Source organism: Chanodichthys erythropterus, chromosome 13 (genome assembly GCF_024489055.1).
Source record: "Chanodichthys erythropterus isolate Z2021 chromosome 13, ASM2448905v1, whole genome shotgun sequence".
In the NCBI taxonomy this organism is placed as follows: domain Eukaryota; kingdom Metazoa; phylum Chordata; class Actinopteri; order Cypriniformes; family Xenocyprididae; genus Chanodichthys; species Chanodichthys erythropterus.
The window spans coordinates 12,220,605-12,340,046 of NC_090233.1; the positions used below are offsets into that span (position 1 = coordinate 12,220,605).

The following is a 119,442-nucleotide window of genomic DNA, read 5'->3' on the forward strand; positions in this document are numbered from 1 at the left end:
TATCAATTCTGTGTCTATTCAATGATCAAATAAAGTTTTAAAAAACGTTTTAATATTAATCAGACCAATCCCCGCCTAGCGCAAAAATATCCTTGAAATACATGTATTGCTGTAGCACACTATGTGTAAATGTTTATCGTGACTGGCGCAGTCAAAATCCTTATATACACAAGCATCTTACTTGCTGAAAAAGTCCACGTGCACGACACTTTCGAGCTGACAGGGCGCGCGCGGAGGGCAAAGTTCACACGGAGGCAAGATGGCGGCTTACTGTGACAGGTATTGTATTGCTCAGGCTGAGTAATAGGATTATGTGTAAATAAAATCAAAGACGCTGCCATTTGAAATGCTCTTTCTACTTTTCGAACGATTTGAATACTTAAATCGTTTACAGTCTCTGTGAGTTATTCCTCACGATGTCAGAAATCTTGCCATGATTCCTTATTAAAGGCTAGTGTTGTGGTACCATGATCCAGTGATGAATTCATCGTTTTATTTACAGTAAAGTGTTTGTCTGATTTTGATATCATTTAAAAGCGCGAGTAACGGTGTCGGCACAGGTTACTGTGTTGTATCCAGTTTGTGACCTGATGGTATTGTGTTTCAGTTTGGTGCTGATTCTGCTGGTGTGTCTGAGCGCTCAGGCTGTGGACCGCAGCAACTTCAAAACATGCGACCAGAGCGCCTTCTGCAAGTGAGTACGACGAGTCCTCAAAATACACGCTGAATAAGGGCTGAATTAGCACAAAACAGAGGAAAACTGAAAACGCTTGTACGGTGTGCTCATGTGACACGTGTTACTTCATTCTGCGCCGCTCAGGATGGACCAATCACAGTGCTTTGTGATTATACGGGCTGTTAAAATAATCTAGGACCTTTTCATTACCATCGTATTTTTTGCCATTATTGAAATTGATATACATGGATAAGTACTTTGTGGTTTACACATCTCTCCAGTGTTTCGACTAAAACGGCATTACACAATAGAGGATTTAACTTATTGAGCCAGCATGCGCCCCCTGTAGGAAGACTGGTTAATTAAACTTGATAACATTGCTTTACATATCTAGTGTAGTCAATATCTAGTGTAAGCAAGCGTTCCCATTCATTAGGGTTCAAGCACATTGTTATTGTTAGGATTTTCAATGATCAGCATTCTGCCCTAAAAGTGATCGGGCTGACCAAGTTTTTGACTTTACCAAACCATAAAAATACTAGGGCACAATTTTCACGATTCAATTTGATTATGATTCGATATGTATTCAGACCTCCATTCTTGGCATGCTCGTGTTTTCTGTACTCTTGTGTGTATGTATGGAGGGATATCAGAGCCAGTGCAATGTCTTCGGTACCAGCATGTTCCCATCAGCTGGTTCTATCCTCAATCACTGGAACACTTTCTTTCTAACTCACATTAATACAGTAGTACTTAATTATAGATGTTAAACTTTAGTACATGCTTTGTCCTGTAACGTCTTATGGATGTAGTATTTCCGTTACAGTACATGGCAAATTTTCTAGAGGAAAAAAATCTCTCAACTAAAGCTGTAAACTACACATGAGAGTCAATTGGTACTACTATAATAATATTAAAGGTTAAATTAACTTATTTATATACAAACACTTAACTTACACTCAATTATGTTTTTATTGTAAATAAAGTTTAGAATTACATAATCATGTTTCTACTCCAATTCGTTTTTTTTTTAAACATAAACATATAAATCGCGGCTGTCATAACTGAGTTATTCAAACATGCATTAAATATTGAAGAACATTGAAAATTATAATGAAAATGTAATGGTGCATAGCTATATTTATCAGAATGTTGCTCTCTAGAGCACTTTTCTAACTGACTAATGAGTTTATGGTCACTGAATATGTTTTTCTGAGGTAAATGTGACGTTACGTGACTCAGAATCTGATTTTGCTGAGTTCAACTTGATCCTGGAACAACATTCAAATCAACCAATCAGATTTGAGGGACAAGTTTACAGATTATGTCAAGTTTAGGCTTAAAATCAGGAATTGGTGGTTCTACATCAGTGTTATTCATCTATCATTTCCCTCTGATTTTTGGGATAAATTATGGGTAGGGTTAGGTTTAGGGGTAGGAATAGGGTTAAGACTACATTTTCAGATTGGAATGTTGTTCCAGGATCAACAAAATATTTTGACCCAGGAACGCATCTAACTCGGCAATATCAGGACGTGCGTTACATGACATTGTTTACAAGCTGTTTTATTGACGTCTTTCCGAGGTTGAAACACAGATTGAGCGATTACACAAGACATGATACGGATTTCAGTAAGTTGTACTGTATATTTTAACATACCTTCAGATTGGTATTACAGCGGAGGAGAGGATGATCACATGCTTCTCTTTAACTGAGGTGCTAAAGCGATCTGTCACGCCACACTAAACAGTGTCAAAACGGTATTTATTTTTTGAATCTCATAATAAGATGGACGTCATTTGAAATCTGAGACATTGCTTGTTACAAAAGTAACAAAGCACAAAGATTATTGTGATTTATTGGATGGGAGGCGCTATATATTCTGCTCATTCATCAACTGAAAACAGACCAGACTAATCGATTATTGAGATTTAAGAATCGATATCGGTTCATAAAAATGAGAATTGATTAAAATTGAGAAATCAATATTTTTTTTACCCAGCCCTAAAAAATACCAAAATAAGTTTGCAGATATTTATTAAACATGCTGAGTGAGTTCACATACTTGTTTCTCTAAAAACCATTGCTACAGCCAGTTATTTTACTTTGGAATTTGCGTTCCGTGTCGGAATTTCTGTTTTTGTTTCAGTCTGTGCAAGACCGCATCTTGCCAATTTACCCAATAGTATTTCTCCACCCCGGGTTGCCAGTTGGTGGAAAACACATTGCAGCCATGGAAGCCAGTGAACAAACTGGGTCAGAGATTGCAGATTCTACCTGACCTAAAAAGCCTCAGCATCTATCTAAAGTCTCTATGAACGGGAGAATATTAAAACAATATATCAAATCATCATAAATCAATAAGTCAACTAATTATCTTACAGTGTGTAGGTCTCCTCGCCTTCCAATGTCAATTGAGCTTGCTCCTGTTGCATGTCCTCAAACTGGCAACCCGCAAGAGCGTCCAGTCTGAGGAGGAGGGAGCGGGAGGAACAGTATTTTGAATTTGGACTGCAGTACCCATATCAACCACTAGCTGTCATTCTAACATAGAGCACATTTAAAGGGTTAGTTCACCCAAAAATGAATAATATCATTAATTACTCCTCCTCATGCCGTTCTACACCCGTAAGACCTTCATTAATCTTCAGAACACAAATTAAGATAATTTAGTTGAAATCCGATGGCTCATAGCCAGCAATGACATTTCCTCTCTCAAGATCCATTAATGTACTAAAAACATATTTAAATCAGTTCATGTGAGTACAGTGGTTCAATATTAATATTATAAAGTGACAAGAACATTTTTGGTGTGGCAAAAAAACAAAATAACGACTTATTTAGTGATGGTTGATTTCAAAACACTGCTTCAGAAAGCTTTGGCGCAGTATGAATCAGTGTATCGAATCATGATTTGAAGCACCAAAGTCACGTGATTTCAGCAGTTTGGCGGTTTGACACCCGATCCGAATCATGATTCGACACAAAAGATTCATAACACTCCGAAGCTTCATGAAGGGACAGAAAGCTCTCAGATTTCATCAAAAAGATCTTAATTTGTGTTCTGAAGATGAATGAAAGGCTTACTGGAACAACATGAGGGCGAGTGAATGACAGAATTTTAATTTTGGGGTGAACTAACCCTTTAAAGTGCTTGAACTCAGTTAATTGCTGCTTGCATCTATGTTTTCTTCCGTTAAAGAACGCAGTATAAATTGGAAGCAGTTGGTGCTGAGTCAGTCCCCTGAGGCAAAAATGACATGTGACTAATGATTAGTCTTTTAAAATATTACTGCCAAAGCCTTTTCATCAAATGCAATGTTTAGCCAAATCCACATTGATTCAAAATGATGCACAAATGTCTGATGTGTTTTTAAATGTGTTCTGTGTGTGTTTTTGTTTGTAGGCGTCAGAGGGAGCTGAAGCCGGGTCAGTCTCCGTACAGAGCTCTGCTGGACACGCTGGAGCTGAGCGACTCCAGAATCACCCTGCAGCTCATCAATGACAACAACAAGGTCACAAAATAGACCAAAACAGAACTTTATTACAGTTGCTACAAAACAAATTGTGCTTTATCTCAAAGCTGGTTAAAGTCTCAATTGAACATTATTATTATTATTTTTGGATAAAATATTGCAGTGTGTTGTAAATTATTTATTCAAGCACATCATTATTTTTTTTAATGCATGTTCCCTCGTAATCTTTAATCAAAAACATTGAAGTCTCCTACCCCTTGCAATGACGTGAGGACAGGACAATAATCACTCCAACAACCAATAGCAAATGACTATGATCCAATAATGTTATGAAAGATCCTGCCCTACACATTTTTCCCGTTCCAGAAGCCGTTTCGCTCAGATATGTGTTACGATAAGGAAGAAAAGTTGAATGCAATATCAGTGTCATATCATTTGTAAGAGATTGAACTTATAGAATTTCAGGCACTTCGTGATCTGATTCTTCTATCATTTTTATTACATTTACTTATATCATTTAAGGAACTTTTTAAAATAATTACAAATGCTAATGAATAAATCAAAACAATAGTATGTTAAGAACCATTAACTAACTAAATATAGTTTCAAAAAAAGTACTAAAGTGTAACAAAGAAACATAAAATGCATTTCAGTATCTGAGAGTGCTTTAAAAATCCGTTCAGAAGTTTTGAAGAGCGAATCGCAACGCATCAAAGAATTTGTCAGAAATTAATTTAATGGGAACAATGTTTCCAGAGCCAAGGTTGCTGAAAAAGTGCGTGGTCAGTAGGACTGGGCGATAAACGATGTCATATTGAGATCGTGTTAATATGTAAGTTGATAATGATGATCTTTGGACGTTTTTACTCAATATGCATTAATCTAACAGCCTTTCACACAGCAGAAATAAACACGACAACAGCCAGTCAGTGTGTGTCGCTAATAAGTGATTTCTGTGTGACTCTTTGTGAATGAACGGCACAGTTTCATCTGATACATAAACTCACACACACGTGACGCTCAAGGCGTTTGTAGCGTCTGCTGTCTCAATATATGAGGACATGAATACATGAACACATGAACTACTTGTGAGAGTCACTTCACAAGCTTTTTACTGCTTAATTTGAGAAAAACTACCTTCAAAAACTCACTGAAACTAAGAAGTCAAAATAAAAGTTTGATTTAACCCATTTGTGCCCAAATTTTTCTGAATGGTTTCATGCATATAGTCCTGTTAATAGTGTCCTATGTGAACATGTTCTGCATTTATTTTTCCCAGGTTTTTGTTTTTTTTTCTTAAAAAACGTGTTTGAATGTGCGGCAACTATAGTTGCCGGTGGGCAAATATGTTGTATGCACCCCTCAATGTAAAATTTGAATAGGAGAACATTTATGCATCTAACTCAAAATAACTGCTTTCAACAGATCAACAGATCAGTCAATGTCAAAGAACATTCAATGTGAACTCAAAAAAGTTGCATCTAGCATATAATTTCTTGGATATGAAAACACAACAAACAACAAATCCATTAGTCTTAAAGTGGTGGAACATAGTGCCGAACAAAGTCCAGCCATTAAGTTGCTCTAACAGAGCATTGTGAATCAAAAAAGTTAAATTACATCATTCATTAGAAAAAAATTACTCCTATGTGACCCTGGACCACAAAGCCAGTCAGAAGTCGCACGGGTATATTGGTAGCTATAGCCAACAATACATTGTATGGGTCAAAATTATTGGGTTTTTTTTTTGTTTTTTGTTTTTATGGCAAAAATCATTAGGATATAAAGTAAAGATCATGTTCTGTGAAGATATTTTGTACATTTTTTATAAATAATTATTTTTGTGAGTGGATATACATCGCTAAGGACTTCGTTTTGGCAACTTTAAGGCAATTATCTCAATATTTAAATATTTTTGCACCTTCAGATTCCAGATTTTCAAATACTTGAGTCTCGGCCAAATGTCCTATCATAACAAACCATACATCAATGGAAAGCTTATATATATTCACCTTTCAGATGATGTATAAATCTTAATTTCAAAGAATTGACCAGTTTATGACTGGTTTTGTAGTCAAGGGTCACATATAACAAACAAACAAAAAATAAATTAATTAACAAATAACAATATATAATATATAACAATATAAAATATTATGAAAGCAAAAAGCACTAAACAAGACCAATAACCTTGATTTATTAACCCATTAAACACAGTATACCCCATTTCCCCATTATATATGTACTTACAAGACATTTGCCCACCGGCAACTATAGTTGTTGCTCGTATTTTTGACTAAGTATACAAAAAACTATAGATCTCTTGTAAGATTTGTTTTGTTTGGATGATTCTAGAGCCCCTCATGATTATGTAGATATATATGTCAACAAAAATGTTCTAATGTTAACATGAAAATTACTTTTCTTTGGGAGGGTTTGCCTTCACTATGCTTCCTGGAAGTAGGGGTAGGAAGTTGACCGCCTCATGTCACAGGAAGGAAGTGAATACCTTTTTTTTTTGTTCTTGAAATCCTTTATTTAGATGTTTTCTTGCATGTCATTGAGAAATAAAGCATGGAAAACATCTAGAAAAAAACGTACAAAAGGAAAATGACAACCATACACTGTGGCAACTATAGTTGCCGGTGGGCTAAAATGGGTTAACTTGAAGAAATAGTGACAGAAATAAATCACTTCTGAATACAAAAATGTACTTCTCAAAGTAATAATAATAATAATATTTCTAAGGAATATCATTCAAGCAAGTTTTTTTCATCCATGTTTTAAATTTATAGTTCTGTCGTGCAGCATCTTATTTGACAAAATAAAAATGCAATGTTGTGTTGTAAATTAATTGTTATATTTTCATTTGATTACATTTTGAAAGCTTGATTTAAATTGTTAAAGTTAATATAAATTTGAATGAAATCATAAAATACAGAATCCCAAAAGATATAATGAAAAAAAAGACTTTAGGGAAAAATAAAATGGATTTAATTTAAGGATTCCTCTAAATTAAAAGATAGCTACTCCGTGGAGTTTAATTGTGAAGAAACAAGTTTACATTCATTCTCAAGGTCTAACAAATATGTGTAAAGCATTTCCTTCCCCATTAATGGAAAATTAAAATCGTGATAAATATCGATATGTATGATATGGAAAATACGGAGCCCCACACATGACATAGAGGAAAAAAATAGTAGGCTAAATCGTGCGCACGCTTTACTAAGTGGTTCCCTCGATTTGCTAAATTGTGTGCATTATTTACTACTTTTTCCTGCCTGTCATGTGTGGGGCTCCATAGAAAAAAAATATTGTCATTTGGCCATATCGCGGCCAGTCCTAGTGGTACTAAGTGTGAGAGAATTGAGACTCTTGTGTTTGTTTGTAGGTTCGCTTGTTGCTTGAGCTGTACAGACTGCAGGGGAACATGACACGGGTGAAGATTAATGAGCTCAAACCAATTAAGCCTCGTTACGAGGTTCCAGATGTACTCATCTCTGATCCCCTTACTGAAGCGTAAGTCAAATCTACTCACTCCATCAGAACTGCTTTTACTGTATAGATTCGTGTTTCTCAATGGGGGCGTTCAGAGTTTTCAACTTCCAGTGGAAACAACATTCAGACATAATATAACACAATATGCTTGTTCTTGTTTATGTTGGAAAAATTAATATGAAAGCTTTTTGTTTGTTGATTGGCTGCAGTTTGTGATAATCTACGTAATTATAGTTTCAATGCAAAGCACATATTTAATATTACTAAATATAATTTCTATTCGCATGGCTTTTTTGCTTCTTGGGAAACTAATGATATTTCAACTGCCCTGTAAAATCAAATGTGTGGTGTTCAATTACATGATTTTTAAATTATATATAGGTGAATTATAGTAATAATAATAATAATAGGTTATACATTAAAATATATATTATAAGTAAAAATATATAATATATGCTACCATTCAAAAGTTTGGGGTTGGTAAGAATTATAAAAGTGTTTTTGAAAGAAGTCTCTTACACACACCAAGGTTGCATTTATTTGATAAATTAAATGATACAGTAAAACAGCAATATTGTGAAATATTATTACAATTTAAAATAACTGTTTGAATATATTTTAAAATGTAATTTATTCCTGTGATCAAAGCTTTATTTTCAGCATCATCACTCCAGTCTTCAGTGTCACATGATCCTTCAGAAATCATTCTAATATGATTTGCTGCTTAGTAAACATTTCTGATTATCATCAATGTTGAAAACTACGGAAGAGGATTAGGGCCAAGCAATAATAAAAAAATAAAACCATCTCGAGATTAAAGTTGTTAAATTTCGAGAAAAAAGTCGAGATAAAATGTTGAGAATAAACTCGTTAAATTTCGAGAAAAAAGTCGAGATAAACTGTTGAGAAATAACTTGTTAAATTACGAGAAAAAAACTCGTTAAATTTCGAGAATAAAGTTGGGATAAAATGTTGAGAAATGACTTGTTAAATTACGAGAATAAACTCGTTAAATTTCGAGAAAAAAGTCTAGATAAAATGTTGAGAATAAACTTAAATTACGAGACAAAAGTAGTTATTACGGGAACAAATTCGTTAAATTATGAGAAAAATGTTGTTTAAATTTCGAGAAGTCAAGATAAAATGTTGAAAATAAACTCATTAAATTATGAGAAAAAAGTAATTAAATTACGAGAACAAATTCGTTAAATTACGAGAAGACATTCCTTAAATTATGAGGAAAAATGACATTAAATTTTGAGAAAGTTGTTAAATTACGAGAACAAATTCGTTAAATTATGAGAAAAAAGTCGTGATAAAATGTTGAGAAAAAAGTCGTTAAATTACAAGAAAAAAGTCGTTAAATTACGAGAAAAAAGTCGTTAAATTACGAGAATTTTTTTCAGGATTATTTGATGAATAGAAACTTCAAAAGAACAGCATTTAAAATTGAAATCTTTCTGTCACTTGAATCAATTTAATGCATCCTTGTTGAATAAAAATATTAATAAAAAAAAGATCACTTACCCCAAACTTTGAAATTGTTTTGTATCACTGTTCCCACTAAAATATGAAGCAGCACAACTAAGCAGCAAATCAGCATATTAGAATGATTTCTTTCATGTTTTAGTCTATATTCAACCACTATAAGACCACCAGTGTGTAACACCAGTATTATCTGACTAGAGAAGGTTCCATTTTGCGTCTTATAATTTTGGTCAGTTTTCCACCTTGTCGCCATTATCATCATAACGCCATGTTGTTCTATTCTTGAATTAACAGCTGAATGTCTTGTGTCTGTCTTCAGGCTGTCAGTGGTGTCTCAGGATGAGAACAGTCTGGTGTTGTCTCTGGATGGAAAAGAGCAGCGGCTCATCGTAAGTGCTCAGCCGTTTCGGCTGGACATTGTTGAGGGTCCTCAAGTGCTCATGTCACTCAACTCCCGTGGCCTGCTGGCCTTCGAGCACCTCCGAGCACGCAAGGACACGTGAGTACAACAGCACATTGGTCAGAAAGGGCTTCTCATTCAGGAAGTTTAAAACAGATAATACTGAACTAATAATACTTCATACTAAAAATATTTTACACTGTTTCTTGGGCTGTATTTCTGATTAATTTTATAATTTTTCACTTCCTTTCCTCCCTTTGTATTGAGTAGGCCTTACTCTCATAGATGCACAGTCTTCATTTCAATGCCTGTTCACACCAAGAAAGAGAACTATCATGATAACTATATTAGCGTCCACACCAGTGCTGTTAATTATAAGCATGCACTGAAATATTGTCCAATGCCTCTTTGCTCTTTAAAGATTCTGATTGGCTGTCACTGATTTTATCGTTCATCAGATGGTGTGGACGATATTTTCAACCAGTGTTACAACACTAATATTTTAGATACCAGTGAACTTTCACAATTCTTGATTCCAATTTCGATACAACAGAAAAACTACTAGCCCGACTAATATAAAGTTCAAACATTATTAAAGGCAAGTGAACAGTCAGTAATAAAATACAGAATAAACGAAAACAAACAGATACAGATGTTTTTCTAACAGTAGTATTTATGTAAAAAGTACTACAGAAATTGAAGCAATCAAATTTAAAATAACACCATCTTCTCTGTATTAATGTATTATAGCTACAGAAGTTATTCAGCCAAGCGCAATAAGTGATTCTGTATTTTTCTTTTGCTGTTTAACATGGGCACAGACAGCAGCAGGTTTATTAGGCTGTTGTCACTTTAAGACAAAAGACACGGATCTAATAAACTGACATGCATCTGATTGTCTCCCAAATGTTTACATGAAAACTCACCAAGACAGTCCTTATTGTTGAGCCATGTTTATAGCTATAGTTTTCATCCTTGGTGTCAGCGGGCATGTAACCTTAACAGAACAATATGGCACAGCAGTAACACAGTTTTTACATTAATTAAATATAAATACAACAAATTAGTATAAGGGTAATCTTAGAAAAACTGTAAGTAAATGTATTGCTCATATTTCACCCTAAAATCAGGAAAAAACTAAAGATGTTATTTACACAAAGAAAATTAAGACTTTTTACATTGACATAATTTTCATGACAATTAAGATTTTTAAAACAAGCCATCTTGACAGACCGGTGTACAGTAATGGTGGTTTTTAATGAGAATATGGGGAGAATGAGCTTTATGTATCATCCATTAATACATATTGTAAAAAGCTGTGAAATTATAAATTTTTTTTCCTGAGGTGTATCAGGGCCTGGTTGCAACAATTTTCTTAATTACCACTTAAGGCTGGAATACAGATGGCAAGATTTTTGCCCCAATTTTCAGTCTGGACAAATCGACGCTCAATGCAAAAGGTCACAGCCAGTCTTCAGATTTTGGGCAGTTGGATTTCACAGAAAAAAGAAAATCACAGGGTATGATGGGCATGGAAGCTTTTTCATCCAGTCAGAAGATATTAAAGTGCCCCTATTATGCTTTTTCAGATATTACCTTTAATATAGTGTCTAATACAGCTGTTTGTGATTGTAAAAAGTCTGGAAAGTTTCAAAGGTCAAAGTGCAGATAAAATAAATTATCTCCTAAAAGAAAGAAGCGATTCTGAACTGCCTGAAACGAGTCATCAGTAATTCCAGTCTTTCTTCCTGCACGAACCTGCATAGGTTTGTAACACATTTGCGTAATGCCAGACTATGGTCTTCAGTGGCTGCGTTTTGGTCGATCATATCACAAGTAGATGAGGGAGACACATGATGGTGTTTTAATCTGTCTCTTTTGTCCACTTTCAACCACTTCTGTCCTGGTTTCTTCGAGGGGCAGGTAAATATATGGGCTTTTTCAGTTCTTTCGATCTAATAGACTGAATAAGCTCATGCAATTTACATATGGACGCACATGGAGATGACGGAAAAACACACGGAGAGCATCAGATTTAGTTTCTGCTCTGACAGCCACAAAACCACTGTAAATGCGGTGAATGTGTATTAGAAATCAGGAATGGTGAGAGAACATTGTGCTTGGTACATTTTTCATCTTCAAACCAAACTTTGGTCTTCATCCAACAAAGTTTAAATCCCATCTGGCTTGTGCATTTCCCATAATTATCCATTAGGTCAGGAGGAGGATAGTAGACAATTTTTTGTGGCTGATCGAACACATTCGACCACGTGAGTGTTTACACTGCGAAAGCAATCCATTCGAAGTGGCTGAAAGTGGATAAGATCGAAACGTTTTACACCCTGTTTACACTTGTATTTAGCGTCGTCCACTTGTGATCCAGTTGACCAAAACGCATCTTAATACCAGGTATAAACTGGGCCAAAGATGCTCTTTCAAAGGATGAGACTCGCAAAACCAACACCATCGTTACTGTTCACATCACTGTGTATAGAAGCGCTGCGGAAGAGCTGGAGCTGAAATTTAGATATGGTAATGGACGTTTGGTTTCCAACACGCGTTCCAAATCTGTTCATATTTTAAAAGTCATGTAGTGTTTTCCAGCCTTACTCACCCTCATATCCATCCATATCCATATGGCTTTCTTTCTTTCACAGAAGATTTTTTTGAAAAATATCTATCTTTTTGTTTTTAATCCATACAGTAAAAGTGTCTGACTTGCTTTGTAAGAAAAAAACCATAATTTGTGCTCTGAGGAAGGAAGAAAGCCATTTGGGTCTTGAACGACATGAGAGTGAGTAAATGATTTTTGGGTGAACTATCTCAGGGGTTTGCTGCTGCTGGCATACAATGAAAAAATATTTTTATAGCTTCTTCTGTGTTTGCTGTTTCACTGTTTTAAGATCTGAGGGTTAATATCTCACAACTTCTCCACACTCTACTTGGATTCTTGCTGTTGCTTTTCATTTCTGGCCTTCTCTCTCTGCACTAACTCTGTTAAAGCAGGACTGCTTTGATCTAAGTAGAGCACAACAGTGATCGTCCACTTTTTCACTGACCTTACTTCTGGATTTCCCATTTATTTTCATCATAGGAATTTGCAAAAAAACTTCAATAAGTATTGAGCCAAATCACGTTTTGTGATAAATCATGGAATTACAACTATTGATGTGAATTAAACAGCAATGACAATACAGTGTGAAATTGTTAAATAGAAGCCACCATTGATGAAGTATAATTATAAAAATACAGTGAACATTTTGAAATGGCTTTGATTTAATTGTGCTGCAGAAATATATAAGAACAACCTTGGATCCATGGTAGGTTTGTGTTAAAAGATTATTAACAAAAGTCATTATTTTGAATGGAATTTATTTAAATCCTACTGTTGCAGTCCGTATGGTCACAATGTACTGAGGTGTTTTATGATGGTGATCTTATTTTATTTTGGGAATATTTTCACAGCAAAGTTGACGTCAGGTTAAAATGACACATTGAAAATTGGGATCTGGGATTTGTATCGGATCATTTAAATGTGTCGGACATTTCATTTAGAAATACGTTTGTAAATGTTTTTACTGAAATTCTCATCACATTCTATTTTCCTTCCCCTCTTTTTCTCAACTTTCCTCTCTTCTGTCACGCTCAGCAGTATCTCTCATAAAATAAGTAGCACAGTTGGTAGCATGTGGGACTCGATCAAGAACATTTTCTCTAGGTAACATCCATTTGTCCAGTTCTTGACTGCAAAGAAATCTTAGATTTATAGATTCATAGTTTCTTTTACTTTAATGTTTAACACTAATCCATGTTTTTTATTTTTTTTTTTTTTTTTTTTTGTAATCAACAGTAGTGTAAATATCTGTAGTGCTCCAAATGATTCATGCTTGCACACTTTAATCTAATAGTACACTATTTGCTTTTGATTTGGTATTAATATAGATGTGTTCTAGATTGAAATAGTAATTGTGGTAACTAAAAAAGTATGTTATCTTTAGTGCAACAGTCATTTAGTGCACCATTGATTTTGGTATTATGGCCATTAGTTTTATAGATGTTTCATCTACATCATAAACCGCTGGGTTCAGAATGTACTTTTTGTCACACCTGTCAGTTGTTGGTGGATCATGAATGAAGATTTACCATAAACATTTACTGACCATGGAAATGTATTTGGTTAAACCAAAAACAAAAAAAGATTGTTTTAATAGATGAAAATAATGTTTTTTTTTTTTTTTTTTTGAAGAAATTAGTTACTAATTTTCTTTACTGAGATTAAAAGGTGCACTAAACTGTTTTTCACAGCCAAAATACACTGCCTGGCCAAAAAAAAACAAAACTATTGGATACACTGATTGGATCATTATTGCAGTGATTATGTTTCTAGCATGTTAAGGGTGTCCTAGAACCAGTTTTTACAAGATGTAATATAAGTCTTAGGTGTCCCCTGAATGTGTCTGTGAAGTTTCAGCTCAAAATACCCCATAGATTTTTTTTTTATTAATTTTTTTTAACTGCCTATTCTGGGGCATCATTAACTATGCACCGATTCAGGCTGTGGCCCCTTTAAATCGCCCGCTCCCTGTCCCCGAGCTCTCGACTATAATACATTTAGTGCATTTACAAAGTTCACACAGCTAATATAACCCTTAAATGGATCTTTACAAGATGTTCGTCATGCATGCTGCATGCATGCATCGGATCATGTGAGTATAGTATTTATTTGGATGTTTACATTTGATTCTGAATGAGTTTGATAGTGCTCCGTGGCTAACGGCTAATGCTACACTGTTGGAGAGATTTATAAAGAATGAAGTTGTGTTTGTGAATTATACAGACTGCAAGTGTTTAAAACTGAAAATAGCGACAGCTCTTGTCTCCGTGAATACAGTAAGAAACGATGGTAACTTTAACCACATTTAACAGTACATTAGCAACATGCTAACGAAACATTTAGAAAGACAATATACAAATATCACTAAAAATATCATGTAATCATGGATCATGTCAGTCATTATTGCTCCGTCTGCCATTTTTTCTATTGTTCTTGCTTGCTTACCTAGTCTGATGATTCAGCTGTGCACAGATCCAGACATTAATACTGGCTGCCCTTGTCTAATGTCTTGAACATGGGCTGGCATATGCAAATATTGGGGGCGTACATATTAATGATCCCGACTGTTACATAACTGTCGGTGTTATGTTGAGATTTGCCTGTTCTTCTGAGGTCTTTTAAACAAATGAGATTTATATAAGAAGGAGGAAGCAATGGAGTTTGAAACTCAGTTTATGTGTTTTCCATGTACTGAACTCTTGTTATTCAACTATGCCAAGGTAAATTTAATTTTTGATTCTAGGGCACCTTTAAATGTTTGAGAACAGTTCTTCTAACCCTAACTGATAGTTTGTAGCTTTTCATTTCTTAAACAACCATGTAGGACGACACATCATGGCTATATTCCAGAATGACAATGTCAAGATTCAAGGAGCATGAAGAATCATTTTCACACATGAATCAGCACCTCTGAGTCCGGACCTTAATTTCATTGAAAGTCTTTGGGATGTGCTGGATGAGACTTTACAGAGTGCTCTTGCATTGTCGATACAAGATCTTGACCAAAAAATTATGCACCCCTTGATGGAAATAACATCACAACATTTATTTCCATCAAGAAGTGCATCAATGTTTGGTCAAGCACTCTTTAAAGTCCTTCCTACATGGTTGCTTAAGAAATGAAAAGCTACACACTCCATCAATAAGGGTTTAAAGAACTGTTACCAAACATAAAACATGCTAGAAACATAATAATCATTGCATTAATGATCCAATCATAAACTCTTAAGCATTTGCGTGTTTAAATCCAAACAGTGACTTTATTTTGGCTGGGCAGTGTCTTTTTACACTGTGCAAATTAGCCAGCCCTAGCCCCTTTCACACAGTAATCCCAGTACATTGATGTAAAATTACCAGAATGACTACCGGTAAATGCACGGATAAGCTGTTATACAAAAAAAGCATTCTGTCTTTTTACAGATAAGAGCCCAGTCACACATCAGCACCAAAATACCGGGAAATTCTGTGATGTTAATCACAGCTGCTCCATTGTGTCTTCATTCGCTCACATAAGGAGAAACGCTTTAGTTTCACTATCTGTTTAATTTTACATCATCCTCTTACGTCTGTAAATTAGAAGTTAAAAAATGATCACAGAGAATACTTTTCCGAGACGTATGATAGTGCTGATGACTGAAAAAGGAGGCTGGGTTTGAGCGCGACATGCTGAAAAAGCTGTGAGACATGGTGCAACAGTCAAAGATGTTCATCTAGCACATATTTATGTAGAAAAACTATAAAAAGCAGCAGATCTTACTGTAAACAGTGCGGAGTAATTGGGCCAATCATGAAGTTCTTATGGAGATGACACAAAGCAGACTTCTTACGTTAGTGCGTTCTGACTTCATACGTGCTCATACTGGTAATCTTCATTCTTTGTTCACACACAGCATCATACCGGCAGTTCACTGGTAAAGTTACAACTTTTCATACTGGTAAATTGCTAGAACGGTTATTTTTGAAAAGGTCGTGTTCACATATGATCTCTTAACGGTAGGTATACCAGTAATTTACAGACTGAATGTGTGAAGGGGGCTACTAACTCTGCCCACCATTGCTCACATAGTTTATCACAACCATTGTTAAACTGTGTTGTTGTGTTATTTGAAGGGTCAGGTTGTACTTTTAAGCCGGATGACACATGCTCTGCTTAACACACATTTAATATCAATGGCCAGTCAAACAAAATTGTAAAACAAAAATCAACAAATGCTTGTTTTGTTATAGAATCACCATATACTTAAAGAAATTGAATTGCAAAGTGATATCAAGTACTGGTATTGATTATCAATGATCGTATTGATGCATCTCTTATTCAAGAACCTATTCAAGTTCACCCTCCTTTAAGATTTACGCTTGTTTAGTTGTACTAACAAGTATTTGTATTAAGAGAAACTGTTTACTTTTCAGTAAAAGTGAGTCGGAGGAAGTGACAGAACAGGAGAATGCGGAGAAGCAATCCGACGAGGTGTGTGTGTGTGTGTTTTCAATATCTGGACAGATTTATTAGACCTAGATGGTGATAATTTTTGAGCGTTGAGATCTTCATTAAGGAGACTCATTATATTATAATGTGTTTTAATTTACCTGTTGCCTTTTTTTCCCCTTTATTTATTTTATTAATTTAGGATGAACAGATCAAAGAAGAAGAGGATAAACCGGGCATGTGGGAGGAAACATTTAAATCTCATAGTGATTCAAAGCCCAATGGTACATTGAAATCTAGTTAAATCTTTCCCATTTTATTCTATAACATGATCTGTAGAATATTGTTTAGATAAACAGTCAAGTCAATCTTTTTAAATATCCATTTGATTTCAGGTCCATCATCTATTAGTTTAGATTTTTCTCTTCCTGGTGTGGAACACGTCTATGGGATTCCTGAACACGCAGACACGCTCAAACTCAAAAACACAGAGTGAGTACTTGTATGCAGGACACACATGCAGCAAAGGAGCACTTTTCATTTTGTCCATTTCAGTTTTGTTTCTTTGTTATAAGTGTGCCTTTGTTAATGGCAACTACATGAATTCATTTTTATTGGAATTTTAATATTTTACCCTCATTTCCTTCAAAAAATCAATTTTACGTTCCTTACAAAAAATACTCACACTCAGGACCTTAAGGACAAAAATGTCCACATTGAAACTGCAATTTTTTTTATCCCAGGGCCATTTGACTATAAAATGAGACAATATTTGCAAATGGGCATTCATTCTATCGTCAAGGCTTCAAATTTTACATTTTTAAAATTTTTTAATAGATTGTGCCATATTTTCAAATTTGGCATATAAAAGAAATACTCGCTTTATTTGTGTTTTCTGCTTATGCATATTAGAGTCAATTGGAAAAATAATGCAGCTATAATTGTGTGGGTATGTTGGTAAGGATGTCAGAGTGTAGTTTGCATGTGTTTACTGAAAATTTAATGTGTGTAATTAGTTTGAAAGAAATTTATATTGTACTGGCAATCAAAAATCCCACTCCATGTATGAGTCACACCCTTGGCAGGGTCATAGGGCCATGTGAAAACTTTGAAAAAGGTCAAAGAAGGTTAATGAGCTTTGAGGTTTTTCTTTTTCACCCAAACACGCATCTTAACCCTTGATTGCACTTTTTCCACTTGTTATTGTTTTTGTACAGAGATAAAAGGTACGCTTGAATTTGAAGTAGAAGTTCAGAAGCCCCTAAACACATTGTTTTAGTTTTCACCACAAGAAAATGCTGATTGTTTAGTCTGCTAGATTTTATACAAAGTTTGAGCCAAACCTATAAATATGTGGTGCTTGAGGGTTTGATCATTTCATTGTTTGCAAGATGAAGAGACGTTACTCAGCCGAGGAAGCTCTGAAGCTAGTGCTGCCCACTGACAGTGAGCACACAGGTGCATTAGCTGAGGATGTAAAGAAACTGATTTATAAAGCATTAAAATTCTGAAAATGAATGAATGTTTGGTAATTATGAATAGAACAGATGCTGATTTAAAAAAAAAAAGTCAGTGAAAGTGGAAAAAAATATTAATAATATTTCTATGACAGTTTTTGTCCCTTATGGACCTAAGTGTTAGATTTTTAAAAAATCTGACACTGCATAAAAATATAAATGCCTCAAAATTAATGTTGTTGTTCTTCATTGACACACCCAAGAATCTAATAAGCAAAGAAAAAGAAAAATTCTGCTTAGCATTTAGTTTATGAAAATAAACTACTATTTTTAATTTTTTCATTAAAAAAACACTTATGGCATTATGTAAGCAAACCAGCATTTAAAGGGTTACAGTTCTTAAAATGAATGAATGAATGTTTGGCATCTATGGATAGAACAGATGCTGGTTAAAAAATTGACATGAGTGAAAGTGGAAAAAAATATTAATCATATTTTTATGACAGTTTTTGGACATGGACATTTTTTTCCATTTTGCACCTGTGTGTAACTTTTTTTTTTTTTTTGAATGCACAAGGGTTAAGCTTGTAAAGAAACTGGATGTAGACACCACTAGGCTAGTTGAACAAACTTTTATTACCTGGTCAGCTTGATTTGCTTTCCATTAGAGAGTCTGTACAATTCACTGCTGAAAATAATAGGATTGTCGCTGATTACGAAATTGCGTACTGTCTTAGTAGGCAAGGCAATTTTATTTGTATAGCACATTTCATACACAATTGTAATTCAAAGTGTTTTACATGAAGAAGAACCAAATACATAATAGTAAAAATGGAATGCATAAGAAATAAAAATAACAGTAAAAACAGAGAATACCACTATCTGGATGGAAGAGTTATTGTTCCTCACGCGGAGGGATAACTGTAAAAATATTTGTCAGGTAGCTGTGTGTTTAAACAGTACCCTTACAGACAAATCTTCCTCGTCTAACTCTGTCAGAGCTCCATCCAGGGATAACAAATGCTTACTTCCTAATTCTCCCAGCTCTTTCAACCTGACAGCAAGGTTTAAAATGCATTAAAAGTCAGAAATAAAAAGATGATACATAAAAGATTGATATAAAATGCATTAAAAATGAAATAAAAACAAGAAAAAGAATTAAAAGAGTAAAAAAATACATATAAAATAAAGTGCAAGCAGTTCGGACATGGCACAGTGCATGATCAGTAAATGCAAGATATGTTTTGAGTCTGGATTTGAATGTGGCTACTGATCTCTCTTTATAAGGTACTACATTTGAATTTACTTCACGACTGATAAAGTATGCTTTATATAGTATAAATATGGGTAGTATGAATGAAACTTATTCACTACATACTACCTCCGTCATGTTGTTACTGTCACATGACCTACCAGTGTCATCTGCGTCGCTTCACTTCCATTTGTAAATCCCCTCCTGTGGCCTCGTTTCGATTACAGATGCAGCGCATGAATTTTAACTCATTTCCAGGGCAGAAAGAAACACTTCTGATGCCAAGACAGTTTGAGAAAGAAGCTGAAAGAAAATCTGACTGTATTATTAATGCAAGTGAATCAACTGAATTTATGAATGATTTATATAGATTCTCAAAGAGCTTAAAAGCAATTTTAAAAGATTTAAAGATTTATTAGTTCACTTCAGAATTATAATTTCTTGATAATTTACTCACCAAGTCATCCAAGATTTTCATGTCTTTCTTTTTTCTGTCGAAAAGTTTAAGATAGAGAAATGTAAGGTTTTTGAGAAAAATATTCCAGGATTTTTCTCCATATTGTGGACTTCAACAGAACCAAATCACAGTTTCAGTGCAGCTTCAAAGGTCTCCTCACAATCCCAGATGAGGAATTAAGGGTCTTGTTTATTTTGTTTTTTAGAAAATGGCCAATGGTTTCTCTAGATAAGACCCTTATTCCTCATCTGGGAGTCCTTTGAAGCTGCACTGAAACTGTAATTTTGACCTTCAATCCATTGGTAACTGGAGTCCACTATATGGAGAATAATCCTGGAATGTTTTCCTCAAAAACTTTAATTTCTCTTCGACTGAAGAAAGAAAGACATGAACATCTTGGATGACATGGGGGTGAGTAAAAACACAACATATTCTGACCGACCATAATAATACTTCAGTTAGGAACAAGATAAAAAAACTAGCCTGAATATTGAACATTGTTAAATTAAGAACCGTTTAAAATGTTATGTGACAGCTGCTTATCATTTATTTGTCTTTAGGACTAAACCAGTAACAATAGTGTTTCACTGACCCATTGTTGTGGTGTTTTTTTTTTTCTTAGTGGCTCAGACCCGTATCGGCTGTACAACCTGGATGTTTTTCAGTATGAGCTACACAACCCAATGGCCCTTTACGGGGCAGTTCCCGTCCTCATATCTCATAGTACTGACCGCACCATGGGCATCTTCTGGCTCAATGCAGCAGAGACATGGGTGGACATCAGCTCAAATACTGCGGGAAAGGTGAGCGTGAGAAAACTGCTAAGATGTCTGATGGTTTTGGTTCACCATGTTCAAATAAATAACCTGAATGTTCAAATGAGGGAAACACAATATATCGAAGAGCACTGCAGTATTGTCTGATGTTAACATTCGTTTGGTAGAGTTGATATTAAAAGCAGATTTTCTGTGTCAGTGCGTTTTGTAGTTCAAATGTTTTAGCACAGTTCCCACATATGTGTGTCCATATTTCAGACGATGTTTGGAAAAATGCTGGACTTCGTAAAAGTTTCTAGTGAAGCTCCTCAGACGGATGTACGCTGGATATCTGAGAGTGGTATTATTGATGTCTTTATCATGCTGGGACCAAAACCTATGGATGTCTTCACTCAGTACGCATCACTTACAGGTACTCAAAAGCACAGGAAAAGGAAGTAACACCACACATCACTGCATACAGATTCAGTGCCAAACTTGAAAATAATATTTCTTTAAGGTATATTTCATGCTATTTTCAACTTCACTTTGTCATTGTTTACTCACCTTAATATTTTTCAAAACTGTGTGACATTTTGAAGAAATTTCCGCATAATTTTGCCCACTGCCTTTAGCTCTCAAATATTGTTCATGCTTTTTCTTGTTCACTTAGGAGACTAAAAAATAAGGATGTGCCAATGTGAAAATTCAGGATGCACTTGGCCTAAAACTGAAACCAAAAATAAATAAATTAATTAACAATAAATTAATCAAACTTATTTAATAATTAGCACTCAAATAGGGTTGTACAAACATTTAAATTGCACATAAGGCAGTTTTTATATCAACTTTTTAATAACCGAATTGTTTCTACTCCAGTTTGTTGGGGAGATATAAACATTTAAATGACAATAAATTGTAATAACTGACAAATTTATCCAAAAATACATTAAATAATGAAGACATCACTAACAGGTTAAGTAAAAATATAATGAATATGTAATACAGTGCATATATTTGGCAAAATGCTGTTCTTTAGAGTCATTTTTTTTCTAGCTATCAGAGTTTATGAAAATTGAATGACTTTTTTTTTTAGGTAAATGAAACGTTAAGTGACATTGTATGGCCTACAAGCTGTTTTATTGACATCTGCAAAACATTTTGCCTCTTTCCCATATCTCACAAACGCATTTGAAACTGAATTACTTTGATTAACATGAATATGCCTGCCTATTGATGAATCTGCTTCTCATCTGAAAAGTGGAATGTTTCCAAACAAAATATATTCATAGTATTATTGATGATGTTTTGTTAAAAAATGAATATGTAGGTTTCATGAATCTGGACTGTTTTTTAACTTATTTACCATCCGTTTAAGTGAGAATCTGTAATTTTCAGATTATATATAATTACATATTTATTTTAACAAGATTTCTCATGATATATATGTATTTGTCTTGCATTGTGCTGTCGACATGTATAATTTAATTTAAAAAAAAATCTAGAAATTCTTTGAAAATTAACAAAAAAGGGGGGTAAATGTAGTAATAAAATTTACGTTTGCTCGTTCACTCATTAATGAGAAATTATTAATCAGAAACAATATGTTTTTAGTTGAAAAATATTTGAAACATTATTTGGATTTAAATTTCACAGGATTGCAAAAATTGCATGCATATTTTGAATGTGCATGTCCTTTATTCTTTGTTTTATAATGTATTTTGAAAGTGTTTCCTCCTCCTGAACGCAACATTCTCTTTTTTTAGGCACTCAGTCATTTCCTCCCCTCTCAGCGCTGGCATACCATCAGTGCCGCTGGAACTATAATGATCAGGAGGATGTAAAGGCTGTTGATCAGGGCTTTGATGAGCACGACATCCCATATGACTTCATTTGGCTGGACATTGAGCATGCAGATGGAAAGCGCTACTTCACTTGGGACCCCAGCAAGTTCCCCGAACCTAAAGACATGCTGCAGGGCTTGATGGACAAAAGACGCAAGGTGTGACATAAATCATGCCCTGTGTGATATACCTAAAAATAAAAGCACTATCACACGCGTAGAGCACAATAACCCGAATAACATGAGTGCAAATGTGATATTGGTTTTATACAGCAGTTCAATAAATAAAAAGTTGTATTATATTTTAGACACAATATTGTCTGTTTTTGCTCAATTTTGCCAACAAAAATATTACCTACAAAGCCAGAGCAACTGTTGTGCTTCTCCGCTTTGAACGAATCAATCAGGTGAACAATGAATCGGCTGTTTGAACAAATCGAATGAATAAATGACTCAATGACTTGCTCATTAAGACATTTACCGCCACCTACTGGCGGTCACATTTCAATTGTTGCCCTGTTGAATCATTTCAATTTACTGTTAAAGGCTTTGATTACAAAATCATGTGACATTTTGTCTCCTCAGCTGGTGGCCATCGTAGATCCTCACATTAGGGTGGACAGTGGTTACAGGATTCACAATGAGATTCGCTCGAAAAACTTTTATGTCAAGAACAAAGATGGAGGAGACTATGAAGGCTGGTGCTGGCCAGGTGTGTAGCCACTTATCTAGCTGTCTGTTAAAATCAATGTTGCATACTCTTCAGAGAGCTAAAACGTGCTGTTTTCTCTGCTGAAGGGAATTCTGGCTATCCTGACTTCACTAACCCTGAGATGAGAGCCTGGTGGGCCAGCATGTTCGCCTATGACCAGTATGAGGCAAGCGGTTTCTGAACAGCTGACACCCCTGACTGTTTATTAGATTCTCGCTTACAATTAAAATGTTAAGATTGATGTTATTATTTTAAAAAGGTCATTTTGCGATTTGTAAGTTTGTTAAATCCCCATTGCCTTTGTGCAGGGATCCATGGCGAATCAGTACATCTGGAATGACATGAACGAGCCGTCTGTGTTTAATGGGCCTGAGGTGACCATGCACAAAGATGCTCTACATGGTGTCTGGGAGCACAGAGAGGTTCACAACCTTTATGGCCTCTATGTGGTGAGAGACCAGTTTTTTTGGCAAAGTGTTTTTTCTTTACTTTTTCTACAGGCACATAAAGACTACAAAGTTTCCAGAAAGTTTGCTTTGGCAAGCTGTTTTGAATTCCTGAAATGAACGCCAAACAAACTTCATTTTGACCTGATTTAGTTTGAAATGATTTTGTTACTATCAGTGTAAGAGGTTGGTCTGACCTGATGTTTCTTGGAGAGAAGTCCCTCCATATAGTTTTCCACATTCAAAAAGCTTTCACTTAGAAATATGTTACAATACATGTCACAAGTCAGCCATACCTTCTGTCACATGGTGGTTTGCTCAGAAGGATACTATTAATAAAATATGAAATCAAAAAACAAGGTTAAAACCATAGACTGTATAAAACAATGTAGTGTCTGTGACGTCACATTTATGTTTCTGAAGAGCATTGTTGAAGGCCAAAGTGGGCGAAGCTGGCTGTCGCCATCTTGGCAGCGTGTCACTCCCGGATAACCGAAAATGGGCAAAGAGGCGGGAAGTGGGTGGGGCTAACAGACAGCAGACAAACTGCTGGTAGACAGCAGCAGAAATCTACCTGTCACTCAAGTGGCCACGCCCTTAATTATGCAGAACTTTAACTTTTTAACTTTTTTTTTTAACCCTTAAATGCATGACTGTTTCACCAATCATTCTTACATATTCGGGTCTTTATTGACCCGGATCTATATCTAACACGGAAGGATCTCTAACTGTCGTGATAATATAAAACTCCTCTGATATTAGAATAACAATTACAGAAGAATAAAATAAAGCATATTTTGTTACCTTTTGGAGCTTGAAAGGGCTCAATTTGAGCAGATGTTTTATGCCATCACCACTGTCCTCGTCAGAGCTCATTTGCCAGTAAATTCAGCAAATAATAGGCTAGTTTTATGTTTGAGGTCACGAATATGAGCCCATTCACGATCTCAAACTTATTCTCAAAACTATATAATTTTCAACATCTTCAAAATCAATATTTCGATCACTAACCGCTTCACCAGATCCATCCAGTGACAGTTACAGTCATATTTCATTGCGTTCAGTACATGTTCTGCAGTAAACTGCTGAGCCATTTCATGTTTTTCTTATTTTGTTTTCTGTCTAAATGAGTCATCACTTCAGCATTGTGTATCAGACATTGCCACCTTGTGGAATAAAGGTGAATTGCACTTATTCCATCATCTAAAATTCAATTATTGTTGTGCAGAAAAAATATATGTACACTCATACACACCTCGGGTCGTTTGTGACCCTATACAATTTTTACAAAAACTGAATACAAAATTAGGCATTCTTTTATAATTTTTTTTTTATTTTTTTTATTTTTTTTTAATATGTTCTTTATAATGAATTGATTGAGGATGTCTAACTTTAAAAAATGAACTAGGAGGAGGGTAGTGAATTACGTCCCTGGTCACTAAAGACCCGAGGTATGCATTTAAGGGTTAATATAATGTAAAATTTTTTTTCTGCAGTAAAGTTGGGCATTTTAACATGGGTGGTGGGATTTACTCCCATTTGGAGTCTGTCTCTAGTGGCCAGTCGATGAATTTCAGTTTAAGTCACTTCCGTGTTCGATTCAGGAGAGAGACTGCAAGGTTGCTGCTTGGTTAAAACAAGCTAAGATATTGACTTAATGTCATACAGTAATATTTACTTGGACTTGGACGCGACTCAGACTCTGCCCCTTTTGGACTCAGACTTTACTCAGACTTGACTAAGGTGGACTCGAACACTTATATAATAAGAAATATATATAAAAATAATTGGACTCCTACGGAATCATATGAACAAAGCATTGAAATGGAGGCATTCCCTGTATTAAACGAACATATAATACTGAAAAGCGTGTGTGATTAGAGTAAAAACAAAATGAAGAGCCAAAAAAGACAGAAGTGGTTGTTGAAAATTGTTTTTTTCTTTCTCTCTTTAACAATACATCTGCATTACCAGCAAAAGGCGACTGCAGAAGGTCTGATTCAGCGTTCAGGAGGAGTGGAGAGACCTTTCGTTCTGACCCGAGCATTTTTTGCAGGATCCCAGCGTTATGGTTAGAGACACCTTCACGACACAAGGCTTGCATGTTTGTAACTGAGCATTTGGTGATGACTTCCTCTGTCTGTGGGTCAGGTGCGGTGTGGACTGGAGATAATGCAGCTGAATGGGGTCATCTGAAGATGTCCATCCCCATGTGCTTGAGTCTGGGCTTAGTGGGCATCTCTTTCTGTGGAGGTGAGCAGTTTCTCTAGTGATGAGAGGTGCTGACCTGTTGAATACACATTGATGCAAATGAGAAGTGACGTACAGTTGGATAAACAAAAACTGCACACATATTTAGTTAACTGCTGCCAAAAGTTGTTAATATCTCTCGTTAATGAACTCTTTCCTCACCGTTGACGGAACTTTCCCTTATTTATGACAATGCTTATATGCCATTGACAGTTTTCTGGCAATCCATGTTTTCACTGTTATACACTAGGGGGCGCCAGTACTCATCTTCTGAAAGAGTATAGACTCTCTGGATCCAAAAACAAGCAAAGAAGAAGCAGAAACAAGCGATAGAAGCATTGCTTACGCACATTTAAGCTAATGCGATCATCAAACATTCAACTGCATATAAATCAAAATTGCCTAACGTTAGCGAGAGAAATGTGGAGGAAGGTTTGGTTTGCTTTTTCTATGAAACTTTACTCACATTCAAGTTTTGAAAAATAAAAATAATTCATTAAGCAACGCTGAATTTGCACAAAAGATGAACATGATGGCACATGCTAGTTGATGAGTTGAATCAACGCCACAGCAACTACTTAAATGTATCCACTATCCATTCAGAAACGTCCTAAAAGTTGTAACTTCTCTCCATCAGTGTCGACTCCGGTTTGAACAATGTAAGGCTGAACACCGTTACTGGCAATCCTCATTTTGGCTGCGTGAGATTCTCCAGCTTTGTTGTTGCTGAGCAACCGAAGCACAAGCTGTTAAAGCTCCGCCCTCTTCTGGAAAGGGGGCGGGAGCAGTGGCTCATTTGCATTTAAAGGGACACACACAAAAACAGCATGTTTTTGCTCACACCCAAATAGGGGCAAATTTGACAAGCTATAATGATCTGTGGGGTATTTTGAGCTGAAACTTCACAGACACATTCTGGGGACACCAGAGACTTATATTACATCTTGTGAAAGGGGCATTATAGGTCCCCTTCTTTCTTTTTGTCTCACATGCTGTACCTTTTGTCTTTCTCTTCCTCAGCCGATGTTGGCGGTTTCTTTAAACATCCCAGTGAGGAGCTTTTGGTGCGATGGTATCAGGCAGGAGCTTACCAGCCGTTTTTCCGTGCACATGCTCATATAGACACGCCCCGTAGGGAACCCTGGCTGTTTGGCCCAGAGAACACTGCCCTCATCCGGGAGGCAGTACGCCAGCGATATGCTCTCCTCCCATACTGGTACCAGCTTTTCTACAATGCACACCGCACCGGACAGCCTGTGATGAGGTGAGTCAGCCCAGTGACAATTGGCTTGGGGAAACAGTGCCCCCCCAAATTCAAGATAAGGTGGCAAAAAATGCCCCACATAATTAAACTAAACTGAATTGAAATCAGAAAATGAATGAAAAGTGTAGATTGCAGCATTACATTTAGATCTGCTCACATTGCATCAGATTTCTTTTGACGCATTTTTTGCAGCGTTGTGTATCATCACACACGTTTCTGTTGAGCTTTTGAATGCAATGGCCAATCAGATGCATTTAGATTAGTCACAGTTTTAATTAATTGATTCTCTCATTCTTTTCATAGACCTTTGTGGGTAGAGTATCCTGACAATGTCGCCACTTTCTCAATTGAGGATGAGTACTTGATTGGTGAGTTTTTAAACATGAATTATAATTATCCCAAATAAATGTGGAAGAGAAGGCTAACACGGGTTCATTTCTCTTCATAGGGAAGGATTTACTGGTTCACCCCGTTACAGATGAGGGCGCTAGTGGTGTTACTGCCTATCTGCCTGGGAAAGGCGAGGTAATGTATTTCTCAACACCAAATGGCACACCCTGAATGGATTTTTATTTCCTCCTAGTCTCTCTAAAGTCTCAAACACCACCTCTGGGTTGCTCTTGTAGGTCTGGTATGATGTTCACACTTTCCAGAAGCATGATGGGGATCAGAACCTCTACATTCCTGTCACTATGAGCTCAGTAAGCCCAGATGTTTTCAGTTATTGACTCTTTTTAATTTGTTTTTAATTAGGGGCCAAAACAAAGTGTTTTTGGGTCGTTTTTTAAATATTACTCAAATTTGGTTCAGATCATCACGGTTATCATAGTTAACTGAAACCATAAAAAAAACTTTGCTTTAAATAAAATTATTTCAGCTAGTAGCCAAGGCAATGTTTCTCATTTTCATTTAGTTCAATTTGATGTACTAAAATTAGAAAGTGGAAAATATAAAAATAAAACTAATTCAAAATATAGCTGCGAGCAGCAATTATCAGGCTGCAAGTGTTTTAAGGCCTTTAAACCAATGTGTAAAAAAGTATTATGTTTTATTTAGCAAACATGTAACCACTTAAATCATAGAAGGAAAAGACCTTTTACAGCCAATACAGGCAATTTACCATTGGACATATATGGGTTTTAAAGCTTTTTAACATTTATCGAGGTTGAGCCAAAAGCCTAGGTTGGTTTTTGAAATGATCTCCAATATTTCGGTGGACAGCGGCGGTCCTATAGGCAAAGTTGCTCAGAATGAGGAGTTCTACCATGTGCTACAAATGTTGTGAGCGTAAAATTGTGCAATACATGATCCTTTAGCACGTGAAAAACACGAAGATGCCCCCTGGTGGCTGATTTCTTTTGAATTTCTCACAGGCCTCTAAGGTTGTTACCCAAACTGGCCAAGCGAGTTTCGTTCCAATTGGCCTCTGTTAACCTCGTCTAATAGCTGCTCAAATTTCATTGGCCGATGGCGGCCATGTTTTTTAAGATGCGTCAATGTCCTCATAGACAATCATGGCACCTCGGACAAAGACACTGCATACCAATTTTCAAGTTGATCGGACTAATGCTGAAGTAGTCATAGACGTTTTCATGTTTTTTTTTTTTTTTATGTTATAGCGTCACCAAGTGGCCAGTCGCCGTATCCTTTTTCTCACTACCACATAATGAGCTCTTACAAAGGTGTGCTGAGTTTGGTGAAAATATCTCATTCTGTTCACGAGCTACAGCCATTTTAGTGAAAGTGGCTCCACCCACTTGGAACGTTTTGGCGGCCCTTAGAGACCGTGAATCCAAATTTCAACTTTTTTTGATATTTATTGACATTCAGACTCCCAAGAATCTCACTGCACTGGTTTGGTTCTGATGGGGTCAAAAACCTAGGACTAGTTCGCAAAAGTAGGTTTTTCAAAAAATCCAAAATACCCCAAAATTTTGCAAGAACAACAAATGATTGCATCACTTCGTACTTTTGACTGCTGTAGCGCCCCCGTCAGGCCGATCAGGGCAAACCTTGGTGACATTGTAGACGGTGTGAGTACTACCGGCCCTCAAATTTTCAAGTCCATTTATACTTTTAGGGAAGAATGCTGATCCTTGAACCCCTAAATATTAATAAAAACTAATAGTATCTGAATGATACGAAATACACACTGGTTCAAATGATTTTTAGATCTTTCCATGACAGGTCAAATTATATTCCAAACACTTATTTCAGTGGTAGTTTTCTATAATTAATTCCTGCAACTATACTTTGTGTTTTTAATCTTTATCAGACAACTAAATCTTTCTGTCTGTTGCTTCTGCACTTCCTCTGTCTCATGTTCCAGATCCCAGTTTTTCAGCGAGGAGGGTCCATAATCTGCAGAAAAGACCGTGTTAGGAGATCTTCCTCCTGTATGGAGAATGATCCATACAGTCTCTATGTTGCTCTCAGTTCTCAGGTAATTCATCGTATCCTGTATGTATGTGAAGAAGCAGTGAAATCCAAAGAGAATGTGACATCGTACATGGATGTTTTCATCTGTGTATAGTAAGCGCTCCATTCACTGCCGTCTTCTGCTTCAGGGCTCTGCTGAAGGAGAGCTGTACATCGATGACTTCCATACCTTCAATTTTGAAAAGTCAAAGCAGTATATCCACAGACAGCTGTCTTTCTCTGACAACATCTTGTCCTCCAGGTTGGTTTGCTGTCCTTTTTTTCTTTTTCTTTTTTGGCTGTGACTCCAAACTGACATCAAAGAACTAGCTGTGACTGTGTTGTTGGATGTGTTTTGTGCATCTGGCCCAAAAAGCTATAGCCAATTGCCAACTAGCACATATGTTTTGCATCTGTGTGAGAAGAATAACTGTCTACGTCAGCAGGTATCAATAGTCTGTATTTGTCATTCAAAATTGGAAACCGAAACTAGGACGGCAAATGAACAAACCGTAAAACAAAGCAGCACTTGCTTACCATTTTGAATTAGAGCTGGGTATTGACACATTTCACAATTAATTTTTAATTCAATTCGATTCAATATAGATTATTTAAGATATATATATCTCAATCTCAAATGCTGTAAACTATACATAGGAGTCAGTTGGTACTACATTACTGTAATATTGAAGGTTAAAATTAACTGATTTGTACTTGCATTACACTTAAGGAACGTTTTATAATGATAAAGTTATAATACTAACATTACAATCACAATTATATTTGTACTCCAATTCGTTTTGTGAAACATAAACATTTAAATGGTTTCTGTCATAACTTGACGGATTTATTCAAACATGCATTAAATATTGAAGATTAATAATTATATTGAATATGTAATATGGTGCATGTTTATTTTTCTAGCTGACTAACGCATTCATGGTCACTGAATATGGTTTTCCTGAGGTTTCCTCTAAATGTCATGTGATGTTACGTGACTGTTCAAAAGCAGTTTTATTGACATCTTTCAGCAGTTGAAACTGATTGATTGATTGAGCGATTACATGAGACGATAAGTTGTACTGTATCTTTTAGCGTACCTTCAGATGTTCATTCATGTTTATTTCACGCTGTAACTGGAAAGCGGAGGAGAGGATCAGTTCACATGGCTTCACGCTGCCGCTTCTTTTTAACTGAGGTGCTACAGCGGTCTGTCACGCCACATTAAAGAGCATTTAATTTTGGAATTCTTAATAAATTGGACAGAATTTTAATTCTGAGACTTTGTTTCATATAAAAATGAACAATTCACAAAGCTTATTGCGATTTATTGGATGCTCCGTTCATTCATCGACTGAAAGCAGGATAGACTAATCGATTCTTGGGACTTAAGAATTAATATTGGTTCGTAAAAATGAGAATCGATTAAAAACGAAAAATCTGTTTTGTTTTGTTTTTTTCCCAGCCCTATTTTGAATATTGATCACTGTCGGCTTGGTGTGTCACAGCCTTTGCAGCATTTTTGGTATTTTAAAAATTGTATAAATAGAAATAAAAGTTACATATCACAGAACAGTAAATGTATCCAGTGGTGTTCTAGTGTAATTTTTCATCTACAGGTTTCCATTGCATTTCCACAGCAAAGATTTATCTTATCTGTGGGCATTGCCATGCTGTTCCTCATCTCGCACTCATCTGTTGTCTTTTGCTTGTTTTGTCAGAAATCTGTCCCCTGAATCCCAGTTTTCCACTGGCTCCTGGATAGAAAAGATTGTGATCCTTGGAGGCAGTCAGCCATCCTCTGTTACTCTGAAAACTGAAGGTCAGTATCACTGTTTTACTGCTACTATTGTTGGTTTTCATATGATAAATTACTATTTTTTTTAAGGACATTTGTATATTTTTTTTTTTTTGCTGTTGTCTAAGTAAATTTGGGTCCTGAAGTAAGACCAGTTAAGATTCACTGATTTTGCATAACATAAGGAATTAATATTTGTGTCTTTTTTCAGATGGTACCGAGTCAACTTTAGAGTTTGAGTTTGACTCTACACGTGCGGTTTTGACTCTGCGTAAGCCAGCGGTCAACGCAGCGGCAGATTGGACTGTACTTTTGCGGTAACACAAGAATGACATGCAAACAACACAAGAAAAGGAAGGCACTTAATGTCACTTGATCAGACACAAGCGTTACAAAATAAGAGACCAAACAGAGGATGGGAACATGTAGAGGGAAATTTTGAGAAATCAAATGTTTTTAAGATGATATTTGTATGTGTTGAGATCAATATGAATGCAAAGAAATGTAGTTTGTTTGAATGTACAGGACCAGGACATTAAGAGAGGTGTTTGATGACACTCTCTTAAACTATTGTGTGATTTCAGGCTGAAATTTTTCATTTTTCATTTAGACACGTGGCATTTCAATTAGGAATGTAATAATTGGTTGAATGAATAATGTAGAAGAGGTCGATTATTGTTTGTACAAATTAGAATTTTTTTTTTCATCTCAGGGCATGAAGTATTTTGGCATCAAAAAAATAAATTTTAACATCCAGAAATGCAGTTTGCACTAAGATATTGTATTGTTTTCATTAAGTTTTCACTGGGCAAGTCAAATCGGTGCATTAGGAAAAATAATAGTGTAAACAAAATTATGAATGGTAAAAAAAAATCATATTTTTGAGATGCAAGAACAGCAATTTTTCAAGCCACAAGCCATCTCTACATAGATATTGTAGGACATTTTATTATGCTTTTCTGATAATCAAGGACAAAAAGTGTATCAGTTTGGGAGGTGATATCACCAGACCATGTGCTGATTGAGTGAATCTCATGAAACCTGTCCCGCTCATTTTTCACTCCCAAATCTAATGAAATAGGTCATGTTTTATTACATTTTAATAAATATACTTTAGGACCAGTATTTGAATGAAAGTTTAGCAAATTTAAAACCATGTGATGTTTTTTTGTGAAACCGTCCCTATTACTTGGAAGCTCTTAATAAATCATTTGCAAAAATTTAATGACCAATGAAAACTAATTACTAACTTTTTCAGTTGGTAATATTTCAAAATGTGTTAATAGATGTGTGTTATCATATATATTTTTTGTTTACTGTTTACTAGAACCATCAATTAAGTATTTTGTAGTGATTTTTTTGTTTTAAAAAATTGAATAATAGTCAAAGTTGGAAACAGGCCCCTGTAAGTGACTTTGATAATTGTTTGCTGATCTCTGAAATTGCCGGATTTTGTTGAACTTGGAGCAGGTTGATTTTGAAGGATTCAGACTGGTGTGAATAAATGAAAAACGGCTAAGAAAATGAAGGACACAGAAATAGGATTTGCAAGACAAAACGTGTAATAAACGTGTTGGAAGGAAATGAGGACCCCAATGAAATAAGCGTCATCTTTGTTGTTTGGAGTGTGGCTTATTTCAGTTTAAGAAAGTGTTCTTGTATGCACAAACAGGTCATGACTGTTCAACAACAGTGTTTTTTGTTTTAAATACAGATTTTAAACATTAACTACAGTCAATTGCTTTCCATTAAAATATGGTGTACACACACACACACACACACACACACACAAACACACACACAACAACAACAAAGACAAAAGACAACAGAACCCATTATAATCAGTGATGCTGTCTACACTGGATGTGGCGCGACGCCGGACAGTAAACTGATGACCCGTTCTATTTCTGATGTAATCCAAGCACTCGTGATATTTCTGGCACGAAAAACAAATAGTTTTGCAACATGTAGACTCTGTGAGACCTTAGACCACACAGCAAAATGTCTGATTTATACAGCAGTTTATGTAAAGCATGTAAAACATGGAATTTTATCAAATGGTACACTCAAACAGATCAATGATTTTATTACAGCCACAAGGTTTGTAAAAAATAATAATAATAATTTTTCACTCTGCATTTCATGCATAATATAATAAATATATAATAAAATACTAATAAAATAAAATGACATTGTTATTACTCATCTTGTAAAATTTGGAAATGTATTGATGAACCTGCGTAATGACTCAAGCTATCATTAATGGAATATGTAATTATGAGAATCTCTCCTAATGAGTATAAATGAGAGAGCATCTTATAATGATGATATATTTCCCCACTTGATAATCGCTTAATATCTCATTATGATCACTTGAAGAATCACATTTATCTTGCTGTGGTTGAAACCAGCTCCCGTAGTAACTTGGTAACAATAACCAGGCAGCTGCTTCATGAAATTTTTATTAAATTTTAAGAAATGTTCCAGTTTCTGCTTAAAATATTGTTAAATACTTTTCTTTGTAAAAAGACCGTCAAGTAAGAATACGCTTCACAATGCAAGTCTACAGGACACTGCATTTATTCCACATCTTTACACTGAGTTATATTTTTTTAATGGAGTTTTGTTCCTGAGATTTACTACAATGACAATACCAGGAGGATATACAACTCAGACAGCACTGCTTGGATATAACTAAAACTGCTGCTCTATTTTGAAAAATTATACTTTGGATACGTTCTCATTAGTTTGAGAGATATACATCTGGTATATATATATATATATATTTTACCCAAGTGCCACGGATTGGATTCATCTTGCGATCTCTATTTCATTGTAAAGGTATGAAATCCCATTTGATTTGTGTTATTTGCACACCCCACACAAATTAATTAGCCTATTGGTGTTGGAGCATCTATAACGTTATCGTAAAAAATCACCATAGATTGACAGTAATCCTTTAGTACTTTCTAATGATATTGTTCTCTTTATTAATATTTTAGATCGTATCTAAGATAGATAGCTAGGGCGGGCTTGGTTTCAGCAACAAGTCGCATGGGCTCCAACTTCGTCCCGCCTCTTTGCCCATATTCAGTTATCCGTGAGTGATGTGCGGTCACGTGCAACTAAGATGGCCGCGGCCTCATTTACGCGTCAAAACTGCTGTTCAGAACTCTATGGGTGTCGTCACGGACACTACATCCATATTTTTTTACAGTCTATGCCTGGAACGCATTACATCTTGTAAAAGGGGCATTATAGATCCCCTTTAAAAAAAAAAAAAATTGTTTATAATTTAGCAGTAAAGCTGTTTTAATCATCTTAGGACTATTGCTGTTCTGGATCAATAAACCTCTAGTTATGTTTTATCTAAATATTTCCCAGTGGTGACGTTTGGGTCCTTTGCAAATAGTTCTCTCACGACTCTTCCTGGTATACATGAATGTACAAAAGTTGCAGATTTTACCAGATTAACACATTCATGACAGGTTTAATAAGCAATTTTAGCACACTAGTTAATATTTACACAAAATATGCTAACCAGCACATAATACAAATACAAATTTGTGGTTTCAAAAATTAATTGGCCTCCTTATCCACTCATTGACTTTGAGCAAAAAAGGTTCATTGTCTATTGAAAATATAAGGTAGAGATGTACGAGCTCACACAGAAATCACTTTCAAACCAAGCGGCTTTCTGTTGGTTTCCCCTTCACACAGATTCCTATTGAAATTACTGGATTTTGCCAGTAAAATTTCACTGAGCAAAAAATTGCTAAATAAATGCTAAATTTATAATAATAAGACACTGACTGGTTGTTAGCTTCTAGTACAATGATGTAACCTTCAGAAACAGTCACTGAATGAATCGTGAACAGTATCAAAACATTCAAGTCACTGGGATAAATCAAAATCAGCACCGTTATGATGTCAGCTTATGTAAAGGCACTAATCGAGCGCTGCAGTGATGTATTTTTGTATCTGGTTCCCTCGACAAAAACCCAATAGGATTCTTCCCGTGGGTTTTGGATTATTGCAGAAAATAAACTCTGTGACTCTGTAAAAATGTTTATGATCCTTACATGCTTTGTTCATCATGATAATCTTCATAAATTTGTTCTGAAGCCTAATTACAATCGCCAGAAGTAAAAAGCTAAACGTAGGCTATAAATGAACTACACAGTCACATGACTTCAACATCACCACCGTTAAGCTTTTTCCCTGAAAGTTTGTGTTAGAATAGTTTGTAAGACAATTATTAAAGCATTGAGGCTGTAAAAGTGGTAAAACCCATCGACTTCAGGACGATGGAACCAGGAGTGCTAAAAAAGAAATGGCCTACAAAAACACATCATATCCCTGCAGCGCTCAGTCCTGGGAGGAGTCAGTCATGGCTCTCATTAGCATCTCAAAGCTGAGGAAGGTCACAGCGTTGACAGGAAACGCTCTCACGCTGTTCAGAAGGAGGCCTTTGAAGAACACTCTCACGCCCTCTTCACGCACACTCACAGTAATGCAGTGCAGCAGACCGCTGTACACTCGCCCGCCGCCTCCAGACATCTGCAGTCGAGCCTTGACCACGTCCATAGGTGTGGCGCAGGCCCATGTGACCACACCAGCAACACCACCGGCCACCAGCACAGCATTGTTACCTAAAGGGCACATGATAATATTATTACTCAATTTATCACTATGAAAACATTGGCAGTTTAATGACTTAGACAATTTGCCATTCCAACCAGTCATCACAAATCACAGAACAGAATAAACTTATAAAAATAATATACTATATTTATATCAATAATCCATGAATATAAATATGTATTTTTTGTAATATTGTAATATTTCTATTTTCTATTTCATATTTATTTTTTTACATATAAACGTACAAATATACTAACATAAATTTTAATATTACATTATTACATATATATTTTATGTATATTAATATAGCAGAAACAAATTAATATTTTATTTAATATAGTCAAATACAAACTTACGAATATACTAATACATAATATACATATACTATATAATATATTGATCATACAGCCATTAATATAAAAAATATGAAAATATTATACTGTATGTATATTAATATACCATAAATATTTTATACAATACTTCATAAATATACAAATGTAAACTTTTCATGAATTTATCATATACTTAATCTACAAATAAACTAACCAATTATATTACATACATTATATTATATGTATATTAATACCATAAACAAATTAATATTTAATGAAATGTATTAATATTTAATAAATGTATAATAATTTACCAAAAAGTAAAAAAAAAATCAACATTATATACATAAATACAAACTTACAAATATACTAATATAATATTCATATACTATGTAATATTTAGAACATACAGCCATTAATATAAATATGAATATAATATACTGTATGTATATTAATATACCATAAATGCAATAAATGTAAACTTACATTATTTTATACAATTTCATTGATATACCATATACTTAATCTTCGAAATATACTAACATTAATTATATTACATAAATTATGTTTATGAATATATCTAACATATTTTATTATATAAATATTTTATTAAACTTACTAAAAATTAAAAAAAAGGTTGTATATTTTATACATAATTATACATGTATATATTATATAACGCACTTATTTGTAACATAAAGCCATAAATACAAACTTACGAATATATTAATAATATACATACTATTAATATATAGCACGTAATATGTAGTAGCCATTACTATAAAAAAATTATAATATACTGTATGCATATAAACATACCATAACTATAAATATATATTTTTTACTATACTTTATATACCATAAATGTACACTTACAAATATAATAATGTATAATATACATATACTAAATAAAAATAAATGTAATACACAGCCATTAATATAAACATTAATGTATGAATATTTATTTCTTCATTCACCTGGTCGCTTCCCTTTCTCAGTCAGCATCCTGCAGGTGAACTCGTACGGCAGGAAGTAAAGTCCATAACACGGCACGTCTCGTAGGGCGAGAGCCCCCATTCCTCTGAACAGCCCTTTGACCCCGTCCTCTCTTAAGATCACAGCTACACAATGTGTGGGGCCTCTGTATTTATTCCCTGTCGTCTGGCTCTGCAGACGCACTTTGACCAGGTCTATCGGAGCTGTAACAAACAACTGTCAGAGAGGATCAAAACAGCACAAATTAGTGACATGAAAAGTGCTCTTTTGGAGTTTTGCTGGATTGATCCTCAGACGTGCCTGTGTTAGACCTGAGAAGCACCCGGCCGTGAAGACAGCTGTGAGTGGCGAGCGCTTGCTGTGGTCAGAGCTGCTGCGGTGAGACTGCTCAAGGTACTCGAGGGCATTACTGTAGGCACCAAAGACCACAGCGTTGATAAGGGCAACAGAGAGGACAGGAAATGACATGCCCTTAAAAAATCCATGGAACTGGTGAATAAAGCAAAAAGAAGATCTGTCATTAAAGTGATTAACTTTTTGTTATCCATACGCAACCATTACTATTTTTTAATATCTCTTATGCTCACCTAGGCTGCATTTATTCTATTTGAATGTATTTTCTACGGAAGAGGATTAGGGCCAAGCAATAATGAAAAAATAAAACCATCTTGAGATTAAAGTTGTTAAATTTCGAGAAAAAAGTCGAAATAAAATTGAGGATAAACTCGTTAAATTACGAGAAAAAAAAATTTAAATTACAAGAAAAAAGTCGTTAAATTACGAGAACAAATTTGTTAAATTATGAGAAAAATGTCATTCAATTTCGAGAAAAAAAGTCAAGATAAAATGTTAAGAATAAACTAATTAAATTATGAGAATAAAGTCATTAAATTATGAGAAAAAAAGTTTTTTTAGTAATTTAACGAATTTGTTCTCGTAATTTAACGACTTTTTTCTCATAATTTCATGACTTTATTCCCAACATTTTATCTCGACTTTTTTCTCGAAATTTAACAACTTTAATCTCGAGATGGTTTTATTTTTTTATTATTGCTTGGCCCTAATCCTCTTCCGTAATTTTCAAATGTCATTTTCAGCATCATCAGTTTTTGGTGTCACATCAACCTTCAGAAATCAGTAAAATATGCTGATTTGCTGCTCAATAAACATTTCTGATTATTATCAATGCTGAAAACAGTTTTTACTGACTAATATGTTCATGGAACTTGTGATACATTTTTTCCAAGATTATTTGATGAATATAAAGTTCATAAGAACAGCATTTATTTGAAATATAAATCTTTGTAACATTATAAATGCCTTTACTGTCACTTTTGATCAATTTAATGCATCCTTGCTGAATAAAAATATTCATTTCAACAACAAAAAATCTTACTAACCCCAAACTTTTGAGCGGTAGTGCATGCAGAATAAAGGACTAAAAGCTCTCAGATTTCATCAAAAAGATCTTCTTTTGTGTTCTGAAGCACGAGTGTGAATAATTAATAACAGAATTTTCATTTTTGGGTGAACTAACCCTTTAAGACTCAATGTCGGTTCTTCATAATGAAAATCGAGTTAAAGAGCATCAAAGATGTCTATTTACAACATGTTTTTGAAGCGTTGATCATTGTAGCCAATCACAGACATATCTGTTGAGCATGTGAACACAATGGCCAATAGACATTATATTTGAAACCAATCTTTTTGAATACAATGACTGGTGTAACTTATTTTGTCTTGCGGTAAATATAACATGATAAATTAACTGATAAGTTCTTGCCACAACATACACCGATCAGGCATAACATTATGAGCACTGACCGGTGAAGTGAATAACACTGATCATCTCTTCATCACGGCACCTGTTAGTGGGTGGATATATTATGCAGCAAGTGAACATTTTGTCCTCAAAGTTGATGTGTTAGAAGCAGGAAAAATGGGCAAGCGTAAGGATTTGAGCGAGTTTGACAAGGACCAAATTGTGATGCTAGACGACTGTATCAGAGCATCTCCAAAACTGCAGCTCTTGTGGGGTGTTCCCGGTCTGCAGTGGTCAGTATCTATCAAAAGTGCTCCAAGGAAGGAACAGTGGTGAACCGGCGACAGGGTCATGGGCGGCCGAGGATCATTGATGCATGTGTGGTCCGATCCAACAGACGAGATACTGTAGCTCAAATTGCTCAAGAAGTTAATGCTGGTTCTGATAGAAAGGTGTCAGAATACACAGAGCATCAGTTTGTTGCGTATGGAGCTGCATAGCTGCAGACCAATCAGGGTGCCCATGCTGACCCCTGTCCACCGCCGAAAGAGCCAACAGTGGACATGTGAGCATCAGAACTGGACCACGGAGCAATGGACGAAGGTGGCCTGGTCTGATGAACCACGTTTTCTTTTACATCACGTGGATGGCCGGGAGCGTGTGCGTCTCTTACCTGGGGAACACATGGCACCAGGATGCACTATGGGAAGAAGGCAAGCTGGCGGAGGCAGTGTGATGCTTTGGGAAATGTTGTGCTGGGAAACCTTGGGTCCTGCCATCCATGTGGATGTTACTTTGACACGTACCACCTACCTAAGCATTGTTGCAGACCATGTACAACCTTTCATGGAAACGGTATTCCCTGGTGGCTGTGGCCTCTTTCAGCAGGATAATGCTCCTGCCACAAAGCAAAAATGGTTCAGGAATGGTTTGAGGAGCACAACAATGAGTTTGAGGTGTTGACTTGGCCTCCAAATTCCCCAGATCTCAATCCAATCGAGCATCTATGGGATGTGCTGAACAAACAAGTCTGATCCACGGAGGCTCCACCTCACAACTTACAGGACTTAAAGGATCTGCTGCTAACATCTTGGTGTCAGATACCACAGCACACCTTCAGGGGTCTAGAGGAGTCCATGCCTCGACGGGTCAGGGCTGTTTTGGCAGAAAAAGTTGGACCAAAACAATATTAGGAAGGTGCTCATAATGTTATGCCTGATCGGTGTATCAGCCTAAGAGTTTATCCATATGTAGCCTAAAGAAGCATTTACATTTTTGTACAGAATTATTACAAATGCTGAGTAATAACAATGAACATTGTTGTGCCGAATTCTGTGACCCTAGTAGGTGCTGTATTGAGCTAATCCGACCTACTCCTAATCCCAATCCTAACCCTACCGTCACTACAGCGCCTACTAGGGTCACATAATTGGGCACTACAAACTTAATATTTTACTTACTTAATAAATATATATATATATATATATATATATATATATATATATATATATATATATATATATATATATATATATGTGTGTGTGTGTGTGTGTGTGTGTGTGTATGTATGAATTGATTTCCTTCTTATTGCACAATGTAGTGTTTGAAGACTTACTCCTTCATGTGTGTATGTTTTGACCACACAATCAAATATCCCTCTATACACAGACTGGGTCTGCAAGCGCACCTATGACCAAAACAAAGATGTTATCTACTAATCAGCTGTGTCAGTGATTGAAAAGCACAAAATCACACCTGCTGTCAAGGAAACTCACCTTTACTGTGTCCAAAGGGTGTCCAACAAATAAACCAACAGCACCTAACACCACATATGATTAACCCTTTGTGAATCATTTACCAGTTTGCAATCTGAAACTGTGAATCATTTAGAATAGAGTATCACAGTAAAGAGATGTATGGTATTTTGATATATAGGCTAGCATTTTAATTCAAGGTATAGAGTAAGAAACTATGTAAAGAATATCATATGATACTAACATGTTGTTTGAAACTTTTTAGTCAATCGTGCAGATTCAAAGTCAAAGCAAATGAAGACAAAGTTAAGAATTAGTTTACCTGAAATCCATCCCGCGATGAACTCCACAAACGGCATGGCACATTTACCTGTTAAAATATACTAACTAATAAATGCATAACACTTTTCCGATGTAAATGAATCCACGGTTCTATGCGTGTGAAAAGCTCGTGCAGTAAAGGAAACCAATGGACCCGAACCCCTGCCAAAGTTCAGCCCACGGGCTAATACATGATCCTCAGCCCAACAAACACACAGAAACATCTCTTCTGTAGAATAATGCTCGAGCACAAACACAGGTATCTCCAAGCTTGAGCCTAATTTCGCAACAAAACATTCTTGTGTCCATTTTATCCCACAGATCCAAGCGCTTTTGGCCAGAACTCTTCTTGCTTCAATAAGCTGTGCTTTAAGGAGCGACTGCAATGACTCTGGCCTTTCTTGAGCTCAACGAATCCGCATTATTTGAAGAAACTTACCTCATTGATGCTGCTAAAAATGTAAATAGAGAGAGTTTGTGTGGTTTTTAAGAGTCTGTACTGCCGTCTGGTGGTGATAATGTACCTTGACAGATGTTTATAATGCTAAACTCGACTATTATTCATGTCAACTACTCCCAAGTATGATATTCCCTTCAAAAAAATAAATAAAAGGCAATTGTAGTAAAGACAAAAAGATATTTAAATGCAGGAAAATATCGAGTCTGAATAAGTCAGGCCATTTTTCTTCCACCAGAATTAATGTTAGAAATGAAACGCTTGATCACAAATGCTTTTTTGTTCACATTTTAATATATGGGGAATAAACTGAATCTTACATCAATTGCTAAAATGTATATCATCATATTCACATTTGCATTGTAATTATCATTTTGCATTCCAAGCATTTTAAATAAATGATCACAGTATTGACATTAGTCCTTATACATTGTTGTTTAATACAGAAATGTACAAGCCATTTGCATCAAATCAATCAATGAACAGAATCAAATTTGCTCTAATGCATAGATATATTGTCAAATATAAACACTGCATGTTGACTGCATTTTACTGCATGAATTAGCATAAAATCAATCTATTAATAGAACTCAGTTAGTATAGGTCCGGCTGTGATTCCTATCAGCGTAACGACACACGGATCTGGAAGGGTTTAGGGCACGTCTTGCCCTTTTCCTGGGCCTCGAGGCAAGGTTCTAGTCCGTCAGGAGGTGAGAATGAGAACCTTTGGAGGAGGGACGTGAAGAACAGGAACAGCGTATTCCGTGCCAGCTGCTCTCCGAGACATGACCTTTTCCCTGGAGAAATTTAAAGGCAGGATACATGTATGCACACATCGTCTCACATTAGGGCATCATTTGTAAGTGTGAGTGAAATACAGCGAAAGACTACCTGCCGAAAATGGATAAAATGCTTCCCGTTTCCTGAAATTCCTTTGATCATCTAGGAAGTGCTCAGGATAGAATTCCTCTGGTTTTTCCCATTGTGATGAATCCTTCAGCACAGAGGAGAGATTACAGATGACCATTGTACCCTGGTGTGGAAGGAAACAGAGAAAAATAGTCATATAATTACATATAATAACAGCCAAACTTTCATATTTATAAATACAGTCCCATGTGAAAAAGTACACTTTGGCATGCTTTTAAAAAAGGTATTTATTATGAAAATAATATGCTTTAGAAGAATATACTAATAGTGCAAACTTAAAGTATTTTTGGACACTTTAATTGCATTGAAAATTAAAAGGTATTATAAGTTGAATTTATAATAAATGCAGTAAACTGAACTTTAGAGTGCTTTTTTGACCCACTTAAGTACATCTTTGTATGTAATTTCATAATTATTTCTAATGTATGTGAAATAGTTAAAGTGTGGTAAATTATGGTAAACTAAAATATACTTTAATGTCATTTCTATTGAAAATTCTATGCATTTCAAAAATCATTTGTAATTACACATTTGTAATGATGCTGTAATTTACTACATTTAAAATATGTTCACTTTAAATGTAAAGACTACAGTTAAAATTATAATAAAGTACTTTATATGTACTTTAATATTTTAGGCGTCACACAAGTGTACTTCTTTAAAATGTTACAAAAGATTACTAAAACATGATTTAAAATGTAAAACATTTAAAATTTTGAGCACACCTAGAGTTAGAATTTTTAAAAGTGTTTTAAGAAACATTAAAGTACATTTAAGTGGCCTTTTATTTCATTAATATACAGTTCTTTAAAAATGTACTTTTAGGATTTGAAATACACTACAAACATTCAATACAATTAAGCAAACTTCTTTTTCACAAGCAGCATTAACATATTGGGGATTTTCAAACTACAGATCACTTAATTTAATTTCATTTAATCAGGCTCATTAAGAACATCTGAACACTCTTCCGTACAAACCGTGTTCAAGGATGCAGTATGTTCCCAATGCAATTTACAAATTGCCCAAAGCAACGAATATAAGCAAAGGCAATTAATCCAAAGGACAAAACAATCCAAGTAGTGCAACCATACCAAATTTCATTATAACAACAGTAAAAGACTAGAGCAGAAGTACTTTAGGAATGAAGTATCCAGCCAGCACAGAGTCTCGACTTGTCAGACGGGGAGCAATCAGAGGTAAGATGTTGCTCACTCTCTGAGTTTCATGAATAACTGCGTCTGTGTAAGGCATAGTGGCTCGGTCTACCAAACATGGCTGCCGCGACTTCCCAATTACGCAGTCGATCTCATCTTGAACTTTCTCTATGAAGAATTACAACAATCATACAGCTGCATACACTGATTACTGTATGTTCACAACCACAGACAATATATTGTGATTACTTGAATTCACATCATCTATTAATATACATTTCTATGGTGATTTCACATAATAGAAAGGTTACACTTTATTCTAAGATGTGTCTGTGTTACAGTGTAATTATATATTTAAGTACTGAATAATAATAATTGACTACATGTACTTACTGTAGGGTTAGGTTTAGGATTAGGGTTTGGTTTAGGGTTAGTTGCATGCAATTATGCATAATTTATAGTTATTACTACAGTAAGTACATGTAACATCTGTAACACACTGTAAAATAAAGTGTTACCAATAGATGTTTTCAAGATCACTTACTTTGGACTTTGGGGTACTTGATCATTAGAAGTAAAGCCCATCGTAGGGTGTCAGTCATGGTCTGTGTCCCAGCCATAAACAGGTCCACAGTGATACAGGCAAGATTATCCACAGTGAAAGCAGCCTCTGTATCCTTCCTTCTCTAAAACAAAGCCATGATTCACACAACACTGGACCAGATTTAAAATTCAGTACCAAGAATTCTATCAAAGCATACAATAGTGGCCGAAAGTTATGTCCAGAGGGAATATTTGTTTTTAATGACCCTACAAGTTTGATTAAACCATCAAAATTTGAGGAAAATAATTTATATATTTTCTTTTAAATATTTTAAATATGAGGGAATGTGGGGGGAAACACAGTTTAGGCAGGTATTGGCAGGACTGGAGCAAACACAGTCCTGTTGGTATAGTCCACGGTGGTATAGAGGGAAAGGATGGCCCCCTTGGCTGTGACTGGGAGAGCAAGCCGCTCTGGTACAGCTTGATGAGCAGGGACTACTGGACTTGGGACCACTGAAGACGGGCCCTCCAAGTCCACTGGATTTGAGACCACCAGACTCAGGTCCTCCAGGACCACTGAACTTGAGACCACTGGAGACAGGTCCTCTGGGACAACCAGACTTAGGAGCTCTGGGACAACTGGAGTCAGGTCCTCTTGAACCAGTGGATTTGGGACCATGAGTCAGGTCCTCTAGGACCACTGGACTTAGGAGCTCTGGGACCACCGGAGTCGGTTCCTCTTGAACCAGTGGATTTGGGACCATGAGTCAGGTCCTCTCGGACCACTGGACTTGAGATCACTGGAGATGGGTAATCCGGGACCACTGGACTTAGGAGCTCTGGGACCACCGGAGTCGGTTCCTCTTGGACCAGTGGATTTGGGATCACCAGAGTCGGGTCTTCCAGGACCACCTGACTAGAGACCACTGTAGTCAGGTCCTCTGTGACTGCAAGACTTAGGAGCTCTGGGACCATTCGAGTCGAGTCCTCTTGGGCCAGTAGATTTGTGACCACCAGAGTCAGGTCCTCCAAGACCACCGGACTTGAGACCACCGGAATCGGGTCCTCCAAGACCACTGAACTTAAGGCCACTGGAGATGGGTAATCTGGGACCACCGGACTCAGGAGCTCTGGGACCACTGGAGTCGGGTCCTCTTGGACCAGTGGATTTGGGATCACCAGAGTTGGGGTCCTCCAGGACCATCGGACTTGAGAACACCAGTGTCAGTTCCTCCAGGACCACCGAACTTGAGACCACTGGAATTGGGTCTTCCGGGACCACTGGACATGAGATCACCAGATTCGGGTCTTCCAGGACAAAGAGACTTGACTTAGGAGCTCTGGGACCATCGGAGTCGGGTCCTCTTGGACCAGTGGATTTAGGACCACCAGAGTCGGGTCCTCCAGCACCACTGGACTTGAGACCACTGGAGACAGGTTCTCCAGGACCACTGAACTTGAGACCATCGGAGTCAGGTCCTCCGGGACCACGAGACATAGGAGCTCTGGGACCATCGGAGTCAGGTCCTCTTGGACTAGTGGATTTGGGACCAACGGACTTGAGACCACCGGAGTCTGGTCCTTCAGGAACCATGAGACTTAGGAGCTCTGGGACCACCAGATTCGGGTCGTCCAGGACCATGGGACTTGACTTAGGAGCTCTGGGACCATCGGAGTCGGGTCCTTAAAGACCAGTGGGTTTGGGGACCACCAGAGCCAGGTCCTCCAGGACCACCGAACTTGAGACCACCAGAGCCAGGTCCTCCAGGACCACCGAACTTGAGACCACCAGAGTCGGGTCCTCCAGGACCACTGGACTTTAGACCAACAGAGTCGGGACCTCTGAGACCACCAGACTTGAGAAGCATTTGGGATTTGGGAAGTGAGAGGAAACATCTTTTTCCTCTGCTTGCTGGATTGAGGCAGTGAATTGAGAACGACCGCAAAAATATAACCTATATAACTTTATTTTACTTTTACAGTGACTTTCCTTTCTCTAATTTTTCAGCCCCTAAAATGGGTTGTGAGCACCATTTAATGTTGACTTTAAGTGAAAAAAAAAAGAAATTATAATGCTTGCTAGTGAAAGTGAAAAGTCTTCATTATCTTACCTTATCAATCTCTTCAATGTAGGCATCTATGAAATCACGATGATCAAAAGGATCCCAATCCTTCTTATGTTTCTCAATTTGTTTCTTAATGAAAGCTGTTAGCTTTGTGTAGTTTGATTGAATAGTCTTATGTGATCCATAGAAACGTTCAGCAAGACCAGGAAATGCATTATAAAACTAAAAATATATTAAAACAGAAAATTAGCATTAACATCATCTTATTTCACATAATCTAATTCAAACTAAAAACTAGTAAGCATGTTTAATAATTTATGAATAGCTCGAATAAGTGTATTTGTTAAAACAAAACTATTTCACAGAAGGAACTGTGAAAAAGTACCTGGATTTGTGGAATATTTTCTATGAACATGGAGTCTGAATTTAGAAGTAGGTTCTGGAAGTCAGTGAAGTTGTAGTCAAAACATTTCCCAAATACAAAACATCCAAGTACATTAGCAGCAGCATTGTTCAGAGTGTCATGAGGATTGAAAGGGCATCCTGTCAAGTGATAATATTTTTGTATTATAAGCAAAGAATAGATAATGTCTCAAATCTCTCAAATCTTATTTGCATTCATCATTGACACAATTGAATATAATTTCATGCCAAAATTCCAAAATAATTATAAAACAGTATTAGAAACAGGGGTAAATATAGCACCACACCTTGTTCTTTCTCAAAGGTTTGACACAGAAAGACGCATTCTTGTTGAATGTGAAGGTCCAAAGCATTTTTGCCTTCAGCAAAGGCCTTTAGGTGAAAAGCAGTAAAATGCCGCTGCTTCCTCCACTTGTATCCACTGTTCAAAGAAATGCCTGAAAAATTCATAAAAAAAATGTATTCTAAACAATTTGCCAGCTAATTGACTTGTAGCCTCATAATTCACTGGATTTGAAGACCTTTGAATAACCTGAGAGTGGAGTGACTAGGTTTAGATGTTTAGATTCAGCTAAACTGGTTGTGCTTCTAATCTATAATTCTAACACAAGAAACACTCACCATTTCCTTGAAATACTTCTTTAAAAAGAGGAGACATGGCCCGGTCCAGAAAGTTGTCGCCTTGTGTCACCAAAACCTCCTTTACCCATTCATATCCAGATACCAGCACAATCTTGTCATAACCCACTCTGAGGCTGAAAATGTTGCCAAATTTTGCAGCCACCTGTATGATAAACAAATTTAATTAAAATATATAGTTTATTTTAAATATATAGAGTTTAATTTATTTAAATGCAATTAACTGAACTTTAGAGTGCATTTTTGGTAGAATCTTTTTTTGTTATTTTAATTTTCATGGACTCTTAATTTGACATTATTTTGTCCCGTACTGTCTCATTTCCTGTTGAATCATTTCCTGTTTTTCCATGTTTTTGATTTCCCTACACCTGTCTAGTTTAGTTATCATTATCCCTTTGCATAATGGTTAGTTGCAGTGAAATAAGCAGTGTTTTTGTAAAACACCACTTTTGAAGAAAAAATTTAAAAAATTTTGTTTGAGAAAATGTAAGGGGTCTTTTTAACTTTGTCAATTCTTTCAATGTTTTTTTACTGAAATGTGTCCTATGGTGTGACATAGCAATAATTAAGAATATAGGAGTGTCGCACCAAAGGACAACAAAACTTCCAAAAAATTAAATTTTTGAACAATTCTGAGGCAAAAAATCTACAAAAAGATTTTTGTAACTCACAGGGGGCTTCAGTAACATGATCTTGAATGGGGTCCTTCAACTCATTAAACTTGTCAGTGGAATTGCCCGATTTAAAATCAGGATATGGTGTCACACTGGAGGATGTGGTTTTCAGTGACAAAATGTATTAAGTTCCTCAGCTTTTAGAAATATATGGATGAAAAAAAAAGACTTTCATTCACTTAAATAGACACTTGTAAAATTATGCCTGAGGTATTTATCAACATTTGTATGCTTTTCTTTTTTCTTTTTTCTGTTTTTTTTTTTATTTATAAAAGTTGTAATTTATTGAACCATGCTTGAGACAGTCACACTATAGGACAATTTTGAGATTTGCTTCAAAAATGATTAGTTTTTATATCAACAGGTCCATGTTAGACAAAGAAATGTTTAACCATTGCATTTTAAATGATGACAATACTAATTATATTCATTTTTATCTTGTGTGACAGTGAAAATGCCATGTCACCTCACATCAACAACCCATATATAGAATCTGGTTTTAAGTGAACTTTTATGTTTTATGTTCTCGTGTTTTGATTTTGCTTATTTCTTCTAGTTTCAGTAAACTGCATGCAATGAGATCCACAATCAAATAATTGATTCCAACAAAACGTGTGTCATGAGTTTAAATACGTGTGTAATTACACATATGTATTGTAATTTAATACTGTACATATTAATGCATGAACTTTAAATGTAATATTGATTAACACACTACAGTTTAAAGATTAAGACATGATTTTAAATGTAAAATAAAACTTTTGATTGACGTTGATTACAAAGTGAAAGTTTAAGTGTTGAGAAACAGTCATGTTACTACTCTTTTAAGTTGCCTTTTATTTCATCTGCAAGTACAGTTTCTGATTTGATGTGAATCACGAGGGTCACTTTTATCAATTCCTTCAACTCTAAAATGAATTAATAGCAATAACGTCCAAAGTGTTACAGGTTCATTGCCAATTGGCTCTTTGTATGATATTTCAGAAATTCAGATGGTGAAATTGTCTAGGCCTATACTGTCAAGTGTCAAGTGAATCGTTTTGCTAATACTGCACAAAACAACGTGTGTAAAGCGCTTTATTAGTGGTTAGGCGAGTGTATGATGACTTTAGAAACACTTTCTTCACCCCATCAAACTAACTCGAAGAAACACCGTGTTTTCGCGCATTGTCACGGTTGTTTTCAGCGCAACTAGAACTGCGAGTGCTCTGAACGTGTCAAATAAACAGTGTCTGGCAAAAGCTTTATTGTCTCTGTTCCCACGGTTAGATTGCGCCAGTCCGTGCTTATATTGACATACATTACGAGTATAATATCAGCAAGTAAGGCTTCAGAAAGCGTCTTAATAAACTATTCTTTAACGTATGTGAAAGAAATAAGACTTAAACTGGCCTGATCCATCGCGCGACAGCCGAAATCCATGAAAACGTTGCCAAGAAACGGAAAACCCCATGGTCCTGGTGGAAAGTGTGGCGCATTCTTACTCTTCCAAAAATCAAAAATTAGCAACGATACGAGAAGAAGTCCCAAATAACTCTTGACATCCAAAGCATTCAGTAATGACAGCAAAAGCATGGTGGTGCTTTGGGCAGAGTTTGCTTCCAAAGTCCATTCAAGTTCTTACTGCTATCCCATCACTGCAAGGGAGAAAAGAAGCCTGTGAAGTCAAAACAAAAATGTAGACTTAGTAGCAGCAAAGCCAGGCAGTGACAATATTAAAAATCAAATAGCCTACCAAGTTAACAAAACAGTAAAATTTATATTTTATATAAATATAATATTATATAATAATTGTTAGGTGTACAATTTAGATATTGATATAGCCACAAGGGTGAGCAGTAAATTACACTAAATATTCAATTTTAGGTTAGACTTTCACCATTTGCATCACTTTCATAATCTTAAAGTGACAAATTGTTTTTTTTTTTAAAAAAAAAACACAAATATTCCATTTTGTGTCTCAGTTTATATGAGGTCACAAGAGCTTTGTGCATCATAATTATAAAAGAATGAGCAAACTGCTGTTTAAAGAGGACCTATAAAGCCCCTTTTCACAAGTCTCTGGTGTCCCCAGAATGTGTCTGTGAAGTTTCAGCTCAAAATCCCCCACAGATCATTTATTATAACTTGTCAAATTTGCCCCTATTTGGGTGTGAGCAAAAACACACCATTTTTGTGTGTGTCCCTTTAAATGCAAATGAGCTGCTGCTCCCGCCCCCTTTCCAGAAGAGGGCGGAGCTTTAACAGCTCAACAACAACAAAGCTGGAGAATCTCACGCAGCCAAAATGAGGATTGTCAGTGTTGGTGTTCAGCCTTACATTGTTCAAACCGGAGTCGACACTGATGGAGAGACTCAGGAAGAAGTTACAACTTTTAGAATGAAACTGGACGTTTCTGAATGGTTAGTGGATAAATTTATGTAGTTGCTGTGGAGTTGATTCAACTCATTGACTAGCATGTGTCGTCATGTTAATCTTTTGTCCAAATCCAGTGTTGAATTGATCCTCGTTTGTGAAGCAGTAAAATTACGGTATGTCAACAACACTCTACTACAACAACTCTTCCTCTTCTCTAAAGCAGCCCAACATGACCCCGCCCCCTTTGATGTGTGTTCTTGGGGGCGGGGTTTATGTACATTTTAGGGTTGGTGATGTCACTAACCCAGGAAGAAGTTTGTTGTAGTCCTTAAAAGTTGAATTCTTTAAAAGAAAATATCTCCCTTTGCATCTTCTAACTTTGCAGATGTTGTTTCTGCTCAAACAGCAACATTACACACTAACTGAAGTTAAAAAAATTAAATCATAATCAACCACCCCTTTTAAAATGGTTTTAGAAGATCAGCATGTCACTGTTTAGGTCATGCAAATATCAATTACCTGTATTTACAAAACTGTGCATGAGAAAAATACAAGAAGGAGTAGATAAGTAATTGTACGTCATTTGTATGTCTAATATGTCAGAAACGCAAAACGTTTCTTGTCTCATCACATTCTGTTATGAATTGCATTAATCATATCCTATTAATCAAATAATAGCATGTTTGCAATTCAAAATGTCAAAATTTCATAATAATGTTGAGTAGTCGTCAAATATTAAAGGAACACTCCACTTTTTTTGAAAATAGGCTCATTTTCCAACTCCCCTAGAGTTAAACAGTTGAGTTTTACCATTTTCGAATCCATTCAGCCGATCTCCGGTTCTGGCGGTACCACTTTTAGCATAGCTTAGCATAGTTCATGGAATCTGATTAGACCGTTAGCTTCGCGCTTAAAAATGACTCTCATTCCGGTGTAATAATCAAGGAACTTTGCTGCCGTATCATGGCTGCAGCAGGCGCAATGATATTACGTAGCGTCTCTCACAAACGTCTCCATGGTTGCAAGGCACGTTCCCTGTGCAAGCAGGGGCTCACAGGCGCTGCGTAATATCATTGCACTGCTGCAGCCATGGAACGGCAGCAAAGTTCCTTGATTATTACGCCTGAATGAGAGTATAGTTCCTAGCCATATCAGCCTAGAAAATCACAACTTTTTATTTTCCGTCGGTCTTAGTACACGATTTAACTACAGAAGAGTCAAGTTTTAAATAGGAAAAACATCAAAACTCTTTGGTCATTTTTAAGCGCGATGCTAACGGTCTAATCAGATTCAATGAACTATGCTAAGCTATGCTAAAAGTGGTACCGCCAGACCCGGCGATTGGCTGAATGGATTCGAAAACGGTAAAACTCAACTGTTTAGGGGAGTTGGAAAATGAGCCTATTTTCAAAAAAAGTGGAGTGTTCCTTTAAATGTTTAGCTCATTATTTGCCACATTCTCTTACACTGCTAAAATAAAATCGGCGCATTGGAATTCGCACTCATCTACTGTGAACAGTAAGCCCCGCCTTCTTTGATTTGATTGGCCAGCTCACTCATTCTGACAGTGATGAGCGCTGTTAGACCGCTGGGGCAACCAGCCTAAAAATTTAACTTTCAAAACTTTTTTTTGTCATCCTAACAGCAAACAGAGCTGTGCATAATGGAATATCAAAAATATCAAATATTGGGGGGACAATTTGGCCATTTCTAATTATTGGGGGGACTTGTCCCCCTCAGTGTCTATGCTGGTTATGGTCCTGCCCTAAACATAACTTATCCCTAAAATCAGACAGAAATAATAGATGAATAGCATTGGGAGAAGCACCTAACCCTGGCTGTAAACCTAAACTTGACATAAAACTGTAAACTTGTCCCTCAAATCTGATTGGTTGATTGTAATGTTGTTCCAGGATCAACAAAGATGTCGATCCAGGAACATGTTGTACTTGGTGAAATCATGTTCACCTCCTGAAATTTGGTTTTGCTTACATTCTTTTCAAATTCCTTCACATTTAAGAGCTTGGAACATTTGGAAGGGGGTGTGTGAGTCATTAAAGTCTGTTTTTGCTTGCATCAGCAATATTGCAGTAGGACTGGAGAGAGATGTAGAGCTATTTTATGGGAGAGAGAAAAGAAAGAACAGGTGCAGGCTTTCCAGGATACACACTGCAGATGCTGTCTGAAAGCGAAAAACAAAAGAAGCTCCCTCCCCCCGCACGACTATCCCAAAGGAAACCTTTCCACTGGCTTACAGCTCTGTGTCCCGGTCCTGCACGGTTTTGTTCCATTTCTGTACAAAATGTCCGTGTCTGCGCACACATACACAAATCCTGTATCCATGTCCACATGGTTTCTCCTCACTGCATTATTGGATAAAGGGAGGGGGGCTGAGGAATGAGGGAGCGATCTTTGATGAGCGTTTTAAACATGCTTTTATTTTAAGAGACTGTGGTGCACAGAGCATACGACGGCTTCAATGCCTACAATCATGTCAGGTCAGTTTTATTATTCACAATACTTCTAGTTTCTTTACACAAAATAGTGCCACTAAAAGAAACTGTGGAGACTGGCAAGAAAAGATATTTAAAGGGCACCTATTATGCAAAATCCTCTTTTACATGGTGTTTGGACATACATGTGTGTTGGCAGTGTGAACACAACCACCCTACAATGATAAAAATCTACCCACTCCTTTTTTTAAATTCTCATTAAACCAAAGCAGTCAAGTTAGACATGCCGTTTTGATTCTCTGGACAGTGTGATGTCACAGTGCTCAGGCCCCGCCCACAGCTGCTGAATGACAGTCCTGCATTACCATGTGGGGGGGTTAATGTAATGCACCCCAAAATCTACCTAAATTCGTTTATGTCTGCGCAAATCATTTCACTCCAGACTGCTTTGTGAACGAGGGGCAATATAAGGCAGGCTTTGCTAAAAAGTTGGTACTCAAGGATGGATCTGTACAAACTGTTCATGATCCTCCAGAAGTAGTAAGTGTCACACTGTTTATTTTTTATGATTTTTGAGCAAATTGCCATTTCAGTTGATGTGCCTGATAGCCGGTTCCACAACAAAAGCGGCTAAAGCTATTGTTGTCTTAGAGAACAGATGTCCGTCGTGTGTTTTAAACCTTATACTTTATAACGACACGTTTGTAAAGATCAGTGTAAAAGGTGATTTTCTTGAAAAACTGTAAAGACAAGTCATTAAAATGCTGTTTATTTGCAAAGGCCAGCACATTTATCCACTAACTGTTCAGAAACGTCCAGTTTCATTCTAAAAGTTGTAACTTCTTCCTGAGTCTCTCCATCAGTGTCGACTCCGGTTTGAACAATGTAAGGCTGAACACCGTTACTGACAATCCTCATTTTGGCTGCGTGAGATTCTCCAGCTTTGTTGTCGTTGAGCTGTTAAAGCTCCGCCCTCTTCTGGAAAGGGGGCGGGAGCAGAAGCTCATTTGCATTTAAAGGGACACACACAAAAATGGCGTGTTTTTGCTCACACCCAAATAGGGGCAAATTTGACAAGCTATAATAAATGATCTGTGGGGGATTTTGAGATTAAACTTCACACACACATTCTGAAGACACCAGAGACTTATATTACATCTTGTGAAAAGGGGCATTATAGGTGCCCTTTAAGTAGATGAAGAAGAAACCTTGGAAGGAACAAGAATCAGCTGGGGAAGCTCTGACCAGGCACATATCAAATTAATTGTCCATATGTCACAATTTTATTTACATAATATATTAAATTTATAGTTACATAATATAATGGTTCACTCTTAAAAACAAAGGTCCTTTATTAGCATTGATGGTTCCATGAATAAACATTAACATCCATAGAAACTTTCCATTGCACAAAAGGAAAAGCTCCTTTAGATGATTAAAATGATCTTCACATGATGAAAAAATGGTTCTCTGTTCACTGAAAGGTTCTTTGGGGAACCAAAAATGGTTCTTCTATCTATAGCATTGTTGCAACTCCCTACCTTTACTCTAGAGTGTATGAAATAAACTTGTAAATTATGTTAGATTGAAGTATTCAGTTCAGTTGTAAAAGTCCATTCCGAACCCACTGGTGTTCAGTGTCACTGGTAATGCCATATGGGTTTTCTGCTGTCAGAATTGATTTATGAAGGTCCCAGAGCCCACCAAAAGCTTCCATCTCTGTTTATCATAAGCAGACACCAAGCAGAAAGAAGGTGCATGTATGAGGGGAAAAATGTGCAGGATGAATTCCACAAGAGGAGTGGCGTGAGGAGAGTGAGAGATCGACGTAAAAAAGACACAAGAGTATACTGGCGAGAGAGAGAGAGAGAGAGAGAGAGAGAGAGAGAGAGGTGCGCAGTGCTGCAGCAGTATCCCTCTCAATGAAGCCCTCTCAGGTCTGTCTGCCTGACTAACTAGTGCTGCAGCGGAGGAGAGAGACAGAGAAGAGAGGGAGACGGGACACACACGCTCACTCCAGTGCTGCAGGACTGCATGAGAGGAACAGAGATCATATCCACACCAGCATCCATCACCGGAGCTACAGAGCCATCTCAGCCCGTCACGGCGCTCGCCCGCTGTTCACGGCACTATGGCACAAGCCGCCAAACATCTGCGCAAGAATAAGGATTTAGAGGCTCTCGCCGAACAAGAGAGGAAGGAGAAAGAGGAGGAGAAGGCGAAGAAAAGGAGCCGCTCGCGGGATAAAAAGCGCAAGGTAGGGAAGAGGGATAAGTTGACAGCGGAAGGAAGGGAGGGGGACAGCAGTACGGTATTAATGCTGGGATAGCAGCAGCAGAACACGCATCCGCTGCTGTTAACACGTGCATGCACAGGTGAGAAGTACGCCGTGATGACGGTCCACTGAACAAAACAGCTCAACACCAGAGTCTGGCATGATTAGCACATGGGTGCACAAATGAATGGCTATTATATTCATAGAAGACAAATATTTCAGTTAAATTACAATGCATTTATATTAAACAATTGCATTTATTCTATAGCCTACATACTGTTGGGCCTGAAAAACGAGAGAAGGTGTAGATATGTAAATCTTGCAAGTCTTGCAAGAGTTTGAATTTTAGTACATATATACAGTGTTAGGTGTAACTCATTACTAAGTAATTAATTGCTGTAGGCTAATTTAATTTCTTTTCCCTTGAAAAAGTAAAGTAAAAGATTTACAGTCATTTCTGATTGCAATAAGAACAATTCTACATAAAACAATATCAAAATTTAACATCTGATGTATGTTAACGTATACGATTTAATGTAAACTTCTCACTTTAAATACTTTGGCCAGTTTAAAAATAATTTATGCAATTTTTTATTATTTATTTGAAAGAATTAAAAGAACAGTTTCATCTTTATCCTTGTATTGTATACTTCTTAAAGAGAGTAATTGGTGTAAAAAAGAATTGTTGGTTTAACTTAAAAAAGTAAGTTACCTGATTGCCTTAAAAATTTGAGTTCATTGAAATAAAAAAATTGAGTTAATACAATGAAGGCAATTGGTTTAATCAACAGAAACTCAAAATATTATGTTTAACCACATTAATTATCTAAGTTAATTTGACAAAAGAAATAATGTTGTGGTAAAAAATCATGAAAATATATATTTTTTTTACAGTGTACAGTAATCTAACATCTAACACTGTTGAAGATGTAATTAGTAGCTAGTAATTATTTACTTTTTTGAGTAACTTAACCAACACTGCATATATATATATATATATATATATATATATATATATATATATATATATATGAAAAAGAGAAATAAAAACTCTAAAAGTCAGCAAAGTTATAATTTCATATGCAGATTTTTATTTTTAAAAGTATTATTTTGTGCATAGAAAATAGTATGAACACAAACATTTTATTTAAATTAATATAATTAATTTAAGTGCATGTAATTACATTTTATATTACAAATTATATTCAATCTATAACAGGCTGAAAAAAGCTAAAAAAGGTGCAATAATGTATCAGTTTTGTGCTTTAGTACCTACAAATATGTTTGTTTTACTCAAAACAAGTCTCCCGTAATATTAGCTCTTATTATTTTTTATTTAAAAAAAAGAAAAAAAAAAAAAAAAGAATTATTCAATAGAATGCTAACTGAAATATATTAAGATATGTATATCACTACTGTAAGTACACCAGAAAATGCAGAGGTGCCGATAAGATAAAGCTCAAAACTAGGAGACCTGCTGAGCTAAGCAGACTTGCAAAGTTTTAAGCTTTAGTATACATGCACATAGTCTTGTTCACTTAAAGAAGAACAAAACCAGTCTATTTTAACAATCACATGTGTATAGAAACAAAAGATAGTGCGTTTTCACTCTTAAAATCAAACAATGCTTTATTGAGATGCATTTTAGACTGGTGTGGTAACAAAAGACGTTGATGTCAGTAGGGTTTGTTGCACTTTCTTTCTGCTCGTCTGCATGGAGACGTGCTGCTGTTTAGCTCGAACACTTATAAACCATTTTCACTGCAGAGTTTCATATTACAGCACCTTGCTGAGAAGGGTGCTTATGATCTGCGGTGGGATCAAATCAGTAATCTCTCTTTCTCCCGTTTGTTTTCTCCATGTGTTCAATGTAGAAAGCACTTCTTTGGCTTTCATAATGAGGAGTATCTATAGGCCAAGTGATTTGTTCCTGATAAAAAAGTTACCTCCTCCTCTTTTAATACATCATCTCTTAATAACTGACTAACTGTATTTGTTTGTTATGAATTCCAGTCACATATAACCATGTAGCTATTCTTTTAGTGAGATAGAATGCAAAGTGTCGAGTGTTTGAACACTTGCAGTGAACTGTTTTGTTACACACACGCATTTCTTTTCTTTGCATCATTTTAATATTTATGGTTGCGTATCTCAGGTCTGAGCCATGTAAGATGCTTTAAAAGTCATTTAGAACAGCAGCAATCAAATGCAAGGGCTTCAAAAAGGGTCGTAACAGATACAGTGGGCAGCGCTTGAATGTACAGATTTTATCTTGTGTTACGTACATAACTTCTTCTTATATAAGGCTATTGAAATCCTCTGCGCTATTCTTTCTCACACTCCCTGGATTGTCTTTTTATACAGTCTCACACTTCCATTGTGGATAAAGTCACAATTCTTGCTTAAAGTTGTGATTGATTTGAGATGTATTTGTAGGCTTACACTGATGCAGCAACTACGACAACACTGACACTGAGAGAAACGGCTTTTTAATGTCAATTTTCACACTGTTTTCTCTGAATCTGAGCATAGTTAAGCCAAACCCCTCAGTTACAGGAGATACGAAATGTGATTTAAGTCAAAGCGTATACAGTTACTGCTTTTTACCTTTTCAAGACAGGTTTTGTGCAGTTTGCTATAATAATGTGCTTTGAAAACCTCGATGGAACACTCTCTCTTTCTCTTACACTATTATACATATATGCATTCAATTATGTTCTCAGCTTGTGCTGAGCCAGCTTTTCTTTTTCTTTTTTTTTTTCTTTTTGCATCTTTTTCTTTCCATGCTCCTTAAGAAGGATTTATATGCTATGTGATGGAGAATTATTGCTTTGTGCTTCCCTTGGGCAAGACATTTTCACCATCTATTTGTCTTGTCTATCACTGTATACACATTACCTCATTAATTCTTCCAGCAATGGTGCATACGACACACACAAAATTTTCTAACAGATTGTGATGTATTTTCACATCAAATGCAAACATGCATGTTTTTTTTTTTTTTTTTTTTTATAATTTTAACATGCTTATATTAATATTTTCCTTTGTGGTTTAGAGAGACAAAGGTGCAAGTGTTGCAAAATGCTGACAGTGTTATTTATTATTAATTTTTCGGATTGCATTTGTTGATGTAACTTCTTTATGAACTAGTGTGGTTGAGTCCAGCTAAGCCAACTGGCTTCTCAAAGTATTGTGGATCACATTTCATTTTTGACAGTTGCCAGCTAACAATTAACTTTATCGAACTTTAGGATTGTAAATGATGTATGAAGTTGGACATTGCAACTGGCTTTGCATTGGTGCACTTTACTATATATGCAATGTTCAGTGGGTTTTTGCAGGCTGCCATTTTCAGTTTTACAAATGATGTTTCACCAAACTCTTGTTGTTAACTTCTATGAACATCGGAGGACATTTTCCAGTAGAAACAAGCTTTTTCGTAAACTGTTTGCAGCAGAGTTGCCAAAAATTTAGCATATGTTTGCCATAAATAAAATGTTTTTGCAAGGGCAGCCCTTTAAAATTTAAAGCAATAGCTTTTGGAACAGATCCATCTTGAATAACTTGTTTAAAAAAACTGTTGTTTTCATTAACATTTGGCACACATGCATACAGTAGTTGATGCTTGCTGCACATGAAGTGCGTAATTTAGCCCATTTAAAGCATCAAGGTATTAAATATATAACAGTATTACTTTCTGCTTTGAAATTATGTGTATTATGAAATGCACTATATATATATAGAATTCAGAAACCCTTGTTATTAGCGACACCTGTGGCCGTTAAGTGAACTGCAGCCAGCAACTTACTGCTCGTGCGTGCACACGTAACGTACAACGAGATTCAGTCGACTGGCCTCAATATACTCACGGCGAAGTTCTGTTTTGTGCTTTAGAAGTAAAGTGAAGTTGGAAATACCTTTGCAGCGACATACTTTTAAAGAATAACCCGCCGCCATCAGAGATGGTGAGAGCGACGGTTAGATGAACATGTAAATATGTGCTGCGCGCGCTTTTCTCTCAGTACTAAGCACACAACAAAATGACAGCGGTGAGAAAACAGCAGTTAAAACCATCTGATCATAGAGATGTGGATATGTTTGCACCAGTTCTGCAATACACCGGCATCATGTCGACAGATGAGGTAATTAAATTACACTTTTGTTATAATTTGAGCGTAGGCTTTCATATACAGTGAAGAAGGGTTTCAAGCTGTTCACACACTGGTCATCAGCTCAAGTTTAAGTCAAATCCCTAGTGTTTTTTCTTATGTTTGCCAGGAAAGTTGCCTTTTACATGACATCTTAAAATATTTTTAACTTTTTGATTTACATTGCAGTTAGCCTCATCTCAGTCTTCTCAGTAAAATTTTTACATGTCTCTCAAATATATGTTTCATCAACATTTAATGAAACTTGACATTTACCACTTCATGTGTGTAGTGCTCTCATGTCACTGAAATAGTTAAACAGACAATCCAGGAGTCCTCAGTGCTGAGCTAAGCATCACGATCATCAATTCTCAAGCAGATAATGCTTACTGCAGCCGATGGACTTGTCAATAATAGGTAGCATAAATACTACAGCATGTGCTTATTATTATGGTATCTGGATGGATGGATGGACAGATAATAATGAATGAATTCACTCCACATCACATGTTTATTGGAACACATCACATACACAGTGATCTCAAAACATGTACTAGTTCGAAAACAAGCACTTCAGCAAAGTTTCTTCTATTTTCTGTTTATTTTGAAAAAGAATATAATTTTTATTCCATCAGTAATATACTGTCATGAAATGTTTATTTAAAAAAAAAAAAATTTAAAATGTAATGATTCTGAAAAAATTGAAGGATATCCCATAATAATTTAATATGACTTTAGTTGTAACAATAAATGTATTTTATTAAATGTCTAATATCATATTTTTAAATATGATGATTTCATTACAAATGTGATTATCTCAAAGTTGGACACCCAACTTAATAAATTATATTGATATCTGAATCTATCCATTTCATGTAAACAAATGGAAAATCAGCCAGCCATTTATTGAAATGTAAATTGTTGCCTTTTTACCTCAATTACTATACTTTCACATATCATTCAGTTATTGCAAAACTGTTTAATTACCTTGAACAAAATTGAAAATCATTTACAAGATCTTTGTCTCAAAATATATCCAGTAATTGAATCTAAATTTTTTTTTTTATATATATATTATGTCATTTGCTACATAAATCTATACAAATTTCCCCCCTATAATCTCTCTGTTATGAAAAGCTAAAGACTAAAAAAATTAAGCACAGAATCACCTTTGTGTTGCTGCCCACGAATGCATCAAGGATCTGCCAAATTTCCATGTGAAACACAGATGTTTATGAAAGTGCTGCGGTGAGTTTATTTTTTTGCCATCTGTTGGTTTAGAGGAGAATAAAATCAAATGCGCCTTTTACCCTGGTGCACCTTTAGCCCCATTATTTTACTACAAATTCGGGCATACTACTCATTTCATTATCATGTCGAAAGGCCCCCATGTCATCTAAGATGTTTATGTCTTTCTTTCTTCAGTTGAAAAGAAATTAAGGTTTTTGAGGAAAACATTCCAGGATTTTTCTATATATAGTGGACTTCAATAGTTACCAACAGTTTCAATGCAGCTTCAGATCTCAGACGAGGAATAAGGTCTTATCTAGCAAAACCATCAGTCATTTTCTAAAAAAATTAAAAAATGTAACCACAAATGCTCTGTGATGCACCACGCTTTATGTAATCACGTTGAAAAGGTAATGTGTGACGTAGGCGGAAGTACCGATCCAGTGTCTACAAAGCGAACGTGTAAAGACTAAAGGTCTTTGCACACTGAGTCCCAAAATTTGCATCCCAAAATTTTCGCACGTTAAAATATAAATACGACCTCATGTTGTTTTAATCAAGTTTACACTTCCTCTCGAAACCTTTGTCCGTCATAAAAAAAATCGGATCAGGTTCGATTTTCTGCATTTTTTGCATCTCTGGCACGCATTTTGAGAGACATTTTGACAATTCAGAGCCACCGTACGTGAACGCCAAAATCCAGAATGCCATCTGATCAGATTTTGCCAGTATGGCTAGCAAATCTGACAAGTTGATCCACGTTGTCTACAACACAAAGCTGAAGCACTGTATGACAAACAACGTGCGGAACACAAAGAGATAGAATATAAAGTCAGATTGTGCCAGTATCGCTAGCAAAGCATCAAACTGAGCCACTGACATCCTGAAGCTCGGGATAATCACGCAGCTCCTTGATGACTGTCATGATCCTGGCTTTTCCCTCTTTCTCTGTCTCCCTCTTGTGGTCACACACTCTCACGCACACACTTCCACTTCTCCGCTCATTATCTCTTTCAGCTGGTTCCCCTTTCATTCCCTTCTCCTCACCTGTCCCTGTTTCCCTCTTGATTTTCTCTGCTTCTTATTCCCTCTTCCTAGCCCTGTCCTGTTGTCGGATTATTCTATGACCTCTCAGTACCTGTTCTGCGTTCGCCCTTGGCTGTTCACCCTGGCTGCTGTCCTCATTGTTTTCGACCGGCTGTACGCATCTCGGGGTCCCTGCCTCTGTCCTCGGGGAGGTTAAGACAGATTTCCTGTTTTCCAGTCGTTCTGGCAGCTTTTGTTCTGGCTCTGTTTAATGCCAGTGTTTTGTGTTCTACCTGATAAACCTGTGAGGACTATTTACGTTCTTTATTAAAGACTGTTTATTTCATCCACCCCTGGTCTTCCATCATTTCCATCTAACAGAATAATCCGACCAAAGATGGACCAGGCGAGTGGTAACCCCCTTCACAGTGCGGTAGAGCTCCAGGGTGCTCTGCTGGGCGAACATGAGGAGGATTTATCCGCCGCGAGACACGCCGTTGATTCCCTGACGGCCCAGCTCTCGGATCTTACCCAGCAGTTCCATCACTACCGTCACGAGACCTCTGCTTCAGCTGGACAGCGCGACTCTTCGGAGCCACGTATAAACAACCCGCCGTGTTACTCTGGTGAGCCTCTGCAGTGCCGAGCCTTCCTCACCCAATGCGAGGTTGTTTTTTCCCTCCAGCCGCCCACCTATGCCAAGGACCGATCTAAGGTGGCTTATGTGATTTCTCTTCTCAATGGACGAGCTCGAGAGTGGGCGGCAGCGAACTGGGAGGCAGAGGTGGACTGCATTTTTAAGTTTTCTCTTTTAAGGAGGAGATGATCCGAGTCTTTGACCGGTCAGCACACGGTCACGAAGCGTCCCGCCTCCTATCCACCTTGCGCCAGGGAGAGAGGTCAGTCACTGATTTTTCTGTTGAATTCCGAACCCTGGCCACAACAAGTGGATGGAACGAGCCGGCACTCATCGCTCGTTTTCTCGAGGGCCTGAATTCTGAAATTAAAGATGAGGTCCTGGTTCGAGAGGTTCCTGACACTTTCGATTTCCTAGTCGAGTTGGCTCTCCGCATCGAGAGACGCTTTGAAATGCGACGAAGGGTTCGCAGAATGGAGGCTTCGCTACTTCCCGCCTCCTCGGCGACCCAGCCACCACTATCATCCGTTGCTGAGCCCGAGCCGATGCGGCTTGGAGGGCTTCGTATATCCACACAGGAACGCCAACGCAGGATTATAAATCGCCTTTGCATGTACTGTGCTGCCGCTGATCATTTTGTCTCTAGGTGCCCAGTAAAAGCCAGCGCTCGTCAGTAGGCGGAGGATTGCTGGCGAGCGCTACATCATGGGCCTCTCCGCCTAGGTCCAGTACCTCCCTTCCTGTACACCTCCGCTGGCCGGGATCGTCAGTCTCCTGTTCTGCCTTACTTGATTCGGGGGCGGAAGGGAACTTCATTGACGAGACTTGGGCTTTGGAACAAGGTATTCCTCTCTTAGATTTACAAGATTCCACCCCCCTATTCGCCCTAGATGGCAGTTCCCTTCCTAGGGTACAGAGAAGGACCTCTCCATTGACTCTTACAGTTTCAGGAAATCATAGAGAGACTATTTCTTTTTTTATTTTTCATTCCCCTTTTTCTCCAGTGGTTTTAGGCCATCCGTGGTTAGTTCTCCATAACCCCCAGATTAACTGGACGGAGGGCTCTGTTCTCTCTTGGAAAGTGTCTTGTCATGTTGATTGTCTGTCTTCTGCTGTGTCCCCTGTCTTGTCCGTAACTGTTTTTCAGGAAGAGCCGGGTGATTTGTCTGGGGTACCGGAGGAGTATCACGATTTGCGGGAGGTCTTCAGCCGTTCCCGGGCCACTTCTCTCCCCCCTCATCGCCCGTATGACTGCAGTATTGATCTTCTCCCAGGTACAACGCCCCCTCGGGGAAGACTATACTCGTTATCCGTTCCCGAACGGGAGGCGCTCGAGAGTTACCTTTCTGATTCGCTCAACGCCGGTACCATCGTTCCCTCCTCGTCTCCAGCGGGGGCCGGTTTTTTCTTTGTTAAAAAGAAAGACGGCTCCCTGCGTCCCTGCATTGATTATCGGGGTTTAAATGATATCACTGTCAAGAATCGTTATCCTTTGCCACTGATGTCATCTGCCTTCGAAGTCTTGCAGGGAGCTAAGATTTTCACAAAGCTCGATTTACGCAACGCCTATCACCTAGTACGTATAAAGGAGGGGGATGAATGGAAGACCGCGTTTAACACGCCCCTTGGGCACTTTGAATACCGGGTTCTTCCGTTCGGATTGGTCAACGCCCCCGCGGTCTTTCAGGCCTTAATCAATGACGTCTTACGGGACATGCTCAATGTCTTTGTGTTCGTCTACCTCGACGACATTTTGATCTTCTCACCATCACTCCAGGTGCACGTTCAACATGTTCGTCGTGTCCTCCAGCGTCTTCTGGAGAATCGACTTTATGTAAAGGCCGAGAAATGCTCTTTCCACGCCCCCTCAGTTACGTTTCTAGGATCAGTCATCTCGGCAGAGGGGATCGGTATGGACCCGGCTAAGGTCCAAGCGGTCACTGATTGGCCTGTGCCCGAATCTCGCCTCGCGCTTCAACGTTTTCTCGGGTTTGCAAATTTTTATCGTCGTTTTATACGAGGTTTTAGTCAAGTAGCCGCTCCCCTTACGGCCCTGACCTCAGTCAAGTCCCAGTTTAGGTGGTCTGAATCTGCGCAGACAGCGTTTGACGTTCTCAAGTCTCTTTTTACTACCGCGCCTATCCTTCTTACTCCTGACTTCACTAAACAGTTTATAGTCGAGGTCGATGCCTCTGAAGTGGGAGTCGGGGCTGTTCTTTCCCAGCGGTCCGCCGCTGACGGACAGATACACCCCTGCGCTTTTTTCTCTCACCGTCTTTCTCCTGCTGAACGCAATTACGACGTGGGCAACCGCGAACTGCTCGCCATCCGTCTAGCGTTAGGCGAGTGGCGACAGTGGCTTGAGGGAGCTCCCGTACCTTTTATTGTCTGGACTGATCATCGAAACCTAGAGTATATCCGCAAGGCCAAGAGACTAAACGCGCGTCAAGCCCGCTGGGCTCTATTTTTTACCCGTTTCGATTTTTCCATCTCGTATCGTCCGGGTACCAAGAATGTTAAGCCTGACGCGCTATCTCGTCTTTTTGACTCCTCTTCTTCTTCCGAGCCCGAGGAGATTATTCCCCCGAGTCATATTGTTGGCACGACCGTCTGGGGAATAGAGAGGCTGGTGAAGCGTTCTCTTTCTCGAGTCATAGTTCCGCGCAACTGTCCTAAGGGGCTTCTTTTTGTCCCTGTATCCGCGCGTCGCGCTGTCCTTCAATGGGGACACACCTCTAAATTGACTGCCCATCCCGGCGTCCGGGGCACCCTCGCTTTTATCCGTCAGCGCTTTTGGTGGTCGTCTTTAGAACGAGACGTGCGACGGTTTATTGCCTCCTGCGATTCGTGCGCGCGCAGACTAAGGCTGGCAATTCCCCTCCGGCCGGTCTACTTCGTCCGTTACCGGTTCCTACACGACCGTGGTCTCACCTAGCTCTCGACTTTATCACCGGACTTCCTCTCTCGGAGGGTAACACCGTTATTTTGACCGTGGTAGATCGGTTTTCTAAGTCGGCCCATTTTATTCCACTCGCTAAGCTCCCCTCTGCCAAGGAGACCGCCCAGATCATGGTCGATCATGTTTTTAAGCTACATGGTTTACCAACTGATATTGTGTCTGATAGAGGCCCTCAATTTTCCTCTCAATTCTGGAGGGAGTTTTGTCGCCTCATTGGGTCATCCGTTAGCCTTTCGTCCGGGTTTCATCCCCAAACCAACGGTCAAGCAGAACGGACTAATCAGATTGTCGCCCGTATGCTGCGCAGTCTCACTCATCAGAATCCCGCGTCCTGGTCACAGCAACTATCCTGGGCCGAATACGCCCCATAATTCGCTTCCTCCTCTGCTACCGGTCTTTCGCCCTTTCATTGCTGTCTCGGCTATCAACCTCCGTTATTTGAATCCCAAGACTCTGAATCTAATGTTCCGTCAGTGCAAGCTTTTATTAGCCGTTGCAAACGCACCTGGAGGAGAGTGCGATCTGCTCTCTGTCGAGCTAGAAGACGCATGACAGTTTCGGCTAATAGGCGCAGAATTAGAAGTCCTCGCTACGTTTGCGGCCAAAGAGTGTGGTTATCCACTTCAAATTTACCTCTCCAGTCTGAATCACGTAAATTGTCTCCCCGCTTTGTTGGACCATTCCGCATAGTAAAGGTCATAAATCCTGTCGCAGTAAAGCTCCTCCTTCCGCCTAATCTACGCCGGGTTCATCCCGTGTTTCATGTCTCTTGCATCAAACCAGTCATCCGTCCTCCTCCTCGCCCGGTCCGCGTCCCTAGTCTTGCCGATGATACCCCTATCTACAGGGTTCGCCGGATTCTTGACATGCGCCGTCGGGGACGCGGCTGTCAGTATCTTGTCGATTGGGAGGGGTATGGTCCAGAGGAGAGAAGCTGGGTTCCCTCCCGGGACGTCCTGGATCCTTCACTCATCGATGATTTCCTCCGGTCTCGCCAGTCGGCCTCAGGAGCGCCAGGAGGCGCTCGTTGAGTGAGGGGTACTGTCATGATCCTGGCTTTTCCCTCTTTCTCTGTCTCCCTCTTGTGGTCACACACTCTCACGCACACACTTCCACTTCTCCGCTCATTATCTCTTTCAGCTGGTTCCCCTTTCATTCCCTTCTCCTCACCTGTCCCTGTTTCCCTCTTGATTTTCTCTGCTTCTTATTCCCTCTTCCTAGCCCTGTCCTGTTGTCGGATTATTCTATGACCTCTCAGTACCTGTTCTGCGTTCGCCCTTGGCTGTTCACCCTGGCTGCTGTCCTCATTGTTTTCGACCGGCTGTACGCATCTCGGGGTCCCTGCCTCTGTCCTCGGGGAGGTTAAGACAGATTTCCTGTTTTCCAGTCGTTCTGGCAGCTTTTGTTCTGGCTCTGTTTAATGCCAGTGTTTTGTGTTCTACCTGATAAACCTGTGAGGACTATTTACGTTCTTTATTAAAGACTGTTTATTTCATCCACCCCTGGTCTTCCATCATTTCCATCTAACAATGACGTGAACTCTCCTTCCTCTCTATGCAATCTCGGGATTGGATGGACCCAATATTTCCTCATACTTTTTCTCTTTTTAAGAAGAGAGGACACCATCCGTTTTTTTCGCAATTAATTCATTAATACCCACGGACTCAAAATTTTTAGGATCACAAATACAAAAAAAAACGCATACGAAAATTTCGGACTCAGTGTGCAAAGGCCTTCAGTCAAACGGCTTTTACAAAAAAGGTAAAACAACGATATCGGATGATTTTGAAGTTGAAGGAGAAAATTAGATGGTGGTTTTTATCTCTACCACGGTAGTTGTGTGACCATTTCAACATGATTACGTAATGCGTGGCGCTTCACAGAGCAGTGCAAGATGAGCATTTGTGGTTAAAAAAGTATATAAATTAAATTTTTTTTAGAAAATGGCCAATCATTTAGACAGATAAGACCCTTATTCTTCGTCTGGGATCATGTAGAGCTCTTTGAAGCTGCACTGAAACTGACATTTGGACCTTCAACCCGTTGAACCCCAGTGAAGTCCACTATATGGAGAATAATCCTGGAATGTTTTCCTCAAAAACCTTCATTTCTTTTCGACTGAAGAAAGAAAGACATGAACATCTTGGATGACATGGGGATGAGTAAATTATCAGGAAATTTTAATTCTGAAGTGAACTAATCCTTTATCCCTTTCGGGCGAAGAACCATATTTGGTAATCGAACATTCACAATCGCGTTTACATGCATCACTCGTATAAGCAACTGGATATCTCTCAGCCAATCAGCGGATATCAGTCTATGTCACAGATAGTGACATCATTACATCTGATCAATCAAAAGTTGCCTGGGGCATTTCAAACTTCAGCGTCATTCCAGAATTTGTGAAGTACGGATCTACGCGCAGCCGTCTACCTACTCCCACAAATACTGAAATAGCATCGAAACGAACAATGGTAAGTTTATAAAACTCACACATTATATGGTTGAATAGTTGTGTTAAATGTTGAGATAGATGTTGTTTGCGTAGGATTTCTAGAAATTAGTGAACGTTGTGGCATGAAAAATGGCGTGATCATATTTGATATTAGGCTCTGTTCAGGTAAGACTAGCGCAAGTGACAGCATGTCTATTTTTAGACACCCGATGCATCTATTAAGCCAGTGGTTCCCAAACCTGTCCTGAAGGACCCCCAGCACTGCACATTTTGTATCTGGCACACCTACTTCAGGTCTTGCAGTTTTTCTACCAGCTGATGAGTTGAATCAGGTGTGTTAGATGAGAGAGACATCCTAAATGTGCAGTGCTGGGGATCCTCCAGGACAGGTTTGGGAACCACTGGATTATTTTTTACAAAGAATGCATTATAACATAGGACAATAGTATTTAATAGTGCATTGAATGTTGCCACAGGTTTATATAACATTATTCAGTGATCCAGTGGGAAACTTAAACCATTTATTGAAATGATCAAGCCATAAATAGTGAAATATGTATGTTTGATCAGTTTTATGACCTTTATAACAGTTTTTAATATACTTAAATAGCATATATTGGTGTTTATTTTTACTATGAGCCTCATTACTGCTAAAATAAGTGGTACCACCATACTTATAGTGCTATTTTTCACTTAATGCATCATAATGTATGACAATAGTACTCAATATTGCTTTGGATGTTGTTACAGGTTTGTTATTGTTATTAAAATTATCAATCCATAAATAGTGAAATATGTATAACTTATAACAGTTAATATTATTTTTATACTTATTACTACTAACCCAGTTTATATTATTATGGCACATATTTACTGTGGGCCATATTAGTGCTAAAATAAGTGGTACCACCAATACTTGGTGCTATTTTTCACTTCTTATTATATATTTACAATTTATATGTCAATATTCTTTGTTTTTAGTAGATCGACACATCATTGTAACTGTTCCTTCACAAATAACTCAAAGTGGGCTTGAAATTGACTCAAAAACTTGTTCACTTTACTTTTGCAGCTGTCTACTCGGCTCTTCTATGGAAAGAGGCTGATTGTTGTTGTGCCAGCCGACCCTGTCATGCCGATGAGGGCTCCGATGAGGAAGACGATGACATGGCAGACCCTGACTTCATCCCACCTGCCCACAATCTGGACACTCCATGCCCGAGTGACATTGGCCCTTATGCCAAGAGGAAGTGTGTGTGGCCTGCAGCTGAGGAGCTTGAGGACGAGGACGAGGACGACTACAACGACAACGATGACAACAACAATGTCGAGAACGAGGATGAAGACCAACCAGCACCACAAGTGGCTGGACTTGAATTGTGACACGTGGAAAAGAAAAAATGTTCCTAAATAAAAAAAGACATTTCTGAATAAATATTTGATTAAGTTTATGTTTTAATATATAATTTTTTTATGTCTTACATTTTGTATATATACACTTTTTGGAAAACAAATTACCCTAGTTTGCCGAAGAAGACTTTGACACATGAAAAAGAAGAAATGTTCATAAAAAAAAAATAAAAAATGTTGCAAAATAAATATTCTATGAAGTTTATGTATGTTTTCTGTATTTATTTATATTTTATATATGTGTCTTATTTTAAATACACTTGTTGGGGGAAAAGAAATGACCATAGACTGGTAAGGAACCATATATGGTAACTTCATTGACCTTGATTTACAATATAAAAATGTATTTTTTTGTTAAAGACACAAAAGTTCAAAAGTCTTTAAATAACCTCCAATAACACTCCATGGTTGAAATTTTGAATTTCCAAGTATTTCAATGAGTGCCCTATAAAGGGTTAAGGTTCAGTTTCAATGCTTTACAGATGATTTTCTCAACACTCTAACCGCCACAATTCATACATGCCCTTTGAAATTATGGCCAAGCAACTCAACTTTTGACTCATCTGTCCAGGGCACATTGTTCCAGAAGATCCTTTTCATCATGTAGGTGTTAGATGGCAAACACTTTTGAAAGCACAAGCATCTTCCTTGCTGCTGATGTCCCATATAGACCAGATCTGTGCAGTTTATTTCTAATGGAACTGCCTATGGATAGATAGATAGATAGATAGATAGATAGATAGATAGATAGATAGATAGATAGATAGATAGATAGATAGATAGATAGATAGATAGATAGATAGATAGATAGATAGATAGATAGATAGATAGATAGATAGATAGATAGATAGATAGATCATATTTTCGTAATGGTGCACAGCGTCTATATATCTGTGTGTGTTCCACTGCAGTTTTCTGTTAGTGGTCCTATGGGAGCTCAGCCTGCAGACACATGACTCAGCACATTGTGAGCATCACTCATTCATATTTATAGCGGAGTGTACGCCTCTTTCAAACTCCACCTTTATCACCCTTTTTAATCGAGTGAAGGGTGTGTGTGTGTGTGTAGGTTTGTGTAATTTGTAAATGAATAATTGCCGGATCCAAGACAACAGTTAAAAGGCGCTGTGACCGACACTGACTTCAGTTTTCCCTGAATATAAAATGACGTTGCTAAACAGTGGCGGCACAACTAAATAAGAGCATCATTCACAAGTTTCTGCATGGCCCTAACTCCCGCCTGGTTTATCATTCTGTCCTGTTGAGACCAAATATAATTCAGTTGATCAGTGATATTCTCTCTCACTGACGACATCATTGCCTCTTTATTACATCGACTTCTGATTCGGACTGATTTAACTCCCGTTGCTCGTGTCTCCCGCTATCCTGATTCATTTTAGCAGAATTGTCCAGGGGTGCAGTTCCATCTTCTCAGGATCTTTTTTGATCGGGAACACCACATTAGCTTAACTCACGGATATGAAAAATGAAAATATGCTTGACTGTCCTTTTCACATTTTGTAGATATAAACTTATTTTTAATAGAATAATTCATCAGGTATACCCCTTCGATTTCTGGTGACACCCCGTATGGTCTGGGTCAAATTGACCCCAATTGGATTCTATACAATTCCCCAAAAATCACACTATGAAAAAAAACACAATCATGTTTAAATAATTAACTTTTAATATCAATATTTTTCACACATTACAAAAAATAAATATCTGAATTTAAGATTAATAAAAATATTTTTAACCACTATTTTTAAGACGGCCCCTCCCCCGACCTGTGGGACATTTACCGTTTATACAACAATAATATCTTAGTCTAAACCTAAAGTAATCTTGACAAACTATATATCGTTTGAAAGCTTTCAGACTTACATTTGGTGACTGATTTTCAAAAGAAATGACAGAGCAATAGATTCTTCATTTGTGATGCGGTACCAAACTATAACATGCTCTGATTCTTTCCTTATGTTTTTTTATGTTTTTTAGGGATCGAATTCAAATCAAATATTAATATTACTGCCCAAACATCTAATGAATAGGATGTCTACTTCATAAATATTTTGAAAAGTATGGAAAATATGGTTCAGATCACTCAAACCATATATGGAAATCGAAGAGTCACCGGTGGAGTTTGGATGTCATCTAGTGAAAAAGTTTGGTACTGCGCACAAAAAGTCTTACTAAAACTTGTTTTTTTGAGATATCAACCTAAAATTTGACACAGAACTTGATATTTAACTTTGATTTTCTTGATGTTTTAGAGTTGAAAATGTTTTGTAAAATATATATTTTATATAAAATATATAAAAATATATATAACTTTTTTAAACTTTACTTTTACAACTTTTTTTTTTACTTCTACAATAATCTGTGAAGTTTTCTCTTTAAAAAGATACCAAACTTAAGTCTGTGTTCTGAAGTATTCAAAATTTTTAACTATATAAGTTAGAAAAGTCATTTTAATATCTATGCTCAAAAAGTGGGATAGATAATTAACAGGTAAAACAACTTTATATTTCCACAAACTTTGAAAATAAAAAGCAGTTAAACTCATTAAGACACTGACACATCAGTACTAGAGTTGAGGAGTTCTGACGTACAACACAGAAGTGTTTTGAATTTAGGGTCTGTAGTTGATTTTGAATGGTTGTCTATATGGGTCAAATTGACCCACGAACAGTACGAATGTATAAAATTTCTGTATGCACATTTCACATCAGTGTGTTGAAACTTTGCATGCATGTTCATGACCCTAAATGAGAAAAAGTCACAAAATTTCAAGAAAAAAAACAAAGGTTTAATATTATATCAGTTAGCTTGAAAAAATAAATGATAGGTAATTTTTACCATCTGTGGCTGACAAAATATTTTTCTGTATTGAAATAAGTGTGGAAAACATCCTTTTTTAGCTTCATAAGGTAGTAAAAAAACAAAATAGCAAAATATAACCAAGAAATGTTATTATTTTGGGTCAGTACAGTTGCCTTAGAGCGTTAAAATATGCAGGTCAATTGACCTGTGAACATTACGAACATAATAGTAATTTTGTTTGTATATGTCAAAAAACACCAGCATGTTGAAACTTTGCATGCATGTTCATGATGATAAATAAGAAAAAGTCATAAAATATCAAGAAAAAAAAAACATAGGTTAACCAGTATTTCCAACAACTAGAAAATCTAAATGGGTCAAATTGAACACAACACAACATAACACAAGGGATACTCTCTCCAAACTTGTTCCTATTATTAAATAAAATTAAATAACAATAAGTAATTTATTTGTAATAGTATTTATTTAATACTTGTTATCATTAGGCTACTTAATAAAAATACAACAGTTCATTGTTAGTTCATGTTAGCTCATGTCCATTAAATTATATTAACAGATACTATGTATTATTAAATGTTGAAATTAACATTAACTAAGATTAATAAAGGATTTAGAGTGATTTTTCATTAACTAATGTTGTTGTTAATGTTATTGTAAAGTGCTTTAAAAAAAACATGAACATAGCCATGTACGTTAGAGCCATGTAAAAACAAGTGTCATCCTCTACTCATCCTCAATATTACTCCTTAAACCAGGAGAGATATTGTACACAAAGTTCATTGATTCTTGCTGATCACAAAACTGCAATTTGTTAAAGTGTTAACAAGATTTGAATTGCAAATTTAAGGCAATATTGTCAGTGAAAACAACTTTGGTCTATTCCTCTTACAAAGCTATATTTATGAAATTAGTTTGTGACAGGTTTAAGTTTAATGTAAGTGAACTATACCTTTAAGAAAATCAGCTCCCTTGTTCAAAACTCACACCATCCTACTGAGTCAATTAAATATCAGAGAAATGTAATCAAAACTCAGTGTGACAGCTGTCAGGGGAAAAATGGTTTCTCTGATTACTTGGATCAGATCTTGGCGTCACATATGATTATTGGTTTTCTGATGCATACTTTCTCTGGAAGGTCTTAATGCACTTCAGAATTGATCTGGGAATATATGATTCAGCTTTAATGTTAATTCACAAATTATCAATATTATTACTGCACTATATTTCCCAGATGTTTGTTCCATCTCAATCTTTACATTACTAACCATATGAAATATATTGTGCCTTTATGTTACCAAATGGGGGAGAATCCTGTAAAACCAATCACCTTTAAATTCACGATTCACCTAAAAATGGAACTTTTGTCATCATTTAATCACCCTCATACCATTTCAAACCCATAAGTCTTTCTTCATATTTAAAACACAAATGAAAAGAGGCTATTTTTAATGAAACTTGCTTTTGAAGAGACACAATGACTTTATATGATGAACGGATTAAATTTAGACTTAATTCACATATAAATATTAATCAGCAGCACATACATAAAGCACATCAAATGTGGTAAATGGAAGCTCAACTGTATTTGAGCTTCATTCAGAAGATGGATTAAACCACTCAGATGGATTACTTTAACAATGTTTTCATTACTTTGAAAAGTTTTGACATGAAAAAACATGAACGTTTTTTTATTGTAACAAACTTTCAATTCTTTCAGGTTTCATTACAAATATCCTCATTTGTTTTGTTTTGTTTTTTCTCTGGTTTATTAACCGTATATAGCATACATTTATCTGTTCATGTTGATATCCAAGCCTCATTGACTTCCAAGCCTCATTAACTTTTTTTGCCAGAGAAATAATGATTTGATTTAAAGGGGACCTTTTATACCCTTTTTCACACAATGTAATATTAGTCTCTGGTGTCTCCAGAATGTGTCTGTGAAGTTTAATCTCAAAATCCCCCACAGATCATTTATTATAGCTTGACAAATTTGCCCCTATTTGGGTGTGAGCAAAAACACGCCGTTTTTGTGTGTGTCCCTTTAAATGCAAATGAGCTGCTGCTCCCGGCCCCCTTTCCAGAAGAGGGCGGAGCTTTAACAGCTCAACAACAACAAAACTGGAGAATCTCAAGCAGCCAAAATGAGGATTGTCAGTGTTGGTGTTCAGCCTTACATTGTACATTGTACACTGATGGAGAGACTCAGAAAGAACTTACAACTTTTAGAATGAAACTGAACGTTTCTGAATGGTTAGTAGATACATTTATGTAGTTGCTGTGGAGTTGATTCAACTCATCCACTAGCATGTGTCGTCATGTTCATCTTTTGTGCAAATCCAGCGTTGGATTGACCCTCGTTTTTGAAGCAGTCCGGCGTAAAATGACGGCATGACAACAACACTCTACTACAACAACTCTTCCTCTTCTCTAAAGCAGCCCAACATGGCCCCACCCCCTTTGTTGTGTGTTCCCGGGGGCGGGGTTTATGTAAATGTGAGGGTTTGTGATGTCACTAACCCTGGAAGAAGCTTGTTGTACCCTACCAGCCATTTGTTGTAATCCTTAAAAAGCGATTTCTGTAAAAGAAAATATTTCTCTTTGAATAAACGTTGAGCGTCGTAACTTTACAGATGTTGTTTATGCTCAAACAGCACCATTACACAATAACTAAACTAAAAAAAAAAATGAAATCATAATCAATGACCCCTTTAAATTATATAATACAATAGATTTAAGATAAGATAGTTTTAGTGTAGTGAGCTATTTTTAGCTTGTAGTATAAAACATACGTTTTTGGAAGAGTAGCTACTTGAAATTATGAGAAGCTTGGCAAGGCCCATTTTTAAAAAAGTTTCACCAACATTGTCTGGATCCACTTTTATATTGTACATCATGGCAATTTCACCCATGTCGTCTTGTATCTGTCTCCCCCTCAACCCCCTCTGACTCCATCTGCCAGGGAATCATAATCCCTCCTTAGAAAGTGTATTCTGATATGCCAGCCCTTTCATAAAGCTCTGCCATAAGAACACAGAGATTAGACTGACCAAAACAGATCGTCATGGATCTGACGCTAACGGGAGACAGGCGCGGTGGAGGAGGAGAGCCGAGAATAAAGCTACGACTGGTGTGAAGAATTCATCATTCAGTGCTTTTTCAGTGTTCTTTAGTCTGACCATGTTTGTTCAAGGTCACGATAGTTGTATTTAGAGACGTTTTTGTTAGGAAACGTTGGATCTGGTGGCTAAAAGAGTTGCTTTACTGTAAAGCCAAAATCAAAATCACTTTTCAGGAAAAAAAAATCTGCATTTTTGCTGGGGTTTCTCTGATCAAATTCACATTACAGGGGATAAATATCATGTTATTTGGGGGCGCTTGAACCCGCAGACATGGAAAACAACCCGTGGCAACAGTGGTTAAGTAGCCCAATTCCACAGGAAAACTGCGGACTTGGCAACACTGTTTGTTAGTCCACCTCATGTAGGTTTGGGCAATAGGCCTGGGCAGTGTCACCACCTTGTGGACAAAATAATTAGTGCAAAAGGTGCATATGCAAGCTGAGCGTACATTGTATGCACAGTAAAAACTGTCTTGATGATGAAATAAACTTCACGCAAACTTAAAGTCCCTTTAAGGGAAGTAATTTCACTTGGCGGCCATCTTTTAAATGAAGTTCCTAAACGTAATTTAGGGAGGAGCGAGCTTACCTCTCTTCAGCATTTTCAGCATCCCTCCACCTCCCCAAACTCCACCTTCATCTCAGGTACCTTGCCCTATGTAATCATATCCTATATTTATTCACCTCCTCATTGGACAGCAAGCCAAATTACCTAACCTAATACCCTAAAGATTATATGGGCAAACGAACTCGTTAAATGCCTCTCGGGTAGCTGTTTCTGCCATGCGAGTACAGCTGCTATCTCTTTGAATGGGGAAATTCTCCAATGCTGTTCACCAAACTTACCATTAAATTTCATATTTGAAATCACCAATGAAATCTGACAACAATTTGTCTCATAAATTGTCTCCAAACATGGTCCTGGAGGGCCACTGTCCAACTTGCCTCAACACACCTGCCTGAAAGTTTCTAATATGCCTTATTAGACCTTGATTAGCTGGTTAAGGTGTGTTTAATTGGGGTTGGAGCTAAACTCTGCAAGACAGTGGCCGAGCTTGGAGACCCCTGGCTTAGCCTAGATTATGACAAAAAAAAATTCAGGTTGGACCAGCCAATGCGCAGAACACTGATTGTTTGCATAGCAACCTGAGGAATGACATTACTAAGTGGCGATTGGCTCTTTTATTTAGAAGGCGGGACTTGTTCCACCATATTGTGTGTTGCATTTTCTCCCATTCATAATAATATGAGTGCACCGTCTTTGACTGTATGCATACCTTACCTATGCACAAAAACCAAAGTATACTTTGGCTGTTATTTATTGAGCACATCACTAGAGTGACTTCATGTGGGCTCTGATTTGACTTTTTTACTTTAGGATTGTAGGATTAATTAGCCATTAAGCAAAGTGTCACTTCAACCATGGCAAATAAATCTTCTGGTTTATGGCTTAATGGTGGCTGATTTGTTGCTAGTCTGTCAGCTTTAACTAGCTTGCTTGACCAGTATTGACCTTAGTTCTGCTGTCTTATAATGTATTGGAAACTGATTTTTTATTTATTTATTTTTTTCTTGTAGAGAATACATTTAATTTCTTGCTTGCAGATTCAACATGTCTCATTCTCTAATTGAGATTTTGAATGTATTTTTGTGTGTGTTGTGGTGAGAGGAGATGGAGAGGATTAATCTGACCAGTGTATGATCCTAACCTTCTTGCATTAACCACAGCGCTGACCTCACATGCAACTTAATCTGACCTCATCCTGAACACTGATAAAAAAAAATAAAGAGATTGTGCATTACCATCTGCCTATTTCCTATAAAGTAATAAAATCAAATGCCTAAACTTGTTTCACACCTGATTTTGTCTTTGGGGGGCAACTAAAATCTTCATCCCCAATCCAACTGACCTCTTAGAGCCATTTAATCTTTTCTAAAATAGAGAAACATTTTCTGATACAAGTTGCAACATTACTAAATCGTACAGAATTTTATTCAAATGTGATTAATGCTGTTAATTTTTACTTTTTAAATGCAGAATTTACCTTTTCATCTGGCGTTCATCTTTAGTGTCTTACCTGCAGTGTCCTAACTGTTAATAGTAGAGTAGAGTGTTTTTACTTAAGTTTTATTAACAGAAATGTGAGGAAACGTTTGAACTCTTTAACTCCCCGCCAGTGCTTTCTAAATAAGCTGCCAGCCAGCACCAGCATTTTCGACCATATTCACAAAACTTTCATGGCCCCCAGTTATTAGTTATTTTTCCATAACTAATTAATTAAATTAACACATTAAATCGACAGCCCTCAAACAAATATATATATGAAGCACCTGACATCGAATGGAATAGATCACGTCACAGAGAGGCTCACATACATTTTATTCACATTTTGTTGAAAAGTGGTAGTAGTGAAGCTCAGTCTATGATCTTGTCATCCCTGTCAAGAAGGCACTCAAGGTAGTATCTACCAAAAAAAATTTGAAAGAAAAATGTTTTGATTCATGCTATACTGCTTCAATTTCTCCACTCACACCCAGCCTGCCTTATTCTAACATGATGCAAGATAATGGATTCCCTCAAGGCAAACACAGTGCTTCCTCTACAGCTGCTGCGTCTGCAGTGAAATTGATCTGCTGCTTGTACACGAGGTTGACACTTAACAAATCTGCCTCCTGCTGCGTGTTAAAGTATGAGTTGAACTGGCCATGTATCTTCATATGATGATGTGCAGAAATAAATAAAAGGCATCAAATATCAGGTTATTTGCCCCTTAAAAATGTACAGATGCTCAAAATGATTTCAAGCTTAAGATGTAGTTAACGCTGAATACTCTTTTAATTAACATCAAAATACTCTGAACAGCAATATACATCTTCAAAATGCATTAGGTGGTTGAAAATACAAGAAAATATACAATAACTAGATTTATTCTGATGAAAATGTGTGCTTGCCTGTGCACAATGCTCGTGTTCTGGGCGGTTGCCAGGGCGTTGGACATTTTTTTCAGTATATTCTGTTTATTTCTCTTCATTATTTCCTATTTCAAACTAATCTGGTTTGTCTGATTTTCACCAAAATTGGCTTACATTGTCTTCAGACCATGATGGCAAAAATGTATTAAAATCTTTTTGATAAACCAAACTGTTCTCAATTAACGGCCAAACGAATTTGGTGAAGAGCACATCAAAATGGATATCGCCACAAAGCTTTAGCGTATTGAGACAAATTTTGGTAAGTCATTACAAACATGACTTGAGTTACTTGCAGGATATAGGTCAGGAGAATAAAAAAAGGCTATTTTTGCTTATAACTTCTGAACGGTTTGCCCAAAATAAAACTGGTCTCTTTTGATTGAGTGCAGCAAACAGAGTCGAATGATACCCAATTTTCCCATATCATATTTTGAATTTTGTTTTAAAATGTAATATTTTAAGAATGCATTAGCATATCATTATGAAACTTGGTACATGTCATCGGAACCATGCCCTAATGGTATGCAAAAAGTTTTGAAACAGTGCCAAATGGTCAACATTTATAATAACATTTCAAAAAATTGTAATAGAATTAGAATTCCTGTTCTGTTAGAATTCTTATGAAACTGGTCTTGATAGATACCTTGAGTCATACTGAGAACAGTGATACTATTTATGCCATATAAGGTCAAAATTGCTGTCCACCATTTTGTATTTTTGTGAAAACTTTTCGTGCTTGACGTTGGTCCAATTTTCACCAAAAATGGCTCAGATCATCTTCAGACTATGCCAGCAAAAAGTTATTAAAAGCTTTTTGATTGACTAAACCATTCTTAAATAACGCATCAACAAACTTGATGGCATGATGCCAAGCTGATTCTGAGGCTGTAACTCTGCAACGCTTTAGCCTATTGACCAAACTTGACCACACAACATCAAATTGCTAACAGCACCACCAATTGGTCAAAAATGACAAGCAATTAAATCATATTACTAGAGAGTGTATTTATGATTTCTCTAAAAATGTCTTAAATTACTCATTGTTGCAGTTGGTCTGATGCTCCCAGCCATGCTTGCAGAACTCATTATGCCTTTTTTGTGCTTGGCCCCTTAATTGCTGCTTGCAGCTATATTTTACATTGAATTGAATTTTCAGCATCATTACTCCAGTCTTCAGTGTCACATTTTCCTTCAGAAATCATTCGGATATGCATATATATTGCTGCTCAGGAAACATTTCAGATTATCAGTAATGAAAATCGTAATACATTTTTTTTTGAGGATTCTTTGAAAATTCAAAAGAACAGCATTTATTTGAAAAGGAAATATTTTGTAACATTAAAATGCCCTTACTGTAACTTTTGATCAGTTTGAATGAAAGTATTTCAATGACTATAACTGTATGAATGTGTATGTATCAAAAACCTTGAACTACTGAAGCACAAATGGTGTGAACTTAGTTACATCCCACAGTTTAATGATTTAAGTTAAGTTCAAATTGCAAACCCTAAGAATGAGCAGTAACAATAGTGATGGTTGCATTTGCAAACACCACTAATGAGCAACATTGTGTAACAAGAAGTTTACAATCAAAACTGTCAGTTTAATCCCTGTGACAATTCCATTTTTTTCTTATGTATCAGCTCTAGCCCCAGATACATTCCTCGATTTCCTGCCGCCTTGTTTCTGGACATCTTGCCTTGGTAAATGAACCAGCTTCATCCCTACAAATCTTCTGTGTCCATTTATAGGAGTAGTAGGTCTGTCTCCAGATGGTCCTGGTGATTTCTCTATGCCTCACACTGCTTTTGATCGGTGCAAGGCGCTCGCTTACGTCAGGCACGCTGCTGCCTCACAGGTGGATTCATGCAGGAGCTGGAGAGGCTATGCAACCCCATGTATCTGTTTCTGGTTGCATGCTTGTGCGTTTGTGTGTGTGTACCAACATTTATTCTATCAAAGATGTACTTGATATGCTTGACCTACACATGGCTCTTAAAGCCAGTATCTTTATGCATTTGGATCTGTACTGTATATGTCCTCCTGTGCCCTTGTACCATGACAAGTTGGCATGATGGTGTCAGTCACCCGCTTAGACTGAGCATCTGGCTCAGCAGGAACATTAACCTGCATGAAGGTTACAGTTTGAGTCTTTTTGTGATAGATATGTGTGTTGGTGCATATCATTTCATTTTTTTTGTCAAAGTTAGAAAGAAATAGGGGGACAAAATCATTGATTTTCACAACATTCTGATGTTGCGTGCAGAATATAAACAAGGCTTTTCTGTTGCCAGAATTAATTTGTTCTCTGCATACAAAATCACAGCCTTATGTGAAATATTGGGAAATACAAGGTTATGTACAGTATAGGTCAAGTACATTTAACTTAACAATTATTTAAAATATATAGCTGCTATTTGGTTGTGTAAACATGCTACTTGAGAATTCATCTTTCTTTTTAGTAGCAATTTAGTGGAGAACAAATGTACTAAATATTGTCCTATGCAAAATATTAGCTGTATTAGTTAAAGGAGATACGGCTAGGTTTAGCTATTAGTTTAGGCTATAGCTGCTAGGTTTTGTCTCTCAAAAAATTGATGTAAATAAAACAAAACAACAAAGATTTTTCATTGTAAATGAAACAAATATTACTTAGATTTTACAATGAAATTTGTGAGCGAAAATTGCAATTGACAAAATACTAGCAATTTGAGAGTGAATATTGTTTCTACACCAAACTTATTTCATTGTATTAAGCTGTTGTGATCCTTGTAAGCTATTGTGTCATTATGAACAAGCATATCTACAGATATTGAGCATTAAATTTGATTCTAACTACAATCTGAACATAGTGTCCATATTTGGCTCCCTTTTCTTCCTTCTCCTTCTCTCCCCCTCCTCCCCTCCTTACATCTTCATTTTTGCTGCCTCGATGTGATTTCATTTTCTGCTGAGTTGCTGAAATGTGAGCAAGTTTATCTCTGTCCTTTTCATTCTTTTTCTGCCCTCCTCTCTTAGTAACTTGTTCCTATTACAGTTTTAACTTCTCAGTGCAGAGCTGCTATTTCACTAGTGGAAAAGTATTGTATCATTCTTAAATCTTTAGTTAACATATCTAAACTGCAAGTGAGCAGCTCGAAGCAACAAAACTAAATCACTCTCATTAAGGGGAGATTTTTACCCAAAAATGAAAATTCTGTCATTATTACTCACCCTCATATGGTATTAAAATCATTATTTTTCTCAGAAAATATTCCCCTCTGCTGTAGTACATTCACTCCAACAGGGATTTGCAGAATGTAGGTAGAAGCACATTTTTCCCATGAGCCTGTGTTGAGATATACAGTGTTATTATTGAAGAAATGCGTCATCACAGTCAACCTGTGAACAGCGTCCATTAAAGCTATGGAAGTCCTGCCTTGCAGTAAAAAGAGACAGTCATCAATTGTTAAAATCTATGCTTTTCCTTTGTGACAATCTCTTGCCATGCATTGTGCGTGAGCAGAACAGTTTTTAGCTCAATTTGAGCTTAAGAAACAAAATGAATATGTCAGGTTTAATTGTTGTTTTACTGTGATCTTAGCAAGCGATTTTAGAGATAGCCTATCAGGCCCTGTTTCCACCTGGTATTAAGATGCGTGTTGGTCGGTTGTATCACAAGTGGACGAAGGAGACACATTCCCGTTTACACCTGGTGATCTCTATTGCCCACTTTCAACCACTTCTCTCCAGATTTCTTCAAGGGGAGGGTCTATGGACAGGTAAATGTATGGGCTTTTCAGATCTTTCGATCTAATGGATGAAATAAGCTTGCACAATTTACATATGAACGCACACGGAGATGACGGAAGAACTTGCGGAGAGCAGCAGCTTCAGCCACAAGACTGGGTGTCAGAAATCAGGAATGGTGAAAGAACATTGGTACGTTTTCCGCCTTCAAACCAAACTTGGGTTTTCAGCCAACAGAGTTTCAATCCCGTCTAGCTAATGCACTTCCCATAATGTTTACATATTAGGTCAGTAGGTGGAGAGTAGATGGTCTTTAGTGGCTGTTCAAAAGCATCTGACCACTATGAAAGCAATTTGGTCGAATGCGTTTTTGACGACCTCTAGAAGTGGTCGAAAGTGGACAAGCTCAAAACGTTTTAGACCCCACTTACACCTGTATTTAGTGTCGTCCGCTTGTGATCCGGTCAACAAGAATGCATCTAAATACCAGGTATAAACAGGGCCTCAGTCTTCTCCCAAGTTCTCAAGATGGTGTTGGTCTTGTACAGTATGACTGAAATAGCTGCATGGAGGCATTACCAATAGTGAAGTAACTTGTCATTTACCGATTATGATATTAGGAAGTCTGTTTGCTGAACGCCATGATTGACTGATTGGAATCAAGTATACCAGAAGCAAGTAACCTTGAAATCTTAAGAAGGGGAGAGCCAAGTCTGATTATTTTCCTAGACAGATTGATAATCTCCACCAAGAATCTGAAGAAGTTAATCTGGAATTGAGAATCCAGATGTTTTAAATTAGATTTATTTTATTATGCTTCTATTCTTTTTTTCTGTTTCCTTCATGAATTATGATAGTTCTGTACAATATGAGGATGCATTTATATATAATATATATAATAAATATAGAAAATGCTTCTAACAGTTAGTAGTATATATATATATATATATATATATATATATATATATATATATATATATATATATATATATAATTACTTCAACTACTAACTGTATAGAAGCATTTTCATTTGAGTAAACTATCTCTTTAAGCTTTTTACATCATTTGATATGAAAAAATGCTTGCGAGTGTTGGAATTATTTTGATTGTAGGCCCTAAACAATGAAATCATAAGCTTTAAAGTGGCTGTTAGGATCAGTGATGATGGATCATTTACTGTTATGCCAAATTCAATATAAGCCGATTTGCAAGTTAACGAGCTCGCCGTCAGGTCGGTCTGTGATCAGGGGCAAATCAGCGAGTGATCAGAGCTCGGCAATCTTTATGTGTGAACTACTCAACATTGCATCAAAGACGCTCGCTGACACCTCGCCGACACCAGACAAATATCTTGCATGGCAAATATTGACGAGCCTACAGCCAATAAAAGCATAGGCGCTGATCCCGAGCACGGAAATGGTCGAGCACCCACGGAAAAACACAAGATATTCTCCATTCATTTTAACCAATAATAAAGGTAAACAATTGCAGCTTTCAGATACAACTTTCTTTTCCTTTTTATAGTTCATTTGAGGCTGTTTCTATGGCGTTATTTTAATGACAATTGTCGAGAGCACATTACTGAAATGCGAGAACGCATCCATGTAACAAATCTCTCCGCTCGCAGGTAGATTGCTTTCACTTCAGCACAAAACTAGGCGCACACTCGCAAATATACAGTAGTCTCATGGATCTGCTCTCACTTAGATTTTACGTGTGGACGCTCACTAGAATTGAAAAAGCATTCAACCACCAGACTTTCACAATTGACTGATGAAATAACACAGTATAGCCTACAGTACCTTTAAATTCGCCTTTGTTTCATGAGATAGCATTTTCAAGCTGATTTTAATCATTCAGTTCTCTAGTTATTTTATTCATTAAATAGGTATTTAATTAATTAATTTATTTATTTAGTGAACCGCTACTGATCATCAGATATCAGCATGAGCACGTCTCCCTACAACACTCATGAATGGAATGTGTATAATATATCAGTTATAATTTGCTCATTGAAACTGAATAAAAATGTGGTTTGTAATGTATTTGCAAATGTGTTTCGGTGTGTGTGTGTGTGTGGTGGTGGTGGTGGGGGGGTATTGGTCCACTTCTCGTGTGTGTTTTCAAGACAAAATGTGGTTTGGGGACTGGATAGAGTTGTTGGCAGACAGAGTTGTTTGTAGTATGTAACCCCCTGTTGCTGATCATTTATGTAGTGTGAACGCCACAACGACATCAAGACTCCACAGCAAGTCATGTAGTCTGAACAGCGCAGCGATCTGCCAACGTTTAAAGGTGCCATCGAATTGAAAATTGAATTTATCTTGGCATAGTTGAATAACAAGAGTTCAGTACATGGAAAATACATACAGTGAGTCTCAAACTCCATTGTTTCCTCCTTCTTATATAAATCTCATTTGTTTAAAAGACCTCCGAAGAACAGGCGAATCTCACCATAACACCGACTGTTACGTAACAGTCGGGATCATTAATATGTATGCCCCCAATATTTGCATATGCCAGCTTATGTTCAAGGCATTAGACAAGGGCAGCCAGTATTAACGTCTGGATCTGTGCACAGCTGAATCATCAGACTAGGTAAGCAAGCAAGGACAGTAGCAAAAAATGGCAGATGGAGCAATAATAACTGACATGATCCATGATTACATGATATTTTTAGTGATATTTGTAAATTGTCTTTCTAAATGTTTCGTTAGCATGTTGCTAATGTACTGTTAAATGTGGTTAAAGTTACCATCGTTTCTTACTGTATTCACGGAGACAAGAGCCGTCGCTATTTTCATTATTAAACACTTGCAGTCTGTTTAATTCATAAACACAACTTCATTCTTTATAAATCTCTCCAACAGTGTGTAATGTTAACTTTAGCCACGGAGCACAATCAAACTCATTCAGAATCAAATGTAAACATCCAAATAAATACTATACTTACGTGATTAGACATACTGCATGACGAACACTTTGTAAAGATCCATTTTGAGGGTTATATTAGCTGTGTGAACTTTGTTTATGCAGTGATAGAGTCGAGATCTTGAAGAGGCAACGGAACAAACAAGTACTTGCTTTTCCAAAATCTTACTTTATAGATCTATGTTGAAAAAATATGAAACCTAACTAAATTAAATTTAGGGTTAGATGAGGCAAAAATAGCTTTGTACACTAATATAAATGTTCTTTATTGTCATTGATAGTTCCATAAAGAACCTTTCTATTCCACAAAATGTTCTTTATAGTGAAAAAGGTTCTTTCGATTAATAAAAATATTCTTCACACTAAGAAGAAAATGGTTCCTTTAAGAACTGATCACTGAAAGGTTCTTTGGTGTAAACCAAAAATGGTTCTTCTATGGCATTGCTGAAAAAAAAAAAACTCCTTTTTGAACCTTAATTTTTAATAGTGTATGATAACAATTGCAGGTTAACACTTCTTAATAGTGTACTAGAAATATTTCCATGTTTTTTTCTGCACGTTAATGGCCACTTGTGGCCACTGTCTTTTTAAGCAATCTGCCCTGTCCTCATTTACAATACTCCAAACACACCCCTGGTAGACAACATTTGACCTGTTAGATTGTAGTTAGAATTTCAGACAGGTTTAGTTATACAAGCGGTTCCGAATCCTGGTCCTGCCAGTAATACAGTTGGGCCTGTAGCTAATGTGACGTCACATTGCCAGGGATCTGGAAATGGCCTGTTCTGAGACATTGCTTGTGATTTATTGGGATTAAATAAAATGAGTGGTTGGATTTTTATCATTATAGGGTGGTTGTGTACACACACTGTTAACACACGTTTATGTCCAAACACTGTGCAAAAGTGAATTTTGCATAATAGGTCCCCTTTAAGAAGGGCTCGCAAATTCACAGTGAGAGAAAGAAACTTTGCTTTCTTACAGTGCAAATTGGGAATGATAAACTGTGTGAGATCTGTATCACCTCAGCAGCTGACAACACCTCCGATGATTGGTGATATCTTGCCTTTGCAGAGCACTCAATGTGGACAATGACTCACAGATGAGGAGGGATAGGGTACATGTTGAACGTCACATGACCAAACCGGAAAACTGGTCTTATTGCATCCGCTTGTTGTAGAAAGTGTTAACAGCAGTATGAACTGATGGCATATCTATGCACTTTTAATGTAATCAGTGAAACTACCTAGTTCACATTGGTATAGGTGTTTTATTCTATTAAATATCTAAACGTTAGTGTGAAGAAGCAAAATGAAAAAACTTTTAAATATCAATCTGCATATGCGGGGGACATCAGTTATGCTCATCTTTGCTCGCTCCTTTTAAGTTGTCTTGAATAAAACAGCAATTTTTTTCATGAAGCACATACAAAAGACCTAAACCGGAAGCGATCTGATCTGTTTTACAGAATACGGAAGTTAGATTGCGCATAACGCCTAATGCCTTAAAACATCCAAAACCCTTTCTTATAGCATTCAGTGTGAAATTGCACTAAAAATATTTGGACATCCATCTAAGGCCACATTTACATTACATGGTTCAAGTGACCCGATTCTGATTTTTTCCTCCCATGTTGCACAGATTGGATATGATCCACAAACATGCAAGCAGGAAAAAATCACATGGATTCCGATATTCTCAGATCGGTTTCAGGCCTATGTGCAATCGGATATGTGCATTAGCGTCTGTCATGTAAGCACACAGATCGGATATTCCCCTGTCAATATGAGAGTTGTATGGACACCAACCGCGATCACATGACTCTTTTCAGTGGTGCAATGGAGGAAAAAGGCTCAACCCAATGTTTTGCTGACCTTTAAAGATGGTTCAGAAAGCAAAAGCTTGTATTATCATTTCGTCTGCGTCCATTGCAAATTGCACCATTTTTACTTACTTTTCGGCCTGAGCTTTACTGGGTCAGTACGTCTTACTCAGGTTGTTTTGCCAGGTGTATAGTGTAAATGCAGATATTGGATGTAAGATGTAAATTGGTCGTCAAAAAAATCATATATAGTTAACAAATGAGAACTGGGCATCAAGACCTACTGCCTAATTAACAGTTTTGGCTATTCAATCAACTACATATAGCAAACAATTATGGACACCCCCTTTTAAATACAGTATATAATTTAGTGATTGCAGTAATATCTGTAAATCTGAGGGCTACACCAAAGTAACGTCTGAATGAATTCTGTGTTTTACACTTTTATGCATAATCACATGGGAGAAAGCACACAATTCTTGAATGTCAAAAATCTTAATACAATACATTGACATTCAAGAATTGTGTGCTTTTCTTTCGAAAGATCTGTATTTCCATGAGCAAAGATGGCAGATTTCAAATTGCTCTCGCAGGTATTATGTATCGACCAACTTGCTACTACAGATATTACTGAAATTAGTGTCCTGAGAAATCACACCTGAAGAAATCACACATGTGAGGTTGAACTTAGCAAAATGCCTGAAAGAGCCTACAGTACTTTTAAATAAAAGATGTTTATGCTCAGATTGTATACTTTTTATCTTGATGGATTAATGCTATTTTAATTTCTCTGACAATCAAATGTTTGCATTGTGGCCAGTGAATGTAAAACTTGGCACATGAGCAAAAAATGAAAGAGTTGATTTCTTAAAATACACTAAATTAATTACTGAATGGGCACGTAGCCACTTTTCTCCTCAATTTCAGTGATCATAGCTGCAGTCGTCTTATGCAGTGCCATAAATTAAGTATAGAGTTATGGATTTCTTTATTTATTTAAAGTGAAAACTGAGGAGGAGGGTGGAAGGAAATGAGTTATATCTTTTTTCGGTTGCTTTTCTTCTCATTTCATAACCAATGATTTACAACATAATAACATAATGGCATTTATAATCACATAGCATAACAAAGCATAAAGTGGACATAAATTTTGCATGCTTTCTCCTGTAATTTACTGAGCCATGTGATAACACATTTTAGCACTTTACAATAAGGTCTCATTTGTTAACATTAGTTAATGCATTAACTGACATGAACTAACAATAAGCAATTTATTTTTACTGCATTTATTAACCTTTGTTAATGTTAGTTAAAGGAGTGGTTGATTATGATTTCACTTTTTAAACTTTAGTTAGTGTGTAATGTTGCTGTTTAATCATAAACAACATCTGCAAAGTTACGATGCTCAAAGTTCAATGCAAAGGGAGATCATTTCTTTTAAAGAATTCTCTGTTTAAGGACTACAACAAACAGCTGGTAGGGACTACAATGAGCTTCACATTTGCATTTAAAGGCACACACACAAAAGCGGCGTGTTTTTGCTCACACCCAAATAGGGGCAAATTTGACAAGCTATAATAAATGATCTGTGGGGTATTTTGAGCTGAAACTTCACAGACACATTCTGGGGACACCAGAGACTTTAATATTATATCTAATGAAAAAGGGCTTTAGAGGTCTCCTTTAATAACAATGTTCATGTTAGTTGGTTCACAGTGCATCAACTAACAGATACAACGTTTGTTCTTAAAATGTAGTAAATGTTGAGATTAACAGTAATAAAGATTAATAAGTGCTGTAGTACACTGTAAAAAAATGACCGTGATTTTAACAGTAAAAGACTGTAAAAATGCTGCGGTGAAAAACTGTCAATTGGTTTACAGAAAGTTTCCGTACTATATACGGTGAATAACTGTAATAGATATAATGGTACATTTAATGTAATTTTATGGTGAGATACCGTTAAATTCACAGTTTTTGGAAGTGAAAAATAACAATTCATTGTAAAATTTACAGTGAAAAAACGTAAATTGACATTCCCACAATTCCCTGCGTGACTTTTCACATTTGATATATTTTCGTTGAAATAACTCTGTTTCTTCTTAGTTTTTCTTTTTTTTCTAATCAGTTATGTACATTAGGGTTTTATGTTACATCTAATGTTGTTAAATTAATGTTTATTTGCATTTATAATGCATGTTACCATGATGGTGTTTAGTGTGTGTGTGAATGACCCTGTGTGCACCTTCTATATGTTAGTATTGTCCTTCTCAGCTTGTGGAAAATCTGCTTGTGATGAACTCTGATTCATCATGTGACTCTTATCACCACTGTGTTTGGTGACTGTCAGTGTATATTAACATTATATCAGTTAATGAAATAAGTTTTTTTACAGTAAATTTAACAGATTTTTTTTTTTTCACGTTGCTACTGTATTTTTTACGGTAAAGTTCTGGCAACCACAGCTGCCGGTTTTTTACCGTAAATTTTACTGGGACTTTTTTTACAGTGTAGTATTGTTCATTGTTAGGTCATGTTAACTAATGTTGTTAACTAATGTGTAAAGTGTAACACCTTAGAAAACTGTTCTGTCATTAATGAATATCTACAAATGAAAACAATAGTAACACAGTATTAACATTAGTAACTACTATTAACTAACAATAAACTCATGTTAGTAAGTAATAGCACTCAGTTGAATGTAGTAGTTGAATATTAGCTAATCAGTAACTAATATTTTTCGAGGACATATCTTGAAGAGGACAAGTAAAGCACTTCTTAAACATTATCTTTAAAGGTTCTATATAAAGTTGTGGTTATTATTATGGTTATTTCTCTATGTATCATATGCTGTTCTCAACTCCTCTTGGAAAGTTCCTCCTTGTTAGCTTATAAGTATAATGTGTGTTCAGGTGATTTTACTCTGAAAACAATTGACTTACTGACAAACACAGGAAGCTTATTAGCACTAATGGAAAAAAAAAAAAGAAGTATGAAGGATTATGTGCTTTATTTATGTAATCAGCAGGGATGTGCCTATGGGCCCGAGACACTGCCCTTTGCCCTCATGGGCTGAAGTGGCCCTCTAGCAGGCGGACTGGATTTCAATCCACACTAAATGCATCTGTAATCACTCTGCTGTTCCAGATCCACTTCAGGGTTTCCATTTCTCGCTCGCACCACAGCCATGCTCAGAGTTCCCTAGAGGAGTAGTGGACTAGTGGAGACCCATGCTTCATAATTAATCTTGTATTAACGCGATCACACTTTCTGCCTTTCACGGTTAAATAAACATATGTGGTATTGGTGTGCTAGCAAGCAAAAAATATTGATCAATATATTGGTGTTTATTCACATTATGTGGTGTTAATGATAGATCGACACAAGCTTTTTAAACCTTGTTAATGCTTGACTTGTTCTCACTCTGATGACGCTGATTTTTGCCATGCAGCTCACACTGAACTGAAAATGGACTATAAACCTATTTATTAACATGATCTTTTGCAGTGCATTCATTTATGAGGCAGAATGAAATGCTTAACTGAACTAATCATATAATGCTTGAAAAAGTCTATAAACATGCAGTATAAACATAGTGCAATACAGTAAAGCTGACTCAATCTGGAAGTTTAAGCAGTTTATTCTGCAATTTTAGGTTTACACTCTTTTTTTAAGATTTACACATTTCAAATATGACAAATTTCCATCAAATTAAATGGAGTAATCTTTAAATGGCAGGCTATGTCATGTTTCAGTAGTCTATTAGTCTAGTAGTCGATTCCTAAGTGACCAGGGTCAGTAATTAACAAGAGCATGGGGCAAACATGCAACAAAAATGCCTCAAAGTTCAAGATATGGGAGCAAAAATCCTCTCTAATTAGTTTTTCTCGAATAGCCTATCAGCACGACTGCTAATGTGAAATTGATTTTAATCAACAGTTCAATTTTCAGTTGTCATTTTTATATTTTAGACATGCTATTGTCAATACAGTATGTTTTTGCTCTATTACGCCAACAAAAATAGTTCCAAACAAATACAGCAGAACAGATGTGCATCTCCGAGCAACACACAGTGGTACTTTCCGAATGAATCCGCATTTTGAATGAATCAGTTGAATTGATGATTCAGTGACTCTTTTAAAAGATGTAATATAAGTCTAAGGTGTCCCCTGAATGTGTCTGTAAAGTTTCAGCTCAAAATACCACATACATTTTTTTCATTCATTTTTTTAACTGCCTATTTTGGGGCATCATTAACTATGCACCGATATATAGGTTGCGGCCCCTTTAAATCTCCCGCTCCCCCGCCCCGGAGCTCGTGCTTGCCTTGAACAGCATAAAAACAGTTCACACAGCTAATATAACCCACAAAATGGATCTTTTAAACAAATGAGATTTATATAAGAAGGAGGAAACAATGGAGACTCACTGTATGTCTTTTCCATGTACTGAACCCTTGTTATTCAACTATGCCAATATAAATTCGATATTTAATTCTAGGGCACCTTTAGCAGTGACCTGCCATCACCCACTGGCAAATATTGCCCCCTAATGGAAAACGGTTATTTCTGACACTGTTTAGAACCTAAAATAATATGGATGTCAATACATAATATCTTCACACTAACCTTTAATGGTTTGAGGGTGGTATTGTAATAATGATCATTTTATAATTTTAACGTTACAATTAATTATTTGTTTTTGTAAACATCTTATTATTATTCTCCTAAATCTCAAAGGCAACATTGGCATCATGGACATCAAATGCAAGGAGATTTTAGATCTAAAGAGGCTTATCCTGGACATGATCTCAAATGGAGTGTTGTAATGTTAAGGTAAGCCCACAAAAACAGCACAAACAGATGGACAGTATTCTGCATGTGATTCTTGGCATCCCTCCATCGTCCTCCATGATTATGTCCCATTCTTAGCTACCTAGATGAGCCAGATTAGAAATAAAATCTCATATTCCTTGATGGAGTTCATAATTCCATGTGTTCTAGCAAAGTTTCCAGGGCCTTAAAAACTAAACTGTAACAATCACTGACACCTAGAGTGGAAACGATGGACCTTGGAAAGGATGTAATGACTTTAAATGTTTTATTCCCCAAAGGCATAAGTGTTTGAGTTATTAATTAGAAAAAAGCAGCAATGCATATGGAAGGACAGAAGGAGAACTGAGGTAGATAGCTGGCATCTAGGCGCAGAGGCTCCTCAAGGTATTGGCAGCCATTCAGTTCTCCATTAACAGCCCTGAAAATCGGCAAATGAGTGAGATGTTGAGACAAATTCTCAGGCACTTTTTATTCAATATCTGTGACATCAGATAGGCAGTGTAAGTGCATGACTGTTTACTAGTCTAGTGGGTCGTCAGGTAGCAATTCAATTGTAGGTTTTCACCTGGTCTCCTAGGAAAGACATACCTGTGGGAACGTTTTCGTGAGTCGCCAAAATACGTACCAATGCGTATATAACACTGCAGTTTCCAACAAAAATGAATGCTAGAGGCAGTAAAACTGCAAGCGCTTTTAATCGTTTTCATACACAGTTATGATTACGGGGTCAGATTATGGATTTAAAAAGACTCGTTTTCATGTCTCCTTGCACAATATTATGTTATGACTTAAAACGCTTTTTTACCAGAGTGCACGATTTGTAAACAAATATATTTTGGACTTTGCATCGGTTAACCAGTTCCATATGTTTCGCTTTTCTGACATAACAAGCTTGCTCGGTAGCTCAGCTGATACGGAGTTGTACTTAAGATGAGAAAGCTCTGGGTATGAATCCCCTGAAAGACGAGTTACGGTAAAAGGGCTCAAAGAAAGATCTAAACGAGCTAAAATGGCATGATTATGGTTTGTTTTTATGTCACATTTGCTTTTGTTAACACTATCGGGTAGGTTTAGATGTACTGTTGGTGGTACGTTATTTTAAAAACGCAATGCAGTGCAAATTTCAGAACCGCAGTGATTCATATAAAAACCAACGTCATAAAAACGCACTATATTCACGTTTATCTGTTCTGGCAACACGCTTTTAGTGCCACTCAGTGGACATTTCACATCGAAACTGCAGTGTACGTATTGGTACGTATTTTGCGAATCGCTAAAAATTTCCCACATGTACATTTTACTAATGCGACTGGGTTGGTAGATTTTGACTTCCCATATATCAAATAATGGGAACATAATCAAATGTTCTACAATGAAATATATTTCTTTGTCGCCACCCACAACCATAACTATACCTCTTATAAGAGCTCTACTCAGCACAATAAGCACAGAACTCTTTTTTTGACTCTTTTGTCAAACATAACAGCATTAAGTGCTAACAGGTCTTTCCATTTACTAAAAAAACAAATAAAATAACACTTCATTTCGATATTTACTCTAGTGTTGTCAAAAGTACCGGTACTGAAATTTTAAAAATGTAATGATACCAGCATTTCCTTCTAGCATTTTGAGCACTGTTGAACAGATTCCTAAATACCTCTTAGTGGCCATTGTGTTCACGCTCTCAACAGATACGCCTCTGATTGGCTGTTGTGTTCATGCTTGGAAATGCTGGTATCGTCACATTTTTAAAAATTTCAGTGCCGACTTGGTACTGAAGTTGATACTTTTGACAGCACTAATTTATTTTCCTTGTCCAGTCCTAGGAACTAGAAATCCACTGCCCAAAGATGATTTTATTAAATATACATTATGTAACTTTTTTGTTCAGATTTAACAAAATGTAAATAATGATTCAATGCATCCTAAATCCTCCTTCCAAAACATGTTTTGTCTTACTCTGTTTCACTAGGTTCCATTTTAAGTGTTTATATTTTAGACCTAAAGGGATGGTTTTGGCGTATATGCATTCTAAATAGAGAAAAGTTGCTCCGGCTACAAGAATGTGACAGAGCTTGTAATAAAACCAGAATCAACATTAGCTAGGCTTTCTGGAGATGGCGAGAACTGAAGGATTTGAAATGTTGTAAAAGTGACGCAGAGATGAAGGTGTGTTTTTTACTCAATAGGTGAGTAAGGTATTTTATTGAACAGATAAATTGTCATGTAGCTCTCTAACAGAGTTCATTGTAAACCATCATCTATTGTGACACTCATTTTATTATGGTTGTTGTAGCGCTGTGCTGAAATTTAACTTCAAGGAGTACCGTATCTATTAATGTGTAAAGCTACAGTAAAGTCAGTTTGAGATCCTTTTCATCTAAACTGGTTAAATCTCTTAAGCCTACAGCAGTAGTGAATGTTTTATGAGCAGCAGGATAATCATATTCATCCTCACAGTCACGCAAAGCCGAAGCACAACCACAACAATGTTCTTACGCAAAATATATGCAGGATACACTGGAGGACAAAAAGTGTACCTTTAAGTTAGTAAAATTAAAAAAAAAAAATGCAGAAATTTCATTTTAAATTACACACAATATTAATAATTATGTAATTATTGTTATTGTCAATAGAACTCATCAAAATAACGTTACTTTTAAGTTTTATTTAAACCAATAAATTATTTTTTTTTTATCTTGCAACCATGCATTTTATTAAGTTGTGTAATAGATATAATGTATTAATTTAGTGTGATAACTGATAGCTAAATAAAACAGTTGAGGGATAATAATGAAGGATTATTGCTAAAGGTAGTTAGACATTAAATGAACATAACATTTAAAATAGACCCCTAAATAAAATATTTACACTTACAAGGCTTTTAGTGTCTGATTAATCTTCAACTAAAATTAATATACAGTAGTCAACATTTGAAGTGGATCAAAACCTTTGATCAAAGTTGTCCTAAAATCTTCTTCTTAGGACAACTTAGCTCTTTGGAAACTTTGATTAACTTTTTTGATCCACTTCAAATTTTGACTACTGTAGTTTTAATTTGACGTTGAGAAATAACTGACAGGGGTGACAGTCATCACTGTAAATCTATGGAGTCACACATCAGCAGACATGAATTTTTCAGACGCCATGCTTGAGAAGGAGAGAAAGGAGACCGATAGTGCCGATTTATTATTAATTCACAGCTGAACTCACAGTGTACATCCTCACTCACTTCACCTAGACTTCAACACTGTCAGCAGTTCCTCTTTAAAAGCTGACAGCGCTGGTCATCTGAACACAACTATGTCATGAGGAACATCTTTAAAGATCTTTGTAATATCTAAAACAGTTTCTCTATAACACTAATAAGATTACATGAAGAGTGCTTTTCTTTTCTCTTCAGAAAAAGGTCCAGTAATCTCACGTCTACAAGAGTCAAATTGTGCCCTTTTGGACAAGTGCTTAATTGTATTGAACATGCACTTGCAGTATGCCTCAAATTTTACAAGTATATTTAAAAAATATATTAATAAAATGAAGGGACACTTAAGCTTACTTAAAGCGGGTACACTTTTATGACAATAACTATGTAACACCCTTAAATTTAAATAAAATAAATGCCAAATTAAAAGTTTTACATTAAAGCACGTACAATAAATCATTGTTTTAATAATATTTTGTCATGTTTTAAAGAAATACACTTATTTTGATGTATTGACAAACACACTTAAGCACATGTAAAGTACTTGATTATAATTTTAACTATAGTATTATTTAATATTACATTTAAAGTTGATATATTTTAATATATATAAAAGCTACTTAAATCTCCTTATTGAATTTAGGATTACCCAGGTGAAAAAAGTACACTTCTATTTGCATGCACTAATATTGTACTTAATATACTAAAAATTCTTCTTTAGTACTTCTTAAGATAATGTTAAGAACATCTCAGTGTACTCAACTGTGCTATTTTGAGACACCATGAAATATGAACTAAAATGTGCTTTTAATATACTATCTCTGTATTTAAAAAATATATTTAGTTACCACTTGTAGTACACTATGGGTTCAAATGCACTATAAGTGGTATCTAAATACATTTTTTAAATAGTTTTAGTTAATAATCTCTTATTGGCCTGATTAAGCTCTTCATAAAACGAGCCCAAAAATTTAATAATTATGGTATTATTTGTTAATAACTGCATTTAACACTTTCAATAAAACATTTGCAGTTGGTTTGCAAAAGGTGTTTTTATGCATGTTTTGGATGCTGCATTTTATACAGTTTTGACCAGCATGTGGCGTTTCGAGCACTTCAAATCAGTGAATCATTTTGCAAAGCAATCGGTTCAATTGATTCAAAGTTTCTAAAAACATTTTTTGTTTGGAGAATTTGACTGTAGATTGTTTTGTAAGTGAGGCACAGTGTAATGGCAAAAAAAAAAAAAAAAAAAAAATTTGTTCAGTAATGATGCAGCCAACTGTATTGGGTCTGACCGCAACTACATATATATTTGTTTTTTTCTTTTGTATGCAAAAAACTTTATTAACATTATAAATGAACCTCAAGGAATATGGTAAAATAATGAAAAATCCATGCAATGTCCCCTTAAGATTCATCGATAAAGGTGTGCATAACAGATCACAAGAATCACTGATCACATTGCAGAAACAAATCTTGTTTCTATATGATTCTCCAGCAGTTTAAATCATTTATATTAAGTTAGATAACACGTGTTTGTCCAATCAGGATTGCCTACTAAAAGTACCAGGTTGGTTACACACTAAAAACTCCTGGGTCAAAAATAACCCATAATGGGTTATTTTTGACCCAAATCCTGGGTTAAAAAGGGACCAACTAATTTCTGGGTTATTTCAACCCAGAAAAATGGGTTATTCTTTTTGACCCAACTTCTGGGTTAAATACCTGACCCAAATTTTGGGTTAAAATAACCCAAAATTGTAGTTAATATAACCCAACTTTTGGGTCAAAAGAACAACCCCAATATCTGGGTTGAAATATCCCAGAAATTAGTAGGTCCCTTTTTAACCAAAGGTCAAAGGTCAAAAATAACCTAACTTGGGTTACTATGCCAGTATGCCTTATTTCAGAAAATAAAACTTCAGAAACTTACACACTTCAAGCACTTTTACATTTTTATTGCATTAAATTAAATTAAACTCTACACACTTGGACCTATTTATCTTAGGTCACACTGTAATAACATTAGACATAAAAAAATAGAAAAATAAACAACTCATTTTCTCTCAAACATTTGACAACATTCAATAACTGGATTGAACTTGAGGGACAAGATTTTTGATAGTGTCCTCATCAAAGAGAAGAAATGCCTCCTCATCTATGTCTTCACCTGAAAGACAGAAAACAAGACAACATGAGTATTGTTAATAAGTCGAGACAATTGTGAACCACTCACCAGACACTCTTTGATTATCAAGCTAATAAATAATCACTCTTAAGGGAATGCTGTTGGTTTTTTTTTTTGTTTTGTTTAAAAAAAAAAAAACGTGGCCCAATTTGCTAGTTAACTAATGTGGTTCTTTTGCAGCATTACCCATTTTGTGTGAATGACAGTCTATACTGTCCATCTTTTCTTTCATTAACAAGTGTAATAATGACATTAATGCAAAGGTGAATATCTGGCCCATTATTATGCATAACAGCTTAAAGACAAGGCACAAGTATCTTTTAACTATAAGGGTTATTATAGAGATGCATTCCCCACTGTCAAAGAAGTTGTGACTGTCACAAAATCTTACACTGACACATTTAAGCCATATTCAAGAAAAATATTTAGGTATAGAGAGATGATATGAGGGCAGTTAAAGGGATAGTTCACCCAAAAATGAAAATTTGATGTTTATCTGCTTACCCCCAGGGCATCCAAGATGTAGGTGACTTTGTTTCTTCAGTAGAACACAAATGATGATTTTTAACTCCAACCGTTGCAGTCTGTCAGTCTTATAATGCGAATGAATGGTAACACAATTTATAAGAGTCAAAAAATATGCTTAGACAAATCCAAATTAAACCCTGCGGCTTGTGACGACACATTGATGTCCTATGACACGAAACGATCGGTTTGTGCGAGAAACCGAACAGTATTTATATAATTTTTTACCTCTAAAACACCACTATGTCCAACTGCGTTCAGCAATCGCTTAGGTTTCTCACACAAACCGATCGTTTCTTGTCTTAGGACATCAATGTGTCGTCACGCGCCGCAGGGTTCAGTTTGAATTTGTCTAAGCATATTTTTTGACTCTTATAAATTGTGTTACCATTCACTCGCATTATAAGACTGACAGACTGCAACGGTTGGAGTTGAAAATCATCATTTGTGTTCGACTGAAGAAACAAAGTCACCTACATCTTGGATGCCCTGGGGGTAAGCAGATAAACATCATATTTTCATTTTTGGGTGAATTATCCCTTAAAAGAGTAAAACGCTCACCTCTAAAATTCTCTATCAGCCCAGACATCCGCCACTCAGTTAGCTTATCAGCGACAAAGCTGTCCATTTATAATGACCTGAAGAAAACATAGCAATAGAGGTTAGCAACAATTTGAAGACTTGAAACGCTTCTTTAACTCTCACTACTTAAGACAGTAGGGCACTGTATAATATGATAAGCACAGCGCAGCTGGTTAACATAACTATTGTGTAGCCTCGTCGCTCTAGCCGCGGCTAAAGGGGGTCGCACACCGGAAGAGAAGCGTATTTAAAATTCAAACACATTATTCTCTATGAGTGTACACACACCGGCGGCGCCATTCGGCGTCTGTCCGCGGCGCCCAGCAACGGTTCGGGACCTTGTTCAAAATCCTGCAGCGCCACAGAGCGCCATGTACATCGATTTATATTAAATTTACACTTATTTGTCTCAAATCGTCGTTAATGTATATACTGACTTCACCATGTGCTGCAATATAAATTTAGTTTTACATTAATTTACAGAAATCAGCTGCTTGAATGAAAATTGCTGATGTTATTGGATTTTCAGGTGATATTCTCAATTCATTCAGTTAACGGACGCTCTGAGGTAAAGTGTTCAGACTGCAGACTCAGCAACGGTTGTATTTAATTATACAGTACAATCATAACATACTACTGACATTATCTTAATTTCATAATGTCCTAAAACATAACAATATTGCTGGCCATAAACTGAGAAAGTACGCGATACCTTGAGTTGTCCTAGACGCGGCGCAGCGCGGCGCTTCTCGTCCGGTGTTCGACCCCCTTAACGCGGCATGAAGTCGCCACTAGCTGCACTGTGCTTATCGTATTATTACCAGTATTATAACAATGAGATAAGTACAGCACAGTTTATGAAAAATAGAATTTAAAGACCGTGTAAAGTGAATTCAGTCATTTTCTTCTAAACACATTAAATAGATCATACGTTTCTCGATGTGTAAAAAGCACAACCATTTTGACACCTAATTTCATGAACTTATCGTTATTTTTAATCATTCAAATTTGGCTGGGTGGTTAATAACACTTTCTTATTTAGTCTGACAAACTCAAAACACATATTTATTTTGACTTTACACGGACTTTAAACTAGTTAGATGTTGTCGCGATATCCGTGGGCGGCTACGTGCTAACCACAGAATTACCACGGTAAGCCATGGTCATTTTTTCAACAGATGGTGCTAAACTAGCAACGGGGACATGGACACAGAAAAGTTTACGTTACATTGACACTGAAAATACTTGCTTACCTTGAACACGCGATGAAGTTGCACCGAAGAAGCCCAGGCCAAAACGGATCGAGTGCGTTCAAGTTCAAGTGACGGTTGTTTCAAACGACTGTTGTGAGAAAATTCCAGAACAACAGCGAGGGCGGGGGGAAGGGGCGTTAACCCAGAACATGGGTTACTCTTTGAAAAATAACCCAGAAACCTAAACAACCCAGGAATTGGGTCAAAATATTAGCCCTATAACCCAGAAAATGGTTACTCTCTGAAAAAATAACCCATAATTTTAACCCAACACAAATAACCCAGAAAATGGGTTAAAGAAATAACCCAGGAGTTTTTAGAGTGTACTACAATATCTACAGATTTGAAGTCACATTGGTAACTCGGGCAGAATTTTATCTGCAGTGTGTGTGTGTGTGTGTCTGATGGGCGAGGTTGCTCACTGAAAGTTGCTGATGGTGTTTGTCAGCATGGTAATCAGATCCTTCTCTCTGCCTGGATGGTGTGTCTTGAACTGCTCGATATATCAGGAAGTAATTCATTCATTGGTATTGTATCTTATTCAGGTGTGTACAGGGTTTCACACGTGTGTACGAGTGTCTATGTGATGATGGTCTCAGCGGTGACCGGAAAAATGCTGATAAGCATGTATGTAGTTTGTAGTTCACTGCAGTGGTCTAAAATAGCTGCAGCCCACGGCCATTAATATGCATCAAAATGCTCTATGTAACAGGAGAGAGTCTGTAAACTCCATGCCGATGCACTACTGTAGCTGCTTCTAAATAGCTTCTAAATCCAGATTTCCATATTATTTTGGGTCACAGAATTCTGCTGAAAGAGTTTAAACATGATAAATGCGTTAACAGAGCATTGGTAGCATAATTAAATTGCTAGAAACATTTTGAAAAAATACCTTTTGAGTATACTTACTCCAATACACGTACAATTCACTGCAGTTTCCAGCTGAAATGAACACTAGTTATTTTCACACAAATTATGATTACAGGGGCAGATTATTGATTAATAAAATAAAATTTTTGTGCTGTTCCTTGCAAAATACTGTTATGCATAGGCGTAATTTGTGGGTGGGACGGGTGGGACATGTCCCCACCACTTTTTGATACATCTCTCGGCATGGATGTATTTAATACAAATGAAACATCTCTAGTTGATTAGCAATTAATTTGTTTGTGTTAAATAATAGACGATCTGGCGCTGGGATGTGTTGTTTTTGAAATCATGTTGAGTGCTCGTTGACTCTGTTATCAGAGGCGCAACAGTGTTCTCTTGGCGCTCTTGCACACTTAACACAGACGAGTTGCTGAGACTCTCTATTTGTTCCAGCGAAATCACAAAACAAAATGCACATAAACATGTCCCTCTTCTTGATATACAATCACTGATGAACATCTTTGGTTTAATAAGACAAAAATTAAATAAACTATACTAGGGTGGATTAGAACCCAGAACCTCTGACATGCTTAACGATAGTTCTACCACTAGTCCATCAGGACAATATAATACTGAACACGGATCCACGTATTTATTGACTAATGTGAATACTCTGGAGACATAGCGTTATATCCAACCTGGTCTGATGGGAGAGACGTACCCTTGGGCACGTTTTCGTGAGACACAAAATTACGTTCCGGCGCGTACATCAATGAGCTCGTTTTCACACACGGTTTTGACGACGACCGGGGTCGGATTAGCCTCGTTTTGATATCTCCTTGTGCAATATCATGTTGCGACTTCAAAACGCTTCTTACCGGAGTGCCTGATTTGTAAACAAATGTACTTTGGACTTTCCGGCTCTACGCATTTCGCTTTTTCAGTAGCTCAGCCGGTACGGATTTGGACTTACGTCGAGGAGTCGATTCCTTCACCCCCCCCCCCCCCTGCCTGGGTATTAATCCTGCGAAAGGCGACTGACTGGGGCAAAAAAAAAAAAAGAGATCTAAATGATCTAAACTGAAAAACGGTACACGATCGCGGACACTTCTTACGTCATGTTTGCTTTTGTTAACGCCATCGGATAGGTTTAGGCGTAGCGTCGGTGGGCCGTTATTTTAAAACGAAATGGAGCGCAAATGTCAAATTGAGAACCACGGCGATTCGTCTAAAAAGCAACATCATAAAAACGTACTGCATTCAACCTAATATCTGCTCCGCCAAAAAAACAAAAAAAACAAAGGTACACACTTTTAGCGCCTCTTAGTGGACATTTCGCAGTGAAACTGCAGTGATATGTACTCACTGGTACATATTTCGCGACTCAGGAAAACGTGCCCACGGGTACGTTTTCGTCATGAGACCAGGTTGATTATATCATATATGAAATTATCATATTAAACATGAGGTCTATGTCAGTATATTTTGTGCATTTATTATTGTAATAATACAATTACAATACACATTCCAGTCCCACCCACTTTTTTAAAACAAAGTTACGCCACTGATGTTATGACCTCAAAACACTTTTACCACTATGCATGATTTGTAATTTTGATGTTTGCATCACATAACCAGCTATATATGTGTAGCTTTTCAGACAGTAAACTTGCTTGGAAGCTCACCTGACACACTTGATGCTGAACGCTTGGGAATTGTGAAACACAAGTCATGATAAAAGAGATCAAAGACTCTAAGCTAAAATAGATGATTGCTTCAGCAAATGAGTTTTTCTCACATTTGATTTTGTTAAAGTCCCCCTGTGGTGAAAATCAAGTTTTTAATGTTGATTATATGTCTATGTGGTGTTTTTAAAATGCTTTGAAACAAACCATGTGCAAATTCATAAGTCAACACCATTGCTGAGTATTTTCTCTTTAAAACTGCAGTGATCTAAAGACAGGTAGCTGTCTGGTTTGTGTAAAATTAGCAACACATGTTTGATAACATAGTCAAACAAAACGCTGATAATATTAATTAATGTTATGTGTCCGAAGTAGCACAGAGCGATACAATTGTGCAGCGTTTACCTCAGTAAGTTGACTGAGTTGATCTCTGAGCTGGCGTGAGCGAGTGGAGGCGGGGCTAATTAGCATATTCATAGATTCAAATATACAAAATAAAGCAAGGGTTTAGAGTTACATTCGATCTATTTTAAGGCACAAATACATTTTTTTTTTCACAGGATTTTTTTTTTTAATGTATCATTTTGGTGATCAAAGATGGTGGATAAAATTATTGGGATTAAGGGATAAAATTATTGACTACACGGGGACTTTTACACTATTGGTTAGTTTTAGGGTAGGGTTTAGTGTAGGTGGTATGTTATTTTCAAATGCAATAGATCACCTTTTAGCGCCACTTACCTGATTTCATTTCCGAACTGTTGTGATATAGCAACATTGCCAGATTCAACTGAATGAGTGTACAGTTTTGGATACAACTGAATGAGCTTTTAATGACTCTCATTGGACATTTCTCTTCTTTGAACGTGTTGCAAAAGAAGCAACATTCATTGAACAACATTCATTCGTTTTGGAGAAATTTCACCACAGGCACTTATTTCCAATGAGCATGGGTTACATACAGTCAAACCAAAATTTATTCAGACACCTTGAACATTTCATTCATTAATAGTTTATTCACTATAGTTTAAAAAATGGTAAGAGCTAAACTCTGTCAGGAAAAAAATAATCCTAATTATGTCAGATAACACTTAAGCAAAACATGGTCAGGTAAAAGTGTCTGAATAATTTTTGGCTCCAAATTTTTTATCAATTTTACTGGTAGTCCACTGTATGAAGAATTTTTGGGTATAATATGTCATAATTTACTTTATTTTGCTATCCTCACTTACATAACTGAACTATAGTGTCCTGCACCCACTAGTAAAAATATATCAAAAATATAAATTATGTCTGAATAATTTTTGGTTTGACTGTATAGTCCCTATTTTTGGTAAAAATGAAACAAATAAATTAACAAGATGCATTTAGAAAATAGATTTCCATTTCATGACAATTTTTTCATGCCAAGTTTTTAAGAACACAGATAATTCATATTTAGCAAAACTGTTTGGTGCCAAAACTGCTGCAGTGCAATGCATTTTTTGTGGAGTGATGTGTTGCTATGCATTTCTATTCTATTTATATCGTATATGGTTTATAAAGGTTTTTGCTGGTATGGAAGAGCAAATGTGTGTGTGTTGCCTGCGTAATCTGGGGAGGGAATAACTGTAAGAGGAGAACAGCTGATGGATGGGTTTTAGGACGGCTAGAAATGCTCTTCATGTACATACAGTCTGTATCAGCAAGGTCAAAAGAACTGTGGGAGAATGCTTAGGAAGAGATGCGTTTGGCTGAATAATGTTATTTAGAGAAAAGTGATTTGCTGTATTATAATAATAAGTATTATTTTCTGTGTTGCTGTTTATCTTAAATACAATCTTCAATAGGCATCATTTGTTAACTTTAGTTAACATATTAATTAACATGGGCTAAAAGCAATATATTTAGATTCAGATTTATCGGCCAATATATCGGTTATTGGCTTTCAAATATAAAGAATTATCGGTTATCGTATCAGCCAAAATGTTCATATTGGTGCATACCTAATCTTTAATAATCTTTGTCAATATTAGCTCAATATTTTTTTTTTTTTTTCTTCACACATGTCATTATCAAAAATTTCACGGTGTGTAGTGACAGATTTTAAGATAATTTATTAAATTCTAACTATGTATAATAGTGCATGTCAAGTCAAAATTAATTTTATGGAGTTCAGCAGTATTCAAAAACATTTATAAAATGTGTGTATACAATGTATGTCTGTGAATTTAAATGAAAGAGAATGAGTGCATGTGTGAGAGCAAGAGCCAGACTGAAAAAGCGATTGCTAAGGCTCAAGAGCTAGCACAAAAGAGGTAGTCTGAAAGGCAATTATGATGCTCTGACATGAATAATACCCAGGCCTCTCATGCAAAAAGAGAAGGAAAGATGAAAATAGGCTCTGAAAATCTGTGCATTAGGTTCTTTGTTACTGTCTATTCTTCTGCCAGTGTTTTATCATGCTAATGCACTGCCTGATAAAAATAGTTTGGGAAAGACGGGCTTCCCTCATGTAAAAAAAAAAAGAGCGAGAGCTGGATCAGGGTGTCGGGGAGACTCGCGCGCCTCTGTAAGTCACTGATAAACCATAAACAACTGCTGCAGGAAATTCCTCTCATCCTCTGTCAGCAACTCTTTTTTTTCTTTAAACAGAACCATCTGCTCTGATTATGCAGCTAATTCTGTCTAAACACTTTCTTTTTATAGAAATCATATAGTAAGCCTATATATATTCTGCACATGTATTGTTATTGTTTTTTTTCTGAGAATATCAGCATTTCCTTAGATAATATAATAATTAGTGCTGCTTTACTCCTAACTTAAAAGTTTCCTTTGTAAAAAACAAACAAACAAACAGCAAGGTTATTATTGTTTTTCATTTTTAATTTTACTCCACATTTCACTTTAGTTTAGTTTTGTTACAGTTTAGTTTTTAATTTAATGGACACATTTACATGGACGTATATATATATATATATATATATATATATATATATATATAGATATATATATATATATAGATATACACACACACACAATCACAAATGCAATGAAAACAGTAATATTGTGAAATGGTATTACAATTTAAAATGACTGTTTTGCTGTCTTTTAAAATGTTATTTATTCCTGTAATGGCTAAGCTAAATTTTCAGCATTTGCTGAATTTTCAGTTGTGCTGCTTAACATTTTTGTAGAAACAGTGATACATTTTTCAGGATTTTTTGATTAAATGAAAGTTCAAAGAACGGCATTATTTAAAAACAGAAAATTTTTGGTAACATTATAAATAACTTTGTCACTTTGGTTTAATTTAATGCATCCTTGCCAAATAAATGTCTCCAAACATCTGAACAGTAGTCTATATATTAGTTTTCTTTTTTGTTTTAGAACTTGTTGGGGATGCACCGATATGAAAATAATGGCCGATACCAATAACCAATAATTCTTTATATTTGAAAGCCGATAACCGATATATTGGCCGAAAAATCTGAATCCAAATTTTTATATAATGTTTGAGAGCCTGATTACAAAAACAAAAGTTTCACCATTAAAAGCTATGTCCCAAACACACGATTTATTTTTTTTTAAATTTATTTTAATTTTATTTAGCCAATGTGACAGATTTGCGCTGCATATTTTGCACTTAACTGTATTTTCCTTTTTGAAGTGTGACTCCAATCATATTTCATACAATTCAAAACCATCATGATGAACAGTGCGCATCTGAAGTGTCTCAGCTATATTCCAATTATTTATCAGCTTTAATATATCAGCCAAATTTTCTTATCGGTCTGATAATGATATGATTAAAAATGAATATATCGGCCGATACCGATATTGTGGCAGATATATCATACTTGTAGTTAAGGAATAAGTAAAAAAAAAATATAAAAATAAATATATATATATTAATAATAATACGTTGCTGACATTGACATTGCTGTCCAAAAAGAAGAGCTTAGACCAGCATAACAGTTATAGCTTCAGTAGAAGTATCCACTCATTTAATTTTCATGACATGCATGCTCTTAGCACTTTCATCCTTAAGAAAGCAAATAACTTAAAAAAGTGCATATCTGTTACCAAAGCAGGTGGTTAAGAATCCAAGCCAAAGCTGTTATTAAATGACCTTACCTTAACTTACCGTAACTTACTTTAAGATATATTTCTACCTAATGTGATGCATAAACAGTTGTTTTGTTGGCATAAATGAATGCGTTTAGGTGGATTCAGTGATGTTAAATAATATTTTTGACTTGACTAAAAGCAGTTAATTTAGATGCTAACATTTTATTTTCAGTGTAAAGTAATCTCTTGTCAAAGGGGACTCTATTTGAAGTCTTTTTTAAGTTTGAATATCTAAAGGCAGATGGGAACTTATAGCAGCTCTCCCTTCATCTCTCTGCTTTCAGCTACACTGCCTGTTTGTGAGCTTGCTGTGCCTCTGCACTGTTTGCTGATGCAGTAATTCTGCAAGGAGCTGGCAGCTTTGACTACTGAATTATTCATTAGGCAGAAATCTGTTGAGCCCCTCCCCCAGCATCTTATTATAAGCCTTTTGCATCTTCATCAACTCTTTCACTATTCACTTTCCAAATAATGTATATAAGATACCATTTTCTGCTGTGGTAAATCACCGTTCACATGTAGAGGTTTATATGAAGTGCTTGGGCCTGTCCAGAATGCTATAGTACAGGGTTTGGCAGCCTGACACATTAAAATTAACATGTACAATGAAGTTGGAATTAAATGAAAGTTTAGTTTTTAAATGCTAAATTGTATAAATTATAAATAAGGTAAATGCAAAAAGTAAATTACAAGTTTTATTTATTTGTATTGAACTGATATATTATTTTATTTAATATACTACTATTTGTTGAATTTCTTTTAAAGCATTAACTCAAAAGTATGACTATGATAATCTTAGATACTGATTATCATACAGATTTAATGTTAAAAGAATTAATTGTGAGTTTGAATATCATTTTGCGTGACCTTTTATAGCCATACTGAAAGCGACAATGGATAATTCAACTCAGATCTTGAAAATAAATGAAAGGAAACAAGAACATTCACTGTGAACTCAATGTGAACAAACAAGTGAATTCCCTGATGGTTTCAGTCACTTGGTATGTATTTTTAATAATGTTAAAATTATGTGATATTTATGAATTTGATTCTTTATCCATTTCATTCAGACTGCAGTGCACTTGCAGAGATTCCGCCCAAACACACTCTTCTGATTGGCTGTGATTTTAGATTGATTTAGTTGCGATGCGAGTGCAGTGCACTTGTTGAGAGACTCCGCCCTCACATTATTCTGATTGGCTGTGATTTTTGATTGATTGTTGCGTCACATCTGGTGTGCACAGACAAGGTTAGGACACATAATGATTGCAGCAGTTCTTAATTCCAATGGAATCGTGATGCAGGCAAGATTTTGATTTATTAAGTGAGTGATGCCGATAAAAATGACAGGTTCACAGCTTTTGAGAAAAGACGTGTGGGCAGGATCTAAACAACAGAATAATGATAGAGTGTTCTGGTACAGACCCATGGATATGTAAGAATAAATGGTAGAGTAGAATGAATCTCTACCGGTTGACACATTTCTATCATATGTACCTGTCACACCACCCATATGCATGGCACAGTGCGCTATAACAGAGCACATATCAGGTGATTAGTGAACAGAACTGCATTGGGGAAATGATTTATGATATCTGTGTTACAGTGTTACTGGTAGTCCATAAGAGTAAGAGGGCTATTGTTACTGTTCTCTGCAGAACAGGTGTTGCTGACTATGTTTCTCTTTCCTGAAATAGCTCACATGATGGTTTATTGTCCCGGTCTGGAGTCTGGACAGAATGCTTTTTTTTTTTCAAAAAAAAAAGAGAGCATTTTTAGTTTTGAATTCTTGGTGACTTTTAAAAAGGCATCTTTTTTTTCTCTCCTGACACAGAAGAGACAACTAAAAGTTAGCCATTTGTTGGGTAAATTTCCAAAGAGTGTAAACTCTGCAGCATTTGGTGCTTTGAACATCTGTTTGAACAATGTGATATGACAGATTTTTACTCAACTAGAACAGAATAAAAGATTTAAAAAAGTAACTGCGACTTTTTATCTCACAATTCTGACTTTTTTTCTTCACAATTCCGAGTTTATGTTTCACAATTTTGAGAAAAAAGTCAGAATTGCGAGAATAAAACTTTATAATTATTCAGACTTTAAAACTCGCAATTGCATCTCACAATTATATAACTCGCAATTGCAAGTTTATATCTTACAATTCTGACATTATTTTTCGCAATTACATTCTTTTTTTCCTCAAAATTGTTAGATATAAACTCCCAATTCGAGTTAATTGCAATTGCAAGTTGCAATTACCTTTCTTATTTTTTTATTCCGTGGCGAAAACAAGCTTCCATACTTTGGGGCTACCCTGATTTGAGAGATAGTTCATCCAAAAATGAAAATTATCCCATGATTTACTCACCCTCAAGCTATCCTAGGTGTATACTACTCCCTTCTGTTAGATGAACACAATCAGAGATATATTTAAAAATATCCTTGCTCTTCCAAGCTTTATAATGGTTGTGAAGGAGGGCCAGATTTTAAAGCCCAAACAATGCATCCATCTATTATAAATATAATCCATACTCCAGGGGGTTAATAAAGGCCTTCTAAAGCGAAGCGATGGGCTTTTGTAAGAAAAATATCCATATTTAAATCTTTCTTTAAAACCCCTGATGCGATGTATGACGCAGGATGTAGGAGTATCGTAAGCTTAGACGCCTCTCATGGTTCAACCAAACAGGGCTGTGCAACAAACTCAAGCTCCTCTGACATTTCTCTTAAAAATGTCTCGCTTTAGACTTCTAATTTGTGACCGGTGTTTTGTTTTGCTCTATCCTCTGCGCTTCCGTGTTCGTCATTGCATCATGCATTGGGTCAGGGCTTACTCTTCCACCGCAAATCAATGCGTACAGCCGTCTGCCAGAAAATAGAGATATTTTTCTTACAAAAACCCATTGCTTCCTTCAGAAGACCTTTATTAACCATATGGATTATTTTTTATGATGCATTTTTTTGGGATTTAAAATCTCGCCCCCATTCACTCCCATTATAAAGCTTGGAAGAGCCAGGATATATTTTAATATAACTCCAATTGTGTTTACCTGAAAGAAGAAAGTCATATACACCTATGTCTTGAGAGTGAGTAAATCATGGGATAATTTTAATTTTTGGGTGAACTATCCTTTTGAGACTTCATAGCTTTGATAAAGCAATGCTAAGGACAAAATTTGTAATCAAATGTTGAAAATGCCTCTAGTCTTGCCATACTTTTTGTATCCTACACAATATTTCAATTAAAATGTTCCACCCTCCATTACTGCACCTCATCAACACCAGCATAAACACTCTCCCTCCTTTATGTTCTGTTCTCTCGTTGACCTTATTGGCTGACTGTGACTGTCCTTTTCTACAGTCTGCAGCGTAAGAGAATTTGGGTATTTCGAGTGACTTTCTGTTGGGAGGGTATTGTGTGTAAGTGCGTTGCATATCATGTGATAGAAAAGCATGACGGCGAGTGATAGTGGAGTGCGTCAGCAGATGAACATATTGTTCGTAAAAGTTATGAATGTGTCATAGAATGCAACCTAAGCTCAGCAGAAATTAAATATACACTTTTTGGGTGATTAAAGACACTAGAAACATCAACACACTCTCAAAAGCAAATGTCATCATTCCTAATTTTTTTCACATGTCCCATAATGTCACTGGTGCTTTTATAAGCTCATTTAAAAGGTTAGTTTACCCAAAACTGAACATTTTGTTATGTACTCACCTCAGTTTCCTGTCATCCGTGAGATCAAATCAATCGCAACTGGTCAGAAATTAATGTTTCTTTCTGGGTTATTTGCATTGTTTTGCATCATTTAAACATGAAATTTGCTTTGACAAATTGTTTCAAACTGAGATTAAGACTTGACCATTTGCTGGTGCAGGGACAAATCTCAGTACACCAACGTTTCTGTTATAAGACTGTGTCCAAAAATATTTATGCCTTTATGTATTACCCTGGCATTACCATTGTTCTACAGTATATTGAATTACTCTGACATTGTCTGCGGTCAGATTCTGACTGTGACCTGGACCTGGTAGAAAACCATTAGTTATATTTATTGACAGATTTTCAATAACAGTTTTCTTAACTTAAAGGGGACCTGTTATGCAAAATTCACTTTTTTAAGGTGTTTGAACAAAGATGTGTGTGTAATCAACCAGCCTTTAATGGTAAAAGTCCACCCAGTCCTTTTTTTATAATTCCCATAAATTAGAAGCAGTCTCTTCAAACACACAGTTCCAGATTTCCCCCTACTCTTACGTTAGTAGTAGAAGCCCCACCCATGACTGGTGACGATCTGCCCTATTAGCATAGAGACCGCACTGAGAGAGCCGCAGCAGTCCACCATTTCTGTTTACTCGCTGATATACTACCTGCTCAGATTTTGCCACCTCCCATTAAAAAAAGGAAGTAGCACAATGCAAATATAGTATTGGTAGTATTATAGAAACATTATTCATCAGAACACCGGACTGCTTCACAAACGAGGGTCAGTTCAACACTGGATTTGCACAAAAGTTTAACATGATGGTATGAGTCATGAGAGCTCGATGAGTTGAATCAACTAAGATCCACAACAAATACATAAATTTATCCACTAACAATTCCAGAATTTCCAGTTTTAGGGCCCTATGATTTCCGCGATGCAGAAAACGCGGACAGAATCGCGGAATCCATTCATAAAAACGGAATTTACTATATAACGCGGAGTGTCACAGAATTTGTCAAATTTTTGATGAATGAATAAAAAACAGGTCAGTACACTTAAATTAAATCGCTAGTGTCATAGATCATAGAGTAGTGTCTGTGAATATTAAACCGCAAAAAGACTATTTAAATATGAATCTGCATGTTTGTGTGTCTCTGAAATGAATGGCGCAGAAGCACGGTTTCATTTAACACACACACACACACACACACACACTGAAGCACGTGTAACGCTTGCAGTGTTTTCATCTTCAAAGTCACTTCATCACTTCATCAGCATTTTATCACTTTATTTGATAAAATCTATCATCATACAATAAACACAGAGTAACTCAAAGGTCTTGTCAACCCGTCAAAATAAAAGTTTGATTTAACTTGACAGAAACATACTGTACAGTAGAATTTAGATACGTTTCAATGTAATAATAATACTAACACTAATAGACTTAATAATAATAATAATAATAATAATAAATTATTAAAACTATATTTTTAAGGAACAATCTCAGTTTTTCTTCCATGTTTTAAACAGTAAAGCTCTATCATGCAGCACTTTGATAAAAAAAAGTTTCATTTCATGATTAAAATATAAATTAATGTTATATGTTCATTTGATTGCCAGAAAAATTAAAATACGCAACAGAATTTCTGAAAAACATTAAAAAAAAAAAAAATTATATATAATAAATTTGCTGTTAATAAAACATTCTTTTTGATTATTAAAATTGTATTTAACCATTAAAATCAAGTCCAAAAAAAAAATAAAAAGGAAAAAAACAGAATCCAGAAAAATTAAAACGGAATTTTGAAAAAAATAAAATGGAATTTGGGAAAAAATAAAACAGATTTATAGGGCCCTACAGTTTCATTCTAAAAATTGTAACTTCTTCCTGAGTCTCTCCATCAGTGTCGACTGCGGTTTGAACAATGTAAGGCCGAACACCGTTACTGACAATCCTCATTTTGTCTACACATTCTTATACTTATCTTGTAAAAGGGGCATAATAGGTGCCCTTTAAGGGTTTGCTGCAACTAGCTCCTGACTCTAATTAAGAAAACGTTTGATGAGAGGCAGCTTAATTAATGAATGCGACTGAAAACATTCGAATTGATCATAAGTACAATAGAAACAACTGATTAGTTTCACTAAACACTGATAGATTATATAAGGATTAGTAAACATTTATACGTCTGCAAAATTGTTCATACTTAAATTATTTACCTTTTAGATGCTGTTAGAGTGTCAATATTTATGTAAGTAATTGTGGTAATTTTTGATACTTCAATGAGACCAACCTGAGAACTCCATTTGAATATCCTCTGAACTATCAATTTCCCCCTGGATTTGTTTGTGCCTCTTTGTCCTCTTGCACTTTCCTCTCATTCTGCCTCTCTTTTTCATGTTGTCTGCCTTCCTTCATTATATGAACTGACTAATTCAAGCGTAGGCTCTTTTTTTATTCATTCATGTTAAGAAATAGATGGGACTCTTTTCTCTTCCAACTCTGTCGCTCTCTCTGTATCTGTCTCTCGTTCTCTCTTTTTACCTGAAAAGTGTGAAGTTTTAATGGCTTCTTGTGTTTATGTCGTGTGTCCTTTTAGGCCCACGTCGTTCATCGCTGGCTAATCGATCAGGACAATAGTGTGAGCTCTGAGCTGCCGGATGGCCAGGGAGTGTGGCACTATGATGAAACAGTAAATATCTGCAACATATATCTAAATTTTTATTCTCATATATATTTATATACATATACATATTGTATATGGACGTTATCTGTCACTAGATATGCTTCTGTCATTGTTGTTAGTGTTTTTTGGTGTAGTGGTTCTAATTTCATCCACATTTTTTTCTTGTGAATTTGATTTTAGCACCATAAAGTTTTTATGTAACATTCAGTTTAACAAAAGTGTGGTTTTATTTGAGAGTTACGTATTACTGTTTGGTGTTGGGCTGGCTTTTATTTTAAGTAACGGTAGATATGGTCGTGGTCCAGGCTGGACAAGTTTTTTTGTTGGTTTATTGTTTATTTGTGAGTTTTTCTATCAGTTTCACCTAGTTGTTTTCTGAGATTTTTTTTTTTTTTTTTTGGTTGCGTTCAGATTTTGAGTTCCCTTTTTGTGATGTGTGGATTATTTTTGCGTTTATCAGTGTACTCACACAGCATAACAAGAGTCCACGGGCAAAAAGATATTACCAACACATCACATTAGTAAAATAAACTACATGGGTAGGATACAATAAAGTCAAATGAACCTATTTTACCTGTGGGTTCTTAAGTGTACTTTTCACATGTTTTGATGTGTTACTCACAAACACTTTATCATGTGAACACATTTGTATCCAGACACCTATGCATGCACTGACGTGTTTTAATGTTCGTACATTATCCACATCTTTCCATGTTGTGCAGTGAGAGCTGAATCTGAGTGGTGAGTGAGGTTCAGTTTGTTTCATCTGTGTTTTGTTTCACATCTGTGCTTGTGGTGTTTGTGTTCATGTGTTGTGATAGTGCTCATTTCATAGTGTGCGTGTTGTGCTGTGGAGTTGATGTTTAGTGTAGTCTTAGTGTTTCTGTTTAAACAATGCTTTGACTATCTGTGACTCAGGTAAGTCTCCAGATTTTCTATGTATTGATCTGAATTAAAGCAAGATTTCCAAGTCATCTTCTTATCATAGTTCTGATTCATTTTAGAATAGTTTGTAAAACAGTTCTGTTGTGGTCACGAGCTCAAGGATGTAGAGAGTGGGGTAAGATGTGTCACTGTGGGTAAGATGTGCCACGGCACAATTTGTTGTCAGGTAAGTGCATTTAGAAAGAGTCATCATATAAATGTAATTTTTCTACATTTCAGGAATTTTTTTTTCCAAGCAAACATCAAATTGTTTGATTATTAACTTTTTTTTCTGAATTTTTTTTTTTTTTAAATAAAATAGTGATTAGTATTTGAAATACTACTATAGTATTAGAGTTAGAATCAGTATTTAGTATCAGAAATTGTCACTACATTCAAATATTTTTAATATTAAACCTGTTTCTGACTGGAAATGTGAATAATATGCCACAAAAGAAGACTGGGATGTGTTATAAGTTTTCCATTTAAAAAATAAACATTTTTGTTATTATTATTTGAAATGTAAATTGTTCATATATTCTCCATTAAATCAACTAACCCCTTCACATGACACATGTTTTTTTCTTTTTTTTGGAGAGGGGGCTGCATGTCATTGACACTTTATTCTAATTCTAGTTGAACACAAACATCTTGAAACATTTAGGTGTATTAATTTCATCTTGCCACAAAGTGGCACATCTTACCCCACTCCCCCCTATATTATAAGCCCTATTATCAATTCAAACAAGCACAATACACAATATGCAAAAGAATATGAGACCTTTTTTAGAGGCTGAAAGATGTCTACACTGGAAGTCAGCCACACATAGCGATGTAACAACACTAGGTCATGCCCATTAATATCAACAAATCTGTTCACACTGCAAGTGACTTGGTGGGATGCACCTGGGTAGTTGAGACATAACATGTCTGTGGATTGTTTTTTAATCTACATTAAAGATAATTAAATTTTTTACATTTTACATGGTTCTGCGCTATGCAGTTTTAAAAATACAAATATTCCATGCAGTATGTCAAATAATGATAAGCTGCATGCATAATAATTTAATTTTATAATAATTATCAAAATAATATTTAAAATTGTTTTAGATGGTTTTAGAACTACCTGCTTGCAGTTGATGGACACAATTTTTGTTGCACTTCAACAAAAGTTATTTTGCGAATTATTTTTGTTGCAATTATCAATTGGGTGAGTTGATTGCTATTAATTTTAGCTATTTTAAGTCATTATTAAAAAAAAAAGAAACTGTTACATCACAAGTAACTGACTGTTACATCAAAAGTAGTGTCTGGCCATCTAAATTAAAGATCATCTTTCATTTTATAACCATTACTAACCATTGTTCAGCAATTATTTTATGTGTAAAAATTCTACAAGAGCCCATGAAAAACTAAAAAAATCTCACAGCTGATTTTTGGTGTGCGGCTTCCGAGAATGTTTCAATGCTGCATGATCCATCCAACATTGGTCACTTCCAGTGTAGACATGGTCTGTACAAATATTAGTCTGTCCTTAATGAACCATGTAACATCTGTGTATGTGTTTCTTTGATCAAAATTTTTCCCCAATAACTCAAGTATAAAAGGTAGATTTAGATTTAGTCATTATTCAAGTTCTCTGATATGTACTATGAACACAGATTGACTCATGTCACATTTATCAAGCAATGTCATGTTTTCTTGCTCTTATGTCTAAAAAATTAATTTACTGTTTTCTTAGGTAAATGTCCCTCAATGGATAATTGTGCTTTATTGAATGTTCATGTTACATACTGTGTGTGATGTGAAGTGTGTAAGAGGTTGTTCTTTTAGCCAGATGAAATGCTTTGTTGAAATACAGCTGAAACTCTTCATAGAAAAATGGCAAAGTGATAGACTGTGTTCTGTTCTATCCAATTTAATACCTTTTGCCAAGGTATCAAACAGTGAAGTCCAAGTATTAACTGATGCACCCCACTAAAGTATTAGAAATGTACAAATCACCCAAGAAGAGTTTGTTTTTTAAAAAAAGTTAAAGTTGAATTTTAAATTTAAAAAAGGTGGGATTTTAGATTTTAGACAGATAGAAATTTTTAAAAGTGTATGCATTCAATACAATTGAGTGCACTTTTTCTTTTTCACAAGGGTCTAAACCAAAAGTTAAAACCCTCACATACCACTGAATATATGCTTTTGATATTTAAAGAATATTGACTTAATGTTCCCCTCTCGAACAACAAAAATTTCTCATACATTAGAAGATTAGTTTTAATAATAAATGAAAGCAATAGAAATCCATATTGCGTATCTAATGGTAAAATATACATTTTTAGAATCATTTAACATTTTTTGAAGTCTATAAGTGTTATAAAGTACACATATTGTGATCTATAGATCTATTGTGCCTGATCTATCACAATAGATCAGGCAGACAGGTAGACAAATTGATGAATGTGCAAGTCGATGGATGGATGGATGGATGGATGGATGGATGGATAGATGGATGGACAGACGGACGGACGGATGGATGGATTGATGGACGGACGGACAGATGGAAGGATGGACAGACGGATGGATGGATGGATGGAAGGACGACGGACGGACGGACGGACGGATGGAAGGAAGGATGGACGGATGGATTGACGGATGGATGGACGGATGGAAGGAAGGATGTATGGACGGATGGATGGATGGATGGATACGCAGTTGGTAGAACAATACATTTTAAGGGAGATTCAGGGGAGATTCATCAGGTTTGCCAGGCAGTGTTTATATTGTCACGCTAACTTCTAATAAAAAGGAACACGCCTCTTACCTTCAATTTGTTTGATTCAGTTGTTTTGTTCTAGTGCTGAACACTGAATGCGTAAACTGACTATATTGTGTGGTCCAGGACTAACGTAAGTATTCCTACATTATCATCCTTGTTTGTCTTGAAACAAAATATCTATCAGATTTTATGGGTAGGGTCAGGTTTGAGGTTAGTGGCTTGAACAACATTATTATCCACCATAATTCTCTCTCATTTTAGTGGTTGGATATGGTTTAATTTGGGTTAAGGGAAAGGGTTGGGGCTCTAATTGATTGATAGGAATGCTGTGACAGGGATAAGAAAGGACTTTGATCCAGGGATCCATGTCTTGCTTAAAATACAACATCAAGGGATCCAGATCAAGGAAGTCAGCTATGTCTTGATCAGGAAGACAATGCTGCAGTCTTTAACATCCAAGTATTTCATTCTGGTCTCGATTAGGCCCCATTTGTCTCACAAGGACTGGGTGTTGACTTGCAGTATACTTGGCAGGTGTGGTTGCTATGCTTGGCTCTCAGCCTTGCTTGCTTCCAAAGAACCTCTCATTATGTTTGTTTGTGTGTTGGTTGCTTTTACTGCTTTTATTCTGCAGAATCTTTCCTGGAATAACCTAATTAATGAAATTGTTGCTGTAGTCCTGTGTTTAAGAGTATTTGTTGGTGGCATGGATTGTATGTCAGAGAAGCTGGTAAAATGTCTTTAAAAGTAAATAAAGGATGAGGTGACAGCAGAAGCAAGGAGGATGACTGCCTTTAGTCATGCCTTCTTGATTTATCATTTTTAGCCTTGCTTACCTTCAGGCTGAGGTAAAAGTACAATACATTCCTCATCTGAAGCCTTTATTCTCTTGCAGTTGAAGACTATGTTCAGAATATTTGCCTCATACCCTCTAAAGAGATGGATAAAGATGTCCTCAAAGCACTTGAATGGGGCAAGTGCTCTCTATTTCCAACTTTCTTGTCAGTTCAATCTCTATCCCTGGTTAAGTGGATGATGCTAAATACAGGTGTAAATAGGGTCTAAAACATTTTGAGCTTGTCCAATTTCGACCACTTCCAGAGGTAGTCGAAAACTACTTTCGTAGTGTAGACGCTCAGATGGTCGAAAGCGTTCGAAAAGCCACAAAAGACTGCCTGCTCTCTGCTTACTGACCTAATGAGTGAACATTATGGGAAGTGCACTAGCCAGATGGAATTTAAACCTTGTCAGCTGAGGACACAAGTTTGATTTGAAGATGGAAAAACGTACCAAGCACAATGTTCTTTCACCCTTCCTGATTTCACACTCATCGCGTTCGGCTGGTCTTGGAGCTGTCAGAGCAGAAACAAAAGCTGATGCTATCTCTATGTTTTTCTGTCATCTCCTTTCACATTCATATGTAAATTGTGTGAGCTTTTGTCCATTAGATCGAAAGACCTGAAAAAAAACATACATTTAGCCACCCATAGACCCTCCCCTCGAAGAAATCAGGACAGAAGTGGATGAAAGTGGACAAAAGAGACGGATTAAAATACCAGGTGTAAACGGGTAGGTGTCTCCCTCGTCTACTTGTGATCTGATCGACCAAAATGCATCTTAATACCAGGTGTAAACAGGGCCTTTGTGGCAGACCTTTCATGATTCAAATCTCAGCTAGCTTCTGCTGTATACTTGTCTTTAAGAAGCAGTGTATTGATATTGGATGCGGAGGACAGGTAGAGGTGTAGAAGAGCCCATGTAGAAGAAGTGTAGAAGAGGCCATGTAGGTGTAGAAGAGGCCCAGGTCAAGCTGGAGTAATCATTCCTGAACAGAAACAGGAATTCCTATCCTGATCCTGGAGGGCCACTATCCTGCAGAGTTTAGTTCCAACCTCAATTACACACAACTTAACCAAGGTAATCAAGGTCTTCATGATTGCTAGAAACTTCAAGGCAGATTTGTTGGGGCAAGTTGAAGCTAAACTCTGCAGGAGTTTGGCCCTCCAGGACCAGGATTGCACACCCCTGTGTTAGGTGATCGGCAGCTGGTTAGGACACTCAACTGATGATAACGTGATGGTGGAGTACAGGAAACAGTTGTGGGTCCCACTTTATATTAAGTGGCCTTAACTACTATGTACTTACATTTAAATTAATAATTTGATACTATGCACTTATTGTGTAATTACATGTTTTTACATTGTACTTATATTTTAAAAACACCTGCATGTTATTACATCTGTAATTAATTTCTGTAATTACATTTTTAATTACACTGTTGACCCATCCCTTACACCTTACCCTACCCTTAAACCTACCCATACCACCTTAGCTTTCCCTAACCTTACCCATATCCCACCTCAATAGCAGCAAAATTGTTTTGCAATTCAATATGAACCCAATAAGTACATTGTACTTACTTTTGATGTAAGTACATAGTAATTAAGGCCAATTAATATAAAGTGGGACCCATTTGGGAAGCATCACTCTCTGCCAGCAAACTAGAAGATGCTAGGAAAACATAAAGGCAAGGTTTTTAAGACGTTAACTACGAAATATGCTTGCTTTTTGCATCTGCGAAGGCACCAGGCAATTCCAAAGAGGATTAAACTAGGATTAATCAGTTGTTGCATGGATCAAAACTCTTACTTCATGTTTCACCTAAGCCCTTTTCGCTCCTCTTCCTGGTGTAAGGAAGAACATGGAGGAATCGAGTTATGACCATCCATAACTAGTGCAATCTGGATACCGAGGATCACAATTTGCTGTCTGACGATTAACCACTATTAACTTCTTACAAGGACCTACCAGGAGCATGTCGACATAGTGGCTCATGACTTGCTATGCTGTAGCTTCATATGTTAGACCTTTGCGATTAACACAAGGAATGCAATTCAGAAAATGACCTCAGGAAAAGAAGTGTTTCGAACATGTACAAATACAATTACAACTTTCAAAGTTGATTTAGGTTTGTGGACAGCAAGGTGCTTAACACTGCTGGAGGGACGACTTTGTGAGATAAGGTATGGAAGTTAGTCAAATTGAACACATTGGTATGGACTATATGTAGGAGGGTGCTTGTCCATTGACGGTCTTGTAAGCCAGGACAATTGTTATGAATTTCACCTTAGCTGGAATAGAGAATCAGGGAAAGGATAGTGTGATGACAAAGTACTAAGGTTCAGTATCAGCTTAGCAACAGGGTTCTGGATGATCAGCAGAGGTTACACTGAGAAACTGGAAAGGACTTGGACTATGATCTGAGCAGCTTGCCTAGAAAGAAAAGGTCTGACTCTGCAGAAAGAATGTATTGACTACACACTGTCAGAAAAATTTTTGCATTTTCAAATTATACCTTTAAAGGTACAACAGCATGTAAATGGCACAGTACCTTTAAAAGCACAACTTAAGTACTTTATCTACCCCTAGATAAATTGTACCTATTGTAGTACCTATTAGTACAGTAGTAATATGTACCATTAAGGTACTACTACAAACCTTTTAGGAGTGAATGAGGTACAAAGATGTCCATTTGAAGGTACTGCCCCAGATGAGCTGTTGTACCCCTAAAGGTACATTATTTTCTGAGAGTGCGGATAGTATGTGGGATGCATATGACAGACCGTTGTCCAGTGTGGTGCCAAGGTTCTTGGCTTTATGTGTGGGGAAATGACTGTGTTGTCTATGACGAGGTCTTGGCAAGAATGTTTCTTGGCTGGGATGTAGAGCAGTGTGGTTTTCAGTAATTTCACTTCAGATGATGGGCATTTATTCATGCACAAATACTTCCAGACA

The 119,442-nt window shown here is 36.5% G+C and overlaps 3 protein-coding genes, 1 long non-coding RNA gene and 1 other non-coding gene across 7 annotated transcripts; 2 read left to right on the plus strand and 3 right to left on the minus strand.

Moving 5' to 3' along the window:
• The first annotated feature begins 241 nt into the window (after positions 1 to 241).
• Positions 242 to 32,831, plus strand: ganaba (glucosidase II alpha subunit a). 2 transcript variants are annotated; one of them, XM_067405796.1, is made up of 25 exons: positions 242 to 279; positions 608 to 694; positions 4,084 to 4,192; positions 7,545 to 7,672; positions 9,459 to 9,638; positions 13,189 to 13,257; positions 16,564 to 16,621; positions 16,782 to 16,863; positions 16,975 to 17,071; positions 20,368 to 20,548; positions 20,780 to 20,933; positions 22,267 to 22,502; positions 22,929 to 23,055; positions 23,142 to 23,221; positions 23,364 to 23,504; positions 25,476 to 25,572; positions 25,653 to 25,754; positions 26,772 to 27,015; positions 27,319 to 27,383; positions 27,464 to 27,540; positions 27,642 to 27,716; positions 29,345 to 29,458; positions 29,583 to 29,695; positions 31,155 to 31,255; positions 31,443 to 32,831. In XM_067405796.1, exons 1-25 carry the CDS (start codon positions 260 to 262, stop codon positions 31,550 to 31,552), a joined length of 2,847 nt encoding a protein of 948 aa, XP_067261897.1. In that variant the 5' UTR covers positions 242 to 259; the 3' UTR covers positions 31,553 to 32,831. The 2 variants fall into 2 exon arrangements, with proteins under 2 accessions (XP_067261897.1, XP_067261898.1); XM_067405797.1 differs by lacking the exon at positions 13,189 to 13,257 and having other exon boundaries at positions 31,443 to 32,830.
• LOC137035152 (small nucleolar RNA SNORA57) lies at positions 1,268 to 1,399 on the plus strand. The gene has a single exon (XR_010897046.1). It is a non-coding gene; the product is annotated as a small nucleolar RNA SNORA57 (small nucleolar RNA).
• LOC137033659 (solute carrier family 25 member 45) lies at positions 25,728 to 41,473 on the minus strand. Of its 2 annotated transcripts, XM_067405799.1 has the most exons (7): positions 41,042 to 41,473; positions 40,741 to 40,784; positions 40,581 to 40,652; positions 37,504 to 37,692; positions 37,185 to 37,419; positions 35,741 to 35,883; positions 25,728 to 25,788 (listed from the first exon to the last, which is right to left on the minus strand). In XM_067405799.1, the coding sequence occupies exons 1-7, from the start codon at positions 41,076 to 41,078 to the stop codon at positions 25,768 to 25,770; spliced, it is 741 nt and encodes a 246-aa protein (XP_067261900.1). In that variant the 5' UTR covers positions 41,079 to 41,473; the 3' UTR covers positions 25,728 to 25,767. The 2 variants fall into 2 exon arrangements, with proteins under 2 accessions (XP_067261900.1, XP_067261899.1); XM_067405798.1 differs by lacking the exon at positions 25,728 to 25,788 and having other exon boundaries at positions 33,025 to 35,883.
• Positions 41,474 to 41,784: 311 nt separating this feature from the next.
• On the minus strand, positions 41,785 to 49,558 carry LOC137033689 (cytochrome P450 2J4-like). The gene is made up of 9 exons (XM_067405882.1): positions 49,325 to 49,558; positions 47,241 to 47,403; positions 46,907 to 47,056; positions 46,582 to 46,739; positions 46,242 to 46,418; positions 44,129 to 44,270; positions 43,565 to 43,752; positions 42,389 to 42,530; positions 41,785 to 42,294 (listed from the first exon to the last, which is right to left on the minus strand). Exons 1-9 carry the CDS (start codon positions 49,505 to 49,507, stop codon positions 42,119 to 42,121), a joined length of 1,479 nt encoding a protein of 492 aa, XP_067261983.1. The 5' UTR covers positions 49,508 to 49,558; the 3' UTR covers positions 41,785 to 42,118.
• Positions 49,559 to 96,181: 46,623 nt separating this feature from the next.
• On the minus strand, positions 96,182 to 99,184 carry LOC137034701 (uncharacterized). The gene is made up of 3 exons (XR_010896969.1): positions 98,892 to 99,184; positions 97,618 to 97,694; positions 96,182 to 96,513 (listed from the first exon to the last, which is right to left on the minus strand). It is a non-coding gene; the product is annotated as an uncharacterized lncRNA (long non-coding RNA).
• Between the last annotated feature and the right edge of the window lie 20,258 nt (positions 99,185 to 119,442).

Coding starts and splice junctions, on each gene's coding strand:
- ganaba (XM_067405796.1), top strand. CDS start 260: ATGGCGGCTTACTGTGACAG. Junction 9,639..13,188: donor CTCCGAGCACGCAAGGACAC/GTGAGTACAACA, acceptor TGTCACGCTCAG/CAGTATCTCTCATAAAATAA. Junction 31,256..31,442: donor TGTTACTCTGAAAACTGAAG/GTCAGTATCACT, acceptor GTCTTTTTTCAG/ATGGTACCGAGTCAACTTTA.
- LOC137033659 (XM_067405798.1), bottom strand. CDS start 41,078: ATGCCGTTTGTGGAGTTCATCGCGGGATGGATTTCAG. Junction 40,653..40,740: donor ACCCTTTGGACACAGTAAAG/GTGAGTTTCCTT, acceptor TTTTGGTCATAG/GTGCGCTTGCAGACCCAGTC. Junction 37,693..40,580: donor AAACATACACACATGAAGGA/GTAAGTCTTCAA, acceptor TTTATTCACCAG/TTCCATGGATTTTTTAAGGG.
- LOC137033689 (XM_067405882.1), bottom strand. CDS start 49,507: ATGCTTTTGCTGTCATTACTGAATGCTTTGGATGTCAAGAGTTATTTG. Junction 46,419..46,581: donor AAAATATTCCACAAATCCAG/GTACTTTTTCAC, acceptor ATATATTTTTAG/TTTTATAATGCATTTCCTGG. Junction 42,295..42,388: donor ATTTTATCCATTTTCGGCAG/GTAGTCTTTCGC, acceptor AAATTTCTCCAG/GGAAAAGGTCATGTCTCGGA.